The following is a 136,708-nucleotide window of genomic DNA, read 5'->3' on the forward strand; positions in this document are numbered from 1 at the left end:
TGAAAAAGGAAAAAAATAAATAATAAAAATAAGAGTAAAATAATAAAGAAGATAAAATCACCTTTAGGTATTTTTTGAAGATAAATTCTTTGTATTGATCAAAATTCCTCCTCCCTTTTACATGATTTTTGAATGGCTTTTATAGCCATCTTTTACATGATTTTCTATTTTTTTTCTATTTTGTAGGTGGTGGTGGTAGACAATGGGAGGAAAAATGGGGCAAGTGGGAAAGTGGTTAGGTGGCTAGGTTTTTTATTTTTATTTTTTGTTAGGTTTTCTTTTTTCTTTTTTTTGGGGGTTAGGTTTTTCTTTTTTTTTTTTTTTTTTTGGGGTTAGGTTTTTTGGGGGCTTAATGGGTTTTGAATTGGGTTTAATGTTTAGGTTTTGTAATGGGTTTGGGTAGATGTAAATGGGTCATGAGTTAAGGGTTTTAGTGGGTTTAGAGGTTTGGTTGGGTTTTGATGAAATCGGGCCGGGCAATTTGAGCTTCTACAACCTTAATAAAACTCATAATGATGTTGAAATTCTCGATAAACCTCTTAGAATATCTCTAAAATTCGAAGGTGTAGATTATTCTCAAAATTTAAGCCTTTATCTTAACCAACAAACTAATACTTTATTGATAATATGAGATATTTTATTATTTAAATGTGTATTTTAGTTTATATGATGTTTTATGGTTAGACAAATATGAAGGATTATTTATATTTTATATTTAAATATTGGTTACCTTTAAAAAGAAAGAAAATATTAGTAATAACTACTAAAAATCAAATTGAGGCAAAGAGGAATCAGGTTGGGCGAATCTTTTGGGGAAAATATGAATATAAAGCTGTTGTAATAATTGTTTGCTCAGTCTTATTTGCTATAAAATTTATTATTTTATTATTATCGTATAGAATTATTAATAAAGAAAAAGGTAAAAAATGTTATTTATGTACATGATGAGAAAGGTATAGATATATCTTATATTTATGGAGTTGATAATTATAATGATTTTAAAATTATATATTTATAGTGAAGTGTGATGGGAAGTGTGGCAAAATATACTATGGATTCAATAACATCTGTCTCGCACCAATTCATTGTCATCTTTAATTGAAAGACGAGTTTTTTTTTTAAAATGAAATTCACTTCATATAATAAAAATGAGAAAAAAAAAACACATACAAGAGACACAACTAAAACCTAAGCCAATAAACTTATCTCGTACACACAAAACTATGTGTCTCGTCCTCAGAAGCACTCAATACAATGTTGCTTTAAGGATAGGTAAAAGAGTATTTAGAAGAATTTCAAACTCATGAAAAGAGGTGTAACATAATGACCACCCTAGTCAAGTTATGAGCCATCTTATTAGCCTCCCTTTTGGTCCAATGGAAAGACAAATCAGAGATAAATACAGTCTTAAATATGAATACTAAATTTAAACACTTGATTGAATCAAAACAATGATAACATTTTGACAATTAAACTCAATCATAATATTATTAAGCGTAAAACTACAATAATACTCAATGAGACGAGAGTCTCAAAAATTAATCAAGATATTAATTTAATGAGAGATATAAAATCAATTAACTCATAAATCAATAAAGATTAATTGAATCAATCTTTAAAATTTTTAGAATAATTTTATTTTAAAATTTTAATAATTTATTTGCTTTAACCGTTAAATCAATCAGATAAATGGAATTAAAAATTGATGATTTGCACCAAATTAGCCACCAGTCCAATTCCAAATAATTTCAATTAGGTTGATCCGATTGATTTTCGATATACAAAAAAAATTAGTATTGTACCATTATCTTAAAATTTAAAAATGAAATGATTTCAAAAATTTTTAAAAAAAGTATTAATATAATCTCACCCATATCGTCTCCACCACAGCTTAGCTGTATTTCACTCTCTCTCCTCTCTCTGAAAAACAGAACCCCTCTTTTCTTTTAATTTAATTGAAAAATAATAATATTCATTAAGGTTAACACTTAACAGAACTCTGTTCACTTCACTGCAACTAAAATTGAAAGTGTAGCGCTCTATACTATTCCACACACATTCCTCGCCTCTTTTTAACTTTTTTTTTCCCTATTCGATTCGTTCTTTAGGGTTTTTTGCGCTTTCGATTTCATTGCCTGTAAATGCTTCCTAAATGTACGGACAATCTCAGCCTATGAACATTCCCCCTCAGATCGCCGGCTCCGACGCTGACGTCGACGACGATGTTTCAGCCTCCGTATCCGTCGATAACCACCACATCGTTACTTACGAGGCTCCCTCCCTCGACGATGTTGGTGGAGTAGACGACGTAGCCACCAATCCTTTCTACGCCACTGCCGCCGCTACTTCCGCCTCTGGCTTGGATGTTGTTCCACGAGGCGATGGTGCCAGCCAACTCACTCTATCGTTTCGTGGTCAGGTCTATGTATTTGATGCTATTACTCCTGAGAAGGTCTGATTTTTTTTTATCAATTATGCCAGTTAGGGTTTGCTTAGATTTTTTGTTTTTGAAGTACCAAATTGATACCTTAAACTGGGGAGTGATGTGACTTCGTTACAACTTATTTTAAGTTATAAAATAAAATTGCACATTGTAAAGATTTTCCTTTTGAATCGAATTTTTGCAGTTTCATGCAGTGTTGTTACTGTTGGGTGGATGTGAACTGACTTCAGGTACCCATGGTGTTGAAATGTCATCTCAGAACCTAAGGGTAGTACTCTTAAATTTGTTTACTTTTCTTTTTTCTTGCTATGATTTTTAATTACCTTTTCCCCCTTTTTGCTTAGGGTGGAATGGACTTTCCGAGATCTAATCAACCGCACAGAGCAGCGTCGCTAGACAGGTTTCGCAAGAAGAGAAAAGAACGATGCTTTGATAAGAAAGTTAGATATGGTGTTCGCCAGGAAGTTGCTCTTAGGTTTGCATTTTCCTTCCCTGAACTGCCTTGTGAATGTTTTCATCAAATTTTGAACTAGGAAAGTTGTTTTTATTGATCTTGCAGTTGATGCTAACAACTTTGCCTGGGAACTAGTATAGTTTTAGTAACAATGGCCCTTTTGAGGTTTGAGGAATTACATGAGCATTAATACTTAAAGGAGGTTATGGGTTATATACGACAGGAGATATGTTTGGTGTTACCGGATTGCCAATGTAAATTATCTTTATTGCAAATTTTATATTTATGCAAATTATGTTTCTCCTTTTCATACATTATATGAGCATGATCATCACATGCATCGATAATGTTAAGATTAGTTCACTGTGTTTATGCATGCTATTCATTAATGTTAGAATCTGAGGATCTTTATAAATATGTGTTTAATAAATTACCATCCAATTCTAAAGAGCAATAAATAATCATTTTTGCAGGCTCATGTAGCCCAGATAGATGAGCTTTTATTAAAGTTGTCTTCTATGTTGAGGAATCTTGTTAACAAGATATTGCAGTGTCGTCTAGTCTTCTATGGGTCTAATTTTTAAAATTGTTTGAATTTAACAAAATTATTAGGATCTAGGGAGTATATATAGTGCTGATAGATTAACAAATCAGGAGTTACAAGGTAATATTTCTTGGAACATCAGACTGTACTAGGATAACATTTATCCACCTGTTTAGTTTCACTATCATCAAATTTAATTATTAATTCATGGATGCTCTTGTTGCTTGTCACTGACCGCTGCATTGTTTATTTTGCTACAGAATTATCAAACTCAATCAACAAAATTTTAGAGCAGGATATCTATTGGGAATAAGCTGGGATCTGGCATATCTATTCATGACCTTAAAACTTATTATAAGTTAATACAGTGCTTATTTAATGAAGAAGCCATTACTGAAAAGAACTGCTTTTGAATAAAAGTTTCATTTAAGAATCACTATAAGCTCATATTTCTAATTTCATGATCGATGTTTTGTAACAATTCAATTTGAATTCACTGAAAACACCTAATATTGACGATTTAGGGGATTTATATTCACTGAAAACACCTAATTTCATGATCCATGTTTCTTTTTAAATTGTTTTCAGTCTGACATGTGTCTTGTATAGGTCAAGTCTGATAAATAAATGGTCTCACAAACGGGAAAGGAATTTAAAGAATTCAAACAATGGCAAAAAGTATTTTCCTTCAATGTTTAATTGTCTGCTCTAGGAGCAATAGGAGAACCACACAAACAAATGGGAGAGCATACCCTTTTAATCTTTTAGGGAATTTTCATCTCTATTAATGATTAAGTAACAGAATAATTTAGAAAGAAAATATATATAGACGCACTATTGAGTTCATGGAAACTGAAATCTTAATATCTTGGATGTTTTATTTACTGAACAGGAGTCTAGAAAGCTCATTAGGGACCGTCTGTACTTATTGGCAACTTTTATTGTTCAATATTTGGTAATTTCTTATCTCTGTGATTGCATCAGGATGCAGCGTAATAAGGGTCAATTTACATCTTCCAGAAAATCTGATGGTGATTATGGCAGTTGTAGTCAGGATGATGATAACCTAGCAGATACTGTGTGAGTTTTATACCATCTTCAACTGTGCTGTTCTTTGCATTTTCTTTCAATGAAGATCTGGCAAATGTGTTTTCTGTTTTACCTTCAGGCATACTGCCAATATATTTATCATTTCTCTCATTTATAAGATTTCCTGGTGAAATCTCAAGATAAAATCCAATAATTGAAGTTATATAATGTCATTTTCTCAATCTTTCCAGTTGCACGCACTGTGGCATTAGCTCAAAGGCCACCCCTATGATGCGACGTGGTCCATCTGGTCCAAGGTCGCTATGCAATGCTTGTGGACTTTTCTGGGCAAACAAGGTTGGTGTCTCTTCTGTGATTGATAGTTCATATTTCTTCACTTTCTCCACGTTTCTCATTTACAATTGAGAATGTTGCTGTTCCATGATTCTTTGCAGCATTGTCACTGTAGTTCTGCTCATATATTGGGTAGTTTTAGATGTATTTAAGTCACTTTTATGTTTTTAACTGCTTGTTGAAGATTTATTAAATTGGATTGGTTATAATTAAGATTCCAATTAAAAATTTTCAGTGACATCTCATTGACTCACTCTATAAAGCTATTGTCAAGGAATAAGATTTACATAGTTGCTTTAGCCTTCAGTATGAGCCAAGTAACTCCCGCACTTCTCCCTATCTCTGTTCTACATGCAAAAACAAATATCCAGAGTGATGGGAACAGGGAATGTGATTCGTGTCCTTGCCGACTGCACATTATGCAATTATATAGTTTGTAATATTTATCTCTTTTTGTGTGCATAGAAGTTGAAGATTGTGATTGTAGCTATATTTTAAGTTTCCAAGATTTTTCTTCTACACTTTTCTCTGCCTCCTTTTCCCAACACCCATCCCCCATATTTCTCTCCTTGCATGTGCAGTAGCCCACAAGATTCTACATCAAGAAAAGGAAATGTACTTTTACGGACATATGTATTCCCTCCCCATTTTTACCTTTTCGATATTGATTTTTTTTGCTTACAAGTGTTATCCAACGTCTCTTTTACGGACATTGTTTTAAATTTACTTTTAGTTTTGCATGTAGATTAATGTTTTCCCCTCTTCATAACATTCAACGTGCTTTGAGTTCTTAACTATTGTAACGTCATGCAGGGTACTTTGAGGGATATTCCCAAGAAAACTCATGAACATTCCCCGACTCCAGTTGAGCAGGTATGTTTCATAAGATTGTGAAGTTATTCGACGTCTGGACCCCCTGCTAACATAAACTTTTTTTCTGATATAGGGAGAAAGCGAACCAAATGACTCGGATTCTGGAACTGCTATTCCTACAGAAAGCAATGTAGTACCTTTCTCAAATGGGGATGACTCAGCTCTAATCGGCATTGCCGAGCACTAATCATCCATGCCAATATTTGCCAATGTGTCAGTCAGCTAGATCTTTCATTAGTAATTTCTTTAAAACTTGTCCTACGTGTACAGATATCATAGTTGCCTTATCAAATATACGAAGTTTCTCCTCCTATTCCTTGAGTGAGTACCTTCTGCATTAATTAAAACTCTTTTTTAAGAGAAGCTACTTGAGATGTATCACTTGAAGCTTCAACAATTATCCTTTTTCATATGCCATAAGCTTCCAGCATCTTTACCCCTCGACTATCTAAGCCTCTTTTTATATATGTATACACATATATATATATTGTTGAGGGCGAGGATCTGCTTTGGAGTTTTTCACTCCCTAACGGTGGAGATATTGTTTTTGGGATGTCTATATTTGGTTGTAGTTATGTTTTTGTTTCTCTAGTCCAAGGAGTGCTCAAATGATGAAATATTTCCTTGGTGGATCTAGGCCTCTTTTCGAAATTTCGTGAATCCCTTTGGGCTTTCTTCGAAATAGGGAGATAAAAATCTTAAGGTTAAAATTGACCATACATCTTAAGATCAATACCTTCGCCATTGAGGGAGAGATATTGTAAAGCAGATATTCTCCCTGAATATATATAATAAATAATCAAATGCATTTTAAGATCAATACCTTCACCAGAGAGATATTGTAAAGTAGATACTCTCCTTGAATATATATAATAAATAATCAAATGTGAATTTAGTTCACGTAAAGTATGAATAATAATTTATATAAAGGGTCAATTGGAGTCCTTATATATGTTATTCCTTCTTTGTCAGATCCTTGTCGTGGTCCATCGTTTTCTTTTTGGTCATTTGAGCCAAGCTAAAAATACCAAAGAATATCATCTATGGAATGTCTTGATGTGAATGTGGTAGCAATAGCATGGTTAGTTGTTTTATTCCATTTTGATTATTATTGGTTGACCCTTAGCTTCAATTTGTAGGATTAGTAGTAGGCCTAGTAGTGTCCTTGTCATGACCGACCGACCTACCTTTTTACTTATCGAATTTACTCGTTCTCCTATGGGTTGACTTTGCTGCAACTTCAGTCAATTTTATTCGCACTAATTACATGGGGAGGGTGTCTAACCTCCATTTAGCCATTCACATTCAAAGTAAGGTTAGAAAGATTACTCGAATTGAGTTAAAATTTTCTAGTTAGATGAGTTAATGACTTTTATTTATTATTTTAATTGATCTGAATTTAATTTTTAAATTGAGTAGAGTAAAACTGTTTGAGTTTAATTTTTAAAAAATTAAAAATGTCAAATTGAAATTTTGTTAACAATATGGTTAATTTTAAGTTAGAGCACATAAATTTGAGATCATATATATTTGCAAAACTATTTCAAGGCAAAATAAGAGAAAAGAAAAACAAGATACTTTACCATCGTAAACTTAATTTGATAATTATTTATCATTTTGAATTTTTTTAAATTTTCATTTTTATATATTTTTAGAGTTTTATATAATGTTATATCTAACTTCTAATTGTTCTTTTTAATTCTTTTATGAATTTTTATTTTTATATATTTTTATTGAAAGAGATCAATTTACTTATTTTCAAATTTAACATGTGTAAGTGTTTACGCCCACTTATTATTTGAGTTGTAAAATTCAAATTAACTAGAACTCAAAAATCAAATTTTTAATAAATTTGAATAAATCAAATAACTCGATTCGATTAAGTCATAATTTAAATAATAATAATAATAAAATTTGAGTCATGGGGTTGTACAAATTTGGATATTTGAATTTAGCACTTTTTTTTCTAATTTGGCACCTAAGCTTGTCAAATGTTATACAAATTATTCTAAATTATACATGAAATTTGGTCCAATGTGTAATTTGATAATATGAACTTTGATTCGGTGCAATTATATGCATGAAACTTGAATTATGGTTCATATATATACATGAAACTTTGATTTTAATTCACATGTTCACATTTAAAGAAATGAATACATATATTTATTTTTATATTAGATAAATATAATTGTTTGTGTATAAAATATATCAAACGTAAAATGGTGTTAATTTGATAATATTGTCGGTGATTTATGAAAATTGAATCAAATCAAAATTTTCATGTATAAAATTACATAAAATTAAAATTCACGTATGAGATTATACATTAGATAAAAGTCCATGTATAATTTAGATACTTATACCTTTATTTATTTATATGAAATTGTTTCTTTTAATTTTAAATTAATTCAAATATTTGCTTTCAAAGAAAAAAAAAAGAGTAAGTTGCAACACTTTTTTACTCTTCCCTAGTGTAAAAATATTATTGTTTACTATTTATTTATAATATTTACAAGGGTAAGTATTTAATAGATTGATGGTTTTTATTCTACAAATAATTTCAAATTTTTACATTTGTCTTTTTTTAATATGTATTTTTAGTAATTTACTATATCCATGCATTATTATAGAAAATTCCAATTCTCTAGCACACACGACTCTTTTGATCATTTCTTCACATATACTTGCAGTAGTATTCAAGTAATGCCCTTTGATTTCACATGTTTCAGCCTATGATTTATAAATTGCTTCGGCACAAAATAAGAAATGGTCTCTTCAACACATAAAAGTTGGGAGTTCATATAAGACACTTATCAACCCTGACCTTACTTGTAGAGTTTAAAAACTTCATTCACAGTTTACCAAATATTTTATCTATTTATAAATATATTGCTTAAAAATGGTGAAATTATTTTGGTTCTTATCATTATAGTTACTACCTTAACAACAATAAATTTTTTGATGTAACAATGATTCGAACCTAAACTATTTATGAGATAGATGCATATCCTATTAATAGGCCATGACTTAGGGTTAACCTTAACTACAATATAACAAAGCAATGGCAATGGCTTTTTTATTATGACGGGTAATTAAATCAATTTATTTTTTTGTTAAAGCAATGAGACTAATGACTAGTGTGGTTTGAATGGGTTGAGCTATCAGTTTGATAAATGGTTTTGAACTAGTTAAATTGAGAATCGATATAAACCGACTAAAAAATTTTCGCATCCTTTTTTTAACTTTTTTTTGAATATTTTAAAGTTTTTAATTTTTTTAAATCGAACCAATTAAACCAATTAGACCGAAAATTAGTGGCCTAATCAATTTGACACCTATTCGATTTAAAAAAATTAGTATTTACATTACTCATCACACATGCTTTTATTTAATTTTAACCAGATAAATTCGTAATTAAAGTAAAAGTATTATAATAAATTATGCAAATATAAAAATTAAGAATCATGTGAGAATAACGTGAAATAATATGGGTAAATTTTTTTTCATCACTTAACTAAAAAAAATTACAATTTGGTCACTAAACTATTCAAGTGTTTTTTTTTTAAATCACTAGGCTATTAATTTTTTTAACGTTCTGATAGTGAGCTCCAATCAACAATTTGGAGATCGGTATGGTAGATCAGTACCCATTAATGAGTGGAAGAACATACCTTAGATCCAAGTTAATTTGACGATTAATGTTGGACATCAAAGAAAAAATAGTTTGAATTTTGGTTTAGCAAATTTGTAACGTCTAAAGTTGTTTCATGAAAAAAAACTGAACTGTAGAAGAGAAGGGGTAAAAGAGCTTTCGATTTGTGTAAACAATGGAAACAGATAAAACCATATAATATCGATTTTAACAGTCTAATAACTTAAACAAAAACTTTTGAATAATTCAATGAGGATATTATAACTAATGCTATAATTTATCAATAAATGCATTATTATAAATTGAGTAGCTACAGTAACTTAAGCAAAACACTAAATGATTAAAAAAACCTTAATCACATAAAACAAATTATTAACATGTAAAATATATTATAATATTCCGAACTCACAAAAATAAAATAAGTACAAATATGATATGAAAAATAACATGAACGAACATGAATACATAAACATGACAAAATCGATACTATTACAGTAACTTTCAATTTTTGTGTCATATATCTTATTGATTGTTTTTGTATAGTAATATTCAGTATCATTTTATAGAAAATTTGACACATTAATAAAAAATATAATTATTTCAATACAGTGGTGAAATTTTTAATTCCATAAACGGAGTTGAGATTTTGCTACATATCTTTTAAGTTGTTTTAAAAAAAGAGTATTTGATACATTGATAATGCACTTTTAAATTTCACAAGTAGAATTATAAAATTACCATATATCCTATTTACGAAGTTAAAATTTCTACCGCTTGTATAGAAAAAATGACCTTTTAACAAATGTGTTTATTTATAGTCTTTTATATCGTTTTATTTATTTATTTTATTATTTCTCATATTAAGTTTATGTTGTTATTAATTTGAAAGTTGTTAAATCTAATCAACCATGTTTAAATAATTGCAATTTATGTCATATTTTAGGTCAAAGTATTATGGAGGCCCTTGTAGTAGGAGTCTAATTGCATTTTACCTCTTTCCTTAAAATAGGTAGATTCGTCCCAATGTATTAGATTAAAGAGTAAACTGATCATTCTGTTATAAATCTTATCCGTTTATGTCATTAAAAATTGGTTCTTGGACGTTAGCATGAGGTACACGTGATATGCTAAAAGTTACTGTCTAGTTATTCTATTAACCATGTCAGTTTTAAAAGTACAAATAAATAAAAATTTTAACATAAAAGACTAATTTGATCTTTAATCTAATATATAAAGACTAATTTTCTCATTTTTAATTAAATGAAACAAAATATAAATTGTTTATTAATACAGGGACTTTCGTGATATTTTTACCTCACATTCTATAATAAATAAGGTTGTTAAAAATTTAAATTATTTTAGTGATATATATATTATTTTTTAAGTTTATTGCGAATTATCCATTCAAATACAATAGTATACTTGCGTGCATTTATCTAGTAAATATAACGATGCTCACCGCACGCTTGTGTCGTTTCAATCCAGAGCCGTTGGATCTCTTTTATTCCTTCCCAGATTTATCTCTAATTCTCTATCATTGTGGGCCCAACCTCTTCCAAAGTTTTTCATCACTCATCAATTCCATTGGACCTCACTTTGTCTCACTTGGTATAATTATGATTTTAATCATTTTAAATTTAAACTCTTTTAAAAAAATTAAAATTATATTTACTTTTACTTTAACATAATTTAATATGTTTAGGCTAAATTTGATGAACATGCATCACTTTAATGGAAAAAAATAATGGTGTGATAAGTAGAGACTCTCGATTTAGAGTATTGATTCGAGATCTATTATATATAATTATATGTATAGGTTTATAAATTTCATTATATGTAGGGATTTTAATTCATTTAGTCCCAATTTATTAATTTTAGCCTAGATTATATAAATTTTTAATTTGTAATAGTTTAATATTTGTAGTTACTAAGACTTATTTTATAATTATACCGTGTTTGGTACATCCAAATAATATTATTACAAAAGTAGAATTATAGTATAAGGACTAAAACCAGAATTAGACCATCTTACTTTATCCGCCACATATCAGTACCGTACTCCCGCAGAACACCTATCAAAGTCCCTTTTGCTTTCTTTCTTTCATTTATTTTATCTTATTTTATATTCATATAGGGAAATAGTAATTCTCGACAAGGCGACTCATTTTCTTTCTATCAAAAAATAAAATTTAAAAATAAAAGAGAAAAATTTTCCAATTTGAGTTTCTTTAAGGAAACACGAGCTCAGGCCCCTGCAAATCTTAGCTATATTTAGGGTTATTTTTCAACCTTTTATCATTCTTTTTTCTTTCAATTTTTTTCTTCTAATAATCGATGTTTTGTTCAACCTGAAAAATATTCTATCTAGGGTTAGGGTTTAGAAAATGGAAAAATATTGATGAAAAAGATAAATATTAAGTGAATTTTATGTAACCAGTAACCCAACGGAAGCCATGGCTTTTCAATGAAACAGGTGATAATCGCTAACTCGAGGGGGCATCGATTTTCGCTAAAGTTGGAAAGGTGCGGCCTTTGGTTGTTCCTTTTTGCTGTTTTTATATGGCGGCGGCGAATCCTCAGCCACTGCAGGCGCGTCCGTTTGTGGACCACGCGCGAGGGACGATACAGATCGAGGACGACGATGGAGACTACGAAGATGACGCTATGGATGACGTGGAGGACGCGAATGCCAACTCTGTGAATGTGGCGGAGCATGGAACAGGAGTAGTAGGCGGCGTTAATGGTGGTGGAGGCGTGGTTATGGCATCGAGAACTAGCGAGCTTACTCTCTCTTTTGAAGGAGAAGTTTACGTGTTCCCTGCTGTTACGCCTGAAAAGGTTTTTAGCTTTTTATCCTCTTTCAAATAAAAATTATATTTATTGCTAGTTGTTTTTTGTTTGATTTTAGTAACAAAATAATTCTCTCCTGTGAGTCCAATTGTTTTTGCAAAGCAGATTTCGATTAGTACTGTTACATTTTTATTTCCTTTTTTTTTCCCTTTTGTATTCTTATTTTAAAGTAATGTTTTGACGTGAGAAATGTGACCAAGTTAGCTGGAAGTGTAATAATGTGCCTGTAATACGATTCTTAAATAAAAGGTTTAATATGCGGAGGCTGAATTCATTTCTTGGAATATGGTTGATGAATTTAATTATTGATTTGTGGCTGAAGCACTAATTTCATTGAATAGTTTGTTGACTGAATTATGGAAGCAAAACAATTGTTTCTTTGCTGATAATAACTTCTGATAACTTTGGCAAATTACTGTTTCACTCTTAATCTAGCTAGAAGTTTATGTTTTAATAATTGGTAGGAAATATGTTGGATTCAAGTTAAAGTGTCCAAATCTAATATGCTGGTTGTGCTTTTTCTTGTTCAATATGTGTCCATCAGTCATCAGTGAAATTAATGACAATTTGCTATTTTACTATAGTCAGCCCTTAAATTGATTTTGTGCATTAGAGTTTTAATTGCCTTTTTTTCATTTTGAGGAAGTGGTTTTAATTGTTTTTGTGCTTTTTCTGTATCGGTTGAGTAATAAGTAATTTATTTTATATTCTTTTCTTTCAATGCATGCACTGGTTTAGAGCTTCTTCCCTTTTCTTCTGAATAAGCATACATTTTTGTTTGATTGTATGAAATAGGTTCAAGCTGTTCTATTGCTTCTAGGTGGTCGTGATATCCCCACCGATGTTCCTACAATTGAAGTACCTTTTGATCAAAATAACAGGGTATTGCTGCTGTTAAAATAATTATAAACAATTGAGTAATTGCATTCCACTATCCTTTTTTTTTTCATTTTGTTCCATATATCATATTGGATAGGGTGTAGGTGATCTTCCGAAGCGCTCCAATCTTTCAAGACGAATAGCATCCTTGGTTAGGTTCCGTGAGAAAAGGAAAGAGAGATGTTTTGACAAGAAAATTAGGTATACAGTACGGAAAGAGGTTGCACAGAGGTATGACTTTTTGTCCTCAATTTGTTTAGGTCTACAGTTTAATATTTTGAAATTAGGTTCTTTGATGTAGAACTTAATAGTGTAAACAACAGCTATCCAAAACTTTTGATGGCAGTGGAAAAGGCTATAGACATTTATTACAGGTTGCCATCCTGAGAAGTGTTTAATACGGCGAGCAGTTGGTTTTGTTTAAGTTCGAATTTAAAAGCTTCCATGTGTTCTTGCCTCTTTTGAAAGAGAGGCAGGCGTAAAAGTAGGCATGGACTTTAATGTCTGCTGTATGTATAGGCTATTTAAATTTCACAATTTTATGTACTGATTATCTTATGAGACTAATAGACTAGTGAGTGGAGATGAGTACACATTAGTGGTAAATGTATTACTGCATTTTTATGATATATACAAGTGGCAGTGGTGCAGCTTACAGTTTTATTCTGGTAGGATGCACCGTAAAAATGGGCAGTTTGCATCTTTAAAGGAAAGTACTAGTACTTCAAGCTGGGATTCCTCGCAAACTGACCTTCAAGATGGTACTCCTCGTCCAAAAACTGTGTGAGTTCCAAACTTGCATGTTACCAGATTATTTGGATATAAATATCATGTTGAACCTTTTGAAGAAATATATCTTCAATGTGTTATAGTGTCCGGAGATGTCAGCATTGTGGTGTTAGTGAAAATAATACTCCAGCAATGCGTCGTGGTCCAGCTGGTCCAAGGACTTTATGTAATGCATGTGGGCTTATGTGGGCCAATAAGGTTCGTTAAATTAGTTTTGAATGATGCTTTCCTTGTGGATGCTTGATTTGCAGTTCCATGGTCTATTATTTCTTTTTCACATTTGATACTTCATGCTTGTCCCCATAGTATTCTCTATTGAGCATCATCTTGTGTAGTTATAGTACGTCAGCATAGTTTTTGGAGTGTTGCTGGTAATCTTCAACAATCCTTCTTTTTGTTGTTGTTGTTGTTGTGATTTGTTGTTTTCTGTAACTTAATGTTGAACGTACAGGGAACGCTGAGAGATCTTAGTAAAGGAGGAAGGAGTATTTCCATGGACCAAAATGAACCTGTAAGTATCACGGGGATGTTCTCTACTTTGCAAATATTTATTTATTTTATTATTTTCACTTGCTACTTTGGTTAAAAATTGTTGAATGAATTATATATATGGTATACAGGAAACAAAAATTGATGTTAAGCCTTCAATTATGGAAGGGAACTTCCCTGGTAACCAGGATGAACATGTACATACATATTCTTCTCCTTTATGATCGAGCTTTTTAAGGTGGTTGTTTTCTTTCCTCTAACATGTACATAGATTGTGCAGGGGAATCCTTTAAAAGATGTCACTGATGGATCCAATAATGCTTCTGTCAACCCAGATGAAGAAGTAGGTTTTCTGATCCTTACTTAACTTGAATTACATGTTTTTATTTTGAAAGGAAAATCTGTTACCACCTGAAAGAAGTTCATCTTATAGCATTTAAATGTGATCTTTAAATATTGATGATTGTTATTCCTCGTTTATGCATTTATTCCTGGTTGATACTTTACCATAGGTATCGACTTGAAGACCAAATTCATTTTTGGATTGGTGTTATGCATTGATTCTTTCTTGTATTTGATTGGGCCATCTCTGTTGAGTAGGATTTTTATGGGCATAGATTCTTAGAAAGGACAAATTCTTAAATCTTAAATTTTGTGTTTTAGGTGGATATTTATTTACATATTGAAGCAACTGAACAAGATTCAGCAGAACAATTCTCAGAACTGAAATAAATTATTGAACCAGTCTAATAGGTAATCTGTTCTTTTTCTTTGTAACTTGCATTTCCACTTGGTGCAGGATTTGCATGAAAATGCAGAGGATCTTAAAAACTCTTTGCCTGTGGGAATTGTTCATCCCTCTGCAGATGACGATGAGCAGGTAAAACATTAGGGATTTTACAGAGGTATATAACATCAGTGTGTGTATATATTTGAAACCAAAAACAGTTCCGTTTTTCCCTAATATAATTCCTACAGCACAGCACAGCAAATGTTCTTGTTTAGACATGATTCTACTTTCTTGTAGGTCCCAATCAGGAAGTGGAGTATTTTTTTTTGGTAAAACTGCTAAAAGAGCCCTTAAACTAGTTTACTTTTGTTAAATAAGCCCCTATGCTTTTTTGATATTCAAATATGCCCTATATTTTGATTTGTATTTAAATTAGCCTTTATTTCAACTGAAATATGGATTTATATTAAGAGTTCTATTTAGGTATAAGTTAAGGTTAAGGCTTATTTGGATACTAGTTAAAGATTAAGGGCTTATTTGAATACCAATTATAGTTTAAATTAGAGTTCCAAGGGTTTATTCGGGTGTAATGAAAGTATAAAGGCTTATCTAGATAAATTGACAAAGTTGAAGGGCTTATTTACTACAATGACCATTTGTTTTCTAGAAAGCAGTTTTACTAACTGCATGTGTTCCTGACTCATATGAAATAATATAGTTTATACAAAATGCAGGAACCTCTGGTTGAGCTTGCTAATCCATCAGATACAGAAATTGACATTCCTTCTAGTTTCGATTAGAAGGTTTTCAATTTGGCTCCCAATCCAACAATTTAACAAGATGTGGGTATTAGACACACTTTTACCCCAGGTAGTTTCTCTTGCATCTGTGTGCTTGGTACAGTTGAAAAAAAAAAAGAAAAGATTACCATGTTTATATGGAGGCGAACATAGCCAGATTGTATGAGTTACCATAATTAGGAAACCAGCTTGACATTGAACCCTAAAGTATAGTAATCAGCTTGTGATTGGGAAAATACATGGTGCTGCTTTGCTTTCAGGCTGACATTTAGATAAACTTTGAATTGAAGGTTTTCCTTGTTATACTCTGTGTACATTTGATAGGTTAAAAATGGCTAATGCTTTTACTAGTTCTATAATATGTGATTTCTTTAGTACTTTATACAGCATGATGAGATGCTTATTTGTGTTACACTGAGTGTCAATGGTTAATAAAAAGAGGCGGTCCAAAATGCTGTGTCATACAAGTGTCAATGGTTATTAAGGGATTGCGTCTCTTTTAAATTAGTATGGTTACCTCCAATGTTTTGTGTTGGGTTGGGTTGGGTTGATTACTTATTCTTTTATTAAATTATAGAGTAAAAAATTACAATATGTTCAAAGTTATTGTACTTTTCATATATTTTGAATTTAATTTTCATATTTTTATTTTTAGGAATTTAATACTTCTATTTTGTTGAATTTTAAAATTTAGATTCATTTGTTAATATCGTTAAAATCCTGATGTTAAATTTGCTAGTGTGGTATTTTGAAATAAAATAACTCCCTTGGTATCAATGTATAAAAATAATTTTACAATGAACTTGAATTTAATAGAGAGTTCTGCATTTTAATTCGAATTATGTCAAATTAAGAATGTAGAGGATTGTTATTGAAATTAAACCATTAATTTTTAAAGTTAAAAGGAAAGCTAAAAATGTATAGGTGTCTAAATTATGTAAAATTAAAGTGCAGATATTAAATATCAAATTTGAGTGAAATATAGAGATCAAAACTGAAAATTAACTATTCTTATATAATCATAAAAAGGTAGAGGGGTTAAAAATGAAATCTAACCATTTTTGATGGTAAGTGTCTTATAAGGAATGCTCAATATCGAGTGAAATATAGAGATTAAAATTGAAAATGAAAAGGTAAAGAGGTTACAATTGAAATTTAACCGGTCTTTCTCATTGTAAAAAAAAAAAAACACACACACACACACATTCCTTTCATATATAGTAGTATAATATAGTAAGTGTGTTTATAGCTAATCTTTGTCATTGTGTTTTGTAATTTTGGGATTAGTTAAGAGTTGGTTTGTATATTATAGAGTAATTAAATGAAAGTGTAATTACATTCTCTTATAATTATAAAAATTATAATTCTTTAGATATGTTATGTTTGATAGTACAAATTATAATTATATAATTATATAATTTATATTTTAAAATATTAATTACTAGAAAAATATTATTATGATAAAATAATTTCTAAACAAGTGATAAAAATTAAATTAAATAATCGTATTTATTTTGTTAGTTTAAAATGTAGTCAATGATATAATTACTAATAAAAATAACAAGAAAAATAAATGTCATATGCAATTTTATCCAAATATTCTAGTGCATATTTGTTGGGTTATTTCTTCTTTAATATTCAACATATACTCTTTATAATTATCTGTTGGTCATTTATTGAGTTCATCATTATTATGATTATCAATATTTCCTTATTTCATGTAGTCTTCAAATATTGACCATTTCAATTCCATATGAAATATGTAACATGCATGTATGATCCATCTTTTTTTTTTTTCTATGTTATGCTAAGGTGATATTAATATGAGAAATAATTTTTAGAACAACATATGTCTTATCACCTACATTTCAAGCTTTTAATGTCTCAAATTAAAGAGTTCGAGAGTTATATATTATGTTTGTATCTGTCATAATTCTCTTAAATGGTATCATACCCCACAATATGGTGTAAGAAAATATTTTATATATGTATAATTAACATTGACCTTATAATATTTGAGTTTACAGTTCAAAAATTTGTAGTTTTAATTATAAAAAAATTATATAAACTTAATTTGAAGGAATATTTATACTAAGTTATATCCCTTTTATAATACATAAATTAAGTAAGAAAAATATATAATTTATAATATATAACCTTTATAAATAAAGTTTTATAAATTGTCCAATAACTTTCATAACAATTCTTAAAAGCAATATAGATTTTTGCCATAACTTTAGAAAGTTATTTTTATAAATAAATTATGATAAAAACTATAACATTTTTTTATCAATAAGTATATTATTTTTATAATATATAACATGAATACATAAATAAGTTATGTCTATACTTATTGACTATAAATTTTATAAATAAATATATTATAACACTTTTATAACATGTAAAATATTGATTATAATAAAATTTTCCTCATAACATTAGAAATTGTTAAGATTTATAATATAAGAATTTTTTGTCACAACTAACCCAATTTTGGAGTGTATTGGGATGCTTAAATTACATAATTACAATAGTTACCCAAACATGTTATTCTTATGTACATATAAGTAATTACACTCAAATTCAATTATTATGTTGCTTTCCAAACACTACTTAAAGAACATTTCTTTATCAAGAGGAAAACGCCATTATACACTAGTGAATTTTTAGAATATTTGTATGTGTACAAGAAAATAATATTTTTAATATTTTGTTTTTATTTTTAATATTTTTTGAAATCTAAAATAATTAAGTAATTATAAATTAAAATTTTATTTTTTAAAATAATATAAACGTAAAATTATGTTGGATTTTTAAAAGAAAAATAATAAATAAAATAAAATTTATATTAAATGGCTTCGAGATCGAGTAAAAGATTTGATATTTTAAAATTATAGAGAAATATTATTGCATTTATATCGACTTTGAATTAGAGTTGATGAATTTCTATTTAGTATGAAATTAAAATAAAAATAAAATAAGAAAAAATATATTTATAATTTAATTTACAATTATTCAGGTAAAATTTTTAAAATTATTTATGTAAAATGTTTAATATGAGTTGGGTATAGAGGTGCTCATATGCCGGGTCGGGTTGGATCTAAGCATATATTAATATACTTTATACTTGTCCAAGCCTAATCTGACTCGAAATATGAGCTTAAAATTTTATTCAAATTAGTCTATATTTGTAAAAAAATTAACGAAGTCCATTTTAAGTGCCTTATATTATTTTTAAAATTTAAGAAATATTTATATTATATTATATTAATATTTAATAACTTTATACATTTTTATTTATTGAAAATTTTTATAATTATTTTAACATTATTTTAATATTTACATTAGAGTACTATTATATATTTAGTATAAGTTTATTTTTTAATGTGTCCTAAATTACTTAATATATAAAAATAACATAATATAAAGTATTATAAACTTAAAAACGAGCTGGACTAAGCTTGGGCCTTGAATGTTCAAGCCCAGCCTTGAATGGATTTAATTTTTTTGTCTAAGTCTATTTTTTGGGCCTAATATTTTTACATAAATCTTCCCAAATTTCAGACAGATCTTCGAGCCTAAGCGAATAACTCAACCCATAAACAAGTTTAATATTAAAAAATGACCCAAGTTTGAATCGAATTGGGCCCGCAGCACAATAACGGGCTTATATACTTATGGCTTAAAAATAGAGCCCAATATTCAACTCAAAATTAGAATGTTCTGGAGAAGCTAAACTATGCTAAGGTCGGGGCCATCAGATCGGATTGCTAGAAACGTGGAGCCCATGAAAACCGCAAAATTTATTGCCCAAGCAACAACACTCCTATATATAGCGAAAGGCCAAGCCTATCAGTCGACGCGTTACGACTCTCAACAAAGCCTGCAATCCGTACCATTTATATATCGTTCACGCTTTTCCCAGCCTTAACCTATCACGCTTTTAACAATGCCCCGCCGAAGCTCTGGAGGTTAGTAAACGATCCGTTTATCTCTTCTCGTTGCTGTAGTATTTTTTTTAAAGATCGAATGCTGTATGTTGTGGTTATGATTTAGGTTTTGATCTTCATGTGTATGAAGTTAGGATTTTTTATGATCATCGCTTCTTAGTTATGTTATGTTATGTTTTGTCTTCGTTTCGGAGTTTTCTCTGATTTTTTTTATTTGAATAAATCAATGTTTGTCATGACATGTAAAGATGATAATTTATTTCATTTAATGTAATTTTCGGTTTTCGTTTTCATTCCCGCTGTTATGTCATTAGCGATTGTGAAATTTCGGCAATTTTATTTCGAGGATTTTCTACCTGCGGATATTGGATGCACTGCATTTTTATTGGATTTTTTATTCGATTTTTTTCACTATTTCTCCTTTTTCCTGGTAGTTTTAGACCTATAATCCCCACAATATGTTAAAAGTGAAATGCTGATTTTTGCAGGAAGGTCAGCCCCAAGGCCTGCTGCTCGTGCACCATCGAGCAACGTTCCTTCGAAACCCGGTATTTTTGCTTATTGACTTTATGAATAACTTTTTTTGTACATGACTCTATGAATAGTTAATTCTTGTGGTGTTATTTTTAATCTTTTGGTCTAAAAAAAATCAAATGTAAAATAGTTCCAACAATTTGAGAATAAATAGGGTGCAATTAAGTTTTAATTTATAGTTAAATGCCAAAATTTATTGCATATTTCTTTTTTGATTTATAATTAAATGTTAATATTTGGTTAGTCACGAATTTTTCCTTTTCTATCCATCTCCTAAATCCACGAAAATTTTCGTTTTATTTTGAAAGAACGTAACTGGAATGGAGAAATCATGTGTAATCAACACGCAATTAAATACCAAACTGAATACTTGAAACTTAACTTGTACCTAATTTATTGATTTTATGAATAGTAGTTCTTGTCGTGTTGTTTTTAATGTTTTGGCCTCCAAAAAAAATGTATGGAGTTCAAAGTGTCTAGTAGCTGTTGCTTACCATAGTAGTGACGAGTTGGAAATCAATTTCCTCTGTACGATGTTAATTCTAACACTAACGAGAGGGAATTCAGTAAGAAGAGTGAATAGTAGCATGTTATTGAGCATTGTATATTCCATTTGAATTTTCTTATTGATTTGCAGATTTATATCTGAGTTGAAGCTTGTATGAAACATTGTTTCTAAAGTTTATTCTCTCAAGTTATGTTTAATGAACTTAATTGGGTTTTGATTTTTTGCAGCTAGTTCTGCCCCTCCTCCAGCACCTGTGCAAAGTGGAAATGGACTCGGTGCTGCCATTGTAGATGGTTAGTTGGAAGCTATTTTTGCTTACAGTTAGAATTTCTTATAGGCTATTTATTTATTTTTTCGTTGTTTATACGTAGGTATTGGATGGGGTGCCGGAACTGCTATGGCTCACAGGGCTGTTGATGCCGTCATTGGCCCTCGCGTCATCAAACACGAGACTGTTGCTTCATCAGAACCAGCTGCGGCTGCTTCTGCTCCCGCACCAAACACAAATAGCATGAACATGGATGCATGTGGTGTTCAATCCAAAGCACTAAGTGATGTATGTATTTTTCTTCCCTTATATTCTTCATCCATTAGCTTCCATATTGAGGGATTGCTCTTGAATGTACAGAGTAGTGTCCCTGGTTTCTGTGCATTCGAGATTAACGCTCATTGATTTGGTTGCAGTGTCTGAGCAACTTCGGAAGTGATATCAGCAAATGCCAATTCTATATGGATATGCTGCAAGAATGCCGCAAGATCTCCGGTGCGTTGGGCGCTTAATGTTGAAAATCTAAAATCCCCCATCAAGGTCATTGCAATTTAGGAGTTTTGAGTAGCCGTGTCCTTTTTAGTTTGTCTATATTGATGCAAGCAATGGGCTTGCTGGTGGGAAAATGGCACTGTTTAGGAAAACTCGCTGCTGTAAACTTAACATCGCATATCTAAATTAATAAATAATATTTTTTATTGCGATGTTTCTTTCGAGCTAAGATTGGTAAATTAGGCGAGGTTAGGTGAATAATATTTTCGATCACTCGTTTCAAATAATTTGAGCGCTAGCATTCTAAAACAAAGTTATTTTAGTCGTTTTAAGTGTAGGGATGGTTTAAAGAATCTGTGAAATAATGTATTTTAAGAGATGAGAATTTTGGAAGGAAGATAAAATAAAATGATTGTGGGGGATTAGTTAGTAGGTTAAGAGAAATTTTTTTAGAAGTGGATTATCAGATTCCATGATTGCTTTGAGTGAGGTCTTATGGATTATGTCATGGGGATATCTAAATTGGTTTATTAAAGTGATAGATAGGTGATGAAAATTTGTGATTGTGGGGTGAGAATAAGCGAAATAAGATTTATTTTAGTTTTATTTTTCATGAAAAATAAAAAAAGAAAAAAGTTCAAAGAAAAAATTAAATTGAGTAAAACGAATAAATATAGAGATACATTATATAATTTAATTTTAATTTTTATTAAAATGAATGATTTAATATGTCACGGCGGTTTATTATTATACCGTCAACGGCATTTAATAGTTTAATGATTAAAATGTTACAACAAGTGAATATAAGTGATTAAAATGTAATTTGAGATAAAAAATAATTATTTTGAGAATTTACCCTTTTATTATACTATTAATACTTATAATTTTATAAATAAAATATTAATTATCACAAAATATTAATATGTATTATATTAAATTGTTTTAATATTAGATTGATACTTTTTAAATTAAATTTATTTTTTGTCTAATTCAATATTTCAAGTCTATACTTTTATCAAATTTCTCTTATTAAATAAGCTTTCGAGCCAAGTTGAGTGACTCAACTCATGGACAAGTTTAGTTTGAACTTTACTTTTACTTTATTTACTTTACTTTAACACTATGTGATCTTAATTACTAAATGAAATGGAAGGATTTTATTAATATCCATAAATGATAAATCATAAATTGAATTGTTAAATTAAAAATTTTAATGATTGAATTGATACTACTTTTAATCGGATCCTAATTTAGTTGTAAAATTATCTAAAAACATAATATTTTGTTAAAGTAAGAAGTACCATTTTAAGATATTTTTGTTTTTACATATAATATTAATATATATATACTCATAATATTATTTGAATTTAATATCTTAAAATCTTTATTTTAATTTTACAATCCCAACCATAATCATATTTACCATTTCATATTAATTTATTACATAATTTTTTTACTAATATCACGACTGTGTTATAATTTAATATTATTTAATCTGAACAAAACAAATTTAGATTGAAGTAACTAATTAATTAATTTTTCAATTCCAAATACAACCTTGAATTAACAAGAAATAAAAAAAAGAAGAAAAAGGTAGCAATGAATTTTCTTCCATTTGTAGTAAAAAGGAAAAAGACGAGTGTGTGTAATAATGTGATCTGTTTTTTGCCCATTCTAAGTTTTGCGAGCTGACAATAAATACATACAAACTAATTCATGCTTCAACTATCTGTTCATATTATAATACACTCATATGAGCGCCTGAACTCTATATCAGCTGCGATTGGTCTTCATTTCGGCGCCTACTATATATATGTTTTCACATATTTCCCAAAAATATTGCTTCTAGTTTGGTATCTTGGTTTGACCACAATTCGACTCTCGGTCTTCGTCAATCCCCAACACTATTCTTCGTAAATAAGAAAACCCAAATCTCAAAAATATCGGTAAATGGAAATATCTTAGACCTTTCATCTTTAAAATGCTGAAAAAGTTGAAGACAACAGCGCCAAGGAAGAGTTGAAAGAGATGGGTTTTTGGGAGGCTTTTGTTGAACTCTTAGCAAATATCTTCACTGTACTCTGTTGGTATGCAGATCTTTACGCTTTGTTTAATTCAAGTTCATAGCTTATTGTGTTAAAGTCCCTAACGTTTTGTTTCTTTTAAAAATTTTGTTGATTTACAGGCCTTCATTCACTTTAATCTACCCCTTGTACGTAGCTATCTTGTTAGACTTTTGCTGAATTTGGGTTTAAATTTTTCGTAGGACTGGAATTTAGCATCTGTGTAGATGGTTCTATTTTAATTTTCCTTGTTTAAATTGCAGGTTTGTTTCAATTCGCATTATGGAGACTAATTCTTCCTTAAAAAATCAACAATGTTTGACATACTGGGTTCTGTTTGCTTTCATTACAATGGTGGAGCTGACACTTGGGAACATTTTGAAATGGTAATAATTCTGGGTTTTAATTGTTTAATCCAAATTTCCACTTGTTTTTGTAGTTTCAACTTGGAAATTTTTTTAGCTTGATAGATAATTTGATGGAACAAGTCATAAAGAGTTTAGACCTGATACTAGTGAGGAATGTTTGCAGGGGTAAAAGTAGCATAGAGGCTTTTATACCAGGAGTGGATTTCCTCTCTACCAAAACAAAATGAGCAAATTAGGCAATGTGCCTTAGATCAAAGAACAAATTGGTCCTGTTAAAAGTTTAATCCATTTTTACTGTTAAAAATTAGTTCCTATAGGTTGACATGAGCTATATGTGGCACAGCATGTACAACTATCTGTTTATTCCGCCAGCGATGTCAGTTTTTAATAGTAGAATTTGGATAAAAAATTTAACTAAAAAGACTAGTTTGCTCTTTGATTTAATGTATGGGAACTAATTTGCTCATTTTTTTATCAAAGGTGGCAAAATTCAATTTGACTTTTAGTACAATAACCTCCATAATACTTTTATGGTTTGTAGAGAAGAAACTATAAACCTTTTCTTGGGGCCGGAATTAAATTATAAAATTTTGGAGTGATAAAATGTAATTTTACCATTACATTAACTTACAAAATTTATAATTTTTGGAGGGACTAAACTAGCATTTCACCATATTCCCCTTGATGTTTGCATTTGCCAATCTCAGTCATCATTTGGATTTTTCTTACTGAATTTTGTGCTTGTTTTTGTTATCATAATGGCAGGTTTCCTTTCTGGCCTTATGCAAAGGGTGTAGCAACAATATTGCTTGTGACACCCTACTTTGGGGGTGCTTCTTATGTCTTCAGCCTATTGATCAGACCTTATTTTATAGAGAAAAGATGGGACATCATGTTCTTCCCAAAGAAGAAAGGCTTTGTATTGCACGAAGCAAACGGTACCGTTGGTGATGCCGACACAAGCACGCTCACAAATGGGCCAAAATCGGAGAAACTTACTACTGACCAGGTAAGTTCATACATTGATGGTTTTTAGAATAATGTAATTAGTGAAGGCATGGTATATATGTAGATGAAAAACATTATACACTGCAACGATGGAGCATCGAAACAAGGAAGGTATTATGTATGTGAAAATGTTCCAACAGGTCATCGAATGGGGACAATAATGCTAGGATTTGTTTTCACACTCTGTTTAATTCATAGGAGTTCAATAGTTTGTTTGTAAGTGGAGGTCTGTTTGATGGTTCTTCGTTCAGGGAAATGTTAATATCAGCTACGGCAATACGGAGGTGATTTCTACACAAAAGAGAGTTCAAAAGGAATGGAGCTGTGTACTTTGTCTAATAAGTACTTCAAGTGAATATTGTCTTAAAGAACACCTTCAAGGGAAGAAACACAAGACCAAGGAATACGAACTCCGAGTAGGTGCACTGCCATTGAAGGAAACTTGTATGTTATCTTCAATGCCGAAGAAAGTTGAGAAGGTTGTTTTGTTCCGTAACCTGAATATCGAGACATGGAGTGGCCTTCTACATCCAGTCACTAGATCAATTAGATGGTGTAAATGGAAAAAGCCAGAGATAGGATGTGTAAAGTTAAATACAGATGGATCGGTAGATGCGGGAAATTCGGGTTTTGGCGGTTTATTAAGAGACTACAGGGGTGAACCATTATGTGCATTTGTTTGTAAAGCTCCTCAAGGTGATACTTTCTTGGTTGAACTATGGCCTATATGGAGAGGTCTTGTTCTTGCTTCAGGTTTAGGTGTTAAAGTAATATGGGTTGAATCCGATTCAAAGAGCGTTGTGAAAACCATTAACCGAGAGCAGCCATATGGTCCAAAGAGTAGTCAGTGTTTAAGGCAGATATGGAAACTTTTAACTAAGTTTGAGAACTATCGGGTTACGCATTCATGGCGGGAAACTAATAAAGCAGCCGATCATCTTTCAAGGATGGTTCTTAGGGAAAATGATGTAGTGTTGTGGCCTGCTGACTTTCCTGATACACTTAACAGTATTATAAAGGACGATGCACAGGGCAAGACTTACTTAAGACGTTAACTTGGCCGTTTAGCTGTGGTTGGGGATTATAAATTGTGCAACAAAAGGTGTTGTATATAATCTATATATGTATATATAGGGTTTCAACCCTTTGTGGGTGTATGGACTCCATTAGTGCCTTTTGCCATCTTTTGATGACTGCATGCTTCTGAGTGGCAGTGGTAACTTTGTAAACAAGAAGCAAGAGAACTTTAACATTGCAATTTTCAACCATTGGCAACAAAATAGTCCCATTTGAAGTTCTGATTTTGTTAAAAGAACAGTTGGGCTAATTTCATTGGATGTGTTTATTCTTTCGTTAGCTTAATGTTGCATGTAGGTTCTCTTTTACACGGTACTTAAAACTTTTCATCGGAAATGAAAAATCAAAATTTTCAAACAGATTCCTTTTGAATCAAAATCAGTATCGAATGTTATTTTGAATATAGGATAGACGGTGTTATTTTGGACATTAGCAGTTATTTTGAATATAGGATAGACGGTGTTATTTTGGACATTAGCAGCCGGAATATTCTGGCGGAGAAGTTACCTAGGCCTAATTTAGGAATGTGTATCAAAAGTACATTTGGTCTGAATTTTGACTTAGAGAAATATTTTTTTCTCTCAAAAAGCAACTTATTTGAGAATACTTTTATCCCAAAAGTGTTTCTTAAAAGCAATAACTAAATTGACCATTTTTCATACCCTCACAACATTGAGTATGAAAGTCACGAGGCATAAGTCCTACAACACAAATGAGGAACTTGAATTTAGTAAAAATGCGATGTGAGTTGAGAATGATGAGTAAGAGATTGATTTTTTTTCCGAGAATAATGAGTTGAGGAGAAACTGATTTTTTTCCGAAAAAATCTTCAGAAGTGTTGTCATACCAAAAGAGATTATGTGAATATTTTTTAATCCTCAACTTCAATCAAGTTCTTGGATTAAAAATAAGTTACATAAGTTACGAATTGAATCACATTGATCTTATTTTATGAAAGAAAAATACCGTACATTTGATTTTTTTTTTTGAAATATTTAAATACAATTACATAAATTTAATTAATGCCTATAAAACGCCAATTAAAACGGGTCTATCCGGATACAAAGAAACGGGCAAAAAGATGAAGAGTGAGCGTCAAACACAACTAAACTCGTTGAACTTTACAAACCAAATAAATAAGCAAAAAATAATAGGCATAAAAATGGCTGCAATTATTGTACGCTATTTAGCAAAACGACCAAATTTTATGTAAAGACGACTACCTGTAAAAAAAATGGCCTTAAATTGAACCAATGGTGAGCCTCTCCTTTTTTCATTTCAACAAAGGAAAGACAAATTTCTTTAAAAAAAAAAAGTATAAATAAAGATGGCAAATTTAAAACTGCCAGAAAATGACATTCCGGTAGCCAATATGCGACTGTACAGTAATATAAACATGTAATCAGTTCAACATCAGCCCAACTACCCCTTGTGCCCCCCAAAACAAAATTCCGATCCTAATGCCATTTATATCTATCTTTATCTACATGACGACAATATTTTACCGCTCCGAAATCTTAACCGAATCCAAACCCTTCACTGCCCTCATGAATCGCAAGCAACAACCTCTCTTCTAGATGTTCCTTAGACGGATACTCAGGTAAATCCAATTGATTGAAACTGCATTAATCAGAACGAAATGATCCTTACTAATAAATAAAATGGTACAAAGACAGAAGATCATCGTATTTTATAGGGATGATGCAACAGATTACCAGGTATGAGCAGAAGGCAAGTGATCTGGACTGCCGTATGCTTTGTGTATCTGGAACTTTTGTGAACCTGAAATTCCTTGAAGTGCACTAAAACCTTCTAAAGGCACCTGTGAGATTACCAAAAGCACACAAGTGATTTCATACACCAGCATGGCTATAACAAAGCGAAATTTCGTACATGTGAGAAAACGTAAATTATACATACAGACATAAATAGAGCTCTGGCATATCTCTACATACTCGAGGAATCAAAAAAGTTCATGATTTTCAAGTGAACTAATAAACCCATCTATCCTACTTGAATCTTAATTCAAGCATTCCATCATTAATTGTGATTTGTGAATGACATGCTTGTGAATGATGATTAAACATGTATAGAACAGTAATGATAGAAAAGTGATAGAAGGGAAGCATGAACCATAAATAATTAACCTTTGGTCTGAACTATAGTTGACAACTCGAAATGTCAAATTACTAGTAGTATTATCTACATTTTCAGGTGTTGAATTACCTTCGAGGTGCCTGTCACAAACTGGAGAAGCCGAGCTTTATCTTCCTTGCTGAACCCTTGAACAACATCCCAAAACCATTGTATAACAGGTGATGCTGCACTATACCCTGAGTACTCGGTATTTGCCCTCATATCATCCACTAGGAGACAGTAGTCACAGATCAGGTCATATTCAGATAACTTGGCAAAACAACGCATTCTACCATGTAATTAACATTATATAAACTGGTTTACAACACTTACAATCAATATCTGGAAGACCACTTATCAGTAATTCCAGCTCCTTGTCATTAAAAATAGTTATTAATTCCCTGGGAATTAATTCATTGAATCCTTCCAAAAATGCATTGATTTGTGGACGAATAGCAGTTGTCAAACGATGCTCAGCAACTAAATCAACATATTGGTGTTTATTCTCCTCAGTAACTTTAATGTTCCGACCACCGGGAATCAGCTCATAGTCAGTCACCTGCATCATAAGTTGTCGAATGTAATTATAGCCAAAAAAATTTCTCAATGCAAGGGCTTGATATAAGTACCAATGAAAATCCAACCTGTGTCCTTTCATACAATATCAACTTCTCCTCGTCAGCATCAATGCTAAAAGTAAGGTCTAGGACATCACTAATATCATTCTGAAAAATAAACAATGAAAGAATTAAGGTAAGAAGGTGAGAAGAACATTTATCTCTATAATGAACATGCCATCAATTCTATCACTCCCTTCCTGCATAAAAGATAAAAGAGGACATTGGAAATAGACATATGACTGACCTCAAGCATCCACTTCAGGTTTTTGAAGTAATCAGGGTCAATCGCTTCAATGTCATGGTAAGTAACTTTAACATCCAATATATGCTTGTAGAAAGATCGAGTAAAGTGAACATCCAAGAGTTGCCCATCAAAAAGTGCTTTTCCGACCTGGAAAATTTTATTAGGAAGTGAAAAAAGAAGAGAAACAAAAAGGTCTCAATCCAATAGGTGCAACTAGAGAAGGTACTCACTACTCGTCCAACAAATTTGAAGTATGAAAGATGTTCTGTTTGGTAGACGGAGTTGGGATTAGGCTGGAACGTTGACTCGTTGCCCACTGTAGTGAACAGCAAAGCTCCTTTGTCAAATATAACCCTGGATAAGAGCTGATACCATTCCCTTGTAAGCCCACCTGCATCAATACCTTCCTCTCCTTGGAAGTGAACAGTCAACCTCCCCTTCAAATCTTGAGTTGACCGCATCCGTAGCTGGTTATATGAATCCTCAAGTATGTAAGCTCTTCTAACCAATATTCTTAGAGGACTGTGATGATGATCATGTTGATGCTTTATTTTGGACCTGAAGTGAGCCCGTTTGTTATCAAAATCAACAAAGCGGGGAACTTTAAGAAGAAGTGAAAATGACTTATCAAGCAGCCCAGGATTCTGGCGGATGAAAGCATTTAACAACTTCCTATGCTTCTCCGAGAACTTCACAAAGACAACATGTTTTTCATCAAATTTTGTGATAGGACCAGAAGTTTTCAGCTGGCCTGAAGATGTGTTGGCATCCTCGACATCAGAAATCGCAGCCATGCCTAAATCATGACCTGAACCTGGCGGTGCAGGATGCAACTTTTCACACACCACGAAAAAAGATTCTATATATGGCAAGATGTTCTGAGCACCTGCAGGAAGGGGTGATGTTACACCAGATTGTCGTGATGTGGAAGTTCTGGATGAAGCTGATAAATCAGATGCAGAATCTGAATAGCTCTCTATTTTGCTTATGCAAGAACTCAACTCTATCCACAACGGTTCTAACGCTGCATTGATGTCTAAAACCCGGCCAAGAGCAGAGGAACGCTCTGTTTCAGGCAGCAGCTGCATTTCCTTTTCTTTCTCACTTATGGAACTAACAAGAGAACTCAGTGCCTGTAAAACCCTTAAAATTGCAGCTCCATCAGAAGATGCTGTGCAGAGAAGAGCTTTCACTGCTTCACCAAACTTGTGCAACTCATCCATGGAAGATTCAATCAGATGTTGTATAGCACCAGCTAGCTCAGAAATAAACAGATGACTATGGCGTGGAGTAATAGCCACCAGCTTTTTCATTACCTCTGCCACCAGACCATATGCATTATCTGACAAACTGGGTCAGAACAAGAACATCAGCCCAGGCAAAGGAAATAAGGAACTGAATCATATTCAAAATTCAGTGAAAAGATAATAAATATTTGTTAGGAGTTGCAAACTGCATAATCCAGTCAATTCTTCTTTTTCAATTTTCAGTTGCAAAGCATAAGTCACAGAAGATGGAGAAATGGACCTTTCTTCAATAGAAGCATAAGAAATAAATGGTGGAAAATCAAATTAATAGACAGCACAAAAGAATACATGATGTAGACATACAACATACCCTTCCCGTGCAAGCAATGAGCACAAAAGTCGAAGCTCAGCTCGTGGGAGATTGGTCAGTACACTCTGCACATCACTTTCATTACTTGCACAAGATGCTGAGGGATTAGATGCATCAGCAGTCTTTAAAGATGATTCAGCAACCTCCGAAGGAGCATAATGATTCTCTGCATTAACGGCAGCATCAGACATTGAAATTTGTGAAGCAGGTATTTGTTCAGTGGTTGACACCAGTTCAGTGGGTGGCGCCCTCAACTTATCAGATGAAAAAGGCTTCCCTTCGGCATGGTCAATGATGACATCCAACAAGTTTAGCAGCTGAAAAAAAGATCATAAATGAGCAAATAATAAATACAAAGGCATATTTGCTTAGCATATTTCCAATGGGGTTACCACTTATTACCTGCTCAAGATGTGCTATACTTCTCAAGTACAGGGGTTGATTGAGAAGGCTCAAAAGCAATGCAACAGAAATGAATCCTTCCTCCTGCTGCTCAGTCATCAAAGCTTTTCCACGTGACTGATCAATATTCCTTGGCTCTTGTAGGGTAGCAAGAGGCAATCTAAACTGAAGTAATATCTTTGCAACATATGGATGATTTCGAGCCAGGTAAGTGAGAGTCTCAAGAACTCGCCTACACACTAGAGGAGGAATTCCTACAGTGGGACAGCATAAGATAAAAGAAACCACTTAGAACACAATTACTACAATTCAAATCAAGAACAAAGCATAAAACAACTCCAAATATAAACCCATGAAGAATACAAAAAAAATAGAAGCAAAAGATACCCTACAGAAAGCGAAAAAATGGAAAAGAAGAAGTAAAGTCCTTCGGACAAACCACAATGAATCACTAGGGGTTATATACTCTAGTCATGTGTATCATATCTTACCATCAAAACGTTGAGGACGCGAATACATAACATTATTCTGGCAACCATAAAGCCTGTATGGTGGTTCATTTGAATTTGAATAATTGATGGGCTTTCTTGTATCAAGCATCAGCATGTCCATCAAGATTTTAACGAGCGCTGTTCTCGTTTCATTATGAGCACATAAGTTCAACAAAAGCTTCTGCAAAGCACCTTTGTACAGTGGCTGCAGAATTTAACATGTTAATTCGCAAGTCAAGGATGAACTTCAAAAGGAAACATTAACCTGCTGAGACTGAGAAGCACCTGAACTATGCGAAGTAACCGAACCATTGCTTGAAGAGCTTCTGTACCAACTAAAGGGGTTCCTTCAGCTTCAATTACCTTAGCAGACACAGATCTTCGTGACACAATACTTCCCCCAATCCTGTCCAGGCTGGATCCAATACCCTCACCTCTCCTTGAAGATTCACCTCTGCGATTTCTAGGGTACATTCCAAACAAGTTACGATTATGATATCGATGTGCAAATCTCTCACGCAACATGTTTGCCTCCGCAACAAGGGCAGGTGTGAGATTAGCAAGAATAGCATCAGATGATGTTAACAGAACCTGAGGATAAAAACAACAAAAGGAAAAATATTCAGACATCTCCAGTTTACAACTTGAAATTAACCACATCACAGCGTAAACCATACCTCTTCCCGTAAATCTGAAGGAAATGTTGCAATTATTGAGACGGTGTCCATCTCAACTGGTTGACCTTCCAGCTCCTGAGACTGATGATTCCTTTGTGCTTGCTGTTGTGCAAGAACTTCAGCTCGGATGTCTGGGGGAAGGGCCGCAAGAAACTCTGGGTCAATATCTCCAGAATTCTGTCGTTCAACATTTGAGGGCTGCGCCACTTGACCCTGCTGAGCTGAAAGAACCTCAGCTCGCAACTCCTCCGGGAGAGCATCCAAAAATGCAGGATCAATTGATCCAGAACCAGCCACACTATTTATCTGCTGCTCTGAGGCCGGAACATCTTGATCTGCTTCTCGACTAGAATTCTCTGACACCTCAGTGACACTGTGGAGAGGTGCATCCCTAACACCAACAGCTGTAGAATTCCCACTAGATACATTTGTTCTTCTTGCACGAGCAGCCTGTGGATCAATAGTTCTGTCTGAAGAACCTTGCCTTTCTCCACCATCATCATGGCCATCTGCACTTCCAATCTCAACATCAAGGCTTCGAAGGCTCTCCCCTAAAGTAGCCCCACTACCACTACTTTCTTGGCTCACTGCTTCAACATCACGAACAGTTGCATCATTTTGCTCAAATTGCATTTCAATAGATTGTGAATGTCTATTTGATGCATCTGTTCCTTGAAGACTATCATTTACCATATGGTTCCCATCCACATTGAGAGAGCTACCATTTGCAGCAGAAGATGGAGGCACATCAGCATTTTCATTATTTACATTGTTTTCGACAGGATTCTCAGACCTCACACCAGCACCTGATTCCTGTAACTGAATACCGTCACCATGTGTCTGAGGTTCCACCATTGATTTGTTCTGATCAGAAGATTTCTCAGGGACTGATCGCCTCAGTTGGGAAACAAGCAACTCTTCAAGGCCTTGAGGTATAATAGCTGCACTTGACCCACTGCCTTGTTGGCTCTCATCAACCCACAAGTTCAAAGGATGACTGTGACGCCCATTCCTCAATGATCGAAAAATAGTATCCAGTTGTGATGAAGCACTGTCTGAGTTTCTGTCTGAAGGAATCATAATGTGGGCATTCTCTGGAAGAAAGGAACATGGAAAGAGGTGGATGGTTGTTAAAATCAGAGATGCACATAGAACAACAAAATTAATAAGCATTAGGTGTAAATTAGAACAAATCCAGAAAAAATATACATCATTAGAATACAGAGCGAGAGAACCTGACTGCCTTGGAGAGGCTGAGCGTTGTGATGAAGGTCCCAACAAAAGAGGATGCCTTGAAGGAGCTGAATTCTCACCACTGCGTCCCAAAAGACTGTAAATGGATGTAGTACGTCCTTGACGTCTAGAACCAAAAACTTCAACTGGCATTACACGAAGAGTTTCACTGGCAAAGCTGTGGTCTCTACCAAAAACATCAATTTGGTCAAACACATCCATTCCATTCATACCCTCTTCCAACCTAAGAATTACTCCACCCTCATCATCATCACCATCCTCTTCATCTTCCTCCAATACTTCATCATCAAACTCATCATCAATCTCATGATCATCTTGATCTGTGTCAGGATGAGGCAGGTGATGTACATCATCTGCCTCCAAATCATTATGATCCTCGTCATCCTCGTCATCATCTTCATCCACTTCATCCCCGTCATCTCCAGACATCTCCTCATCCTCGTCATCATCAAGGTTTTCTTGCTCATGGGGCTGGATTTCAAAATGAATCCCCACATTGTCTACACCATTATCAAGATCCCTTGCATCCTCAGAGGTTTCTTGCATATAATGATCCTCAGTTGCAGGAGCAAAACCTCCATCAAGATCCTGGTCATGTTCCACATCATCCGTAACAGCTTGAGGGACCCCATAGTTTTGGACAGTATTGAATGACTCAACACGGTCAGCTGCAACTGTATCGTGACTAGACTGAGATGCCATTTCCATGGATTGTGATGCATCAATATTATCAATTCTCCCAGACTGGTTATGCTCAGCAGGTTTGACAGAACTCTCACCTTTGATAGCAGAAGAATCAGCTGAATGAGCATACTCCTTGGTTACAAGTTCCAAGGTTTTGACAATCCCTGTAACAACTTTAGGTGACTCAGAATGATCCAAATCCAACACCTCAAGCATGCGTGTTAATGATGCAACCAAACCAACATCTATAAAAGTGGCAGAAGCTTCTGCTGAGATGCATGATCCAGTTGATGTACGGGCAACTAATATATCATTCAACAGATCAAAAAAAGACTGCATATTACTGCTTGGAGGTTTGAAGCCATCTGATGAATCAACGAAGTCATTGAAAATACAATTAATCTCTGTAAACACTCTTTTCCTGGCCTCTGCAGAACGAACACAAGATGCAACCAAAAATTGACTAGCCCTGGTTGCTAGCTTATGCCTCCAGTCACCATCACTTTTCCTTTCCTTCTTTGAATTCCTGGAATATGGAATAAACCGGTGAAGAATGTGATGAAATATTCCACTCGTGGATAAACCAGCTGAGCCCCTTTGATTAGGGACCCTGCAACTACTAATTTCACCATCTCTCCTCAGCAGCACATGAACAGATGAAGCATACATTAACAGAATCTCTGTCAAAAGTTTCAAGATGAATGCTATCTTTGCAATTGATGAAGAAGCATCTTGTCCAGAAACACCATTCAAATCAGACACAGTCGCAATGGCTTTTCCCTTACCCTTGACGGCAGCAACATCAATTTCCATATCAGTTGATGAAGGTGCATCAACAGGCACATCTGTTCTAACTTCATTTGTCAAGGGAGGTACAAAAACATTAACTGAATCCAGAAGAAGCTCAATCACATTTACAAAACTTGGGGGATATTTTCTATGCATTTTAACTGACTTAGAATTTGAATCAGTAAGTTTCCCATGCCCAGTCCCAGGGGCTGCTGAGTTCGTATTGCACAAATTACCCTTTCCATCAGTTTGCTGTGTTCTATCTTTGTCTGATGTTTTCTCTTTTTCTTTCTCCTTGGGTTTATCTTTGTCCCTGTCTTTAACCAAAACAATGTAAGGTCTGTCACCAACCATCTCTACTTGGCAGACAGACTTGACAGCCTGCATAAATATTACTGGATCACGAGAAATGACAGAACTTAGGTTGATAATGAAAATACGTGGACTAACTCTTCCACTTGAATGCCGATTTGCCAAAGCTGCAAGACTGTGCTTTATCTCAGCTTCCATTGCCTGCTGCAAGGTTTGAGGATCCTCAAGGACATGACGGATAATGGTAGCAGCGACATTGTCAAACCCAGGAAAAAGACTACTTGTTGGCAGCGAAAGAAGTGAACTTACACCCCCACCATCCAGAAAACAAACAGCGACAGAATGGGTTCTAGTCAGAGTGGAACACAGCTGCAGGACAGCATGCATTGTTTCAGATGGAAACTGGCTTTTTATACAGCTACAAGCAATCTCAATCAGTCTCTTCTGCTCGTGAATATCTATATGTCTCGGAGACCCAAATGAGGACTGCAACTTACTTTTGTTATCCTCATCAATACTGACAGATGTCTGCTGGCTACTAACATTGTCGCCTTTCAACTGCTCAACAATTTCAGTATTCAATTTTGGCTCCACCTGAAGTAACCTATCAAGAGCAAGGAAAGCAGTTGTTACCCACTTTGGAACTCGATGCTTCTCCTTGTCTACTGAACCAGAGTCCCACCCTGAAAGTAAATCCGTTACAACTTTTACCAGTCCACTCTTTGAGGCGATCTCCCGTGCCCCCACATCCTCATGAAGAATCAAAGCAAGAACATGGAGAAGACCAGAGAGCAGAGAATTGTTTCTGCTATCAGAAACAGAACTAGAATCTCTAACTTGGTCAAGAATGAAGGAAATTACACTAGACCTATATTGGCCATCATTTTGGGAGCAGATCAACACAAGAAGGTCTCTAACCGGGAATGCCAGAGGTTCCTTCATCTGAAGCAGCTTTGTACATGTTGATAATAACTCCTCAACAGGAGGAAGTTGAACCATCTCTTCTTCAAGTTCCTTGCTACTGTCATTTGAAGCATCTACATTTGTATCAGTTTCAGGGTTCCCAAGAGACATGGCAAGTGCACGAGCAAGCTCATCATCCTCCTGGATTTCCTCTGGATGGGAGAATAGCCACTCCATTGCCAACTCCACACTATTAGATCCAACTTGCCTCAGAGCTTCTTCTGCTCTAGATCTGGAAAATCCCATCTCTACAATTGTTGCTACGGCTGTTTCATTTGGAGGGGGCCCAATAACACGAGCACTGTTGCTGCTGGCAATATTTTTAACTTCAACACCAGAGTAAATGTGGCTAATGATAGAAATAACTGTCGTGATGAACTCAGAACTGCAGTCAGTAAACTGTGGGTGAGTCCAAACTGGTAGCACTGCCTTAAGCACCATAGATTGAAGCACCTTCACAAAAGTTTCAGCATCCCGAGGGAAAGGAACATCACCGCTAGCAAGTGTTTGCACAAGCAAGTGTTTGGTGAATGGAGATAAAATAAAAGAAGAAGTCACAAGATGATCCATAAATTTACCATAGCTAGCTAATGGACCATAAATCCATGCATGGTCACCATCTTCCTTTTCATCCTGCTTTAGATTACCAGTATCTGTATCCATTGGAGATGCTGGAGCCCTATTAACTGCAAATAGTAATTGACTGGTAGCTTCAAAAGTTGTCAAAACTGATTGAACAACTCCGCGTCCATATAAGCAGTTTAGCATAATAGCATTGCAGGAATCCGGCCGGTCCAGAAGAATGCTGTTAATGAAATCAATAACCTTACCAAAGTAGCGACATTTTGTAGATATGGATGCTTCCGAGCCTGAAGAATTTACATGGCCTCCATGGTTCATGTGACCCAATGCAATAGAGGCAAAACTAGAAGCAACAGATTTTGATGCAGGGGATGCATTAACAGTATCATCCCGACGACGAGAAGGAAGTACCATCACTTTTCCCAACTCTTGAAACAAATGGATAATGTGGAAGGAAAGTGACCTCACCATATCACAGCAAGATGTGTGATATGACCTCTTCTTGTCATATTCCTTTTTTTTTGCAGATCCAGAAGCATCTGATAAAGAAGAATGATTGGCTCCAAAACGCATGTTTGAACCATCAATACCCAGTCTCTGTTGAAAGCCAGTAGCTCTGCCAAGTTCACGATAAAGATTTATGAGGTCAAAGAATTGAGATTCAATGTTCCATCCTGGTATCCTTCTCCTTAATAATGGATCAAGAAACTGTCTAAACGAGTTCAACCGTTGACCATCAGTATCACTTGCACTAGATTCCAGTTGTTGTGACTCGGGCTCAGCAAAACTAGAACTGGCACTATCATCCTCTGTTCCAACTTTGGCATCTTCAAGGAGTGCAATCTGCCATAAAATTTCACGATGAACAAGACCAATGTCTTCCAGAACATCTTTGCTGCCATTTCCAAGTTCTGCAAGCAAAGCACTAACCCAACGATTATCTTTGGAAGCAGCAAGAAACAGTAGGAACTCAACAAGGAAAAGGGGGGAAAAGATTCCATCATCAGGCATCAGCTTAGGATCCAATAAAAATGACCCTGAAGCTGCACCAAATGCCATCAAGGCTTTCTTCAAATGTTCCCTAAGAGAAGAACAGAAGGCACGTGCAAGAGGAGCAGAGTGATGCTGAGTAAACCCTTTAAAAACCATGGTGCTTTGTAAAGCAATTGACATCCCCTCAGATGACTGTACAATACTAGGCCTTAAAAGAAGTTTCAGTAAAGCTTCAATTCCACATTTCTCCACAAACAAGCGACATGTTTCAGCATTCTCTGTTGTTCTATGAAGCAAAACCATCAGATGTAAAATGCACAACTGGAGAAACTGCTCATCACTGATATCTTCAGTTACAGAATCCACTACACCACCCAGACGACAATGCTCTTCATTTCCTTTGTCTTCAGAATCAGTTTCCATTGCAGTTGTACCATTAACTTTTTCCATAGATGATGACCCAGACAGACTAGAGCTCTCCCCAAAGGAAGCAATTTTATTTACAATTTCAATTATCATATCAACACCACTGCTTCTCAATGAAGATACATGGCGCAAAAGCTCTTCTGTTGCATTAGCCAAAGGAACAACTGCTTCATTCATCACCAGCACATACTTCTTGCTTGTAAAGATGTCAACAAGGAATCGCAGTGCTGACGTTTCTTTCACTGCCTCCAAGCCTTTGGCATTAAGACAAATGGCACCAATGCCATTTGGAACACATGTTATAGCCTTTGAAGATGGAAGTACCCCAGACAACACTGAAGATAAAAAGGAATCCGGAAGACCCAGTTCAAGAAGTGCAGGAAGACAAGTTGGATCTTTATGGATAATCTCACTCATAACAGTCACAGCCGAGTAGTAAATATCACCTCCAAATTTATCAGCATTCCTATATATGAGTGACAATGTACCAGGCAGAGAACTGTCATGAGGATTCTGTGGTCTGGTGGAGTTTGCTGGGGCATATGTAGCAGAACCAAGAGCTTTCAAAAGCACCTTGATAAGCCTCTTTTGGGAGTACAAGTGGTCATCATTGTATCTTGAGCATTCCCCGGTGATCATTAAATTATCATTTCCGCCAGACATACCAATAACTCTATGGACTTCTGTCTGCAGCCTCTGAGCCAAAAGCTCCACTCCACCCAATTCTCTAAGCAGTGACACAGCCGAACTGCTGTAATCCATGAGCTTTTGTAGAGCTTTTACAGCCAAATACACAAGATGCATATGATTTGGGTCAGAATCCTCCAAAAGGGGTAAAAAGGTTGGCACCATTCCAGATCCTCTAATATTACTCCCTGATGCAGAGGATGACACGATATGAAGCAGATAGAACTGAAGAAGAGCATCAATAAAAGCAAGAGATGATGGATCACTAGAACCTTTCAGTGACAGAACTGCCTTCTGGAGCACATTCAAGAGAATCATTCGATTTCCTACAGTAAAACTCATGCTTGATCCACTCAAAATTCGTGCCCGATCATGAGATGTTGAATATGCAGCTAACTGAGCTCCCAATGCAAGCATCGCAAGAGTTCTAATAGTTCCAGGAATAGTTTCCTCAGAGCGCACGATCCTGATCAATTCATTTGTATACGCCGGTTCATTCACAAAAAATGTTGTCAGCTCATCATTAGCATCATTAGACTGAATAAGCACAATAAATGCAAGAAGGCAAATCCTGCTGTACAGCCTGCATATCCTTGTCGACCGAAAGGAATGTGCATATCTAATTCTTGTTAGCAATGAAAACCGAAGCTCAGGGGGTACGTTATACTCTTCAATACAGATCTTCATTATTAACAGATCATCCTCCTTCCGCAAATGTAGGTCTGGCATGTATATGACTCTCGAAGTAGAATTGGCATCATCAATTCTTTCTTCAGGTCCTTGAGTATTTAGACCATGCAATTGAAAATAAAGACTAGAACCAATCTGGTTTTGGGACTTGTCACGCTCATTTTCTGTGCCGGATGGAAACAAACTAAGCCCTTCCTCCTGTGTTCTCTCATTTGACAAAACACATGAATAAAGACCCAATCCCTCCTCCTTGCTCCCCCAACCCTGAGCAAGAGAGAGCAGATAGCTGTTGACAGAACCACATCCAATCAACTTACCACTCCCATGGACCTTAGATGGGTTTATTTTAACAAGTGCAGAAAGAGTCTCCAGTGTAGCTATAAGAATTTCAGGATCAGTAGATGAAAGTAGAAGCTTGAAATGCTGAAAGGAGAATGAAAGAGTTGTATTATATAAAACAATATTAGAGAATCACATAGTTAAAGCTTCTTACGAATTAACAAGTCAAGATACCTCCAAGCAATCAAATGCACTCTTGTTGTGACAATTCTCCAAGATAATTTGCATTACTCTTAGTATTTGAAGAACTGCATGCTTTGGAAATGGACTGTCATCTTCTAGAATTTTATCTGATAGGAGCAGATCATTCCTACAAGACAGGTATGTCTTGAAATATGTATCAAAATGATGAAACAGTGGCCTCCAATGATGAAAATTCCCCTGAATTAAAAGCAAAAAAGTGAGTGAAAAAAATCCAAAAAAAAGCGGGAAAAAAGAGGAACATTTAGTAAATAATCACCTTGGTGTACTCCCACCGAAAGCCTGAAAGTGGTATTGCTATATCCTGTAACGGACTCTGAATCACTTTATCAATAAATGCTTTAATCTGAGGAGGCTGCAAGTGACAGTAAAATGATGGATTTATTTCCCAGAAGAAAGGAGCAAAAAGAAGAAAACATAAGCTTTGGAAACCATTCAGGCAAGCCTCATGGAAACAAGTTTATATTCCACTCAAGCAGATTCAAGACAACCAGTAATAAAATTGACATTTATACATATGTTCCTCTAGGAATGTGCTTAGATGCATAAAAGGACGATGAGAATCATACTAACAGAAGTAAAAGTCATGCCATTGATACCAAGCACACACCTAATTGAAGATAAACCATGGCAGCCTCAAAATAGAGAGATATACGTATCAAATATAAAATGATAACATATTATAGATGCAAAAAATAAGTCATATAGTAAATAACCAGAACAAAAAGGATTAGGAACAACAAAGAATATCCTATTGCAAGCCCACCAAACCACACAATCATACCTAGCAGAGGAAAAAGAAAACTATCAATGACATCCTAAGAAAGGGAGACTGTCCATGATAAACCATCCAATTTTTGCAAAAGAAAACTTTCCAAGAAAAGTACACTTAGAAACATGCAGAGAGTCCCATAGCTAGCACAGCATGGAATGCAAAGTTCAATAACATAACTTTCCTTTCTTTTTTTTCTAAAAATAAATGTAAGTACAAGCAAAACCATTGCATCCTGAAAAGACTGTTTCTTCTTTTAAAAATAATTGAAGTTTACTGTTTCTTCTTTTAAAAATAATTGTATGTAAACTTCAAAGCCTCCTATTCTTACTCAACAAGAATGTCCTTCATGAGTACACATGCATTTGAGAGATTAGACCCAAAAATTACCCTGATTTAAAAATAAATAAATAAAAAGAACACACATGCACATGCAAACATATTGAATGGTTATTTCGAGTTAGGGTCATACATATGCCCAAATAATATAGTTCTTCAGTTTAAGATAAATTTTAAGAAGATGCACATAACAATTTGTGACCATGTGCAATACCATAAACTAAGCATTAAATAGTTCTCAAAGCATTACTCTCTTTCAGTTAAGAGGGAAAATCAATCAGTAGAATCAGCCGAAAACACTATTGTATTGAGAACCAAAACTTAACTCAAATAAACATTGTGAAACAAACACAACATTCAAATACGAATAACTACAACCAAAGAGTAATAATTTAAAACCCTAAGGGATTCACCAAACAGTACTAGATTCTGATAAACCCTAACCGCAAAGTATTTTACACAGGAAAAAATAACCAAAAAAAAAACTTACAGGCTCAGAGTCGAACTTGATAGAAGGACCACCGGTGGCGGTTTCGCCAGACAAAAGCTGGCGAAGCCTTGAAGGCAAAGTCGATCTTATATTCGCCATCTCACCTCTACTTCTCTACTTCCAACCACTACAACGACAAACCAAAAAGAATTTAAAAAAAAAAACTGTACAAAATTAAACCCTAAAAACAGAAATCAGAGATTTTAAAAATCGAAAAAAAAAATCAAAACAGATCAGATATCAGATTACATAAACTACAGATATACTGAAAAGGAAAAGAGAGGGAGACCATACCTGAGAAAGGAGGGAGAGAAGAGCAAGGGATGCTTTACACATCCAAAGTACAAAACATGAAATTAAAACAAAATTAGAACAAAAAAGATAATTTTACAGGGAAATTAATTCAAAAAACAAAATGAGAGAAGAGAAAGGAAAAGAAGGAGGCGTTTTGTTTTTGTTGGCAGCTTAGCTTGGTTTTACGTGTTGTTTGGTTTTGATTTTGGCTTAATGTTTAAAATTGATTTGTTTTAGTTTCGTGAGAAGAGATTTATATAATGGTGTTTAAGAAGATAATCTAAGGCCAAGCCAAAAGGGAAAATTTGCATTTTAGGGTCTTAAAAAGGACTGAAATATAAAATTAAAATAAATTAATAGTGACAAATATAAATATGTTTTAGTGAGTTGAGAGAGCAAGAAGAAAAAGAGCTGACACATATACAGTGTTTTGACAAAACACAGCTACAGAAGGGTCATTTTGAAATTCGGATTTTTTTATTACTTGACCTTTTTAGTTTTCTCTTCTTCTTTTTTTTCTTTATCTTTCTAGTTCTTTTATTTTTTTTTATATTTAAATTTATAACAAAAAATTAAGACTTTTGTCTTTCATATATTCTTTCTAAGTAGAAATAAATAAAGTGGATATTGACTTTGAATTTTTCAATCCATGGCTTCATTTTGCTTGTTTAAAATCTAATAGTTTAATTAAAAATTATGTAAATTAATAAACAATTAGAATTTTATAAACTTAGTTTAATCATCAATTTTTATCAATTTTGATTTTTACTAATTTGAACTATTTATTCATATATTAATTTAAATTTTTTGTCCATATTATTATACCAACCAATTTTTAATCCAAACAATTTAATTGTTTAATTCGATTTAATTCTAAAAATATTGATTAGATGATAATAAGAAACCATTAATAATATATTTTTTATATATAATTAATAATTTAGTTTTATAATATTAATATTTTCTTTTAAAAATAGTATTTTGACTAAATAGAATATATATATATTTAGTATATATAGAGAGAGGATTTGCTTGAGATCTATCTCAACAATAATCAATTTAGATTAAATCACATGGATAATCAATAACTATTTTTCTGTTATTAAAATCTCAACAAATTCTTTCGTTATTAAAAATAAATTAAAGGAAAATTCCAACAAATTGGAGAAATGACTAAGAAATAGTTAAAAGTTAAAACAGTCTAATGTTCCTTTTGGTTAAAAGCTTCAGTCCATCTTTCCCTTACTTTGTTAGTCACTACTTTGTTCCTTGGGACCCAATAGCTAAAAGTGAAAGGAAGAAAAACCTTTGAAATTAAAAATAAATATTGATTTAATGTATAATGTACTGTAGTGTGTGAATTTATTTTATGTAATTGTAACTCTTAAATTTTATTTAATTCATTTATAATATTTATAATTTAAAACATTTTTCATTTAAGTTCAATTTCAATATTAATTATCATGTTTTTAAAATTAAAACTATATATTATTATATTTTAATCTCATAACTATATTATTAATAAAATGTTACAATTTTTATAAAAAATATAATATAATTAAATATAATTAAATTAATAAATACTATTAATCCAAACGATAAAACTAGTATATATTATAGTAGGATATTGAAACATTTATAGGAATTATTCTAAGTGGCAGCCTAAAATATTTAGAAGTGGCCATCCTCTTTAATTAACATGTGTTTATTCAAATCACTTAATATATTTAGTCAATTTTGTGTTTAAATGTATATCATTTAATTTTTATTTACTTACTTTTAATTTTTATTTAAATAATTTTTACCATTTTTTTTTGGTACCATGTAAATTTTAAGCAGTTTGATTAAGAGTAAAATATATTCTATATTTAATGGTTAATGATGATTAAGAATAAATTAACTCTAGCTCAAACCAAAAAAACGTCTCTATACGTTATATAGGTAAAGCATTATTCATAACTTTGATGTCCTTCCCTAATGGTTGAAGTCCCTAGTTGATATTTTTTATATCTTTTTCAAAACGCCTTGCGCAAAAATACCAATTGTTAATCCAATCCTCTTTGCCTCAATGATTGCTTATCTGAATATAGCCTGCTTAGCAATACCCCATGCAAGATGCTGCAAAACTTGCAAATTTCAATCCTTAATTATTAAAAATTACTTTGCATTTTCTCTTTGCTTGTCTGAAAACACTTGCACGAATTCGATAACATACACAATCTGTACAAAAAAAAAAAACAGTTACATAAATAGCTAAAGATTTTGAACTGTGGATTACATTAAAAATATCATTTACCTTCATGTCCTTTAAAATAACAACCATTTTTGTGAACCATAAATTCAATAAAATACAAATTATTATGCGTTGAATATCTTCCATTAACAAAGAAGAAAAGCTAAAAGTTGATATATAAATTATTAAATATCGTTAAGTTACCAAATAAGCATGCATGATTTATATAGTAAGTAAAACTAATATTCATGATTTTCATTCCAAACATATATATTTTTCTATGAATGATACATATCATGTAATTAAATACATATAATTTAGGTATAATAATTTATTTAACCTTTTAACTTTATAAAAAAAGTCATTTTAGTTCTACTTTTTTTAGAACTTCAAATGACAAAGTTTGTTATTTTCTCCCCCAAAATGGATGGAATCAACTGTTAAATTTTTTATCTGATAGCAGATATGAGTTGTAATAGAATATGTGGCATTCTACGCATTAAAAAACATTGCATTTAACTTACACAGAATTTTAATTTAAAATAAAATATAATTAAATCAAATCCGAAAACTTAAAAAACACTACTTAAATAATGTCAATACAACTATTAATTAAAACTCAATTATTCTTTACACATACTTCACTTAGAATCAATGTAAACTCTTCAAAGAATGCCTAAAAAGAATGTCTAATTATGCAACCACAAATATTCAACAAAGAAACCAAAAAAGACACTCCAAAACCTATCGCCAATGTGCAACAATCAGGTCTATTTATAGGCGGATACAAACAGCCCATTCAACAGTATTTTGATAAATTTTTAAATTCTCGATTAAAAGTTGATTTTATCTATTAAAATATCTCTAATAATTATTTCATAAAATCTTTCATAATATGATTTGTTAAAATAATTTCTATTTCTCAAAAAATAATGATAAGGATAAAGGTAAGACTCATTAATAATTTAAACTCTCTCTCTCTCTTCTATTTCAAGCCAAACGAATGGATAATCGTAGGCTCTTATTTTAATGAAATTCTCTTCATTTGTTGGGTTAAAAAATATGTAATCAAGACTTATGTAACAATCAAACATGTCAACAAAAAACATTTGATTGCAGCAGAACTATTAATTTATCTGTTGTTCAAAAATAAAGCAGAGCAATAAATACTATTTTAATAATCGATGACAAAGGTACTAATGGATTACTGAACTTCTAATATTTCTTTATAATTAGAGTTGTCCAAGGTTGGGTAACTTACCCAGTCGAGTAGGCTTGGCCCAGTTTAGGTTGGGTTTAAGTAAAACAATTTCTATTTTGGATTGATCTGTATTGGCTCAAATTTGATTTAAATAATAAAAAATACTTTTAAAGTTAAATTAAATTATAAAACTAAATAAAATTTTATATTAATATTTGAACAATAAAGTGAGCTTTTGAGGTATGTCTAGCAAACTAAAAAACATGCTTGGGCTTTAGTTTTTTTGATATTGAGCAATGATGTGGTTTAACTCGACTCATAAATTGTACAACTTTATTTATAATATGTAAGTTGTAAATTTAGTCTTTATAATTTATACTTTAATTTAGTTATTTAGTCTTTATATTTTTGAAAATTATATTATATTATAGTGTAAATATTTTTAAAAATATGTTATTTATGTTTAAAATTTCAATATAAAAATATGTATAAGGGTAGTAAAAGAAAAAAAATGAAATTACTTAATATTAAATAAAAAGAAATTGTAAATTGATTTAGGCTAACTATCGATAAATATAAGTAAATTTATGAAATGTTTAATATTCATATTTTAAATTAAATTAGACTTAAATAATTATATATCACGTTAATATAATATGTGAATCCGGATTAAACTTGAACCAACTGAATTACAAATTCATAAAATAGAGGTTAAAGCAAGAAATAAAGCCGAGTAAACCAACAACAACACAATCTATAAATCCATGTAATTACAACACACTTGCATTTTACATACATTAATATACCATGTTCTCTTATTTTCATACAAACATGTTAATATCATACTTTGATTTTATTGTTATTTCTTCAGTAAAAGTATTATGTTGGCTTCTATATTAAAAGTTAAATTGTATTTTGTCAATTTACTCACAAAATGGATAAGTTAGTTATTATCGTTAGTTCAAAGAGTAAATCGATATTTTTATTAAAATTTTATCCATATTTATTGATAAAAATTGGTTTAGTTAACAGAATAATCTTTAACATATATAAGCTGATTTTAACAGAAAAATAGATAAAATTTTTAATAAAATAATCAATTTACTTTTTAATCTAAAATATAATAATTAATTTACTCATTTTTTGAATAAAAAGAGTTGACCTAAGTCCTGCATGATGCAATCATCAAGAAGGTGGTGCTTCTAAACGAATATAATCATACATAAGCCCTTGTAATGCGCTGCTACACATTGGTTGAGTCAAGAAAATGGTGTTTTCACCTTCCATAAGGAAAGTACCTTTCACATCTATGCTATAAAGACCGTACAGTCCATGGATTCCATGTCTTGTAATGGTGTTATCATGTCCAATCACTCCTGTTGTAAACAGTGGGGGATTTGCCTTCGGATTATTGATTCTAACTTGCAATTCTGCAACATAGGCTGTTGCTAAAGCAACTCGAAGTTTGTAGGTTCCAGTTTGGTTTATATTATCAAGGTTGAACTTGATTTGCCATGTGGTTCCTTCATACTTTCCATCATTCTTCTTCCTGAAAATCAACAAATTTCTTCTTTTGTTAATGGGAAACTCGATAATTTTAAAATAGGTCAAACTCATGGTTTCTGGTATTTCTATTATGTTAAAATTTTGGATGTAGTCCCCGTATTTTTAGTTTAGCATAATTTGGTCTCACTACTTTTATGCTATTGTTAGTTAGTCTAAATTGGTAAACACAATTAAACAATTTTTGCTAAAGTGCTGACTTGAATTTTTTCTAAAAGGGAAAAAAGCAACATTTAGTCCTTAAATTTGGTAACTTTTCCACATTGGTCTTTAAATTTTTTTTATTCATATTAATATTGGAACTAACCAGTTGTTCTCGATTTGATCATTGAACTTGAATTCCGTTAATGTATGATGACATAAAACTTTAAAATTATGTCAAATTATTACTTGTTTTTTTTAAATCTTTTAATAAATTTTGGTTTGTTTTAGATTTTATATAAAGTTTTTAAAATTTTCAAATCATGATATGGTACAATTTCGAGTGTCACGTTATCATACTTTACGAAATTCAAGTTTAATTACTAATTAAGGAAAAGTTGTCAAGTTCTAGACTAATATAAATAAAAAAAGTTCAGGGACTAAGTTAAAAAACTTACTAAATTCAAGGGCTAAATGTTACTTTATCCCTTTAAATAAATACCCTTAAGCATTCGGTTGACATGCAATTCTTTTATTGAATTAAGCTGTTTAGCACTTAGCTAATACATAATTTTTTATCGGCACTTTAGTAAAATAATTAATAGTGTTAATCATTTGAACTAATTAATAACATTATAAATAAATAATAGAATTAGGTCAAACTAAAGTACAATAACTAAATTTCAAATTTTAATATAGTAAAAGGACCAAAACCATAAATTTGACCATTTAAAGATATGTAAAAGAAGAAAAGAAAAGAAAAAAACCTGGTAACTTGAGCAAAGAACCAGTCAGTTCTGTAATCACTAACACCAACAGTGTAAACTAAATCTCCATTAGGATATAAATCTGAGTATCTCTCCCACAACCCATATTGCCTGTACCTGATCAAAACCAAAACGATCAAACATTTTACATTTACTTCATCTTAATACTATCTTTCATGTTGAATTTCATATACACAATATTTGCAGGCTCAGAAAACTAACTTTTCAGGGTGGTTCACATATAGTTTATTAATGTACTTTGGATCAGGATCTGGTACATGGAACTCTGCTGCAGTTCTATCAGGGATTCCAATTTCCCACAGTGTAGCCCCATCTCTTGGTGGTTCATAAACAAGCTCACCCATGTCGATATCACAACCTGCTTTAACATATTGCTTGAATGAGATTTTGTTATGCATGTATGTATGTATGGGTGGTGCTAGGGGGCTGGCAGGCCCCGGCCACTTGAAATGAGAAATCCCATTTTTAGCCTTTTTAAATTTCTAAAATTTTAAATTAGTACATGATAAAAATGCATTTTGGTCCCTCCAAAATGATATAATTTTGATTTAATCTTTTAAAAAATTATGAAGATATAAGCTATTAAAACAGTGAAATTGCATTTTATCTCTCATAAAAATATATAACTTAATTCCGAATCTTTCGTAAAAAATTTTTGCCATCACCCCTGCATGTATGTATGGGTGAAGCCAAAAAAAAAATTGAGGGGCCAAGATTCAGTTATATATTTTTATAAAAGTTAATGCAATTTCACCATTGTATAGACTTATATTTTATGGTTTTCAAAAGGATTACATAAAAAAATTTAACATTTCAGGAAGCTAAACCATAATTTTATTATATATCAACTTAAAATTTGACTAAAAAAATACTTTCTTATTGTAGGAGAGGTCGTATGTATGTATGTTAGAAGTGAAAATGGATTTGATACCTGAAGTTATGGTAATTATGGTATCATTTTTGTAATCACCAATGAAACCTGGGACCCAAGCATAAAGATTATAGTCACCAGTCCTTACATCATTGATCAAAAAGTAGCCATTTTCATCTGTTTTAGTCCAGAATTGGTAACCCTGACATAATACATTTATATATTGATTCAGATTCATAAAACAGTGCCTTGGAGAACAAGCAACTGAAAGGCAAAACTGTTAATTTTTTTACGGTAAACTATACCTAATTAAGCTATTAGTAAATTTATTAATTTCAAAAAGTTACAAAATTATAACTGAACTATTCAAAAGTTTTCATTTAAATCACTGATTTATTCAAAAGTGTTTATTTAAGTTACTGGGCTGTTAAGTTTTTTAAAAAAAGTCCGACTAATGAACTCCAAGTAACGGTTTGACGATCAGTATGATGGATCGGTACCCATCTACAAGTAGAAAAACATACCTTAGATCCAAATCAATCTGAAGGTCAGTGTCGGAGATTAGAGAAGAAAACTATTTGAATTTTGGTTTGTTGATTATTATAGAATAGAAGGGAAAAATAGTTTTCGATTGGTATAGGTGGTGCGAACAGAGAGGCCATGTAATAGTAGGTTTTTAACACTGAAAACTTTCGAATAGTTTAGTGACCATTTTGTAATTTTTTTAAATTGAATGACCAAACATAAATTTACTAATAGTTTAGTAACCTCAAGTGTAGTTTACCCATTTCTTATTTACCTTGCTTTCTGTTTGCCATGAGCCAACATCTCCTGGTGGCGCCAATCCCACATAAGCACCATTTACTGATATATGTTCATTGCTGACATACCTAAACAAGTTCCAGCCATGATCAAAATTCGCCTTGAATATTAACAAATCAATAGGCCAAAAAGCCAAAGAGAGTACCTGTCACTAACTCGTAATCTACCACTAACGCAACCTCGCTGCTGGGATTTTGGAAAATCGTCCGATGCTAGGAAGTTGTAAGGCCAACATTGGACTTGGGTTTTTGTCTGTAAATCCAAATTCGATTGTTTTAAGGTGGTGTTGTTCTTCCAATTGTTAAGAAGTAAAAAGAAAGTACCTCTTGTTTAGCATCTTCCCATAGCCAAAGAGGATCATTGTTGTCAATCAAAGTGTTGAGATAAAAGAAAACGGGGCCGAATACTTTCTTCCATGGCTCTCCGCGTTGAAACTTCGGCACCATTTCCTCCCCAACGTAATGAGCACTCAAAAACATCTAAATGTAGCATTTTGGTTAATGATCACATGTAATTAGAACAATGATCTCATAGCGTACTTGTTTGTTACTTACTGCTAGATTTATAGGACCAACATGAGAAGTAAGGTTTTGTTTCATTGGTCCACCGGATCGGAACTCATTGCTCGGCGTGATTTGCCACCACCCCACCGGTGGATCGTTGCATATCCATCCATGAACATGAAGATCTTTGTTTTCGCAAGAGTATTGATATTTGTCATCCACCTACAATAATAACAATACCATATAAGTTCACTAAACAAATAGGAAAAGCCTAAACGGAAAAAAACCCCCAAAGAAATGAACCTCTCCCTGGAACTCCGACTCAACCGGATGAACAATTAGGACTGCTTCGGGATAAGCTAGGGGACTACTTCTTCTTGGTGACCGGTCATCCGGTAACGGCATGCGCCTTTGCCTGTTATCTGCCACTGCCATGTACTGAAACCTGTAAAGGAACACGACTTAAAATTCCTATCAAAATTCAACCCTGTGCAAACAGAATCATATCACTAACACGTAAGTCGATTCATCACATACTTGTCTTTTCTAAGCTTGAAAACGATCCTGGTTTGTGGCAAGTTGAAACCAGGCCACTCTTTTAAGTGCTCGTAAATGGCGTATGAGTAAAACCCCGATGATCCTCGAAGCATTACGAACCTTTTGTCTATATTTAAGGGGACATGCTTGCCCTCTAAAGAACTCCTATCTCTAGTGAATGAGATTTCCACTTGTTCTTCGTTTTCAACCATCACTTTGAATTTTGACCCTTTTATTCTGCATATTAATTGCTTTGTTTATCAGATTATAATAATATAATACGAAAAAAAAAACATAAAATGTTTTTTTTGGGGTTGCTTGCAGTACACGTAAGAGGTCCCTGTTGTTCCTCCTGTTCCTTCTTCACTCCAAACAAGGTCCCAGTACCTGCATATATGGATTCCATTTTCTTAAGAATTTCTTGTAACCCAAGAAATTTTTAACGATGAGAATTGCAGTGAAGAAATTCATGATTTACCCTCTATCGGATTCATGGTTACGAATTTCAAGCAGATTATCGATGCCTTGATAGCTTACTCCGGTGACGATTCCCTCGGGTTTCGATATTGTGACTTGGAGTATCCCATTATCCATCACCACCTGTGTATGGTATGAAAGTGTTAAACTACTTCATCAACAACTACATAACGTTACATGAATTAAAACACATAAAACACACTAAAACTTTTATTGTACGAGTATGCGTGTGAAAATTACGTATTTAGAACACGATTTATTTTAAAATAATATATAATAAATAATGAAAGATTTAGTTTGAAACTAATTAATAGTAACACCTGAAATATGTACGATATTAAAATAAAAAAAAGTAGATTAACTTGTGATATCAACTCAATCAATAACATTATTAATATATATACACTTGCTGGAGGTAATAAAATATGCATAATATGTAAATATTATATTAAAATAAAATTTTAGTTTAGTGGTAAAATTAATGTTTTATTGATGTGAATAGTATTGGTTTAAATTCAATGATTTAAATACCCTTTAATAATTTTATTACGGAAGGACATTTTCATAATTTCTCAAACCGAGTTGGTGTCCGATTAACTCATGACACACCAACTCAATCAGAACTTAATAATAGTATAAATAAAAAGACTAAAATACCCTAAAAATATAACTTAATTTAATTACAAAAAGATATTTTCGTAATTTTTTAAATTGAGTTGATGCTTAATTAATTTGTGACACTACCTCAACTTGAGACTTAAATACTAGTATAGATAAAATACTTTGAAAAAGATTGGAAACAAGATTTTGACTTACATGATCATCTTGAATAAACAATTGCACCCCTTGAATGGACATGGTTTATGGGACTTTTTTTTTTTTGTTTCCCTGAGACCTAATCAATTAATGCAAAACTAATTGATTTGGGGGGCTAATTATATATAATGAACAACTTGTAGGGATCTAAAGTGGAAACAATTTTTAAATAAATGGTGCATGGCTTATAAGAAATGGGTTTTTTGTGTGTGTGTGTGTTGCTTTACTTGGATTAGAGAGCAAGACACCTAAATTTTGGGTTACTTTTGTTGATTGAGAATTCTTTACTCAGTCGCTAATTGTGTTTGATTCACAAGTTCAAAGCCGTGAAAGAGCCGCTACGTACGTGCATTATGTTGGCTGCTCCACTTACGATGGTTCCTTCATTAAGTCATAGATTGTATTGCCCATGTTATAAAATAAAAGCTTGTTTATGAGGGGCATAGATTCCAACGTTAAAGTGTGTGTGGTTCAGCTATGATGGCTTACATTTACAGGAAAATATAAAATAGAGGCATCCTTTGTTTATGTTATAAAATGTTGTACTTCATTATAATAGAGCTTTCTTGTCGTATAACTTAGTATCTAATTGTTTTTTATTATTAATTTTTGGTGTAGTGCATTACAATGAGGGGCGAAATTAGAGGTGCTGATAGGTTCCGACTTTTTTAAAATAAAAAATTTTATATTTTGACTCTTTAAAATCTTTTTAAAATTTTTTAAATTAGTAAATGTAAAATTATATTTTAGCCTCTCTAAAAATGATAAAGTTTTGATTTAATCCTTTATAAATTACATTTTACTATCGTAAAAATTACAATTTAATTTCAACTATTAAAAATATTTTCTGACTTTGCCCGATTACAATCCTAATATTTAGCTCAGATATTGATCAATCAAAAAATTATAAGAGGAAATGAATATAAAAATCAATTACGAAATATATTGCGAAGTTAAAATTCAAAACTATGAATATGATTTCTTAAATTTAACAACATAAATTAATTGGATTAAATCACATATTTTCAAGAAATCTTTTATATAACTAAGATTATCCTTTAAATCCTTATTAATTAATGATGATTTATGCGGTGAAATTAGTGTATATTTGTTTCTATTTTCGTAAATTAATTATCAATTTAGTTGTTTTAGAAAGGGTAAACTGTCAAAATAGTCACTTTTATTTCTCTCAGGTTACATTTTAGTCACTTATGTTAAAAATGTTACGTTTTAGTCACTTATATTAACGTGTTGTAATATTTTAGTCACTGAGCCGTTAATTTAACTTTTCCTTTTTTTTTTTTTTCATTCTCTTCTCCTTCTATTTTCCTTCCTTCTTCATCTCTTTTAACATAAAAGAAAAATATTAAATTGCTTAAAATGAAAAAAAATATAGGGACCGATTGTATAATTTAACCTAAAATTTTCATTTGAAATGATGATTTAACGCGTCACATCATTTTACCGTTACACCGTTAACAATAATTAATACTCCGTGACTAAATGTTACAACACAATAATATAAGTGACTAAAACATAACATTTCAAATATAAGTGACTAAAATATGACCTAATGGAAACAAAAGTGATTATTTTAATAATTTACCTTTTAGAAATCTTATTATTAATTTTCACAGAGCATTTAATTAACAAAATGTAAGATAATTTCGACAATAGGATTATCGTGTAAAGCTATTTTAACTCTCCAATTTGGTGCTTTAAATAGTTATAATTTTCTCCTCCAGCTGTTGAATTGGCTAAATTTTCAATGAAATGATATAAATAAAATTTAACTATTTTTTATCCCGTGCGTGCGATGTTGTTATATATATCTTAAAATTTCTCTATTTATTAATTTAAAATAATTTTCAACCTTTGACAAATAAAATTATTAAAAATAAAATTTATATAAATATGAATGTTTTGATTTTTATTCTTTATTTATGATATAATAATTGTAAAAGTCATATATGTTATTTTTTATATATGATATTAATTTAACAAAAATAAGTATTTATTTCAAAATTTTAATATAATTCCATATAAATTAATACAAATATATACCAAATATGTATGTATTCATATTAAAAATTGTGATTATTATTTAAACTTATAACTACTGAAAATTTTAAGTGATTTAATTAATTAATATATACATCAATATATAAAAATAAAATATGTATCATATATATTTTGATATGCTATTTAGAATATTGTGTCTCACATGTATGACTTTTTCTAAAATATTATTACTATATAGTAATAAATAATTAAATATATTAATTTAAAAATGTTTAAACTAACTTAAAAAACACTACAAACTAAAACTTTTTAATTTTTTAAATAAAAAATAAAAATTTATTTACATTGTTAATATATATGATTAGAGATAAATTTAATTAATTTGATTCAAAATATAATTAGATAATATTCAATTAATAAATATTTTAAAAAATTATTCAAACTAATCATTACTGAGATTGTTTTTAGAGATTTAATTCTGAAACTACCAACATTTGAAGAATTTATGAAGCAAATAACTAAAAAAATTAATACAAAATGTCAAAATTACAATATGAACGTAGTTTTATTTCCATTTTAGATGAAATCTTATAATATGCATATATATAAATAAAATTGTATGAACTTTTAGTAAAATTTAGAAAAGAATTTGTCTTGAAATAAGGTAATAAAGTGTAATTTAAGAAAAGATAATGAATTAGAAATGCATACCACTCGAATTATTTAGGAATCTTAAGCTCCTTCATGCATGATGTGATTGATTTATTAATTGATTTAGGTTGAAATTTTAATAAAAAATATTTAATTATTTTATTTTTTAATCTTTGAACTTGCATGGTTTATCAAATTGTTATTTTTATTATTATTAAAATTGGCTATTTGTTATAGTTTAGAGTAAAATTGATCAAATGATAAAAAAAAGTGATAAAATTGTTATATAAGTAAGTCTGGGTTTAGATAGGTAATGTTGTGCAATGTGTTTCGCTTACTTTTTGTCTCACGTTATAGTATTATTGCAGTATCTAATGTCATCCAAACCCACATTGATTGCTTATGAATTACTAATCTAGTCTTATATACAAATTTAAATACTTGTGTAACTAATTGAGAAAAAAAAGTAAAAACCTTTTTTATTATCAATTAAAGGTGTGTTTGACATTGTTTTTAAGAGACACTTTACAAAAACACTTTTTGATATAAAATCATTACTAAACAAGATATTTTTGAACTTTTGAGACAAAAAAATCTTTGAAAAAACACTTTTTTGACCAAAAATAAAAGCAGAAAATTTTAACTTTTAATTAAAAAAGTGTTTTTTTGCCTAAAAATATTTTTGAGAAGCAATACTAAACTGATCCTAAAAATAGATAATAGTTTTCGTAAAGCATTCTTCATAGGCTGAAACAATATCTATTACAGTAGTAAAATATGCAAATACTTAAAAACATATAGCATTGATCCATACAAATAAACAAACATTATCCAATTTCATCTCTAATTACAATGTGCTCGACATATATTCTTCCTTAGAACTTAATTTTGAGGGACCTTCGAGTCGAATGTAATCATACAAAATACCTTGAAAAGGACTACTACTTCGCGGTTGCGTAAGGAAGATAGTGTTGTCACCTTGAACCAACAATTTTCCAGGTACATCTACATTGTAAAGCCAGTAGAGTCCATGAATTCCATGCCTTGCTATCGAGTTATCCCTCCCCATTAGCCCGCTCGAAAACAAAGGATTTGTTTTCGGATCATTGATTCGAACCTATAAATAACAAAAAAATCGATTAGTTTGATTAATAATCGAATTGAATTTTCACTAATCTAATTAACGAGATTTATGAAAGTACTAAAAAAATTTAAAATCACATTTTGAACCTACTTTTTTAGAGTTAACCAAACAAAATTAAATTCGGTTGGTTAATTAGATTAAAATTGAATAATGAACAGTAGTTATATACCTGGAATTCGGAAAAAGTTGCAGAAGCAATCGCCACTCTTAATTTATATGAACTACCCTGATCTACATTGTCAAGTTTGAATCTAATTTGCCATGTGGTTCCTTGATACTTGTTAGTATCAATTTTCCTGCAATCAACAAATATTGGTAACTCGAATATCAAAGTTTGACACCTAAAACAACAATGGAAATCCTGTATGACTCTTTTTGACTGAGGCGAATCTGAAAATTTTTTAGTACCAAAATTTAATTATAAATTTCTGAGCAGTTAAAATATAATTTTATCTTTGTTAAGAGATTAAAAAATTTAGAAGTCAAATTACAATTTTATTATTTTAGAAAGGACTAAATAGATAATTTTTCATTGGGGAAGGGGGCAAGGTATTCACCCCTAGCCCAATGGGCATCATCATTATTGTAGCAACCAAAAAATTATAAGTTGAAGCACGTCTCGGTGTGTAATGTCCTTTAATTTAAGGGTTTGGAGAAATTTCGAGCAAAAAATCAAGGGCGAATTCAAAGGAAGCATGAGACCTTCGCCCTCCAAAAATAGAAAATTAACCTTTTAGTCCTCTCAAAAATTTTAAATTTAAGAGTTAATATATGATAAAATTATACATTGACCTTTAAAATGAAAAAAAAGTCATATTCAATCCCTTCAAAATTTATAAAATTATAAATTTATACATAATAAAATTTTATTTTGACATTCAAAAAATTTATATTTTAATTTCTGCTCAAAAGATTTTCTGGTTTTTACCCTGAATTATACATGGATGTTTAAAAATGAAAACGATAAGGGAAATGGGAATGATGTTGAAGAGTCTTGCCTGGTTACTTGGGCAAAGAACCAATCTTTTTTATAGTCACTAGTGCCAACCGTGTAAACTAAATCTTCATTGGGATACAATTCTGCATATCTTTCCCAAAGTCCATACTGTCTAAACCTGTCACCACAAAGGTACATTACTACATATATTGAGCTGCTGTTTATATGCAAATTTAAGAACATGACCACTGGAAAAGGATGAATATTTCATCACTATTATTAATTATGGATTAATTGCACAGGGCAACCCCAAACTCTGACTCAAACTTTAAACCGATCCATGAAATTCAAATGTGTTAATTGGGTCCTCAAAGTATCAGTATAGTAAAAAGCATATCCTTTTTGTCACGTTAGTCGTTAACTTGGACATTAAATGTATATTTAAAACATGAGTCGTATGGACAACTTAGATTTGACATGGAGCATATCTTGCATTGGTATCAAAATGGTATCAATCAAGTCCTTGATATTCTTAACTTATTCATGCTACAGATATATATGTATTTAAAATTTAATTCACCTACTTTAAATATGTTACATGTCAAATTCGAGTTGACATTTATCATCCAAGTTAACAAGTAGGTTGATAGAAATATCTTATTGATATGGTACTAATACTTTGATGACTCTATTAAAACATTTTCAAAATTTAAAACTATATATATCTTGATGGAATTAAGTCATTAATCCATAAATTGAATGTGAGAGCTTTTGAGAACACAAAGATGAAAGGCTAACCTATCAGGATGGTTGACATAAAGTTTGTTGATGTACTTAGGGTCAGGATCTGGGACATAAAATTCCGCAGCAGAACGATCAGGAATTCCTATTTCCCACAACGTCGGCCCATTTCGTGGAGGTTCGTATACCAGATCGCCGACCTCAATTTCACTACCTACATTAAAATTTTCACTAACATGGTCACAATAAAACCCTTATAATACTAGGCAATTTTGAGAATTTACAAAGCTCCAATTGTACCTGGAGTTATGGTAATGGCAGCACTATATTGATAATCTCCAATAAAGCCAGGAACCCATGCATAAAGGTTATAATCACCAGGTCTTATGTCATTGATCAAAAAATAACCATTTATGTCTGTCTTGGTCCAAAATTGATAGTCCTATAAGGAAATATGATATCATAAATATTTTTCAGAATTATTTCTTTTATTTCCATCATATACTATATATGTATAAAGCATTGAACTGCATATATATAATACAAGAAAATCACCTTGCATTCTCTTTGCCAAGACCCAACATTGCCTGGTGGAGCCAATCCTATGTAAGCTCCATTGGCTGGTATGTTGTCATCACTAACATATCTAAACAATATAATCCCAAAAAATTGAGAACATGATTTAATCAATTGGGTGTGCTTGCTATGCTACAAAAGTATAAACAATAATTTCTCAAGATAATAAATAATATAGGTTTATTGAACTATCAATCGGATCATTCTATCGATCTGTCTATTAACTTGAGCACAGGATGGAATGTAAGAGTAGACAGAAGGGCAAAAAATTTAGATATTTTCATTAAGCCCTTCAAAATTTTTGAAAAATTTTAATTTGACTCTTAATTTTAAAAAAATCTCAATAAACTCCAAAATATTTGGGAAAAAAAATTAGACCCAAAATTTTGGAGACTTTAATTAGGCCTCCCAAACTTAATGTCATATTCAGGCACCGCTTAGACATTAAATGGTAGCTTGAGTTTGATGTGAAGTATATTTATTTAACTCAATCGTGTACCTATTGCATGAGTAGTTTGGATTTAACTGTTTAAAAAATATTTTATTCTAAATCTTTTTTGTGGAACTAGGGCATCCTCTATGTTTATTTTATGATCTATAGAGATTAATTCTTTCAAGATTGCTCTTTTTAATAATGTTGTCTTCAAGATTCTAACCCGAAAGGTTGTGCATTGTATCTCTTGCTATAAAAACTATCTTGTTTTTCTTGTTTTTCACATGTCATATTCAAACCATCCATGCAATAAGTGCATAGTGTTTAGATTTTGATTATGTGTTTTAAATTACCTGTCATTGACAAGAAGCCTACCGTTGACATTTCCACGTTGGTTGGATTTAGGGAAATCATCTGAGGCTGGAAATGTATAAGGCCAGCTTTGAACTTCAATTATCATCTGTAGCCATTAACTTGTCATTTATTATCAGTAATTCACACATTCTAATCCTAATAATTTAATAGTGAGTCCAATAAACAACTAAACCTGTTGTTTAGCATCCTCCCAAAGCGAAAGCGGCTCATCTCCGTCCATTGTACAATTAAGATAGATAAAAACAGGGCCGAACACTTTCTTCCAGGCCTCACCGGCACTGAATTTCGGCACCAAATCCTCCCCGGTATAATGAGCACTCAGAAACACCTGTACCATATTATATATCATTTTATATCATCCAATGAGGCATCATCAAAAGTAAAAAGAGGCCAGCCAGCCAAGATTTTCTTACAGCAAGGGTTGTAGGACCAACATGAGAGGTTAGGTTCTGTTTGACTGGACCACCGGACCGGAACTCATTGCTGGGTGTGACCATCCAGAACCCTACTGCTGGTTGGTCGGTGGTGCAGATCCAGCCATGGACTTGGCTGTCTTTGTTATCACATGAATATTGGTACTTGTCATCCACCTGAACTCAACATTGAGACAAAATTTTCATTCAATTTCATTGCTTTAGCAAATTAAAGAGATAATTTTATATGTTAATTAGTGGTCACCTCTCCTTTGAGATCGGGCTCCACTGGATTAACGAGGAGAACAGCTTCTGGGTAAGCCAGGGCTTGTCCTCTTCCTGATAAACGGTCATCAGGCAATGGCATGTACCTTTGCCTATTGTCTGCCATGGCCATGTAGTGAAACCTGTAATATTAATTATTATTAGGCATAATTATACATTTAGTCCTCAATATTTATGTCTTTTATCAATTTGACTCTTTTTTAATTAAATTTGGTTATCAACTTTTTAAAAAGTGTTAATTTGTTTTTCTTAAAAACAGAAATGCTGACTAAAATCATAACTTTTTAATGATATTGGCATGATAACTCATATAACAATTCACGTGTACTTTATATTGATATGACACTATTTGTTTTATACGTTATTGAAAAATAATTAAATTTATAAAAATATTTAAAAATATATAAAAATATCATAATTTTTAAAAGGCATGAGTATACATGGATTGCAATGCTGACTATCATTTTTAAAACTTATTGATTTAGCCAATATTTTTATTAAAAACAAAAATTGAGTTTTTTGAAATGTTGATGGTCAAATTCGACTATTTTTAAAATGATTATGTGCTAAATTTAACTAAAAAAAGAATAAAAGTCAAACTGACAAAAGATATAAACATTAAAAGCTAATTTGATCTCTATGCCTTATTATTATACCTTTTAAGATTACCGGCGTTTAAAATTATATATTTTACTATTGCAATGACTAGGAAAACGTGAATTCAATCATATTTAAACACATTTTTTTTCAATTTAAAAGTTGATACTTTGGAGATTACGAGTAAAATGAGTATTGTATAAATATATATATATATATATTTTTTTTTTTTGCTTCAAAATTAATTCTTAAGGATTAAATTGCTGACGAGACTAATAAAACTTATACTTCCTACTAGCCACTATATATATATATATATATATATATATGTAAAGATGTAAAGTGATAAGTTAATTATAGTACTTGTCTTTTCTGAGCTTGAATGCGATTCTGGTTTCGGCAAGGTTAAAACCAGGCCAATCTTTTAAGTGCTCATAAATGGCATAAGTGTAAAAGCCTGAGCAACCACGCAACACTATGAACCTGACCATAAAAAAAATCTCACATAAAATGATTGTAAAAGAATATTGTTTTATTGCAGGTTCAAGAATTAATGGAGAAAAAAAAAAAACCTTTTGTCAATATTCAAAGGAACAAGCTTGCCATCTTGGGAACTATCCCAAGTTCTTGTGAAAGAAACCTCAACTTGATCCTCATTTTCCACTATTACTTTGAAACTCGTTCCTTTAATCCTGCATACAAAAGTTCACTGCTTCATTCAAATTTAATTTGAGAGGTGGGGCAAAAGCAAAGTTAAATAGTAGAAAAAGTCAAATAATTTACGTCTAGATGAACAATAAAATTAAATATTATAACTGTGAGATTAAAATATGTGATTAAATTTATATTTAGATTCAAATGCAGTTGTAACATTATCAATGTTTCATTGATGTGAGTTTTTGCCTTAAAAGCTATGAAACACATCTCCACGGGGCAAGCAGGACTTAACTCTCCTAAAATACGAACTTTTATTGTTCCTTTAGTTGCTTTAAAAGCTATAAACTATATGTTTATATATAATAAAATTACTTTTTCACTTATAAAAGTTATAAAATTTTGATTAAGTTATTTTAAAATTATAAATTTATAAATTAATATAATGATAAAATTGTATTTTAACTCTAAAATGACCTTATAATTTAGTTTCGACATCTTAGAAGAAAATTTTGGCTTCACCTCTAGTTTTATTGTACTCAATAAAAAATTTAATTTTATTAAGAGACAAGATAAATTTTAAAATTTTGGGAGAGACAAAGCTAATATATATATTAAAATAATTTAAATTAAGTTATTAAATTTTAGGAAGGACTACAAATGTAATTTTTGTTAATAAATGTGTTAATATAAATTAAATTATTAAAATTTAAGAGAGATTAAAAGTATAATTAGATCATTTAACTAAGAGGTCAAGACCCCGCCTCTCGACTTTACCCCTACGTTTAGATTGGGTATAGAATCTTCCATTTTTCTATATAAGGAATTTATTATTTACTTGCATGCAATCAGTGGCGAAGCCAAAAAAAAATTTTAGAGGGGGGTCGGATGAAATTTTAATTTTTTATAGTTTATATTTTTATAATTTATAAAGGATTAAATTGAATTTTTATAATTTTAGAGGGTCAAAATGTAATTTTACCTTTATTAATTTAAAATTTTTAAAAATTTCAAATGCCTAAAATAAAAATTTTCATTTTAGGGGGAGCGGGGCCATGCCAGCCCCCTAGCTACGCCCCTGCATGCAATAACTCCTACGCTTAAATAAAGGTTGAAATTGTAAGTTAATTGACATTGTTATTATTGTAATTATAAGGAAAACATAAATTTAAATGCGTTTAAACCTTCTATAAAAAAATAATATATTAAAAAAAACAAAAAGTAAAAACAATCTTACACGTCAAAGGAGCCAGTAGTACCAGGAGTTCCTGGTGAGTTCCAAACAAGGTCCCAATACCTGAAATGTACGTACCATTTGAAAATACACCCAACAAAGCAATGCAACCTTTTTCTTTTTCTTTTTTGAATCAACAGCAAGAATTAAAAACAAAATGAAGATGAAAGCCTGAAGCAATATATATGTGTATATGTATGTTTATACCCTCGATTGTCTTCATCATTTAGAACTTCTAGTAAATTATCGATGCCGTTATATCGAATGCCGGTCACGATCCCGTCAGGGTTCGATAAAGTCAGTTGGAGTATGCCATTATCTATCATCACCTGCATGAAAATGAAGTTAAATTATATTGTAACTTCAGAACGAAGATGAGCTCTTTCCATGTAATGGGTTTCATTTTACACTGAAACAAACAACAATAGAAAAGAAGGGAAATTATACATGGGTGTCTTGAGTGTGGAGCTGAACCCCAATAAGTGGCATGATTATGAAGATTTTGATGTGTTTTTGGGTGGAGAGTGGGTTTTGCTAGATGTGCATGGAGATTTTGGGCAAATAAAATGGTTTATAAGAGTGGGGTTTTTTGGGATTAGATTTCTTGAATTGGAGATAAAGTATAGTTTTGTGTGGAATACAATTTGGTGTCAGTGGTCACAAATTAAAAACATTCTCTTAACTTTGTCGCCACCGCAGTTTGGTGCCCTCCCCATTAAAGATAAAAGCGTGCAAGAGTCGCTATGTGGAGGAGAGCAGCCAATTTCAGCATGAATTAAAGCCCCAAAATAACTAAAGATTCAATTTAAATCACAAGTCCTTGTGTCTTTTTCTTTTTGGTACCCAAAACTCTTGTTATTTTTAATTGCCACCTCAACACATAAAAAATTGCACTATGTAGAATGTATATCAATTGATTCAGTCTTTTTTTATATCAGGATTCAATCCAACTTGTAGGTTTAGGATATGAGAACATAAACTAGAATTGTCCTCTTTTGATATTATCATTGATACTACAAGGTTTTGTCACATTTGGATATTCTTGTTAAATCAATCTAATTGTGTTTTGTAATATAAGGTCGAATTTTTAATAAGATAATATTTATTTTCTCAGAACAAAAAGATAACGAAGCCAAGGTTTTCAAAAATGAACCAATGGTCGAATTAATCAAACCACCAGTCCAATTGATTTGATTTGTTCAATTAAATAAATCAATAAAAATTCATAAAAATATTAAAGAATAAAAAATCTGATCCAACCACCTAAGTTATACTAATTCTCAAATTAATTGATCTAATACTTTTCTTTGGCCCGGTATTTAGGTCGATCTAGTTTAATTCTTGATCATTACACATTACATAGAAAAGGGTCAATTTAGCATTGCTTCTCAAAAACATTTTTGAAAAAAAAAACATTTTTAAACAAGATGCTTTTGAGTTTTTCAAAAGTACTTTTAAGATAAAAAAAATATTTCGCAAAAATAATTTTTTATCCAAACAAGAAAATTTTAATTTTTGTTCAAAATTATTTTTTGACCCAAAAATACTTATGAGAATAATGCTAAATTAGCCCTAAATTGTGAATGATATACATTTTTGGTTGTTGAATTAAGTTATAGATGTCTTTATCTTAAGATTAAGGCCTGATGAAAGCTTTGCCCTTGATAATGAACCGTTGTTACTCTGCGAATATCATGATGATAGTAGTTTCAAGTAAAAGCATGGCTACTAGCGTAGTACTAGGCTACTACAATGACATTTTACTTTTAAATATAGATTGTAGTAGTTTCAATTTAAAAATAACATAAATTAAATAAAATATTTAAATAATAATAATAAGGGAAAATAATATATTCATTCACTTGTGGTAAGAAATAATTATATTTATTCATAAAATAAAGGAAGTATTATATATTAATTAAATTTTGGAGTCAATAATTATATTAATATTATAATAAATGAGGTGTCAAAAGTGTTCACTTATTGTAATTCTACAATGTGATATAAGATTATTTCCTAATTTGCTTATATATCTTACTTTATATAATATATATTATGAATTTATATGATTTGGTGTCCAAATAATTGCATATCCAAATAAAAAATATGTGAAATTTAAAAAAATATAAATACGGATGATTTAATTTTAATAAGATAATATTATTTAAGGATAATTATTATGTTCACTAAAAAACTCTACAAACAAATTTAAAATGATGTCAAATATTATTTTAATTTTTTTCATTTTATTACACAAAAAATAACATTATCCTAAATTCATTTGACACCATACAGAATAATAATCTTATTATCTAATTAATTAACAATGTATAATGTATGAGACAAATATAAATCCTTAAGATACAAATCTAATTGTGCTAGCTACATAATCCAGCCCGCCATCACATGGTCCAAATTCCGATGGCAAGTGGCCGTTTGAAGGACTAACAGGCATGGAACGGCCCATGAAATTCCCTGTGGCCATAGTAGAACCCATCTAGTGCCAGCATGATATTGACTATCATGAAAATTAGAGGGCGTTTGGCTCGACGAACCTTAGATTACATTTCTCAATAAAATTACAACAATGTAAATTAAGGGTGAAATGTGAGATTACCTTATGTGGTTCATTTGATTAGAATGTAAGATTCAAATGTTTGGTTGATGAAATGTCAAATTACCCCAAAACAAATTTTACTATATTGTTCTTGTTATAAAATATGGACTCATTAAACAAATAATTTAATTACTGGGAGGATGCTAAAGAGCAAGCTAGTTTACCAAATTGTCAATCATTCTATAATCCTAATAACCGGGGAAAAAACCTATAATCCTGTAAAGAAAAAAGAATTTGATTGAAAGATATGGTCTCAGTGAAATTTTCTATCAAAATGATAATTTAAATCATAAACAACAAATCAAATAAGCTTCAAACTTCAATTTATAACAGCAATATTAAATTAATCGAATAACTATTAGGAATTATTTTATATAAAAATAAATTAAAATCATAATAAAAATAAATTTGTGTTCTATAAATTGAAAACTAATTGAAACTTACAAATAATACAACATAGAGGAAGAGATAGTGATGGTGGCCATCGTACAAGGTCTCATTTTTGTACCTATCTCTCTATATAGTCTCTTTAATTAATTAAACAATGATTTATAACAATGGAAAAAAACATTTTCTAAAAGGCAAACGAGAGAAGCCATAACAATTAGCAACATAAGAACTCAACAAACATGAAACCTACAATATAAATTAAAAAATTCTACAACAATCAATAAACACAACCTACAACATATATTAAAAAAAAATGAAAGAACAAAAAACTCTCAATGCAATAAACCGCAAAGTAAAATGAGTATACAACTAAAAATTGAAAATATTTAACCTACCTAACTAGAGACTAGAGTGAATGTCCAAGAGGGTGTGGAGTTAAAATTGGGAAGCAAAGGCTAGAGATTTTAATTTTCAAACTTACAAGAGAAAAAGAAAAGGAACAAGGAGATATTTGATTTTTTTTTTGTCTTAAAATATAATAAAAAGGATTATATTGATAAATATAATAAATGTATAAGGTGTTTTTGTCTTAAAATTTAGATTCTACCTATAATATTAGATTACACCCTAAATTGCAGGAGGATTGGAATGTTAAAATCCAAACACCATAATCTCATTCCGGAATGTAAGATTATGAGTCGTGATATTATGTTGGATGAACCAAACCCCCCCCATTTAATTGCACCAAATATTCTAAAACTATGATATTTAAGGGAGAACAAAAATCGATTTTAACAAAAAAAATTGACACAATCGATTTTTTTGTTTCAGTTTAGTTGGTTGGGACGATTTTGTTTATTTCACTATTAGTTTAAATGGTTTTGTCGGTTGGTTCTCAATTTTTGAATCCCAAAACTAAATTGACTGAAAAACTCAAGTTTATATTATATTATTTTTAAATTATTTAAAATTTGAATCAAATTAACAATTTTAGTAATGAAAGGACCTTATAGATATAATATATAGTTTAAGGATTTAATTAGAATGCTTTAAAATTTGAGGCTTAATTTAGAATGAGTACTCTAAAATGATATAAAAACCAAATTCTCTATGCTATATAAAGCCAAATTAAATTTATGTAACGAATTAATTAATGATTTAGTTCAGTTATAATTGTTTTAAGTCAACAAATATTAAATTTAATATAATTTCCTTTTAAAAATACTTATTTTTGTAAAAAGGAAAAAAATAACATCCTAAAGCCTCTACTATTTTTAAAAATAATTATACATTCTTTAAATAAAAACTTCTACTCAAAAAGAAAAAAAATTCGCCAATAATTTTAATGCTTATATGTACATACATTCTTTTTAACAAAACAAGCACATTGTGAAAGTTTGATAATGTATTAGTAAAAAAAATATTATTTTATATAAAATATTATACAAAATATATATTTATAAAAAATTATGTAAAAATCAAATTAAACTTTGATTAACATATTATTTTTATTAATTTTATATAAAAATATTTTTAAAAATCCTTATAATAATATTTTTTATTAAAAATATTTTTAATGATAAATAACACCGGCGTTTAACGAAATTTTCTATTCTATTGTTTAAAAAATAATTGCCCAAAAAATTAGTTAGTCGCAAACTTCTTCTCTGTTTTTTAAATTTTGAAATGAAAAAAATTACATTTTGTGTCCCAAACTAAGAAACAGATATGGCATTGGACTGTTAGCATATTATCCCAATCTGAATGAATTTGATACAGCACCAATAGTACTAATATATGCTCTTAGGATAATATGATAGATACAGATAAGTGACAAAACGTTAAAAACGTAGCTCTCTAGCTGATTTACATAACGCCCCAGTTTGTATAGTGTATTCTGCTAATGCACCTGACTCGCTTCCGCCTTCTTTTGGAAAAAAAGTGATCCGAATAAAACAGCAATGCCGGTTACCGCAATGGTGAATATAAGTCGTTTCCGTGAATATTCAGGTGGCTGCCTTCTCGGAGCACCTTGTTCCCTTTCAGGGGCCCTCACATTCCTAACCATAGATCCCAAATCCATTAATGAAACCCAAGATGAATTCGTATAAACATAATGACGATGGATATGGCAGGCAACGAAGAGCAAATATCTGCGGATGGTTTTCAGGAAACTAAGGCTAGAGTACGGGTGATATGTTCAAACATTGTTACAATAAATCTTAGGTCATATTGAACAAAAAATAATAATCTTAGGTCATAAGATACATGACTTCTCGGGTTTTGGAGACCTTTGTCCTAGGAGTTAGGTTCATTTTTCCACTTTACTAAAAAAAATTGACATTATTTCCTTTACATTAGATCAAAAAGCAAATTAGTCCTTTCCATTAAAAAAATCATCCATTTCTACTGTTAAAAACTGGTGTGGTTGGCGGAATAACCATATAGTTACACATAGTGTGCCACGTGTACCTCGTGATGACGTGCAATGACCTTTTTTTAACAGTAGAAATAGATGAAAATTTTAAAGGAAAGACCAGTTTACTCTTGGATCTAATGTACAAGGACTAATTTGCCCCTTTTTTTTGAGTAGAGAGGGCAAAATGCAATCCAACTCCTAGTACAAGGGTCTACATGGTACTTTCACTGAGATAAATTCCATCGATATGCAGATGACGGGAACAAAGTTAAATTATGCACTATGTCAGGTCATGACTGAATTAGTGCATCTACAAAACACTCTTAAAGGTAAAAGTTAAATTATGCACTATGTCAGGTCATGACTGAATCAGTGCATCTACAAAACACTCTAAAGGTAAACAGTGTATGTACCTGGAAGATTCCACATTGTTTTCTGCAATACCAGTGCACCTACTTGCATGGTTATATCTTTCTCTCAGTCTAATGTATCTGTTACATTGATAACACATCTCTGTCCGGTTCCCACAGACTTCCTAAAATCACAAAGCAACACAATATTGTAAAAATTTCTCCTAACACATATAATATGAATCCTTTCATTCAAAATTATTCATAATTAGTACCTGATGCTCAGCCAGATCAATAGCAGGCAACGGAAACTCACAAAACTCACAATTAACAATCCTCTGGGGGCAACTTTCACCTTTATGTATATCTAGATTTCCACGTTCCATTGTCGCACTGCACAATGAGCAAGCCACCTGCTCACATAATGAGTCAATAGCATGATCAATTTAGTATAAGGCATTATGTGAGATTTTTAAGTAGATATGCACTTGCACATTACCAAAAGACACAAAAGCATAATTGAATCAACCAACAATAAACTTGGTGACTTGTTTAAACAAATCTTCGTTAACTGCACCTCCCTATTTGTTATCAATCACTTACGGACTAGTTGGAGTCTATAGTTCCACTTATTTAACTGTTTAATATTTCGTGAATGTTTACACTTGACTAAACCTCTGGTGGTTGATAGATTCTTCAGACCTAATAAGTTATAACTACAAGCTGAGAAAGTAGTACTTCATGCCAAAATGAGACATCAAAACCTGAACCAAAGTAAAAATAAGAAGTTCAAATGGAAGAACAAAATCGGGAAATGGGAGGGGAGTTATCAACTCAAATATCCATCAATGAAACCAGGCTTTTTCGATTAGCTTTCACAGATAAACTACAAATCCAATGCCAATAAGATATTCAAATGTGACAACTTAGTTATCCCTCTGCCAAGCTTTCTTCCAAATAAAGTATTTTAAAAGAATTTTTTAAAAAATCAACTTTTGAAAATTTGTAACATATTTTAAGATTTGAATACTATCTAGTATTGCTGTTTATTAAGCTACACCCAAGGGTCAAGAGTTACATTGCTTCTAGCTCAAGCAGCATCAAAGGCATCAAAATGATAGGGAAATCAGAAAAAGTAAAGAAGAAAGGTAAAAAATTGATTCATTATAAACAATCAGAAAAGACCTAAACCATACCGGAGCATGGGTGTTTAAGAAATGTTCCTTAGCATGCCTTATTGGAACCATATCACCACAAACATTACATTTTTCTAGATTCCGGGAGCAATGAGCATAATGCAAATCAATATTTGAAGAAGGTATGGCCCTGTCACTGAAAACATTAAAAAAGAAAAAAAAGTTACTCATTAGAATTTCTAGGGCATGCAATTTTCCAATACCATTTCATATGGAAAAAAAAGACCACCCTCATTCAACTAGATTAATGAAAGAAATCATTGCAACATAAAATTTAATTATTAAACCACCTCAAAACTAAGGCATGCATCAAAACAGGATTCAAAAACTAAAAACGCACATCTTCTATAAAAAAGGGAAAGCTATGCACCTCAGTATCTTTGATCGAAAACTTATATTCCGCATCCTAATTATGTTAGGAACACAACAAAGCACATGTGAAGGTTCCATATCAACAGCAAGCATTCGTTATAAAACGGAAAAAGAGGAATTTGAAAGCTTCATTCAACATATTGCTAAGCTTGCAGTTCAGCATCAAGTAGATTGTAATTACAGTCCAAAAGCATAAAAGATCCTCAAGAAAGGGTTCCGACAATATATTGTAATGTACAAAATACCAGCAAAATTTTCATAATTTAATAGATTTTCAGCAATTGAAAAAGATGAAACCCCTGATCACATGAACTGATTGCAATCATAAACGCATCAAACAAACATAATTTGAGGTTCTAAAAGATATCAAAGCAAGAAATTTAACTAAGTCATTCCCTTTCCAGCTTGATTTGATCAAATTAAATCAACTAATAACTTTTTAAGCAAGAACTAATTTCCAAGTAGACAAATTTCCAGACAAATCAGGCAACAAGAATTCATCCACAATGAAAATTTCGAAAATTTCTTCTAATAAATGAATAAAGAACCAAAAAGGCAGGGATCAGAAAGACAAGAAAAAATACTGCATCAAAAGTTCAACGAATTAAAATTAATTATACAAAAGAAAATCATAAAGATACACAATTTCAAGAAAACCAAATATTAATACGTACCAGTGATTGCATATGCGGGTGGTTTCATCCGAAGCAATTTCCATGGGCGATCCGTCCAAAATCTGCAAATAAAAATTCAATGAGTAACAGGAAATTGAGGGGAAAATTCAGATAAGCGGAAAATGAATTTGGATAAGATATTAGAAGAATTAACCTACAAAAAGCCCACTTCTTTTTATTTTTTCTTTTTTTTCTTTAAATTTATACGAGAGAAGAAAATAGAATAAAATGAAATTATGGCCAAGACTCGTAGAGCATTTATTATTTTGACTAATTTATAGGTTGAAGTTGAACGAACAATTATTGGATCGGGTCGGGCTGGATTAAATTTGTATGTTTGTTGTGGATCCGGTCCATACAATTGGGCCTTTGAGTCCTTTATTCTTTTTAATATTAAAAGCTTTAATGGGTAAAAAATCCTCAAACTTTAAAAAAAAATAAAAAATTAAACCTTTGTTTTTTCTTTTTTCACTCAATTGATTACTTGAACTGTCAAAATACATAAAAAAAAGCTCTCAAATTTTTTAAAAAAAGCAATTAAGTCCCTACTTTTTTTTTTCACTCAATTATATACTTTAACAGTTAACTGTTAAAGTTAACTGCCACTATTTTTTTTTCAATTAAAGTCATCATGTCTCACAACCACTACATAACATGTGACAAAAAATTATAAAACCATAAAATCATAAAAATATAAAATTGTAAACTTTTATAAAATCGTAAAAATTATAAAATATATAAAATTATCAAAAAATTATAAACTTTTATAAAGTCATAAGAAAATTATAAAAAATATAAAGAAATATAAAATTAGTAAAAAATTATAAAATTATCGAATCAAAAGAATCATTTTATAATTTTTCTATAACTTTATTGATTTTTTTATCATTTTTCACCACATGTCATGTTATGTTTTGACATGTGATGGCTTTAACTAAATAAAATTGGGGTCATTAACTTTAATGGTCACTGTTAAAGTTACCATTAAAGTTAATGGTTAAATGGCTTTTTGATGCATTTTATAATTTTTTTATGACTTTTATAAAATTTTATAATTTTAAGAATTTTATATTATTTTTAATAAATTTAATAATTTTTATAACTTTTATTGATTTTTATTTTTTGTATTTTTTTCTACATGTCACATCGTGGTTGTGACACGAGTGGCTTTAACTAAAAAAATTATGGACGGTTAACTTTAACGGTCAATTGTTAATGTACCCAATCGAGTGTAAAAAAAATAAAGGCTTAATTGTTTTTTTGAAAAAGTTTGAGGGGTTTTTTTTTATACATTTTAGCAGTTCAAGTGCCTAATTAAATGCAAAAAAAAGAGTAGAGACTTAATTGCTTTTCTTAAAACAATTTGAAAATCTTTTTTATGTATTTTAAAAGTTTAAGTAATTAATCAAGTGAAAAAAACAGATACTTTATTATATTTTTGAAAAAATTTGACAACTTTTCACAAGGAAGCCATATTAAAATTGAAAAATATTATCAATTTAAAAATCCATCAGTTAGGTTGCCTTCAATTTTACCTAACAAAAGAAATAATAATTCTAAAGCTTTTCTCAATAAAAGAATAAAGGCTTAATTGCAATATTTTCCTCAAACTATACTGTTTTATAAATTTAGATACTTAAAGTTTTTTATGATGAAAAGTGATACTTAAACTATCAATTGCATCTCATTTTACTTAAAAAGTGTACGATGTCTAATAAAAATGCGACTTGTCATACTCTTATTGGTTGGTATTATATTTTGAGATAAAATAAGATAAAATTTATAGTTTCAAACTTTCAGTATCACCTTCGATTAATAAAAACTTTAGGTACTTGAGTGCATATATACTTTGAAGGCCAATTTTATGGTCAAGTCAAAAATATATAAAAACAACGGGAACTTAGAAATCCCAGGGTTGGGTCTTATATTGTGCAAAACATATTTGGGTTATTTCCATATTTTATTTTGATTTAAATCCTATTATCTATCTATTTTTTCAATTTTAGTTTGATTTAAATTTGAATATATTTTATTATTTGATTGTGAATTATAATAATTAATTTTGATTATAATTATTTAGGTGTATTATTAGCTATTATACTTATAATTATACTTCTTTGAAAAATAAATTTAACACCATGTTTATTTCCCTTATTCATTGAATGGTAAACTATTCATTTATTTGATTAAATGTAATACCCATTCAATGGAATGATCATTATTTCTCTAATACTTATCTTCTCGTAATAACTATTCTTTTGTATCATCAAAGGATGGCTATTCCATGAAACATTAAATAAAAAAAATCAGATTAGTCCTTAAAACTTGACATTAAAAATATAAAATAAAATTTTTAAAATATTTTAATATAATTTAAACTCTACAAGCAGAGTAAGTGATACATACTCCGTTTAAGATGTAGTGAAAAATAAAAATTAGTATTAGAAAAATGATAAACTAATTAAATAAGACATGGGTAACTTCTAATTTTGTTTGTGAAATTAAAAAAAATGATAATTTTATATCCGATGTTATTAATGTTGAAATGAGTATTACATTTAGTTTAATTTGCTGGAACTTGTGGAAGAGGAGGAATAAATGAGTGCTTAATCATTTGTGAGGATACTTCATACGTGGACATCATTGCTAGAAGCCTCTCATGAGCAAGCCATTGCTAGCTTGAAGAAGGGTTATAATGAGGCCTCAACCAGATCAAAGTGTAGGCTGGTGTCCACTGGCAAAAGGATGGGTGAAATTAAATATCGGTGGTGCGGCTGGATCAAACAGAATAGCCAAAGTTGGCGGAGTATTAAGGGATAGTGTTAGCAGCTGGACAAAGGGGTATAACCAATGTGTTGGGCGGTGTTCAGTGCAACAGTCAGAAGTGTGGATGTTGTTCGAAGTGAGACTAGCTTGTGATTGTGGATTAATTTCGGAAAGTTGTTAGTACAACTAATTAATGCGCGCCCAGGGTAACGGGAGAAGCCCGCTAGCTCTAGTTCAGAGTATAAGAAAGTTCTGTGATTGGCCATGGGATTGGGAGGTCATGGTGAGGCATGTTTTTAGAGAGTTGAACAGGTGGCGGATCACATTGCTCAACTAGCACAACAAGACATGAGTGATGCTTTTGGGAGATTGCCCTCTTCTTCTGTAACCAAAAAAAAAAAAAAGTTTATAAAATAGTAATTCCAATCTTATATTTTTATTATACAAAAATTCTTAACTGAATTAGTATGATGAAATAATCTGATTATCACATAATCTAGTTGTAAGAATTTTCAAAACGTTTTCTTCTATGAAGTACTATTCTTAATGTGGCTTGGACTCGTTGCAAAATTTTGTTATTTGCTAAAAATGTTTTTGAGAATAATGTCCTATAATATAACAATTCAAAGTTCAACTATTAAATATGAGATTGTTTTAATAGAGCAAAAGTACCATTAGATAAATTTCTTTTCCTTAATAATAATTACATAAAATAATATAAAAGTCAAATTACCTTGCGGAATTGTACATTTAATTATAAACTATATATATAATTGTACACAATTAGGAGAGAAGTAAACTTTTTTTTTTGCTTGAATTTTACATTTTAGAAGTAAAAATATAATTTTATTATTATATTAATTTATAAATTTAAAATTTTTTAAGGGACTAAACTATAATTTCACCCTTTTTGGAGGCCAATGCCTGCCCCAGTGTTGCCCTTGTACACAATAGTAATGTTAAATGTTAAAAAATGTTATTTGTCATTTTTTTTAAGTAAAATATCCGTTAGTGATTTTAAAATAAGTCATTTTTATTTTTGTTATTTAAAAAATTTGTTAATTTAATCACCGCTGTTAATTAAATTGATTAAATTCATCATTTAACTGTTAAATTATCATAATACTCCCACTTCCTTTTTCTAGTTCTTTTTTCTTTAATTTTATTTTTTTTCCTTTCTTCCTTTATCTTCTCTCTTCTAATTTAGAAACCCTAGCCATCACCCCCCTCAAATATGTCGTTGCTGCTACCGTTGAACCATCATCGGCAGGCGTTGCTACCATGACCGTTTGACGTCTTCTTCGACATCAAACCGTCGATCCAAATAGCCACCGTGAACCTGAAAGGAGTTTCGTCTTCTCTCATTTTTCTTTTTCTCACTTTTTATATTTTTTCTTACTGACATTTTTTGTTTTGCTTCTTTCATGTTCTGGGTTTGCTAGATTTGAGACCCCTTCTTTTTCCTTTTGGTTATTAGGTGTGCTGTTGTGTTTATGGTTGTTGGTATTTAGGGAATTGTTATGGTGTTTTTATGTTTGGTAGATTTCACAGGGGATAGTGTAGGTTCTTATGATTTGGATAAGGGCTTAGGCAAATGGTGACTAGGAGATTGATGATGAGTAATAGGGGGATTGGTGGTGCCGGTTGAGCTTATCGACAAAGCTTAGTTGCGAAAAGGGTGACTTGAGGTTGTGGGTGATAGATGATGGCTAGACAGTGGAGTGTCGACGATGATTGCCAAGGTAGAAGATGAAAAAAAAGGAGAGGAGACAGAAAATAAAGAAAAAAGGGGAAAAAAAAACTAAAAAAGGATTGGAGGAGTGATTAATTTATTAGATTTAGTTAATGTGGATGATTAAATTAAGAGTGAATTATAAAAATAGTCATTTTTTATTTATCTTAGATTATATTTTAGTCATTTACATTTGAAATGTTACGTTTTAGTCACTTACGTTATCGTTTTGTTATGAAGTGGCCATTGTACCATTAACTCCGTTACTCCCTAACGGGAGTCCTACGTGACAGTTCAAATGAGTTTTAAATGCCAACTTAGATGTCCAATTGTTGGGATGAAAATAAATTTTTAATTAAATAAATTTAATTTGAATTGCCACGTAGAATATCATTGTGATAACATAAATTACATAGATTAGAATTTCAGGCCAATGTCAGAACACAAAATCGAACTTTCTTTCAATAAGAGGCATTAAATTAAGGGTATAAATTGTACAAATAGTCACTTAACTATAAAAAATTCATTTGAGGTGCTTAAAAAAAATTTTGCAATTTAAGCACCCACGTTACATAATTTAGTCATTTTGGTCACTCCCATTAAAATAATAAATGACAAACTAACATGATAGTTAAAAAATCGACATAATAATAAATTTAATATGTAACTTTTACATATTATATCGAATTAATAATAAATTTAAAAAATTAACCTTTAACATTACAATTTGATCCTCAAAATCTTTATTGTGTAAAAATTTCAGCTTACCATCCATGAACTACCGCCCATCAAACCTTTTTAATTGAAAGATCCAGATATGTTAAAACCTAAACAGCATCCAACAAATTTCCATGTCTTCTAGCACCATCAACCTGATGAAATTAAAAAAAGCCAAAAATAGGAACTTGAAAGAGAAAAAAAAAAACTTTGAAAATTTCAAAACATGAAAACCCACAAGTCAAATTCTGGGTGGCGCATTCATATTTGAAGATGGTTTCGTAGAAGGCTAACCTCGACCACCTCGACCAAAGTCACAATGGGACAAATGCCATTATGAGTCATAATTAGAAGTGCTTTGGGTTAGGTTCGGGTGAAGTTTAAAAAAAATTTTATACTCGTTTGTTAGGTTTAGTTTGGCTTAAAAAATGGGCTTAAATTTTTGTCCAAGTTCGACCAAGATAAAAATGTTAAACTTAACCTCGGCTCGCCTGTATTAATTAACATAATAGTAAAATAATAACAAAATTAACAATAAAACAAGTGTTCTACAATATCCAAATAATAACAATAAAATAGTAGTAATATAATAGTAAAATGGTAGCAAAATAGAGAGAAAACAATAAGAAAATAGCATTAAAATGACAAAAAAAATAGCAATTTTTTTTGTCCTTTTTGTGAATTCAGGGGCGGGCCAAGCCCGGGCCAAAATGCCTTACTTGAGGCCTGACCCGTTTTTTAAACAAACCTTATTTTTTTATCTAAGCCCATTTTTCGAACTTATATTTTTACCTAAACCCTACCATTTCGACCCGACTCATGAACAAGTCTAATTATAACCCAATAAAAAAAGACAACAATATAAATTTAACCCAAAATGGAAACCTAGAATCAGAATCAAACATAATACAAACATGAGTGTACTCATCTTCATAACAAGCTTTTCATATTCATCAAGACAAGCATGTCACTTCAATTTTTTTTTTTTTTAGATTGTTGTTTGTTTGAAGAACCCAAAAAGGATGGAAGCTTGAAAGGGAAAAAGGAACCCATTTTATGTGTAGAAAAGAGGGAAAAACAATAATAATGTTTGCTGAATCAAACAAGGCTAAATGCCATTCATGCTCAAAACTCATTCACTTTGTGTTTCCTTAGACTAAATCGCTATTAACAATTTTACATGATTAAATTAAAATTATTTGTAAATTTTGAGAGTTAATTTTTTAAAATTGTGACTAAATTAATATATTATTTAAAAATTGAAGGCTAAATTTGTTATTATACTGATATTTTTAATTGTCAAGTCAGCTTACTATTTGTGATTTTAACGAGAGTAACTAAAATGACCGAACTATATAATGTGTGTACTTGAATTGTAAACTTCTTATTTTGAGTGCTTAAAATAAATTTTTTATAGTTAGATGACTAATGTATAATTTATCATTAAATTAATTAGCATTTGAAAATTTTGCATTTTAAATTAGGAAAATTGAAAAAATAAAAACTAAATCGGGTTTTTTAATACTATTTTAAAATATAGAAATAATGCATAATTAATACTTTATTTTGGAATAATTGGTGCTTTTTTAATTATCTCAAGTTGTATTGAGAATATTTTCAGGCATATCCCATGCAAGAAACTCCATTGTCTAGGGTTTGGAGACTGCCCTTGACGTGAATGTCTGATTGGTCGAGGCCACGTGAACCGTGAAGGTCCATTAAATTTTGAGAATCTATCGATGGGAAATCTTTTGAAATTAAAGACGGGAAATGATATAATTGATGGGAATATTCAATATAATTTCTAGTTTTTTAACTCGTATATGTAGGAATTAATTATGTATATTAATTAAATCTATTTTAATTATTTTTAATTTTTTAAAATTATAGCATTTCACAAATAATACAATCAAGGGTAGTGCCAAAAAAATATTTAGGAAATCATATATGAATAATAAATTTTTAGATTCAAAATATAATTTTATTAATATATTAAATTATGATTTGATAAAATTTAAAAGATTTTTATAATAAATTTATTATTTTGGGGCCAACACTACTACTTATTCCTATCTTCGTCTCTAATACAATTAATTAAAATACAATAATATGTGTAATTATCATAACTTTTATTAAAGTAATACTCGATTTTAAAATTAGTTCAATTTTTAATAAATAATTATATTTGGCGTAATGGTAAAACACACTACACTTTTAACACGGAACGTGTATTTAAATTTTAAAAACGATATTATAAGAAGTATCAACCACCAAACTCAAACAGTAACACTAAAATAAACATGAATATAATAATAGAAAAAATAGTTTTATATATTTACATTCTTATGTTTCCAACTAAAAGAAGCAAAAGGACAAATGCCAAACATCAGCCAAGATAAAGGGGAAGTCCAATTCCCATTATGATTTGGATTACATTAGATTTAATCCAAAAAAAAAGTGGAAGTAATAATAGTGGCTTTTTATATAATAAAACTTTAAGTCATTTTCTGAATTGAAAAATAGATTAGTAGTTGTTTGTTTATGATGTTTATGGGGCTATGAGAGAAAAAGCAAAGTATCTAATAAAGATTTGGTCTTCTTTTGGGAAGTAAGATGTTGCTTTTGGAAATGCCTATGTTCCCACCCCCAACAAACTCCTTTCCCAGTGGATAATATATCTATATACATACACACACACATCAAGGACTTCATGTGCATGGAATTATTATTTATCTAAGAACAAAAGTAAAGCATCAAGCAAAGTTTCAACTCTTCATTTCCCAAAATCTTGGCTTTGGGAAAGTATTAATTCATCATTTTCTTTGATTTTGTATAAAAGAATATTAATTTTTCACTCAAACTCAAGTTCCTTTATACTAATAACAATGTCAATGTCAATTGAGTTAAGACTCAATCGATTTCTCACTTGTTTTTTTAACTTATTATATAATTCTTTGCCAATTTCCTCTATAAATCTTGTTCCGGTCCACTTTTCTAAGAAAACAAAAGATCATCTATCAGGCAAAGTCAAAAAATTACTTTAAAGAGACTAGAGATAAATCATAAATTATTAGGGTTAAAATACAATTTTATCATTATAGTAACATGTAATTTCATAAAAAATTAATGACAACTACCATTTAGGGGGGAACAGGGCCACTACTTGCCCCCTATCTTTTTCCATGTTTTCTACCAATTCATCACCATCACTAAAAGAGGGTATTTCAACAGGATTGTTATCATTTATCATTCACGTATTCTTTCACCATGTACCATCAGATCACATCGTAGACTTAAAAAGATGTAAGCAATAGGATATCTATTAACAATTCGCCAATTACTAAATGGCATATGATTTACTAAGAAAAACCCCTTAAAAACCTCTTGGAAACATAAACAATTTATCTATTCACAATTCACTCTATTATTAACTTTCTGGATCATATGTGACAATTCTCGACCTACCAAATAAACCATTTTTACCTCCATAAATTTCATCGACAATCTCCTATCAAATTAATTAATTATTTAAATTCTTTATTTCAACACCTGCTGTTAGGTAGAGGCAATTCTAGGGGGCCTGGCATGGACCCCGGCCCCCCTAAAATGAAAAATTACTATTTAGACTCTCTAAATTTTTTTAAAATTTTAATTTAGTAAAAGTAAAATTATATTTTAGTCTCCCTAAAATTATAAAAATTGATTTAATCCTTTTAAAAATTATAAAGATATAAACTATAAAAAATTAAAATTTCATTCAACCCTACTAAAAAATTATTCTGGCTTCACTCCTAATAGACTTCATTAACATTTCCCATGCTCAAATTTATATATATAAAAAAAAAAAAAAAAGATGTGATTCATTGCTGGTTAAATATGGAAATTCATCCAAAGCTCGTGTGAAGTTGACATTTTTAAGTGGTATATATTAAAAATGTTTTTTTCCCAATAATTTACTAAGATAATGGTATCCCCCCTAACATGTAGGTTATTAAAATGGAGTGACATGCATTGACTACTATTTAAGGAAGAAAAGGTGAACGTGATTGCTGAAAATAAAAGCTGTTTCATTTTTTTATTTCCCTAGCATTCACCTATCTCTTTCATGAGATGAATTTTTATTCCTTACAAAGCTTAAAAGAAGTAATTCATTTTTAATACAATTCAAGGACAGATTATTCAAGGTTGAAGTTCCATTCAATATTTAAAAAGGTTGGATACAAATATTATAGAGAAAAAAAAGATAATTTAAGAGATGAATTTAGTTTGGATTCTAATTTTGAAAGTCGAATTTGGTTTGATTTTTAATTACATAATATATAAAAGTTAAATTTATAGTAATATATAATAGTATAATGTAAACATTACAAATATGTTAAATTTTTATATTTAAAATTTAATAAAAACATATTAAATTAAAATTTTCATAATTTTATATAATAATAACAATAATATAAATGGACTTAAAACGGGTTTAAATTAATTGTTTACAAATATAAATATATTTAAATAAAATTTAAAATATATTTTAAATTAATTCAAACTTTAAAAATATAAAATATATTAATATTATGCATAAATCCAATCTCACTCTACCTTTAAACTACATCATATTAATTACCTAAAATAAGAGAAGTAAAGGCATGTATGTAAGTTGTTTTTAAAATCTAAAATGAGTGAGTGATTGATTTATCTTAAATTAAATAGAAAAGCGTCATGATGTATAATTATTTTGTGAATGTAAATTTAATATATAAAATTTGATTTAAAAAGTAATTGAGGTTCGATTGAAATAATAAATTTGAGATATTAAATTTGATGGTATCAGTAGGATAAAATTTTAACATGTTTATGTATTTTTAAATTTTAAATAAAAAATAAAAAATATAATAATATAATAACAATAGTAATTTATAATTGAATTGAGATTTGGTTGATGAATAGCTTTGATTAAAAATAGTGTAAATCTTTTAAATTATATTTAAGGGTTTATTGAATTGACATCATCCTTCAATCATATCGAATTCAGTTAAGTAATTATCGAAACCCTTCTTTTATAAAATAGTAAACATTACTGTAAGATATTTTTGTTATTTTTAATTATATGAAGTCTAAAAAATAAGCTGATAGGATTTGAATTAGAGGTGTCCATAGGCCGAGTCCAACCAAAATTTTAGGCCCGTTTGCTAGGCTCAGGACTCGGCCTAAAAAATGGGCTTAAAATTTTGCCTAAGCTCGGTCCGGATAAAAATGCTAAAATCGAGTTCGATTCGACCACTCAGTATTTTTTTTTTATATAATTTTTTAAAAATATAATACATCAAAAATATTAAAAACGTTAAAATAAATGTTTCCCAACAATTTAAAAATAAATTTTAAAAACAATATGTATACTTAAATAACACTGAGACAAGTGCAACTTAACAAGCAAATGCGTCTAAAATAGTAATAAAATTAACAATAAAACAAAAGTTATATAATATCCAAACAAGAACAACAAAATAGTAGCAACATAATAATGAAATGATAGCAAAATAGTAAAAAATAATAATAACAAAATAATAACAAAATAGTAAAATAAAATAAAATAAAACAACAATTTTTTTGCACATTCGGGCCCGTCCGAGCAAAAAAAAAATACCCGAGGCCTAACTCGTTTTTTAAACGGCTTTAATTTTTTGTTCAATCTCATTTTTTGAGCTTATATTTTTACTCAAACTTTCTCACTTTTCGAACGACCCTTCGAACCGAGTTGGACCATGAATAGGTCCAATTTAGACCCAAAACACTATAATATTTAATATTTTAACTAAAGCTTCATTTGATCTTAAAGCAATTTTTTTATAAATATATTTATTTTATAAATTTTTTCATCGCATAATAGGTGAGCTATATAATATAGTATAGATTAACGTGTTGTAAAGGTGGGAATAAAGATGGCTATAATTGTCTTAAGCAGCCATGATTATGAGGCATCGTGGTTCATGGTAGATGAAGCTGGATTTTATCATTAATATATATGAATTTGGGATCCAACGCAACTTGCAATTGCAATGCCTTTCGAGGCATACATATATATGTATGGGACACTGCTACTATTGACTAACTGCCACGCTAGTGATGACTCTCTGTGTCCCATGTCCATGTTGCCAACATCACCATCATCCCCAAATAGGGAACTCAAATTTTACGCTGCAGGTTTATTTAGCAAGTTTAGCTAAACAAAAAAAATTCGTACTTTGTACTGGTGAAACTCCCAGGGAAGCCCCTATACATAGGGTGGATTGCATTTCAGCTATTTTACCGAAAAATAGATAAATTAATCCTTATATATTTTAAAACGTGTAAATTAACTTATTCGTTAAATTTTATCTGTTAAATACCGATGTAGAACGTTAAATCCATGTTGAAATTATTTTTTCGTGAGGAAACTATTAAAATGATCACCCAACTATGTATTTTATTCTATTTTGTCACTAAACTGTTAATTTTTTCAATTTAGTAATTAAGATTTTTAAAATTAAATATTTTAATCACTCGAGTTGATGTGGACTTTTTTTATTAGTCGATAACAAAATTAGCCCTCTAATACTTACGTATTCCGTCAATTTAATCATAAATATAAAAAAATCATTAAATTTAGTTCTTAATATTTACAAAATTTTTCATTTTAGTTCAAATTCTAAAAATTTAATAAATTTGACCCTAAACATTTACAAAATCTGTCAACTTCGTCCTAACTCTAAAAATTTTAAATAAGAAGGTCCTCCCTTGTATAAGCCTAAGTGAATAAAACTTCTAAGACACCCTTAATTATAATATAAAAACGCATAAGCACATTTAATGAGTTGGATATTGATTTTGAGTTCTGACATAGTATCAATAATTTTATTTGAATATGTGATTTTGATTATTGTAATTGTATATAAATAGTTGGTTCCATAATCATCATATTTCGAAGGGTAAATTTTACAGTTAATCATCCAATTTTCATAAGTTTATATTTTGGGCATCAGAAATAAAAAAATTACATTTTAGACACTACTGTTAATAATCGTTTTATTTTGGTCACCCGTCATTAATTTAATGTACATTTTAGTCACCTAATTTTAGTATATTTTCATTTTGATCACTCATTTTATCTTTTTAATTTTCTTTATTTTTAAGAATGAATTTTAATTTTTCTCTGTACTTGAGATTTTACAGAGAATTTCATGGATTTTATAAGGAAAAACCAATTTATTTTTGTAATTTCTTTAATTTTTTCCTTTTTAGGATTGAATTTAATTTTTCAGTAAAGTGTAAAAACTTCGGATTTTATAATAAATTACTTACATTACAAAGAAAAATCATTCTATCTTTTTAATTTCTTTTATCTTTTGAATTAATTTTAACTTTTCAGTAAAAAGAATTAATTTTAGTTTTTTAATAAAAAGGAAAAACTTGAATTATTTACGTGCGAAATGAGTTACAAGGAGAAAGTTGGTTTTTATCTCTGTAGCTAAATAATTTAATTTCTTGTAAAAATTCATGTTTTTTCAAACAAAATTAATTATAAAAATATAAATGAGTGACCAAAATAAAATTTTATTAAAATTGAATAATTAAAATGTATGTAAAATAACATTACCTAACTTCAAATTAATGGTGGCTGAACGAAAATGATTATTAATGGCAATGTCTAAAATACAATTTCTTTTAGCGTTAAAAATAAAAATTTATAAAAATTAAGCGATTAATAGTATATTCTACTCTCTCTTTGAATCATCGAAAGCAAGTTATATTTATTTTCATTCCAAAATTAACCTTTAAATTAAAAATGTTTAATGATAAATTTGGCCACTAATATTTGCATGTTTTATCAAAATGGTCCTAATTGTATTTTTGAGTTTTTTTTTTTTTTTTGCCATCAACCTTTGTTCTTTTTTTCAATCTGTGATTTAGTGAAAGTACCATTAAAAAAATTAACGGTGATGATATGAAATTTTATATGTGAAATATTTTTAATAAGATGTAATTTATTACTTAGATAACCTAATAAAATAATTACACGGAAAATAATAAAATAAATAATACATTAAATTAAAAAATAACTCTTAATTTAAATAAAATAAAAGTAATTATCTAAAAAATTAATCCAGAGAAAAACTTCTCAGTAGACAAACGTATAAAAGATTGAAACATTTTGAAAGAAAAGAAAAATTGAAACATTGAATTTATTCATTAAATCTGTTAGAAAAAACAGATTGAAAAAAAAACAGAAGTTTATGGCAAAAAAAAAAGCTCAAAAATACAATTACGACCATTTTAATAAAAAATACAAAGATTAATGACCAAATCTATGGTAAGACAAAAAATGTGTATATAGAAAAAGCAGATCCCTATGATGCTAATGCATCCTAATATTTCAAATTCACCCTTGCTCCAACCTTCACCTTCTTCATCTTATTAATTTAATTAAAAACAAATTTCATTTTTAAGCCATTTTTCACATTGATCAATATTTAACGTTTCACACAATTTTTAGTATATGATTTATCGATTACGAGTGTTTATTTCATAGCTGGTATTGTGAGTTTGAGTAATAAAGATTATCTATTTATGATGAGCTCTTAGCAATAATTTACTCTTATTAAAAATATATAATTTTAAAAAAAATCTTATTTTCACTAATTACTATTATTATTTTTCAATACTATACTATTATTAATTTTACCCATCAAATTTAAGAGTTTAAATGGTTGTGCTAAATATTACCAATATATCATCTCTAGGTGATCATTTACTTGTGTATATACATATGTTGTTTATTAGGTGATAGAAAATATTTTATGTTAAACATATTTTCTTTTAAATTTTATTTTATAATAAATATAAATGAAATGGTAATAAGTTTGTATTTAATATTATTAAACATATGTTTAATGATTGAATTTGTAATTTGTAATTGTTTTTGTTTAAAGATGATCTAAAATGTGGAAAGATTAAATTGTCAAAATAATATTAATTATAATTTAAAAGAAAGAGTAATTTTATAATTTTATAACTAAGCTGGTGACTTGATTAATAATAACACCAACTAAAAAAGTACTTAACTGTAAGTGTCGGTTAGATTTTTTTTTTTAAATGTCAGCAATTTTTAAAACAAGAGCAGAGAAGTTAGAACTTTTTAAAACATTAAATCTCATACAATATTTTTAGAATCAGATCGGTGATCGAGAATCAATTAGGTTATTGATTTGTCAGTTCAATTGATTCGATTAAAAAATTATTAAAATTTCATAAAATTAAAAAAATAAAAATCTAATTTAACTGCTCAATTCAACTGATATTTTATTTGATTCAGTCAGTTCATGTCAATTTTTAAATTAACCAATTAAATATCCTTCTTTAAACCAATACCTCAACCGATTCTCAATCTAATTAATCTAATTTATTAATCCAATCTAATTAAAACAACCTCGATCACGTAAGAATTTTGTTGAATGAATGAATTGAAAGATGTGAATGTGTCTGCAAACTTTATGATTAATGTTTGCTAAATTTAATGCCTTAATTTAATCAATTAATACAGCATGAAGATCTTGGTGGGATTCAGATGAGCTGATGGGTTGCCACTGCTACAACCTGGGAACTTGCTTTGTCAAAATTCTAGGAAAAACACAGAAGATCAGATGCTTTGTCTGTTTTTAATTATCATATATTTATTTATTATAATTATAGTTATTATATTAATAAAAAATAGTATCATAAATTAAACGAGGAATAATTTAATTGAAAATATATAAGTTATTTTAATCGTATTTATATTAATAAAAATATCACAAGTTAAACTAATAATTTACTTGAAAAAAATATTAAATAATGGATACGTTAATATAAATAAAATACTTTAGTATTTTCATAATTTCTAATTATTCTTACCTTCAAAAATATATTTTTATTATCTTTTAAGTAACAAAAGAAAACTTGTTGGAAAGTTACTTATCAATTTAAAAAAGGAACTACAAATTCTCATAATTAGCCATTTATTTCTTTTACTATTTTTTACTAATATTTTCATTTGAAATTTAACTAGATTTGACACACATTATGAAATAAAAAAATTAAAACTATAAAAAATTCCACATGTCATTTTAAAATAGTATTTTTACTATACATATTTTAATCACAAAATTTTAAATAAAAATTAAACGTTGCTATATAAATTTAAAAAAAACTAAAAAAGAGAGTTATGTAATCGAGAAAACTTTCGTAAATATTTCAAAATCTCAAAACCCAAAATTTTATATCAAAATTTTTTAAATCTTCATTTTAAATTATACCATATAAGGTCTTAGGTATATTAAGGTTAAATTAACGATTTTAACAATGTTGTTTGAATCGGACCGAGCAGGTTGAATTGGGAATCGATCGGAATACTAATCTGGAAAGTTGTTTTGAATTGATTAGATTAGGAACAATATGGAATGATTGAATCAACTAAAAAAGTATTTGAATAAAATTTTTTAATATTTTTTTAATCTAATTGGTTGGTCCAATAAACCAATAGCCTAACTAGTTCAACCATATTCATATTTAAAAAAACATTAGATTTAAGTAACAAAAGGAAATAATTGATATAACCTCTATAGTTTGAATACGTAATTAAAACTTTTGAAATTTAATGATCAATTTAGAATGATATAATAATTTAGAGATATTTAATACAATTTAACTCTATTTTTTCAAATAATACATATTTTAAAATTATTTTCTTGGAATATATTTATATTAATATAAAAAAATTTAAATATAAAGAAAGAAAGAAAGAATGCATTTGATGTTTTCAAGCTTCTTTGGCAACATCCAAAGTCCTTGGATATTTTGGGAGTGGGAGTTTTTTTTTTTTTTTTTTGGTGTTGCACGGTCACCAATATCCCAATAAGGAAACCTTAAAAACTAAAAAAAGGAGAATCCTTTACCAGTTTCCACATCTTTTTCCGACACGTGGCTCGCACCCAAATTAGTAATTTTTATTCTTTATTGACCCAATTTGCCCCTGCCGTCTCCTTTATTGTCAGTTATGTCCCTTTTACTTGAAATGACGAGAATGTCCTCTGTAAAAAAATGAAGAGTGTGCTTTTAAAATATTCATGGCAAATTAATTAAAAATTATTATTACACTTCTTTTTTTTTTTTGTCCTGGATTGTCATTTGTCATTCATATGTCTTTTCAAGTGAATTGCTGTCTGCTTTTTGATTTTGAATGATTTGACTTAAACTAAATCCAAACAGGTCCAATCCTATTTCTATTTACTTTTTGAAAAATGATAGTTTGTGTTTAGTGTCTTTAATCGATACGATATTAAAATAAATAAATATTCAACAAGCATAATGATTAAAGATATTTATTGCTATAGGTATAATTTGAATTTAATTTACTATAATCGTATTTATTATTTAGGTTTTATTTTGTTATTATAATTTACTAAAAAATATTAATTTTTAAATTTTAATAAAACCAATATATCGAATACATTTTTCCCAAAAATTAACACTTAAAAATAATCTCTAATTCAGTTTTTGTTACAGACACTAATTAAGAAAATAGTTTACTTTTAACTATCTTTTTTATAAATTATAGTTATTAGTTTTTCATAACGCTAATGAAGGTAATAATTAAAATTTTACCAAGTAATGACTTATTTTTCATTTATCGGTAAATTATTAAAATAGTTATTTTATTTGTCACTGATTACATTTTAGTCACTTATGTTTGAAATGTTATGTTTTAGTCACTTACATTATCGTTTTTTTACGAAGTGATCACTCTACCGTTAAGCTCTGTTACCTCCCTAATAGCGGTCCTACGTGGCAATCCAAATTAAAATCATTTAATTAAAAACTTATTTTCACCCAACAACAAGACAACCAAGTTGGCATTTAAAACCCATTTAGACTTCCACGTAGGACCGCTATTAGGGAGGTAATGGAATTTAATGGTAGAGTGACCACTTCGTAACAGAATGATAACGTAAGTAACTAAAACGTAATGTTTCAAATATAAATTACTAAAATATAATCTAAGGCAAATAAAAATGACTATTGTTATAGTTTACTCTTCTTTTATTTTTTTTAAAGTAGTGCATTAATCTGTTTGTAAGATAATATTTTGGTATACTTAGGCTTCGTTTGGGGCGGCAGTGCGGTGCGGTGCGTTTAGCTTACTTTTTATCTCACGCTACAGTATTGCTACAGTGTCTAATCTCACCGTCACCGTTGTTTTTACAATAACCACAGGTAAACGCATCGCCCATCCAAACTCACCATTAATTAGCGCTTGATTAGGTTTTGATTAAATAAAATTTAAATAATTTACTTTCTTTATTTTTAGATTTCAAAATTTAGGTTCGATTGTTAATATCATTAACATTTTTATATTAAATTCATTGGCTTAATATTTTAGGAAAAAATCATTTGGTATCCATGTAAGAAAAATAATAACATTGTAATAAACTTAAATTTAACAATTGAATTTTAATGCATTGACAACTGAACATGCATTTTTAAATATAGGCGAGAATGATTGAATTCCTTGAAATAAAAGTAAGGAACTAAATTCTAATTATATGAAAAATACATGGACTTAGAGCATATTTTAACTTAAAACTTTAAGATATTTTATATAAAGAATCACACTATATGATATTTAGTCACATACTTTATCTAAGTATAGTTATAATGAATACAAGTTTATTTATCATATTTTTTAAAAGGGTAAACTACATCCAAGGCCACTAAACTAACTATCTATTAGTAAGTTTACGTTTTAGTCACTCAACTTCAAAAAGTTATAGAATGATCACTGAATTATTTAAAAGTTTTCATTTAAGTCATTGTGTTATTAAAATCGTTGTTGTAAAGCCTTCTTTATTCATACCGTTTGCATCAATCGAAAGCTCTCATTCCCCTTCTCTTCTGGAGTTTAGTTTTTTCATGAAACAATTTTGAACGTCATCAATCTACAAACCCAAATTCAAACAGTTTTCTTCTTCGATCTCTGACATTGATCATCAAATTGACTTGGATCTAAGGTATGTTCTTCTACTTATCGATGGGCACAAATTCATCATACTGATCGTCAACTCGTCGCTCGAAGTTTATTGACCAAACTTTAAAAAAAAATTCGAATAGTTCAATATTTTAATAAAAAATTTTCTAATATTTCAGTTACCATTTTGTAACTTTTTAAAGTTAAATAATCAAAAATTAAACTTTATTAATATTTTAACGACCCTGGATAGAATTTACCCTTTTTAAAAAGCTATATTTAGCAATTAATCAGATTACTATTTTTTTTAGGTGGTGAGCTAGATATCTAAGTTGTTTTCAATAGGATGGCTTTAATGCTTAATTGAGAAGACATGATTTGCAATTTTGGTACCAATAAGACATGAATTATTGCTTAACAAGTTTCCAAATAAATCCAAACATCCCTTTAATCTATTTTGAGAAAACTTTTTGTTTAATTTTTCTTTTATCATAAAACTTGGTTGGAGCAAACTGTTAAGAAATTTTTGATGTCACCCAAGTCAATGATTCAAATATATTTCTCATAATTGCCCTAAATTTAGCCAAAAATTTCAAAACAAATCATCATTTTTTGTTCCTTCTACATAAATTTGACTATAAAATTAAGCTCTCTCATATATAGTAGACCGCTAAGTAAATTTTTTTAAAGTAATTTATTTTTAAAAATTAAAATTAATAAAAAATTATAATTAAATGTTTTATTTAAAGAAAAGATAGGAATTATACATGGATCAATTTAAAACTTATGTCAATTGAAGATTTCATATTAAAATTTTTTTAATTTACTTGTAATTCAATCGAATTTTATAATTAATGGTCGATTTATATATTGCAAAAATTTGCACATCATTATTTCAAATTTTAGTCATAATTTTTTCAGTGTAACTCACGTACCACTTAAAAATAATTCTTGTGATTCGTTTTCTAGATAAGAGTATACATCAGTGAAAAAACAAATCATTACCACATATCCAGGGGCGAAGCCAGAAAGTTTTTTTAAGGGCCGGATGAAATTTTAATTTTTTATAGTTTATATTTTTATAATTTGTAAAAGATTAAATTAAATTTTTATAATTTTAGGGGGGCTAAAGTGTAATTTTATATTTACTAATTTAAATTTTTTTTAAAAATTTCAAGAGACTCAAATAAAATTTTTCATTTTAGGAGGGTCGGGGCCCATGCCAGCCCCTACCCATATCTATCATTAATAAATAATTTTTACAACTCAATTCTATTACATGGAAAACCAATAGATTTAAGTTGGATCCGATTTTTTAGTCATAAATATATAATAAAATTAACAAATTTGAAAAAAAAAATAGGGCGATTGACTTTTTTCAAGTCTTGATAGTAAATGTCTAAATGACAAAATGTAAAAATTATGTAATTTTGTTGAATCTCCACGCAACGATTAAGGGTGGTCAAAAATAAGATAATGAGGTGGTTGTTCCTTCTAAAAGGGACAGCTTACGGCCTTCCATCACCGGACTGTCACTTTAGCCCCTTCTCCCACAATTGCATCGGGGGACACTGTGGCCCTTATAAATTTATAGAGGGCGACAAAAAACCGAAATTTTGTTTTAAAAAGGAAGGTTTAATAGTCACTTTATTCTTGAGTATTTGAGATTTATTCTTTTTATCTTTTAAATTAATTTAATATTTAAAAATTGAAATCCAACTAAATTTGAATTAAATATTAATTGAAATTATTTTTATATCAAATAAGTAAAGTGAATACATTCTTGTAATTAAAAGTAAAACGGATAATATATTTTTAGTCATTAAATTTAGTAATTAAGTCCATTTTGATACTTGTATTTTTTTATCCATTTTGATAATTTTAACTTGACCCTTAAATTCATTTTGAGTCTTAAACTTTAAAAATATAAAAGTTTAATGATGTGATACTTTGATAGTGTGTCACATTATCACTTAATATAAATTTTTAAGTGATGACATTGTACAATTTTAGAGTGTCACATACAATATTTTAATAACTAGACTAGTGGTTGAACTAACCAAACCACTGGTTCTCGATTCAATCAGTTCAACTACTAAACTAACAATAATTAAATAAATAGTTAAAATTCCTAAAATTTTTAAAAAATATTAAATAGATTCAACCATTCAACCACTAGTTTTTGTTTCTGTTTTTGATTTTTACCAGTTCCGAATAGTTTTTGATTCAATTGGTTCAACCTTTTTTTTTACCAGTATACTAGTCTATTCCAATTTAATCGATCCAACCAACCAATCTAGTAATGTTCCAAGAACACTGGTCATATCATCAAATATTAACGGAATCAAAGTTCAGAGATAAAAATGGATTTAATTGCCAATATCAAAGTGAACAAAAAAAGTACAAGTACCAAAATGGACCTAGTTGCCAAGTTCAAAAGGACATAAATTATATTACCCAAAGTAGAATGACGAAAATTTAAAAGCCAATGAGTACAGGGACTGGATTTTAAATTAGACCAAACAAATATCTCCCAAAAAAGGAAATACGGTCTACGTTACCGCATATCCCACGTGTCGGTGACCTATACGAGGGACGGCTCTTTTCCCCCAAATCAAAGCAATTTAAACAAATTCTTTCGACTCCTGATTCGTCCACGTGTCCAAAAATACCGTGAAAAACCACTAGCGGTTTATACACAAAAACCGCTGGTTTTTTGCTCCCGCTTTAAAAAAAAAAAACTTTCCTTATATAGATGGCTTTCTCTAATGATAATCAAGGCCAAAACGACGTCTCTGAAACCTCGGTTTGTCTCCTTTCTCTGACTCCCGTTCCTCACTTCCTTTCCAAGTAAGTTTTTTCCCCATTATTTTTCAAAAAATAAAAAGGCAAAAAACAATTTTTTTCTTTTTTTTTTAAATTTATTTTTGCTAAGTTTTTATCATTTCTCTCTAGCTTTTTTGTCGGATATCGAGAGTTTTAATTTTTTTTTTCACTTTTTTTTGGTTGTATAATTAGAAAAGCTTACTCGTTTTTGAGTACTTCGCTGAGCTATAAAAGGTATGGGTAGAGGGAAAATAGTGATAAGGAGGATCGATAACTCAACGAGTAGGCAAGTAACTTTTTCGAAACGAAGGAACGGATTGTTGAAAAAAGCTAAGGAGCTTGCGATCTTGTGTGATGCTGAAGTTGGAGTAACGATCTTCTCCAGCACTGGAAAGCTCTACGATTTTGCTAGCACCAGGTCCTTTTAAGATCTCTTATCATCATATTCTATTTGCTTAAAATGTTCTTGGTTTTTTTTTATTACCATAATTTGTGATTCTAGCTAGCTTATTATTATTATCTTCATAGATTTGATTTGTATGTTTCTTCGTAATATTTTTTTTGAAGTTTTTTTTGTTAGATGTGAAATTAAATGAGACCTTAATGTTGAAATACGGTAGGGAGATTTAAACGTTAGAGATATTTAGTTTTGATTTTATGATTTTATGATTCAAAAAAATGTGCGGATTTTGCTGTGGATTTAGTTTGAGTGTCGCCTTTGATTGTTCGTCATCGTCATTTCGTTATGATTTAGGGCTTGGCTGAGTTCGAAATTTTAGAAAACTAGAAAAGTACGCCTAAGCTATAGAGAGAGTAATTTGAGTTCAGGAGTTGACTTCGAGATTTTCTACAAAGACTAGCGATGGCTGATTGAAGGTTCCATAGAACTAGATTAACTTTGTTTTTGGACATAGTAGAGCTAGAGTATACTAAATTAATAGCTAAGAAGAATTATAGCTCATACTTTTTGTTTAATTTTAGGACTCAATTTGAAGCTCCTAATCAAAATGCTTGGTTTAAGAAACAAACAAAAGAGATTTGGGGTTGAATGGTCGTCTCAATAAACACTTACAAATTAAATTCCTCTTGTTTTTTTTCCACAATGACACCAGGTATATATATAACCAACAAGAACTCCAAGCACTGTAGGAAAAGTGAAAAAAAAAACCTTGAATGACTTGTCAACAGGATCCCAATTAATTCATGAATTAATCTTATAATTATAGAATGATATATGTATATACATATATATTTACTTTGTAGCACAACAATTAATAGGGTCCCCTTTGATAAAAGGTCAGATTAGGGAAATGTCAACCCCACATCTAGCTGAAGAAATAGGAGAAAGAAAAAGATGATGTTGTCAACAGTTGATGCCACTGACTACTTATTAGCAGTTCTGCTAAATAATATATGAAAGTTTAATAATAATAATAGAAGTTAGCCTCCTAAGATAACCAATGATCCAAAATATAAGTTGTCAATCTATAGTATATATATAGTGTTTTTATCATAACTAAATGGAAAGATGACACCCCATTACTTTAAGATACAACTTGTACTGAAAATATTATGAAATGCGAATGAAGCATTACTAAAGTAGGGTTGATGAATAGGATATGTATAGTAGTAAAAAGTTTCTGCTAGAAGTTTGGAAAAATATTTTTGGTGGCAAGTTGACTATCCTATGGAGGATGGTGGATATGAACATACTCATATGTATATATTCAAAGTCAAGAGTGTCGCATTGAGTGATGATATATGCAATATTGTTGGTGATGGCAAACTCAATGAGTCTGTTTGCATTGTCTGATCAGTGCAGTGATAGTGAGGCTTGTGCTATTATAAGAGGTAATAATGAGCTTGGGTACGCATAGTAGTGACAAGTTACATGTATTCTTTCAATTAGTAATTAACTAATTACATTTCTTTCCACAAACATGTGTTTTTTGTTTGAATTTTCTCAATGCATGCTGAATTAAGAAAGAAGGCTAGGTTGTGGAAACTTCTGGGGATTAACTAAACCTAAATTTCTTTTTACAATAAGAATACTGCTTTCTCTTTCAATATAAACATCATTTTAGAAACCATTAGGCTATTTCAACTTAAGCTAGGTTAACATTTATTCATTGAATATATGACAAAAGAGGAAATATATACCTAAATCAACATCAACAACTTAGATATATTTTTTGGTACATAAGAGTTTAGGTTAGAGGAGGTTATCCCAGTCCAAGATCAAGACATGCTACTGGCTTCATAGAGGGCTACATCAGCAACTTGATAAGTGAAATTTGTTATACCTTTACTCCTTGGACACACTTTTGGGAATAACCCTTCAAAAAAACCCTTTAGAATAATTCCTTAGCTACACAACCATGTGAGCCTCTTATAATCATTGTCATTTATGACGTCAACTATCATGCCCCATCTAAAATGATTGATAGCGTGTCTAATCATCATCCTACTTATGTCTATGGTGACGGACCACTTGGCCAATTTACTTTGAAGTCAACAATAAAAGGATGAAACATGGCACCTTGGGATCATGGTTAAGGGTATATAAGCCCTTAACCTCGTCCATGAAGGGGGATCCCCCCTTTCTCATTTATTCTTTTTCAACTCTGATCAACTCATAACCATCACTACCAAGACCTTCGTCCACAACGACTCTCAGCCTTACTCTAAACAAGGTGAATCGTCTCACAGTGTCATAATTTCCGCCTCAGTGTGATCTAAGTATCAACAGAATTGTTGTGCTCTACCGTGTGTATCACAGGAAGATTGTCAATAAAATTCTAAATTAAATAAAAGAAATTATGATAAGTCTAGGTGAATTCCCTTGGATAAATTGACTAGATAGGTTTACAACTGAAATTACAAAATAAAACATATACAACCTATCTAAATGTTTTCTAGTTCAACAATATATATACAATTAATAAGGAACTAAAGATATTGAAGCAGAATGTAAGTTGTTTAGTGGTTAATAAACAATGAAAAATACTTTTAGCTTTCCATAAAAATCAATGAAAAATATATTTAATTAAATAAAATATTGAAAACTTATTTTACGACTTAACTTTTGTAAGCATGCAAAAAGGTTTGATGATAAAATTTAATATCTAATAGAGAAAATTAGGAAATCTAAAGGAGTTTTATATATACATACGTATAATTCTTTTTTAATATTTAATTATAGATGATGATACTTTTGCACCTTAAATATTCTCTTCATTATTTTAGTGGAGATATCAAGATAATATGCTCACCAAACATCCTTTTAAGTGAACTGTATAATATAATCCTAGGGTTTTATCATTAGAGTTTCATGATTTCTGATTCGGGCGGGCCTCTTGTTTCATATGTAATATTCAAATATCGTAATGGAATACAGAAAACATTAATATAGGAGAAAGCAAGCTTCCCCAACCTTATCTCTAAAGTTGATCGCAAGAGACCAAAGTCTAGAGGTCCTTTTTTTTTTAGTAAAATAAATATATAAAATAAAAAAAAAGTCTCAATGTAAAAATAAAAATAAATTATTATCTTATATTTTTAAAGAGAACGAGAAACAGGTCATGGATATTCCAACCTTCCACCTCACAATATTTTGATAACAACATTAGGGTTTCTAGGAAAAAATAATTCTAAATTCGAAAGAACCCTATCCATCTAAATCGAATTAGATGAGAACATAGAAAAAAGAGAGTACAAAAGGCCGCATGCAAAAATTGAACTCTACATTAGGCATAAGTTAGGCTTTCACTTTATTTTCATGATCATAGGCACTATATATATAATGGGGCCCTAACAAGAGATAAGAACTAATCATCTGCATTGTAAAAGTCACGAACCAAAGATGTTCCTATAAAAGGAAGTGAATATATAATTGAAAAAAAGAACCAAAATATCTTACATTTGCAAACAAACTAAGGTGTGATTCATGGACCATGATTTTACTAACTAATTCTAGATTCTTATGGAATTGAATATTGGGAAGATAATCAATCTTTATAATATATAAAATCACATGAAATCTTATGAAGTAAATGCTTAATATTATTTAATATCTATGACATTGACGGGTTTCAAAGCACATTATTCACCACTTACTCTTTGTTTATTACAATTTGTCAAACTCAAGTCCTCACTCTTTAGCTTTTCTTTATTTTATTTTATTTTAATTAGTTCATTTGAAAACTATAGCACAATGGCATTAGAAGCTAAATGTTCTTAAAAGCAGTTTTAGCCGTTGAATTATACTGTTGCCAGCCTTAACTTTATAAACGTCAAAAGGTGCATTCTGATCCCTAGGAAATCCTGAATGTGGAGCACTTTATATAGAAAATTTATCCACGTTTATATTAAAGATTAATTAATATCCTCTTCTAGAAAAAGAATCTTGTAAATCTTCTCGTTACATATTTTTATAATTTAAAAACTTCAATACATTGAATGAGATGATTTCTCAAAATCTCATTCTTCCAAGCGACAAAACAACTATACCATTGGTTATAAAACAGGTGCTTTATAATGAAAATTGTATGTATTGAAATTACAATAATGATGATTCTTAATATTTACTAATTCTCTCTAGTATTTATAGACATGAGATTTACTACAATATATTAAAATTTGACGGGATAAGATATGCATAAGATAGAATATTATTGTGGTCTCGAAATAGGAATTATAATACAAAGTATTCAATTTACACGCTTTCTTTTAAGAAACAAAACTTTGTTCTAATAGATTTTGATTCACAACCATTTGATTCTGTCTCCATCCCACATTTCTTTTACAAATTTTTTTAAATATTCAGTAATTGCATTAAGCTTTAATTAAATTTGAAATTGTGTTAGTCGAATTTTTAAACTGGCTAAAGTCCTCCAAGTATTATTTTTTTTCTTTCACGAAACTTAAACTCGAAACTTTAAATAAGTTGCATCAATTTTTTTATAAATCCTAGAATAACCACAGGAAAAAAAATAAAATTCCACCACCACGATCGTCGGTTTGAACTTATCTGTCAAAATCATCACCTTCCTCTTCTTTGTCAATATTATGTCCTATGATACTTTGGATCTCTTTTTTTTTATTAATTATTTTAATTTTTAATAAAATAAAATCAACTTAATTTTGTGATAAGTAACTACTTACCTATTTCTGTTGTTCAACACTTTCTTGTTGAAAAATTTAAATTAAAAAAAAAATTAAATTGATTTTTAAATACATTTAAAATATTAAATGTTGAAAAAAATTTAAATTTAATGAAATAGAAAATTTTAGTGATTTATCAAACACAACAATTAAGATTGAAGTTGGCAATAAAAGTTGAATTCAATTTTTACTCAGAAAAACAAACTTAATCGAGCGAGCTTAGGTAGTTCAAATCTAACTTTAAACATTTAATTATGAGAACTCGAGATTTTCTAGCTTGATTTCGTGTCTCCTGCACACTTGCACATAAATGACGAAATTGAAAAAAGAATTGCAATGTAAGAGAACTCTTTTAAACGTAAATCAATTCTTAGAATTGTTTTCTTTTTATCCAGGCACATTTTATTAGTAATATAATATAGATTTCGAAGAAAATTGATCCTTTTTCGAAATGCCCATTATTTACGTAAAATTTGATCTATTTGTGTAAGTTTCTTTTATTTGGCATGATAAGTAAATGTTTGAACTGATAAAACTAAAAAGTAAATATCAATGTAATTAATAAAGCCTATACTTGATGATGAAAATAAAAAGGGCAAAATTTCAAGGTGTCATATTTCCATTCCATCATGTGTAGATTTGATAATTAAGATAAAATTGCTTACACGTATTCTAATTAAAGTTGTTCAAACATTCCTTTAATACAAGTGATCAAACAAATAAAAACACCAAGTGAGGAATTATGGCTAGCTAAAAATGTCTTATCAAGCAACAGATGTTGCTTAATTGTTGACTTCCTTTTGCACGAGTCAATCTCTATTTGTCCATCAAAAGAAAGGTTCGTCGAATAAGAAAAATCCTAGCTTGAATTCTCAAATTGGCGATAATTTTTCTGCAAGTTAACGTGACATTGTTAATATCTTTAGCCATTACAACTCCTTGACAAGTGAGGAATTATGGCTGGCTAAAAAAGATGTCTACCAAGCAACAAATGTTGCTTAATTGTTGACTTCTTTTTGCATGAGTCGATCCCTGTTTGTGCATCAAAAAAAGGGTTCATTGAATGAGAATAATCCTAGCTTGAATTCTTAAGTTTGGCAATAATTGTTCTGCAAGCTAGTGTGACATTGTTAATATATTCTCAATGAGAATAATCCTAGCTTGAATTCTCAAGTTTGGCAATAATCGTTCTGCAAGCTAGTTCTGCAAGCTAGTGTGACATTGTTAATATCTTTAGCCATTACAACTCCTTGACAAGTAAGGAATTATGGCTAGCTAAAAAAGGTGTCTACCAAACAACAAATGTTGCTTAATTGTTGACTTTCTTTTGCATGAAACGATCCCTATTTATTTATCAAAAGAAGGGTTTGTCGAATGAGAATAATCCTAGCTTGAATTCTCAAGTTGGTAATAATCTTTCTACAAGCTAACGTGACGTTGTTAATATCTTTAACCATTACAACTCCTTGACAAGTGAGGAATTATGGCTAACTAAAAAAGAGTCTACCAAGCAACGAATGTTGCTTAAATGTTGACTCCATTTGGCATTAGTAGATCCCTGTTTTTCATTAAAATAATGGTCCGTCGAATGAGAATAATCCTAGCTTGAATTCTCAGGTTGGCGATAATATTTCTATAAGCTAGCATGACATTGTTAATATCTTTAGCCATTAAAACTCCTTTACAAGTGAGAAATTATGGCTAGCTAAAAAAAGTCCTACCGAGCAACAAATGTTTGCTTAAATGTTGATTTCCTTTTTCATGAGTTGATCCCTATTTGTGCATCAAGAAAGGGTTCGTCGAATGAGAATAATCCTAGCTTGAATTCTCGAGTTGGCGATAATCTTTCTACAAGCTAGCATGACATTGTTAATATCGTTAGTCATTAAAACTCCTTAACAAGTGAGGAATTATGGCTAACAAAAAAAAAAAGGCTATCAAGCAACGAATGTTGCTTAAATGTTGACTTTTTTTTTCATGATTTTTTCATGAGTCAATCCCTATTTGTGCATCAAAAAAAGGGTTCGTCGAATGAGAATAATCCTAGCTTGAATTCTCAAATTGGTGATAGTCTTAATGCAAGTTAACGTGACATTGTGAATATCTTTAGCCATTACAACTCCTTGACAAGTAAGGAATTATGGCTAGCTAAAAAAGGTGTCTACCAAACAACAAATGTTGCTTAATTGTTGACTTTCTTTTGCATGAAACGATCCCTATTTATTTATCAAAAGAAGGGTTTGTCGAATGAGAATAATCCTAGCTTGAATTCTCAAGTTGGTAATAATCTTTCTACAAGCTAACGTGACGTTGTTAATATCTTTAACCATTACAACTCCTTGACAAGTGAGGAATTATGGCTAACTAAAAAAAAGTCTACCAAGCAACGAATGTTGCTTAAATGTTGACTTCATTTGGCATTAGTAGATCCCTGTTTTTCATTAAAAGAATGGTCCGTCGAATGAGAATAATCCTAGCTTGAATTCTCAGGTTGGCGATAATATTTCTATAAGCTAGCATGACATTGTTAATATCTTTAGCCATTAAAACTCCTTTACAAGTGAGAAATTATGGCTAGCTAAAAAAAGTCCTACCGAGCAACAAATGTTTGCTTAAATGTTGATTTCCTTTTTCATGAGTTGATCCCTATTTGTGCATCAAGAAAGGGTTCGTCGAATGAGAATAATCCTAGCTTGAATTCTCGAGTTGGCGATAATCTTTCTACAAGCTAGCATGACATTGTTAATATCGTTAGTCATTAAAACTCCTTAACAAGTGAGGAATTATGGCTAACAAAAAAAAAATGCCTATCAAGCAACGAATGTTGCTTAAATGTTGACTTCTTTTTTCATGATTTTTTCATGAGTCAATCCCTATTTGTGCATCAAAAAAAGGGTTCGTCGAATGAGAATAATCCTAGCTTGAATTCTCAAATTGGCGATAATCTTAATGCAAGTTAACGTGACATTGTGAATATCTTTAGCCATTACAACTCTTTGACAAGTGAAGAACTATGGCTACCTAAAAAAGATGTCTACCAAGTAATGAAAGTTGCTTAATTATTGACTTCCTTTTGCATAGGTCAATCCTTCTTTGTGCATCAAAAGAAGGGTTCGTCGAATGAGAATAATCCTAGCTTGAATTCTCAAGTCCGCGATAGTCTTTCAAGAAGCTAGCGTGACATTGTTAATATCTTTAGCCATTACAAGTCCTTGACAAGTTTGGAATTTTGGTTAGCTAAAAAAAATGTCTACCAATCAACAAATGTTGCTTAAATGTTGACTTTCGCATGAGTGGATCCCTGTTTGTTCATCAAAAGAAGGTTTCATCGAATAAGAATAAACCTAGCTTAAATTCTCAATTGGCGATAATCTCTCTTACATGCTAGCATGACATTGTTAATATCTTTAGCCATTTTCTTAACTATTTTAAAATGCAAATTCCAACTATGATTCGCAACATCAACCATCTTTAAACTACACTTCTCGTCAAGTCACGCATTATCGATCCTCTTGCAATCTCTTACCTATCACGTGGTTTGCCAACGAGGAAGTAATGGTATATAATTATGTGTAACATCCAAAAAGGGTCAAGCATAGCTTGCTTAAAGATCATCACATTACGAACTTTCCATAAGCCTCACAGGCTATAAGAGAATAATGTAAAAGTCTCTTGCTTCTTAATTACCTTGATCATTTAGCCAAAGCCACAAAAAAAATCCAACTCTTAACCAAAACGAGATTGAAAAGTTAAAGTTTGACGAAGAGAAAGCTCCCAAACCAATTAGCTTTAGCGAATTCATACTTTACACATGGAGCAATTGCCTTTTACATTGATAAACATTTTTCATAGTTCATCCTTGTTTGAAAGACTTATGATAAAAAAATAAGTTTAAACTACAACTTGAACTTCTATAGGAACACTTATATCTTACCCTTTAAAAGATATTTTATGGGTCACCCATAAGGAAACTTGCCATGGAATACTCCATTACATTCCTTACTAAAAGACATTTTCTAATATATATGTTGATCCTTTTTCCACGTTATCAAACCCCTAGTTCTTGTAACATTTGGCCTTTAGTTCCTTTATCAATATTGCGATTGAATTTTTCATAATCCTTCAGGCTTGTTGATCTGCTAGTAAGGATTCATTCATTAACTATAACATTCAAATACTCGACCCATCTACATGGATGTGTTTGCAAAGGTTCCCCTAAGTTCATAAGTGTTTTCCCCCATTTAATGGTCTCCACCAGAAAATTGTGAGAGTTTGATCAATATTTCCACAAGTATAATGAGTAGCTCTGTAATAGGAACACATATAAAAAGAGATTGAAGTTAGCTTAGATTTAATGAGTGTTAGCCTATCTTCTTGCAATAAGCGTTTAGCTTTCCAAAGCACAAGTTTCCTCTTAATTTTGTTAAGAATACCTTAAAAGAAAACACTTGCTTGTCAAATCTTTAACCCTCAAAATACCACTAAACTACCTCATTTTTTTATGTTTAGGAGAAGAAAGTGTTTCGACATATCAAGGTTGACCAATTGTTACTAAAAATCACAAAATTCCTTAGGACTGGATTTAAGATGACGATAGAAGATAACATTTGCCTTAAAAAAAGATAGCAATCATCTAGAAGGTGATTAGAATGGACTACTTCATGGGTGTTTTTAATGGCACTGATTGTACCATTGTTTTCCACTTCAATTAACATTAGAAAAAAAATGTTTTAGTTGAGCAAAAAGAGGAAAGGGGCAATTGGATCTCCTTGTCTAATATCCCATTAAATAATCAAAATGATCCAAGAATAACTAACATATCAATTTCATAACCACCTAAATGAATTTAAAACTATATTTTGTTAGTTAAAACTTGAAAAGTTTACTTATTTAATGATATACAATAGTAAAAGAAAAAAAAGAGAAGGAAAGAACATTACACCTCTACTTTATTAGCTTCATGTGTTCTTGCAAATCATTCATAAGTTGGCTTACACCATTAATTAAGAAAGCAATATCACCTCTAGTGAGTTAAAAATATCAATTTTCCAACATTTCCAACAAGCCTATAGTATCTACAATTGTTAACTAGAATACTTTCATTACACCCTAACTTTAACTTGTTTTCATTTGAGTACTTCTCTGTAAATTCAAGCATTCTTGTTTCTTTTAACAAATCCAAATGCATAATTTTTTCTTTTTTTTTGAGTCTATGTTTTAATGTCTGAACATTCATGCGCACTTTTTGCACTAGACAACGAAAAAATGCATTCTTAACATCAAGTTAATTTAAAGACCAATCAAGGCCTACCGCCAACAAAAGGAGAAATTTAATTGTATTGTATTTTGAAAAAAGAGCAAATTTCTCTTGATAGTCACTTCCATAAAACTAAGTGAATCCTTTTATAATGAATCTAACTTTGAATCAATCCACACTTTCACCTTTATATTTTATAATATACACCTATTTACATCATACTAAACTCTTCTCTAGTGGCAAATTTATAATCTCTCTGGTTTCATTTTTTTTGTAAGGCTTAAAATTTTTCATGCACAACTTTCCTCCATTCTAGTTCTTTAGGGCCTCATAGACATTGTTTGGGATTCTAATCTTATCAAGATAATCACCAATGCTCAAATCTTAAGGACAATCCCTCATATGAATCAAAGGTGGAGATTAAGTGTTGAGAGCATGTTCTTATCCCTTTCAAATAGCAGAAGATAATGCATTGAAGGCCAACTCAATATGAGAATTATAATTTTTATTACTTAGTGTGTGTATATTATAATTTTAACTTGGATTTAACTTGACTTTGATAAATTAGTGTTGATACAATTTATACAATAAGGTCTTTATTTGGTTCTAATGTTTTTGGTGCAAAGGTTTGAGGTTATCTTCCTTTTCCTAAAACCTTTGTAAGATGTTAAATGTATAGATCTTGTCGCTAAGTTTTGCCAAGTTTGGATTCTATGTAACAACCCTCTAAATAAGAGTTGTTTACTAATTAATTATGATTCATTTGGTTATCCCAAAGTTAGCATACGAGTATTGGTTCACTCTCAATAACAAATTTAGTTGCTCCATATTCACTAAAACTAGTCAATTTAAGGTTACATGGTATTTGCTCAAAGAATGTGATATCCGTGATGTTATATTATTTGTGCGTAGTGGCCAAATAGCACTCACACCCTTGGTTTAGAGAATACCTTATAAAAATATATTTATGTTACGTTTAGTAGGAGTTTTATTTTTCTACATGTTTTAGTCATTGGTTAGTCATAAACTAACCACAATTGGTAATATTTAACCACTCATGACTTGTTTGTAGCAAATAAATTGAAAACTTTTCGCTTATTTTGAAAAAGTCTTTACAATAATTTTTACTCATTTTTCTAATTGTATGTTTAAATTTGTAGTAATCATTTTTTTTATGGCTTAACTATTTTAAAACATGTGTTAAATAAGTTATTTACTCATGTTATTACACTAGTAACCAAACACAGCATTAATGACTTTAAGATTTAGTTTACCTCAATAGAGTTTGTGGTTTATAAGTATGGATACAAGTAATACACCTAGATGTCTTCAAAGGAACAATTAACGCAAGGGATTATATTTAGAAAAGATTCGAGTACATTAAATCCTAGAAGGCATTCTATTTATCAAATACATGCTTACTTTTTTTCTTTCAACAATGTCAATTTGTTGGGGCGTGATTACACATGAACTTTAGTGAACCATGCATTGACTTGTTAGGTAAAACCCTAAGTTGGATCTGAAATACTCTCTAGCATTATCAGTTCTTAGGATTTGTTTCTTAAATTAAGCTGTGTTAAGATCATGGTGTTGGAGTTTCTCTAGTTTGCCCTACCTAATATTTTTTTTATTCAAAAAACCTATATAAGCCTAGTGTGATTATCTATAATGGAAACAAACAAAATAAAGTTTGTCATAGGTCTTACCCTAGATGGTCTCCACACATTTCTATGGATTATTACCAAAGACTCAGATGATTTGCTTATATGAATGATGAAGGCATATGTTTTGTGCATGTAAGATAGATAAATTTCGATGTCCTAAACAATAATGCCATCTAAGAAACAAGGTCAACGTAATTTTGGGCTTGAAACCATTAGACAATTGGGTTTTGGATGGCCTTATTCTTTTATTGTCAAGAATTTTGAGAACATAAACCCAACAACAATTCAAAATTGCTATTTGACCTCAAGTTCAAGTCCTAAAATTCACAAACTTTAAAAAAAAAATAGCAACAAAAGATTACAATCTATATTTGGAAAAGAATTAAACGAAAAGTTAATTGAAATTTTAACAAATCTTGCTATAACTATTTTTCATGGAGGTCAATCTGCTTTCCTTATTGTCTAATTCTCATAACATGAGTTTAAAGATTCAAATAAGGTTTTATCCCCTATCATATGATCAGATGCTCCAAAATCCACAAACCAATCGCCTAACTCAGGTCCCTAAAGATAAAGCTTTGCTACCACTCGTTGAGTTGAGAACAAAAAGAAGTGAAGAGAAATAGAGTTGTTTAAAAACAAACACTCTCACTTGGATTCCTTTTATCCAAAGGTTTTATGCGTTTATAGGTAGCTTCTAAGCCACTTCTCATCCAAATCCCATAAGAAATTCATCTCATCCTTATTCTAATCCTTGTCCAAATTATAATCCTTAAGATAGGATCTAAACAAGAAAACTAACAATGATGATGAATGTGCTAACCAGTAAAATGGCTTTAACTTAGCAGCAACCTATCAAGTGAGAAGTGATTCACTTTTAAATTGATAGCTTCTAAGTAGTTTGAATAACAAATTAAGTAGCTTCTTTTGACACAAGAACTTAATGTTGCTCATGATGCTCAAATACATCAAAGTTGATTCGATCATGCCCTAAAATTGAGGGTACTAATGATAGCATAAAAGGTAGTTTAATAAAATCCATCCTTGAGATCGACTTTTGTGTACAAATTTGGGCTTTTTCAAACAAGGATGGTGCCTTTTTTACATATCACACCAAATGTAAGCAGAATATTCTATCTAATATTTTGGGTCAAACAAATCATGCATGAATATTACTTTTCCTAAGGCTCAACTTGAAGTCATCTCAACCCATGAAAATCTATTTATAATCTTTTACCCTTTTTTTCCCCTTGAATTCATACTCAAACATGTCATACCTTGAGCAATTTTTAGATGAAGGTTTTGCCATTAGGACATGAATTAAGCATAAGCATATCTTACATTATCCAAATTATTCATTTTCCTTAAAGCATTTATGTCTAACATCAACACCTAATATATTCAAACAGAGTACAGGAGGTGATCCTCCTAAAAACCAATAAAAGTTTGCCTGGAGCACATCTATGGTATAGCTATATGAAAAGATCAATATTAAGTGATTCTAACGTATGATAATAGATGATTTCCATCAAACAGAACAAGTTTGGGTTAAAAACAGTGACATTTTAAATTATGAAAGAAATAGCTTCTGTTCCAACAACAGATTAAGATAAAATACCTTGATTGCATAGCAAAGAAACATCCATACCTTGAGGTTATGATATCAAACAAGCTCCATCTTTATGTTCATGGTTGTGGTAAAGAACCATGCAGAGTTAACGAAAAAGATGGAATTCCTTTCTCAAAATGACTGATAATTTCAGCCAGATAGTTTACCTCCTAATAATCAGACTCGAAAACAAAGTAGGGAGGGAATCGCAAGGGTGACAAGGTAGGGATGACAGAATACAATATATTTTACCATGAATGTAACCAGATTTAGTGGCGATTCAAGATATGGATATATTCATCTTGCTAAAAGTTTGTTTGGTACAGATTAGGCATGAATATTTAAAAAAAAAAGAATCGAAGTAGCATAGGGTTTAATGTTATAGTTGAATGAGGCAAACAAAGCAAGCATGAAGAGGAAACAGCACTTGGACAAATCAAGACTATCATATTTAACCAAAAAGAAAACTTACGTATAGGATTGTAACTTCAACTGTTCTGTTCAATAGCTGGTTTATCTTTCTAGAAGGAAGCTGTCATTGAATAATATAATCACAACTGTCAGATACAACAATTTTAGATACTAGTGAAGTTGACAGACGCTATCATTATACTTTCTAGAGCTACGTACAATGATTTTGAATGTCCTCTCTGTGTTTCTTCTCTAGTGTAAGCATTTAGAAATTACAGAATCCCTGATACAATTCAAATCTTCTATTGCTAGCATGAGATCTATAATTGAGCGATACAACAAAGCAAAGGAGGAACATCAGCAACTGGGGAGCCCAACCTCAGAAGTCAAGGTATTGTTTAAGTACTTAATCCTAAATTTCTTGTATCTACAGAGCATGCTTGATACATAATTTTATTATTAGCTAATTAGCAGGCATTTAACTTCTGCCGGAAAAAGAAAATGTAAGATTGCAAGGTTAAATAATTTTTTTGGGGACCAAACATTACAAGCATACCTGGAAACATGATGCATGAAAATTTTTTATAGCTAAGCATGGGTCTCAGGTTGGCAGCAGGCATAGGCTACTGTTACAAAATGCTTGTAAATTTATATAGCTGAGCATCAGTTCAGGTTGGCAGCAGGCATAAGTTAATAGGACAAAATGCTCGCAAAATTTTATAGTTAAGCATCAGTTTCAGGTCTAGATTTTGTGCAACTGGTGACAAAAATTTGGCCGCAGCAAAACCTGAAGATAATTGGTTTGGATACATTCCATTAATTACTCTTCGGATTGTTGGAATAGGAATGAGATAAGTGCATGCATAGGCTAACCATGCTAGGATCTTGCCTTTCTATGATGGAAACATTACCAATTAAGATACAACATCGAAGAAACCAAAATGGGCCCATGGTGAATATAAGCAAAATAAAAATGCTAAGAAATTATCATCTTCAGGCATGACAATGGACATTAAATGGAGATTAGTTTGGATAACCAAACACTTCATATCGCCACTGGAAGGCTAGGCAACACTTCAATTAACTCCCTCCCTCCCTCTTTTTATTTATCTACCTATCAATCAAAAAAATATTATTTGAGACTAGTTAAAAAAACACAATGAGATAGGTCTACAAAATCTACGAGCCTAGGACATGCTAATTCTAACCGTGATAAAGAGGATATATTTCAAAATATAAAAATTGATGAGGGTGAGAATGGTACAAAGTTCAGACCAGACAACGAATAGAGACCAGTTATAGCAGTAAGATACCTCCCGAAAACAAGAACTATGGTCAAATCATGCACTAGTATTTAGGGGTGCACATATGGTTAAGTCAGTCGGTTCGGATGGCTTTTTACTTAATTTACCATCCTCCTACTATAACCAAACCAACTTAACATCGGTCAATTTAGTCAGTTAACCAAATTAATTTTTAAATAATATATTATATATTTATAATATATGTAAAATAATTAAAATATAATATATACTTATGCTCTCTCCTACTAGTATTCATGTGGTGATGAAAGAATTAACATCTAACATAAAGACGCACGCAAGGATGGAAAGTTATAAGGAGGTACTTGTACCTGCCACAGTCATGACATTCAACCTGGAAAGTTGAGAGAACTACCACTTATCATAGCTTGCTGTCATGCTTTTATGGTTTAAGGGGCAACTACAGCATAAAAATGACTAAAATCTTAACTGATCAACAGAGCAAAAAATTTCCAATGTTAACTGTTATCTTAGAGCAGAATCCTAGAATTAAGTAAAGAAGAGATTCGACGAAGTTAGAGATTACAGAGTAGCATAGCAGTCAATTGTTCTAAGTTTCCTATGTGCATGGAAGTTATTTCCTTTAGAGAGCGACCGCAATGGTAAATTTCCTCTGTAGGTGTCTTTCTCTATGAAGAATAACAGCACTTTCAAAGTTTCCAGTGAAAAGTTTTTAATTCACCAATGAGAAATCCCCACTATAACAGTTGACAATAGTAAAACCTGCTTTTAACTCTCCCTCATGTTTAAATCACGATATGAACATTCTAACAGGAAGTTACATTAAACAATGGGAAAATCCTTGCAGTTAGCTTTACCTAATGACTTCATAAATTTCCTTCTAAAGCCATCTTTCATCTTAGACCTGATGTTCCTTGCCTCTAGACCAAACGCAAATACTGAAGTATAATATTTCTACTTTGAAAAACATGACTCCTGCCTCTTATTATGCTTTTACAGTTTTTACCTATGATATATATTGAAGCTAGAAGCATTCTCTGATTAATTCTAAATAAAGAATCATATAACTCGCTGAAGAAAGTTTGTACTTCGCTATATCCAGCAGAAAACTATCAGTGCATATAAATTTCCCATGGGATTTTACTTGCTAAGTTTCTTGAGCAGGCAAGCCAAAAATAAGAGCCTTTAATTACCCTAAAGAAAGGAGGAAATTTTTACAGTTATCTTTCTCCAAAGACTGCCTCAACTTTGTTGAGAAGCTAAGCAATAGCTTCCTCCAACAAATTATATTCATCAACAGCTCCAAAGTCAATAACATAGTCCAATGGCAAAATAGAACTTTCATTTCCTTGCTTGTAGACCAAATCCAGAAATTTATATATTATCTATCTACATTGGAATTCACATCCTGATGTCTTTTATGCCTTTGAGCTTCCATTGGTGAAATACATAGAACTAGAAGCATCCTCCAATATCCTGAAGTTTGTACTTGGCAATTTCTAGAAGAAAAAGCATCTGTAAGTGCATATAAATTTCACCTAGCTTTTTACTAGTTGTTAGCTCTAAGATCCTAATTTTTAAATCCAAAAGACAAAAATAGAATAAAGCTTCCACAGCAAGAGCTAAAATGTGCATAACTTTGACAAGTAACCAAGAACTCAAGAAGTGATTTATCATCAAAATAGTTAAACATACATATTCTTGCTTAATTTAACTCATAGTCTAACTTCTCTACAAGATTGAAAATCTTCTCTAGCAAGAACCTTGAATCTAAATATGTTTGATTTCTTTTTGCGTGTAAATTTGCCTACATTTGCAGTATTCAGAACATTGTTGAGTCCACATATATGATATGCATGGTTATTGTCATATACCAGTAACAAAGTTATCTAAATATAATGAACCATATTTTTCAGTTCTGGCAAAGGGAGGCAGCAATTCTAAGACAGAAATTGCAAAACCTGCAAGAAAATCACAGGTAAACCAATTTTTTGGCAATACAAATGCATCATGTTAAACATTAATGAAAAAAATACAATGAACCAAAAATGCAGAATCAGTAACTCTTTTTACATTAGGCATTCTTCCAAACACAACACTTACGCCCATATGTCTCAGTTCAACACAGTCAGCTTCATACTTTTCAACCAAATAACAGCTTTCCCTATGGATTTTAGAACTACTTATTCCACCCTTTTATGATGCAACTATGCTTAGAATGTTCTATCCTTTATGGCATGATTCATATATATCTAAAGATTAGACTGAATGAATCATTCATCCTTCAACAAAAATGAACACACGGAGACTAGCAGTCCTAGCCATAATTTTCTTTCCTATAAAAGGATTTCATATCTAACCCTAAAGCATTGAATGGACCCAAGAGTAGAATGAGAATGTAAAGTCCATTGCATCTCATGTACATGCCTACAAAAGACTTTTATAATGTCTAAGATGAAAATTTATAGACTGAAATTATGCTTCTGCACACCATAACAGGCAAATGATGGGTGAAGAACTTTCTGGATTGGGTGTAAAAGAGTTACAGAATTTGGAGAGCCAATTGGAAATGAGCCTTCGCGGTGTTCGTATGAAGAAGGTTTGAAACTTTTATTTCCAAGTCATGCTCAGATTTTAAGTTCAAAACAGCATGCAAAATAAAGCAACCCCATTTAGTAACATTTATTCCACTGCTGTAGGATCAAATTTTAATGAATGAAATTCAAGAATTGAACAGAAAGGTAAATCCTGAAACAATAACTTCAGCTCCTTACTACCATACTGTCTCAGCATAAGTGGCTAAATTGCAGTGTCTCGTTGCAGGGGAACATAATTCATCAAGAAAATGTGGAACTCTATAAGAAGGTAAACCTAATTCGTCAAGAAAACAATGAATTATATAAGAAGGTATTAATGGATCATAACAATCCCAATATACTAGAAGCATTAAAAAGATTCAACCATTAAACCTTTGCCTGTTATAAGAATTTCTAAAACCAACCTCAAAATCAAAGTTTAACACATCCAGGTTTATGGAACAAGGGATGTCGATGGTGCAAACAAAGACTCCCTTCTTACAAATGGTTTAGGCATTGGAGAGGATTCACAAGTTCCAGTTTGTCTCCAGCTGTGCCAGCCACAGCAACAAAGCTATGAAACACCAACAAGAGCTACAAACTTGGGGTACATCCCACTCTATATGTTAGATTTTGATTTAATGCAGATTTCTTTGCCCCAATTTGATGTACACCTTTTTTCATGGTAACTGCAGCAGACTGCAATTGCAGTAGCAAAAGCAGATGTACAGAAATGGGATTGGATGTCACTCGACTTCTATCAACAAATATCTCATGGTTCCAAAAGTTATGCTTTTCATAGTAAGATGTGGTATGTTAAAACCACCAATCATTCAGCAAACATTGGTTTGAAATGTTTAAACAAATGAACTTTAGCATGTGTGTGATGATCAAGAAAACCATCTAGTTATGTAAAGATAATTTAAGCTAATAAATAAATATAAATATATAAGGAGGAGAAACCAGCATTAACTTTTTTGAAGTTTCAAAGATGACTGAAATGAATATCGTAATTACACACTTGTTTTTGTTAATTTGAAATGAAAAAGCTTCTTCTTTCGAAACTTCTATGACAGCAACACGGTGGTTCAGAAAAATGTTAATATTTAGATTGGTGAAGCTACAAAAAAATTCGAAATATGGAAGCATCACCAACAAGATCCTTAAAAGTGTAAATTCATTCAAGTTTTACTACAACTCAATTTTCAATTATATTTATACCTTCTTATGTAATTCATTTTTTTTATTAGGTTTACCTTCTTATAGAGTCCTACGTTTTCTCCTTCATTACATTGTAGACAGAAAGCTGATAACATGACCTGCAATACCAAAAGAATAATAATATAAAAGTTTTAGAATACCAGTTCAAGGTAACTAAAGGAAATAGCCGCCTTATAATACATTACAATACTATATGAACAGAAGGTAAAAACGAGTTTCTTTGGTATTTAATACATAACACGATTAGTTAATACAAACCAATATTGAGAGACTTAAACATAGTATATACATATGATGGCAGTACAATTTCAAAATGTTAAAACCATCGGATCGTGTTTCTAGTTTACTGCTCAATAGAAAATTCACAAGTATAGCCTACATGGCTTTAAGACCTAGGACAGTCCACCCACCCCCAATAATAGCTTTGACTGACATAACCAGCACATGCAGTTACAATTCGTGTTTCTAGTTGACCGCTTAACTAGAAGATGCACAAATATAACGTACATGGCTTAAGACCTGGGACCCCCCCCCCCAAAACAAAAAAAAAAAAAAAGAGCTTGGATTAACATAACCAGCATATACAGTTACAATTGAGACTTTGGGCCGTAAAAGTAACTTAACTTCAGGCTACATTCACTTTCAGAAAGTCTCAGAGGACACTACAATAAATTGGACAGCATGCAAGCATCCCAAGAAGGTTCACAACCCAATGTCATAAAATATAGCTCGCAGAGCAAGGAAACAGTGTATTTAACAAGAAACTATATGCATATGTTGCAATAACTCTGCCTGTGGTAGCACAAGATGCCTATAGCTGCAATTACAGCCGGTCCCAAGCCCGGAAAAAGAGGAGGGTTGCAACATGTTGAAAAGAAACACTATAAAACAATTATGGACCATCAAAATAACCTGACTTCCAATTGTAAAATAAATGCAAATATAATAAGAGCAAAATAGAACTTAGACAGGTGCCTTGCAAGTAAGCTTAGTTATATTCAAATGCTGATCCAACGGAAAAGGAGGGATGTAACATGTAGGAAAGAAATGCCATAGAACAATGATTGACTATCAAAATAACCTGACTTTGAATTGTAAAAATGCAAGTATAACAACAGCAAACCAGAACTTAGATGCATATTGGACATATCTAACATACACCTCAAAATTGCATTTGGAACATTAAGTCTTCATGCAACCAAAGCCTAGTTATTCATCAAGAGACATAATCAAGCACAATAATAAAGGAAAAGGAAGAAAGCAAACAAGAAATAAGCTAAAAGGAGAAAAAACAGAGAAATGAACTCATATCATTACATTAATTAACAAAAGAAAGAAAAACAGACATTAATAATATGCACATCAAAAAAAACAGACATTAATAATATGCACATCACCCTCTCACAAAGGCTCAAAGCACCCGAAAACATGAATTAGGACTCTACTCTTAAAGCAGTAAGGTAAGTTTTCCAACATATTGACATTAAATGTGTTTTGGCTCTATTTGAGGTAGGACTAACCAAAGGGCCTGAAGAGGAAAATTCAGCATAGGTCGTGCATGTTGAAACTTAACAGCTTGATATTTATATCTTTTATAGATTAAATGATTTGAAGTTGTAAATTAGTCACTTACATTTTTAAAGCATTTATTATATTTTGTCACCAAGAACACTTCTTATGATGAATTACTTAGATCATTTCAATCTCATTATCGTAGTGTTCATCTCTACCCCCTAAATATGTTATTTTCCTTATATTTTTTCCTCAATCAAATAAGGAGTACATTTTGAGATTTTTGCTTGGAATTTTAGAACAAGCAATAATATCAATGACCCATGACTTCTATTTCTTGATTGGGGAGGGTTAAATGATTTCAAGATTTTGATTCCACATATGAATAATGACTTAGCTTTTGAAAAGTGTGATACACGATTTCAAATGTTCGGCATTGCTATAATGAAGTAAAAAGTAAAAATATTCATTTTAGACATGATGTTGTAAAGTAAAAATAAGTTAATTTAAATGGTATTCAAAATTGTTAATATTATGATGTATGAAATATCAATAATTAATACATTTAAGTAATTAATACATTTAAGCAATTAATATTAATTGTTTATAAATTTTCTAATGTATAAACCATATAACATATAAGCATAACTCTTATAAATCAATAAAAATTTCATAAGTAATGAATAATTGACTCAAATGCAAAGTATCATTCTTTCCCTTGTCTTTATTATTATTACCACAATGTCATGTTAAAATTATTTTGGTATGAACAAATATTCAACTTAGCTCATAATAGAAAGTATAACAAAAATAATTTATAATAATTCATTGTTAAGTATAATATATAAAATATAAATTTTAAATACTTTTTAGGCAATGAATATTGTAAACCTGCAAAATTATATTTTGGCACCCAAACTAGCTTTCGAAAAGCCAAAAGCTATATTTTTCAACTTTTTGGTGAGGTTTGAAAAGCTGACTATTTAGCATTATTAATGAGTCAAAAAGTTCGTTTGGCTTGAAAGATTGGTTTGAGAAGCAATGCTAAACAAGGCCTTCTATCAATTAAATAGTGTGCAAACTATCCAAGTAAAAGCTATTAGCCACACACCAAAGGAAGCCTAATCTAACCAGCATTAACTAGTTAAAGTTTGGAACCAAAATGATAGATACAAACATACATGCAAAGACATATTGATTGAGCTTTATTGTGTGAAAAAGAGGCTGGGAAAAACTATCAGTTACATGACAGAATTAAATAGTTTAAAGTACTAGTAATACAAAATACAATTAGCATGTTATGGGCCAAACCTATGTTAGGAAGGGCATAAATTTTGATTCTCTAATTAAGGCCTAGGTTGCAATTTTAATTCTTTCCTAAGTTTCTTGATGGTGATTTTATATCAATTTATTTATTTCTTCTTAGAATAAATTTCTTATTTATGTAATAAAACTGGTCCTCGTTTAAAGGGATGTATAGAATAATAAACCCTAAACAAAATTTCTATTAATAAAACTAAAGAGATTCAAGTCTCTCTTTACTGGTCCTAAGGTTTTGGTGTTCCTTTGATGAGCTGAAATGTCAATCACAATAATAACACAATTGACTTCGACTTCCCCATTAATCACCCTATGATTCAATCCTATTCTCATGTCCATAACAATTTGGCATCAAAGCATATCACATTGGCAATGATGTATGAGCATTGTTATAAGAGAGAATTGTTTTGAAACCTGTGGTGGAGGCTAAGTTCATCAATCTAAAAACTCGTATAAACATCTACCTTCAACAAATAACTCGGCATATCTAGGAACAACTCAAAACCTAATTTTTTACTTGGGCAAAAAAAGTAGGGATGGTGATGTAGGCAGTAAAACAATCCAACTAGACCGATGCATTTCCCACCAACTACTGTAGGAGGCATGGCGCCACCACCACTTGGGGAGCAGAGGGTTCCATCAATTGGAATTATTCCCAAGTACACAAAAGTGGATTTTCAAACTTTTGATGGATCAAAGGATCCTTTGATTTGGCTACATTGATGTGAATAATTTTTCAAAACCAACACGCCAATGAGGCAAACAAGGTAAGTTTGGCAGCCTTCCACATTCTGGGTGAGGCACCACTTTGGTATTATTAAATCAAATTGGAGGGGCATGTGATGAACCAGTAAGAATCCTATAATTATGGCTCCTTTAGTTTTGGTGCTCTGATGGGCGGCAACTCCTTGGGAGATCTGGTTAGTTTGAAATAGACAGGAACTTTAGAGCTTTATCAGCAACAATATCAACAAAAATTAGCAAGAGCTAGTCAATACATTCGAGTAAACTGACATGATGGGTTTTTCATGGCTGGACCAAATGATTCCATTCGCTTGGATGTTCAAATGCACAACCCCCCTAATTTAGCCATAACTACAAGCCTCACTAAAGCCCTTGAATAGAAGCAGCAAATACTACATGTCAGGAATAACCATAGAGGAACTTGGCAAGGTAATGATGGCAGCAATATATTAGGGGGAACTATTAAAGCTAATTCAGTAAATTTTCCTACCCCTTTTGGTTGAAAGTAGCTTATTTGAATGATGAAGAACCAAAAACTAAAATTGAGACTGAACTAGGTTGATTTATATTGTCAAGTTATCTTGATTTCAAACTTAAGGATAAGCTCACATGGCAAGAGGGGGTAATGTTATGGGTTGAACCTATGTTGGGAAAGGCCATAATTTCACTTCTCTAATCAAGTCTTGGGTTGCAATTTTATGTATTCCCTTAGGTTTCTTGATTGTGAATTTATTTCAATTAATTAATTTCCTTTTTAGAATAGGTTTTCCTATGTATGTAATAAGATTGGTCCTTATCTGAAGAGGCGTATGGAATAATAAGCAGAATTTCTATCAAAAAAACCCTAAGGTGCCTGGGTCTCTCTCTATTGAATCTTAAGGTTTCGGTCTCCCTTTGATTGGCTGAACTATCAATCACAATAGATCATTACAAGAATACAGATAAAGGGAAGACAATTGACTTCGACTTACCCATCAATGGTCTCGTGACTCAGCTCTCATGTTCATAACATAGCAAAAAATTTAAAGGTTTAAAATTGTTTTACAAAAATGTATTATTAATTTTTATATTGGGATAAATTATACAAATTAGTATGAACTTCTAAAATATGAAATGGAGAAATATATCTAAAATGGTGTATTACTTTAAATAATATTAATATCTTAAACCACTAAAGCTTCGCATAAACCAAGCAAATCTCCAAAAATTTATAATAGCCAACAACAAAAGTAGTCAAAGTACAGGCAAAGTTACTAAAAGAACAAAACAAAACCTGAGAGAAAGGATCGAACTTGCAAGTTGAAGAGAAAAAAACCTTAGAAACATGCCCTCCGGCTCTACACTCTAGAATTATCCTATTCTTTTACATATTCCAAAGATCTCCTATCCAATAAGATCATGCCTCTACCATAATAGAGCCAGCAGGTTTAGCAGTCTTAGCAAATGATAAGTTCTCAAAAGTGATGTTTCACATAGAGTTTTGAGTTACTTAACCAGAACCTAATAGCAATAAAACAAAACTAAAAACTGCTATAAGGCAATGTCAACAAACCCAAAACTTGCTCCAATGACGTGAGGACAACAAAAGCGATAAGCAGCAATGAATACAGAAAAGAAACACCAAAAAAACTCAAAACTTGCTCAAAGAAAATGTCATTCGGCACTCAATTTAACTCCTACCTTCTACTTCAACAGAACTTCAACGAAAAGCAAAATGATTAGTTTGATTGAATTGTACTTTAGCTAGCAAAAAGGAACTGAACGCTAGATATATGTAGCCATGTAGCAAATCTCCACATGAAACTCATGCATACAAACCATTTATTCATCATAAACTCTCTAAGAAATGTTCAAATTTTTAACCAAGTATTTAATGACCATCAACTATATGTATAGAAACATCTCGCATGACAATAAAGACAGACATTACCACAATATTTTATGTGCTTTTCCATAATTGTTGTGCTGAAAGAGCTACGGACTAACACTATGCATACCTAATAAACCCAAATAATGATGATTCTACAGCAGTGAAAGCATAACGAAATTATATGAAACGCCAACTTGCAAAAAATGATCAGAACTGTTTGAAAACGTGTATGCTATGACATATATTTCGCATCTCAATGTATAAAAGGGCTCAGGCTCATTCACTAATGCAATTTTTTTTTGAGGGTCAGTAATACAAATTTTTAAATTGAAACTAAGCTGATATAATCAATAATGCTTTGTAGTGACCCAACCAAAACAAAAAAGAAATATGAACAGTGCTAAAACACTATTCAGACAACGGCAGGATATAAAATAATTAAAAAAGATAGCGTACATGAAAATGTTAAGAAGATTAATAAGAACCACCTGGAAACAAAAGCTAATTTGCTTTGAATCTTAAACTTTCTCTCCTCTTATTGTCACCTGAAAAAAGTCCAAAATGACAAAACTCCTTTAGCAATAATTTTTTTAAATGTTGTAATAAAGAGAAAGAAAATGCTAGCAATTGAGTGGGCGTGAAACACTCCATTTCTCAACTAAGTTGCCGAGAAAGCTTGACAAGAAGAAGTCAAAACGGTTTATTATAGAAATGTTTTGAACAAGAAAAATGTTTCTCGGATGGCTTTTTTTTAGAATAACTTTCTCTGTAACCAAACGGATTTCACGCAAAAAACCTCGAAACAAAGCTTTTCACCGCCATCAGTGACAAATTCCGAATCAAAACGAATTAACAGTTCTCAAAACCCTCAAACAAACAAATTACTTAACGGAAAACGAATCACCATTCACGTTCAAAGCAGAAAATGCAAACGCAAAACAATACAACATAAAATGAACGTCAAATCAAAATATATAACCTAACGATCTGATTACGAATTTTTTAACTGAATCAAGAAAATAACCAAATAAAAACGAGAAAATTAGAAAAAAAATCGGATCCGTTTACAAAGAAAATTATACCTCAAGAAGCTAGGGAAGCCGAAGAAGAGTGATATAGGTAAAAAAAAAAAGGAGAGAGAAAAAAAATCTGGAGAAAGAGCTGGAACAGACACTAGATTTTGGGGATTTAAATAAGTTGATGTGGGGGAGAGCTAATGAAGGATGCCCCCACTTAATCTTGTTCTTAGCTAATTAATCAAAAAAATTATTCAATAATCAGACATTGGTTGACGCTTTAAGCTTAGCTTTTGGAAAAAAAAATTAGTGCAAAGGAATTATTTTATTTTTGATGATTTGATTCTTCATAATCTAGGGTTTCGGTTTTCCCTTTTAAAAGAAAAAAAAATAACATTAAAAACTAAAATTCGCTTTCTGGCTCTTTGGAGATTTCACCCGAAAACCAGCTAAGCCGCTGTATGAGTTTCGAGCCGCCGATATTTCCGTTTCCCGCCCCGTTTAAGGGTATAGCAAAAATACATGGGCTGACCGCGCGGTTTGTAGAAAAAAATCTATCAATTATGACCCAAAATTAAAAATTAGATATAATTAATTCAAATTTAAATTACTCTACAAATAGAATTAAAAATTCAAAAATTTAGAATTTAGAATTTAGCTTTTAAATTTTTTTCTAAAATTTATTCCTTTTATTTTTTTATTTCAAATTTTAGCTCTAATTGTTAATATTATTTTTTATTAAATTTATTGATGTGATATTTTAAATAAATAATACTCACTTAAAAGTCATATAACAAAAATAATAATGTTGTAATAAAATTGAATTTAACAAAAATTTAACATTGTTAACAATTGAACCTAAATTTTAAAATAAAATAGTAGAGAGACTAAATTCTGAAAATATAAATGTATAAAGTAAATTTTAATCTTTTGAATAATATAAGGACTTATGACATATTTTAAACAAAATCATCACATGTACTATTTATTTTAAATTATTAATTAAGAATATATTGATTCATTTTAATTTCATTGTTAATGTATCATATAATTATCTATAACCGGATGATCGAAATCCGAATAATCTAATCTAGAAATAGTCAACAAAAATACTTGACTAACAAACTCATATTTAGAACAATTCAAACCGAATATAACCCAAACTCAATATTGCTCAATTTTAAAATGATTCAATAACCTAAACTTCAAATTATTTGATCAATGAACAAATCACATTTGAAATTATCAAAATTTTAAAAATGACATAATTTCATAATTGTACTCTAAATCTAATTAATTTATCTTAAATTATCTTAATTTAAAATCAATCTTCAATTGAGGCCTTAATTAAGTTAGTATCGATATTTAGGGACAGGCAATAATCTTGGCCCTCGTAAAATGAAGAAATTATGTTTTAGCCTATTCAAATCTATAAAATTTTATGATAATATGTGGTAAAATTATAGTTTACCCTTAAATTGATAAAAGAAAATGTATTTAATCATTCTAAAACTATAAAAATATATGCTAATACAATAGTGAAATTACATGCATTAGGGTATATCAATATTATTTAAATTGAGTCAGATAGATGGCCAGATTGAGAACCAAACGAAGTACCGACTTGATGAAAAGCTTTAAACTAGTTAAGTCCAAACTTATATGACTGATTCAATTAATCTAAAAATCGATTCAACCTATATTCAAAACTTTTATTTTTATTAATATTTTAATAATTTATTTAATATCAATAAATCAATGATTTAATAGTGTGATTTTAAATAACTTTAGTGTATATTATGCTTGGATTAAAAATGTAGGAGTTATGAATAATTACAGGATTTGATTAAAAAAAAAACCAACTAACTCGGCCAATTGACGAATCTACTAATAAACAAAACCAACTGCGGCAAAGGGAATGGAAAACAAACTGGACACGTATTGCCGAAAGACAGCGACAGCAATGAGTCGTCTGCAACCATAAGAATTTTTAAGCCTTGCAACGTTGCAAAAATGAACGAACAACAACTTGACGCGTTGCCAAATGGAGATCTTTGAAATCTCATTGGCTAATTTTTTTATTTGACTTTTCTTTTTTGGGTTTTGGAGGAATCAAAGAAAGAAACTTCCATTTGTTAATTAGAAAAAATAAACCCCAAAAAAAAGGGCAAAAAGTGGTATTCGTACTGTCAGAAACACGTGTCGTGGTTTGGAGGATTATTTAAAAAATATGTTGGAGAAAATAATATTTTATTGATAAAGGGAAGAAGATATTTTAGTGTAGGTCAAGATATTTTGAAGGGGAGTGTGGACTGTGAAAAGTCAGAGTGCTTATTAGTTATTTTACAGCCCAAAAAGGGAATCTGATAACCGTGCAATAATTATGGGCGGGGTTGGTAAGGTAAAGGAGGGGCGTAATCTAGCTCATTAAGTTTGAGTTCAAATTCGATTCGGAATTTGAAATTTATATTTGAGTTGAATTTGATCATACATTTATTTTTAAGTTTAAGTTGATTCAATATATAATTAAGTTATTTAAATTCGAAATTAATTAAATTTTATCAATTTTATATTTAAATTCAACTCAATAATTAAGTTTAAAATTAATAATATGTATTAATGGCTTGATAAATTTCACGTGTTGTTCAAGTATAATATTATTAAACTCAAAACTAGCTTGATCGATATCTCAAGTTACTTGAGCTTGACTTAATAATTATCAAATTAAGTTTAAATTTTTTCAAGTCAAACTCGAATACCTTGAAATACAAGTATCTTATTTACAAGATAAATAATTACATTTGAAAAAATGCTCCATTACAAACTCAAATGTCAAGTTCGAATCTCATCTTAAAATGTAAAATAATTGTAAATTTTAAAATGTTTATGGGCTAAATAGGATTGATTTTTGCTTAAAAAATATCTAAGCTCAAACTTGATTCATCAAAATCATCAATATCACTATCCAAAAATAATAAAAATATTTTTTTATTTTTAATTATACAAATATATAAATATTAATATAAAATTTAATTATTTTTAGATAGTAAACGAGTTGGTAAGGTAAATGAGGCAAGTAAACCGGATAATAACTTAATTGACCCTTCAACTTTGCAAAATATTCATTCTAGTTTTTCATTTAATTTTTATTTTTTAGTTTTAAACTTATATTGTTTGTCAAATAATCCCAAATTGGATAGAAAAGCTTACATCTGTTAACCTTGCTGATATGACATCCACGTATATACCACATAAACAATTATTTTTTTAAATTTCAATAATTATAGAATATTATTATAATTTTTATTATTAAATAACTTTTATGCTTCTTTGTAATTTTTATAGTTCTTAACCATTTTATATATTTTATTTTTATTTTTTAAGTAAAAAATTATTTAATTGTTGATGTGGCATACACATAGACTGCCATGTAGATGTCAGCAAAGTTAATAAACGTCATATTTTTCATCAATTTCGGAGTGTTTTGATGAAAAATACTAGTTTAAGGACTACAAGAGGTGAAAAATATATGGATGGGTAAAATGGTTTTTTTATAAAGTTTGATGGTCAAATAAGTCATTATACATTGTTAAAGTTACTACATTGCAAATGCATTTGAAGCATTCATTATCGAGGTGATCATGAGCCAGATCAAATTAGGTCAAGGCTTAATTTTAAAAATAAATTCAAAGTTTAATTCACCCCAATTTGCTCAATTAACTTGTTTCGTTGTTCAAAATTAATAATTTTTTTATTTCAAATTCATTATTAAAATATATTAATATAATATTACTTTTTAAATAATAAAATGGGTTGGGTCAAGTTAACTCAAAGTTGAAAAACATAAATCTAAATTCAACTCATAAACACCTCTAATGAGTTATCAAAATTTATTCTAGTTTAAGTTGGATTATATGTAGGTTTTGTACAAATCTATTCGATAATAATTTATTTTAGTTATAAATATTTGGATCTATATTATTTATAATTACAATTAGTTTTGTATGGATATCATACTTGAGTGATTAGAAAGGAAAACACCATATACAATTTAACATAAATTTTGAAAGGGTGTTTCTTTAAAATAATTGAAAGGGTAAATCATATCTAAAGTGACTTAGCTATAAGCGAGTTTATACTTTAATCACTAGATTTCAAAAAGTTACAAGTTGGTCACTAGTCTTTACTTGGTAATGATATGAGGTGTGGCCGTTAACTCTCCATTCCTCATAGTGTAAACTATACCAATGTCACTAAACTATTAGTAAGTTTACGCTTCAGTCACTTCATTAAAAAAAAAAGTTACAAGTTGGTCACCGAACTTTTTGAAAGTTTTGGGATTTTAGTAACCTTGTCCATATTTATATTCCAATAATCTCGCCACAGCTTGACCTCCTCCTCTAGCAAAAAAAACACATCGAATCAAAGCTTTTTCCCTTCTTTTTCAACTCCATGGTTTAAGTTTCCTTGAAATGACCTAAAACTCCATTAATTTAAACCCAAAGTTCTAACGGATAAGCTCTCCAATCTCCATTCATGATTGTTGGATGATCTTCTAACTTCAATATGTTTCTTTTCTCGGTGATGCTTTCTCTTTGACCTTTTAAGTTGAGTTTCTACCACCTAAAACTCTTTGATTAATTCCTAACTGAATTTAGTACATTTAAACCTATTTTTTAAAATATTTTTATTTTATTTTCTCTCATACTATTCTATCCCTTTATTTTTACAGGCCTTATTTAAATTAAACTTTCAGAGTACCATATTATACAAAATACTTAAACAACATAAAAAGGAATTTGATCAAGATACAAGTGACTAAAGAAGTGACAAAAGTGAAAATACAAGCAACAACATAAATAAACTCTTTGTTAGTATTTCAAAAATCAAGATTAGAATTTCATTAATACAATCTCTTCTCCCTCAATCTGTAAGTGATTTAAAAAATTAAAATGCACCAAACACTATCATAATCACAACATGTCTTTCCCTTAATCACAATCTTTGAACAAATAAAGAAAACCACAAGCTTTCCTTGGTGACAATCCACTACTCTATTCATCACCAACCAATTTGCGACATTGAACTTGGAAATGCTTAAAGGATTTGTGTCTAAATTGAAATATTTGAAGTACGTATTAATGAACAATCTTATCCAAAGACTTGTCTTCTTTTTGTTTCTTAAAGTATTGAGCTTATCTCTTAACATGTAAAACATTTTCTTACATTTTAATTCTAGCATTTAAAAGGATCTTTATAAAGCTATTGACAGTACATTAAAGAGACGCAGAAGAAATATATGTGTCAAAGCATCAAATTGCCTTCTAATAAAATCTAGATTCGATTCATATTATAAAACTCAAAATTTTATTCTTCTTGGGCGGAGTTGAAACAAGGATGGATTAGAAATTGATCAGGATATCAATTTAGTGAAAGTTATTAAATTGATTGATTCAAGAATTAGTACGGAACTAGTTGAATTAGACAAAAAACAAATTAAACTAGATCGTTGAACTGGAATTTTTTAATAATTTATTTTATTAAACCAAATATATTAGTAAACCGATAAATTGACGACTTGACTGATTCAGTCATCAATTTAATTCTAAAAACTCTGCATCATAAGATATTCAACTAAAAAAATCTAACTGAACAAATAACATTATATTTTTTATTTGGTAAAATTTAGGTGAGAGAGAATTATCCAATTTAAAGTTAGGAAATGTTACTCTACTCGATTTAAAATTGATATTTACAAATTATTTATCAAATAAGATAATAAATTATTATTATTATTATTATTATTATTATGTAGAACAAAGATGCAAATCAATAAATTATACATTGGGATTCATTTGACAAACCTTAAACAACATGCGAAAGAGAAGAAAACATTTTCTTTGTCTTAAGTATAGAGTATAGACTCGCCCGTAAACTATGATTCAATCTAAAAAAATTGTCATATCCATGATGCAGATGAAAGAAAATGTTATATATCAAAATTAATTTCTTTTAAAATATATTCGACAATGAATATAAATAGAGTATTAATAAACTTGTATTTTAATACTATTGAACATATATTCGTTTAATCGTTCATTAAATTCATAAATTTAATTTATTATTTATAGATAATATAACCATATGAAAAGATAGAAGTTGTATTGTAATAGTATTTATTATAATTTAAAAGAAGAATATTTTTATAATTTTATAAATAAGTTGATGACCTAATTAAGGGTGATATTAACTTAGTAAAATATATAAATATTATATTTAAAAGAAATATGTAATTGAGATAGTAACTCTGTTAATATTAAGATATATTAAATCAAATATATAAATATTAAATTAATAATTTTAATAAATAAATTAAAATAAAAAATATTTTATATTATTGAATCTGAATTCGGATAAATTCAAAAAATTATCTTGGGATTAAAATAATCAGATTATGGACAAATCTAAAAAGAAACAAATTATTCTGCTGACAGATAATTGGAACACATTGAGGACAAACCTAAAAGAACAAATAAAAAAGAAAGCAAAAATATCTTCTCTGTCTGAATCATTAATCTCTTATCGAGGACTGGATACATTGAATACCTAATTGCTTTGGTTTCCCAAGATCCTAAAGTCAGGCAATTAAGTAAAGTGGAAATGAAAAAGTAAATAAAAATATTTATGTGTCCACACCATATTGGTTCATGTTGTAGATATTTTACCATCTCTTTGAAACTCAACTTGTCGGGTAACAGGAGAAGTAGTAGTTCATTGTTTTTGAACTTAGATTTTCTGTCTTAAATTGGGTGGCTGTCTCCATGTTGATGTTAACCCGACAGATGGGTAGGTAATTCCCAACGTAATTTTACAGCTACATCACTGATGTAGCTGTTTGAAACCTTAGATTTTTTGTTCATCCTTTTTAGAAATCTATTTAGGTCTTGTTGTAAAACTTTGATTAATTTTAAGGTCGGGAGAATTTAAGAATTTTTTAGAGGTGAAATTGATTAATAAATTTTAAAAGATTAAAATATAATTTTATATTATATTAATTTATGATTTTTATTTTTAATAGATTAAACATATTTTTTTTAATTTTGGAGGGTAAAATATAATTTTAATACAATTTAATTTTTAATCTAATAATTTGATAAGGACTTGTATGAAAATTTTTAATTTAAAAGAATCATGCTTAATTACATTTTAATTTATGGAACTTGTTAATAGGTGAGTTTTAATAAAGTAATGAATGTTAATATAGTGGTATTACTAATGTTCTCTTTTACTGTTTTTATATGAAATATTTAACTAAAATAAATAAAAATTACAGTGGGTTAAATTAAAAATTAACTGGTAAAAATTAAGCACTAAGTGTTTAGTATCGAATTTTATATGCACTGAATTTATATTATAAATTTGTTTGATGTATTAGTAAAATTATACACTGAATATAAATATTTTATTTGATAATATATATTTTAATTTTCCTAAGGTATAAATTTTAAAATTATATATGAATTTTGATTTAATGTGTAATTGTATATATAAAATTTAATTTGATGCAATTATACACGTAAAACTCTAATTGTGGTTCAAGTGTGTAATTGGATACTTAATTTTAATTTAATCATACACGTTTAAGTAAATAAATACATCAATTTATTTTTATATTGGATAAATATAATTATTTTTTATGCAATATATAAACATAAAATGATGTTATACCTATTATTGTGTTAATAATTTACAAAAATTTGATCAAATCAAGATTTCATGTATAAAAGTGCACAAAATAAGTTCATGTATATAATTGCACATTAAATTATAGTTCATGTATTCTAAAATACATTATTTCATAATTTTAATTTTATTAGTATGATCTTATTTATTTTATTTTAAATAGTTCGAATAAAAGTTAAAGATAAATTTTTAATATTTTAATATTTAATAGAATAAGGAAATAATTTAATTCAAAAATAAGATTTTTAAAATAAAATAAACTTAATATTTTTCGCATTAAATAATAAATAGTTATTTATTTACAATATTAAACACTTTTATTTGTTGAAACTCTTATATTAAGTAAAAAGTAATATGATTATAGAATACAATTAAAAATTTTAGATGTTGAAAACATTCATTTGATTGGAAATCAAAATTTTAATATTTTATCAATGAATATCTAAGGAATTGAATTTGAGACTAATAAGGATTTATTTATAAGTACCTTACCACTCCATTATATAGCGTAAAGCAAATGCAAAATATATTTTCTAATAAAATAAAATTTTGATTGAAGTTGATGTCACTTAAACATATTTAGTTGAGTAAAACTATATATATATATATACAAAATTATACATAATAACGACACGAGTGAAAAATTTATGTAAAAATATATCTATTAAAAGTCAACAAATAAAGTTTTGATTGAAATAGTAAAGCCAAACATTTAAAAATCACAATGTCGTAAGTTCATATGAGTTTTTATTGATTTTACAAAAATATATAAAAATATCAAAATGGTATTATAATAAATATAAATTACTTAAAAAATGATTTTGAGTAATTTCTCAACTAAATTTGTGCCTAGTTAACTTGTGACACCAACACAATAAAAAAGTTAAAGTATAATTGTTGATATAAGTATTAACAAGGAAGAGTAGGAGGTGGAGGTAAGAGTGTTGATTCAAATGTGACAAGCACGGAGTTTAGGTTTAGGTGTAAAGGGAGAAAGTAGGAAAAACTTTGTGATACTTATGGTTTTTATTAAGGAAGAAGAACAAGATCCTTAGTCCCTCGTGCTTTAGGTATATAGAGGGGTCACCCATTATCCTGTAGTGCCACGTAATTGATAGTACAGGGGTAGGCATGATTGTGTGGTTGGCGAAGTGACAAGGTCGTTATAGATTAGTTGTTGCCATATAGTGTGCTATGTGGTCCTACTTTGACATGTTCCTCCCTAAAGTTATACAAGGTTGTTGCACCGCAATGGTACTCATGAAGGGTATGTATCAAGTGGTCATTTAGTGATCCTCGCGGAGGTGCATAGCGAATTGTCTCTAGGCTAGTTCTAATAGGATATATAGGAGGTTCCTCATGGACCGTCTTAAATGAGGGGTCGCCATAGGTGATTTTCAGTAAGAGGTTGTATGTGGACCCACTTTCAGCGAGAGTCATTTATGGGTTGCCTCATATCTTACTACATGTAATGTTCTTGTAGGGATATAACGATAATATAAGTATTTATATAAATCAAAATAATATATTAATTGAGTAAAACAAAATTTTGAAGTATACAAATAATTTCCTTATTTTATATACAAATTTTAATTAAATTTTGCCTAGATTGAAACTCAATTATAAATTAATATAATCTTATTTTCTTTTAAAAAGTAGTAGAGTTATTTATGTAAATTATTTTTTAAAACATAGGATTGATTTATCTATTTCTTCATTTATCTATATAAAGTTACTTAATCCCCTTTTTTTTATTTTACAATCTATATACATATATAAAAGTCTCGAGAAAATTTAGAGTCAGTTTGGGATTGCTTTCAGGAAGCATTTTTGAGACAAAAAGTTTTTCAAAAATACTTTTGAGATAAAAAAAATCTTTGCAAAAACTTTTTTTTTTAGCAAGCAGATAATTTTAACTTTTACTCAATATTTTTGAGCCAAAAACACATTTGAGAAGTAATGCTAAACTAAGTAAATAAATATCAACTCAGATAAATTTGTGCACAATTTTTTTATAAACCGATAAATAATAATATAAGGTTATTTATGTCCTTTTAATTTTATATTTTAGTTTTTCTAAAAAAAATATCTATGAAGTACCAATCACCATTAAAAACGAGCACAAAGTTAAACACCCAAAGGAGATTCGATGCGAGATCCATAAACCTTGATACGAGAATCAAATCAATCATCCACTGAGCCCAACACTGTTGTCTCTATGGACATGGCTATGAACCCATATTTGGGGACATAATCACTGGGCTTTTTCTCAACCATAAGAATTGGAGTTCACTCTCTTTAAGTCCCAATTAGCCTCAACAATGGGACTTGGCTGCTCTATCTCCAGGGCTGATAATATTTCATAGAAACCATTAACCAGAAGAAAACAAAACTGGATAAAGTCACAAACAACGCCGGCATCCTCTCCCCTTTTTCTAAAAGTTATCCCTTCCACAGCTTATTTCTAGGTAAGCTCTCTCCCTTTGCTTTCCATAGAAAACCTCATTTGAACTTGAATTACTTTTATAATTGTGTTGGAATAACTGCCTTTTTAGATTTCTGGTTTGTTTGAAGTACTGTATGGTTTTTTTTTTTAAGTGGTGGTGTTTGAGAATTGATATTTTTGGTAATTTACAAACTCGTAGGTAAAGTATGGATATGATAGTATATACAAACCATGCCCATGAAGGGTTTTGTTACTTTCACAGGGAGGGTTTAAGAAATAGTCGCTTTTTAGAAGCTAGGGTTAAGGCTAAAGCTGTTGCTAAAGCTTCTATGGGGTGCAAACTCGGGGGGTTCCAAATGCGGAGGCGATGTAAGGTACTTGCTGTTTCAAAGATTGAAAGTGCTGGTGTTAATGGTAGGTTGCAAGGTTATGAAAGTTCCCAACAAGGGGGTTTTGGGAATGGTCATGTTTTGTCTAGTCCGTCGAGTTCCATTATTGAGGAATCTGGCAGCAATAATCAACTCCGTAAATTCGTTAGGAATGGTGAACTGGAAGAAGGGTTTAGGCTTCTTGAGGGCATGGTTTATCATGGTGAGATTCCTGATATTATAGCTTGTACGAGTTTGATTCGTGGATTTTGTAAGAGAGGCAAGACGAGGAAAGCTACACGGGTTATGGAGATTATCGAAGATTCAGGGGCTGTTCCTGATGTCATAACCTATAATGTGTTGATTAGCGGGTATTGCAGGGCAGGGGAGATTGATAATGCTTTACAAGTTTTGGATCGGATGAGTGTTGCTCCTGATGTTGTTACGTATAATACAATTTTGCGTAGCTTGTGTGATAGTGGGAAGTTGAAGCAAGCGATGGAAGTTTTGGATCGGCAATTGAAGAAAGAATGTTATCCGGATGTTATTACATATACGATTTTGATTGAAGCAACTTGCAAGGATAGTGGCGTTGCACAAGCTATGAAGCTTTTGGATGAGATGAGGAATCGAGGATGTAAACCAGATGTGGTTACGTATAATGTTCTTGTTAATGGGATTTGTAAGGAAGGGAGATTGGATGAAGCAATCAAGTTTTTGAATAGCATGCCATCTTATGGATGCCAACCGAACGTGATTACTCATAATATTATTTTGCGTAGCATGTGTAGTACCGGCAGGTGGATGGATGCAGAGAAATTGTTAGCTGATATGCTACGTAAGGGCTGTTCCCCTAGTGTTGTCACGTTCAATATACTGATTAATTTCTTATGCCGAAAAGGTTTATTGGGCAGAGCAATTGATGTATTGGAGAAGATGCACAAACACGGGTGTACTCCAAATTCCTTAAGTTATAATCCACTGCTCCATGGGTTCTGCAAAGAAAAGAAGATGGAGAGGGCGATTGAGTATTTGGAGATAATGGTGTCTAGAGGTTGCTACCCTGATATAGTGACCTATAACACTTTGCTTACGGCCTTATGCCGAGATGGGAAGGTTGATGTGGCAGTCGAGATACTCAATCAACTAAGTACCAAGGGTTGCTCGCCTGTTTTAATCACTTACAATACCGTGATTGATGGGCTGTCAAAAGTAGGTAAAACAGATCAAGCTATAAAGCTTTTGGATGAGATGCGTGCCAAGGGTCTAAAGCCTGATATAATTACCTACTCTTCACTTGTTGGAGGACTCAGCCGAGAAGGAAAGGTTGATGATGCGATAAAGTTTTTTCACGACTTTGAGAGAATGGGTGTTAGGCCAAATGCCATAACCTATAATTCCATCATGTTGGGCCTTTGTAAGGCTCGGCAAACTGATCGTGCTATTGACTTTTTGGCTTATATGGTGATGAGGGGATGTAAACCTACTGAATCTACATACACCATTCTTATTGAAGGTATAGCATATGAAGGCTTAGCTAACGAGGCATTGGAGTTACTAAATGAGTTGTGCTATAGAGGAGTTGTGAAGAAAAGTTCGGCAGAACAGGTAGCTGTCAAGATGTAGGCTACGGTGCATGCCTTATTTAGTTCTTCCGCAGGTGGCAAACACTAAGTCTTGCCACATTTCTGCATAAACTACAGTTTTACTTTGTTTTCTCCTCGCTCCTGGATGATGTCCTAGTGCAATTTTGGTACATAGCCATGTAGCCTTTGGAATTCTATTTTTGTGCCATCCTTTTACTCTAGAATCAAACGTTCGTACCTGTCATGAACATTTGTTATATCCTTCTTTAACCTTATATATGCTTTTCGATTTTCATGTTTGCCTTGTTATGTTTTAGCTTGCAGCTGATGTGGTAATTATGTTTGCTTTGCTTAATATAATGTTAATATTAGTACCTTTCTTCAAAGGTTTGTTTGTGGATTATTTCATTACTTGTGATGGCATTTCATCACATTTTAGGCTCCGTATCTTCCAATGTAAAAGTTTTTACGGAAAATATTTTCACTTTTTCCGATGTTTATTTCATGTAAAATAAGATGTTTAATGTAAAAAGTTTTCCAATTAACGTAAAATTATCCCCTTATTCCCGTAAAATATCTTATCAAAAATTTTTCCATAAAATATTTTTTAAATTGATAAGGCTTTGTTTACTCTAACATCTCTCATACCCAACTCAAACATCAGGTCAAAGCACTGGAATGTTATATTCTCTACTACATTCTTTACTTATCAAATATTTTATTACAAGCTTTCATAAATTTTAAATTTAGTCCCTTTTTATCATAAAAGTTTAATATTCACTACTTAATCATATTAAATCAATTTTCTTTCTTGTTATACTTTAATCACATAAATTATCTCAATATCTTGTTTTACATATTAAATTTCTATGTATTTCACTTTTGTTATTTTATTCACATATTTTTTCAAGTTTAACAATTTAGTCATTGTAATAATAAAATTTCATATTTTTCCACAATTTCACTTTTACAATGTTTTTGCATATTTCATCATCTCATATCACATTCATTAAACTTTTATCATAATTTTCTTATTCACATATTAAATTGTTCCACACTTAAATTTTATATAATTTTCAATTTAGTTCTTATTATCGTGTAATTTATTTTTCACCATGTAAGCATTTTAATCAAATAATTCATTATAATATCTTATTTCACATAACAATTTTTCATGTAAATCAACTCTCTTGTTTTAATTATAAATTTCATAAAATTTACAATTTAATTCTTAACATCATAAAGATTCATTATTTATTATAATTTCACCTCAACATCGTTTTTTAATCAATTCACTATTTCATTTAAACTCTTCATCATAAATCTCAAATGTATGTTTGTTTCATTGAAAACAATTTTTATGAAATATTTTTACGAAATCTGCCAAATAATAGAAAATATTTTACACAGATTTATTCAAACTCCCAAAAAATATTAACTTTTCCAGAAAAGCCAAGAAATCATTTTCAGTGAAACAAATGAAATTGTAATGATCAGTGTAGGACCAAATTCATGCCATGATCCAATACAAGAAAAATAGGCACAAAAATAGACCCAAACAAGGCCCAAACGAACAGAGACTCAAAGTTGTTGCATGAGTCCTCGCGCCGCACGCCTCTCACCAGCGTCCCACTCCGCCACGCCTCTCGATTCCGAGATTTTCGCAGCTATATCTTCAACAGAAAACAACAAGAAGCATAGTAACAGGAGGAGACTTATTTTTCCCTTGTTTTATTTCTAGGCTATAAAAAGCCATTGAAAATACGGTATAAAGGAGAGTTTTTTTTTTTCCGAGGGAATCAAGAGAAATACAGAGAAATATACCAGATTTCTGAGTAAACTTTTAATACCATTCAATAGAATCAAAGGTGATTATAGTTTTTTTTTCAAGGTTTTTAGCCTTTGTTGTGCATCTACATTTTTTTTCCTTATTTTTGAAAATAATCAAACAAAGTTTTAAAAGAGAAAGGAGGGCTTACCTGGTCTTGATCCGTGAACCGGCGGTGAGGTGGAGGTGCGTGGCACCGATGATCCTCCAAGTGGCGCAAGCTAGGTTGAATTCCTAGCAAAGAAAAATGGAAAAGGAGCAGGGAAGAAGAAGCATTCTGCTTCTTTTTGTTTGAAAAATAATGGGAATAAGAAATAAAATGGGTCCTGCAAAACCATTCAATAGCTTTTAAAGTGGCGGGGCTCACGTGTTTGGCCCTTTTAAGGGGTCAATTTGTGCATCAGGTCCCTGTACATTTTCTTGCTGCCCAAATCTGCTTCACTTTTGTTTTTGAATTTCACCCAGCAATTTTGTGCAACTTTTAATTTGGTCCATATTAAATGCTAGGTTCAAAAATTTGGGTAAATTGCATTTTTAAACTCCCTTGTTCCACGCGCCCTTCAATGAGGTCCTCCTTTCCCCTTTTATTTGTGCTTTATCCTAGAACTTCCGTTTTGATCTCAATTAAGCCCTATTTTGCTTATTTTAAACACTTTTATCACAAAATTAAATTCTTTTGGTACTATTATTATTAATCTATTGCTATTTTATTTAACTATTTTAGGTTATTTTCCTATTATTTATTGTATTATTTTTTTACACTATTATTTATTATACTTATTATATCATTTTCGTTATTTTTTCTTCCATTTAATTTAGTCAATTTGAGTTATGTTTCACATTATTATATTATTTATTTATTTTTATATTTGTTATATTCTTTGTATACATTTTTTTAAGTAAAACTAATTATTTTATGTATAACTTGTCATTATATGTATTACATTATTTGGCGTATCATTTTTCTTCTTTTGCTAATAATCATTTTTTTCCTGTGTTATTTCTTTTTATATATATATTTTATAATAATTTTAAATATAGTTTATTATACTTATTATATTTTATTCATCATATTTTATTTATTTTTTTCCTACCGTTTACTACTATTATTTTACTATCATTATTTATAATTTTTATATGCATATATTCTTCGTTAAAGTTTTTTTTATAATTTTTAATAAACCTACTTTATTATTTTATTATTTTTATATACCATAGTTTTTTTTCATTGATTTTTTTTATATACTAAATTATTATTATTTTATTTTTTTTCGCCTTCTTTGTTTGTTTTGAATATCAAAATATTCCTTTATCGGTTCACTCTCAAAATTTTTCAAAACATAGGCAATGTTCGATATTTAAAGAATTCAAAGGATCGTGCCCTAACGTACTGGGTTTCGCTTTCTTGGTCTGCTTTGAATGTTCGAATACCCTCTTAAAGCTAAAAACGCACGTTTTAAAGGCAAGATCACATCTGAGGGTCAAAAATATTGTGTCCTAACGTACTGGATGTAATGTTTTACCTCAAGGTGAGATGGTCTTTAATACACATTTGACTTACCTAAATGTTTTAAAAGCCAATAAAAGGAGGATCGCGTTTTGAACTCTGTCCAAATCTTTAATTTTCGACATTGAGACACTAAATAATCAATCAAGTACCAATTTTGGGCGTGTCGAGGGTGCTAATCCTTCCTCGTACGTAACTGACTCCCGAACCAATTTTTTATTTTCGTAGACCAAAATCGTCGTTTTGAAAAATTTATTTATTTATTAAAAATGACCGTGTTTTGAGGTGAACCAATCACACCCTATTAAAAACGATTGGTGGCGACTCCCAACTTTTCATTTTCAAAGTCAATTTCCCGTTTTCAAAAAATGGTTTCGACAATCGGAATTGCAACTTTGTGATGTTAAGATACTTGATAAATTTAGTGAAATTTATACATACTATGTTTTACATCATGTTCATGTTTATTACATCGGCAATCAGTATCATAATTATTGATAGAAGGATAATAGAGGCCCTTCTACTAAGAGTCAAATTGCATTTCACCCTATCTACTAAAAAAGGGTAAATTAGTCCATATTTGTTAGATCAAAGAGTAAATTGATCATTCTGTTAAAAAAATTATTCATTTTTACTATTAAAAATTAGTCTAGGTATGCCAACTTGAGGTATACGTGACATGCCATGTGTAATTGTATGATTATTTCATCAACTACATTGGTTTTTAACCGTAAAAATGAATGAAATTTTTAACAAAAATGACCAATTTGCATTTTAATCTAAACACACATAATTTAATTTATCTATTTTTTGAGTAAAAGAGTATAATACAATTTAACTCTTATTCTATGATACTTCTTGCAAAACTTCCCATTAAGTTCAAATGAGTGAATATTATGAAACTATAATTATATTTTATCTTTTGGGACGCTGTATATATATAAATTGCACTCTCATTGAATTCCAGGGGCATTTTTCCTTTTTGTGTGCTTATAAATGTTTCTCTTTTACCATGCTCTAACTTGTAAAATTCATTAAAGAAGAGTTTTACTCTACCCATTTCCAAAACCCCATTGTTTTTTGTCTAGCGAAATCTGTGTGCAAGTTCCCTTAAATAACAGGCATGTCAGTTACTTCCTTGAGTGAGGCCAAAGGGCATTAAACAAGGGAAATGATAAGGATGAATATGTGAGATATGTCATGGTTATAGCATGGGGTAGTGGTTTAATAACGGGACAAATGTACAAGGGTGACTGGACGTGTGTAGGACAAAATGACAGGTATCCAAGGATTAACCAGATGAAGAAGGCAGCTTTGTACGCCCTTCAATCACGTGGTTTAAGGGCCATTACTTAATGCAACTGATTATCCACCCATGTTTTTTTCCCCTATGTTTGGATGCTTGGATAAAGAAAAGGACGTAAAATAGAAATGGTTAAAAAAGATAGTAAATTATGTGTATAAATAATAATTGTTATCAAAATACGGTAAAAGTATTATGGAGATTTTTGTATTAGGATCGAATTATATTTTTTCTCTTTTATTCAATAAATGGGTAAATTAATCATTATATGTTAAATCAAAGAGTAAATTGATCTTTCTATTAAAAAATGTATCTATTTTTACTGTTAAAAATTAATCATCATACAACAGTAGGCAGTATAAGTGGCATGCCATGTCATTGTTTGATTATTCTATTAGTCACTCTAGTTTTTAACAGTATAAATAGATAAAATTATTAACCGAAAGAATCAATTTGCTCTTTTATTTAACGACAAGAAAAAATGTCTTATTTTTTTAATAAAGGAAGCAAAATACTAATTATCTTTTAATATAAGAGCCTCCATGATGCTTATACTACATGAATAATTATTTGATATATTAATATCGGAGTTTTTGAATTTCATAAAGAATCATATTCATGTGTTCTTAATTGATATATAACTGTTTTTTTTTTTTTTAAATTTTGCTTTAGAGGCAACTTATACATTACTCACAGAAGTAAATTATTACCGACATATGTATGTATGATGTATCAACACACGCCACAAGCAAACAATCCCTATAACGTCTTTGGTCAATTCTTTTAGGAGTTAAATTACTTTTATTTTGTTAGTATACTTTTTTTTGTTAGTGTACTAATAACTCGTATATTTTATTTGGATAATAAAAAAAATGTTGAAATATTTTTTTCAAATATACCCTTTCACAAAATGTTAATATAAAATGTGAAAAGACAAATATAAATATTTTTATTTCTCCAAATTGAAGTAAACAAAAATCAAACAATTTAAGAGAAATTTCCTTGCTCCTTTACCTTAATCCAAATTCCAAGGATAAGGCTAATGGCATCAGCCATGTCTTAGAGGAAATTCTCACTTTAAAAAGCTTCCAATTTTTAATGTCCTTTCCGAGCTGTTTTGTTTTGTTTTTCCTAATCAAAATGTAAAAAAGAAAAGAAAAAACCAGAAAGAAAAACTTAATAAAGATTGATGGGAATCTCATTGGCGTAGCTATGATCATTTAAAACATGACTCTAACATCCAATTTACGGTTTCTTTTTGTTTGTTTGTTTGTTTTATAGAGTTGTTTTGTTGTTAGAAGAAACTCAAACTATATACAGCTCTACAGACAAGAACGTATCAAATGGTGCAAATTTAATACACCATCAATGTATAACATTTCCTTTTTGGCAAAAATGAATGACGACAAGTTATTCTTTCTTAACACCCTCTCTCTCTCTCTGACCCTAGATTCCTTGTTTGCATTGTTTCTCACTCTCACTTGCACTTTTTTTGGGCTAAATTATGATATAAGTCACCGTACTTTTAAAATTTTTTTGAATTAAATCTTTGTAATTTTATTTTCAAGAGATTTATCTCTTTATTTTGAATCTAGATCTAACTGTTAATAATTTTTTTTGTTAAATTTAGATTATTACAAGTTATTTTTAAATTGTATGGCTAATAAGTGAATTTTTTTAAATTTTAAAATGTCACGTTAATAAATGTAGTAAAAAATAATTTAATAGTATTAATAATTTCACCTTATATTTAAAATTTGAAAATTAAAAATTAAAAAGTAAATAAATTAAATTTTGAAAATAAAAATACAAGGACTAAATTTTAATTTTTTGAAAAGTACAGAAACTAGTTACATATTTTAACCCATTTTTTTTCCTTTTTCCTTTATTATTTGTTCTCATAAAACCCAAAAGGAGAACAACTTTTTCCTATATACTGATTCATTTGTGGTACCAATGCCCTTCGTCTCCACCACACACTAAAAAACTAGAGACCCCAAATCCCCTTTCATAAACAAAAAAAGGAACATTTTTGCTTTCTTCATCGTTTAGAATCAATAAAGTTGCTTTTAAAAAGGGTTCAAAAACCATGGATAGAAGTTCATCATCACTATCACCAAATGAAGAACAGTTGCTTTCTTGTTGGGGTCGTCTCAAGCTAAAGCTTCCTTGGACGAAGAGGAAAATAAGGAGTTTGGGGCATAGCATAACAGCAGCTTTTAGGGCAAAGCGACCCAGACCTGTTGGTGGCTTTAAGTATGACCCTTTAAGCTATGCTCAAAACTTTGATGATGGCTATGGTGATGATGACCCAGAGGGTGCTCTTTATCATGGATTTTCTTCTAGATATGCTGCTCCTTCATCAAGATCAGTTACAGACAAGTGAAAATGGCTTTGGAGGTGAAGCACTGAAGATTTTTCATGTTTTTGCTGTATGTGTATAGTGCTTTAGATTAATGGTTTTTTGAACTTTTTATATGCAGAAAAGGAAAAAATATATATAGAAACATGATATTTTTCATAGTTCCTTTTCTTTTTGTTTTCATTTCTTATCGAGAAAAGTGTTAATAAAGGGAAAAAGATGTTGAAAACTTTTCAAATGAATCTAATACAGTGAACATGTTTCTTGCATGGTCAATGTGAAATATAAGGTAGCAGCAGTAGGCATATATAGCATGATAGGTTTCAACTGTGAAAGCACAAGCTCCATGGATGAACCAGTTGAGAGCAAAGTATAGTTTGATAATAAAAGGGATGAAAAAGATACTTTTGGGTGGAACTAAGCAGACCCCAGGTAACAGCCTGGAACATGTTCATGGACTGTGTTTGGACACTGTGGTGAGCAGCAGCCACCATGCTACTGTAAGGTTGATTGTTTCGGCTATTTATTACAGTTCTCTTATAGGCTCTTATTGTTGAAGACAAAATCGAAGGGATTAGCAAATAAAGTAGTAACCTTATACGAAGGGTCATGTTTTGTTTTTGTGTCTATTTTTTTGTTTTTGTTTCTGTTTCC

The 136,708-nt window shown here is 30.3% G+C and overlaps 10 protein-coding genes and 2 long non-coding RNA genes across 29 annotated transcripts; 6 read left to right on the forward strand and 6 right to left on the reverse strand.

The window, feature by feature from the left end:
• Nucleotides 1–1,883: 1,883 nt before the first annotated feature.
• On the forward strand, nt 1,884–6,117 carry LOC108484096 (GATA transcription factor 25-like). The gene is made up of 7 exons (XM_017787749.2): nt 1,884–2,452; nt 2,628–2,711; nt 2,788–2,918; nt 4,426–4,521; nt 4,722–4,827; nt 5,638–5,697; nt 5,771–6,117. Exons 1-7 carry the CDS (start codon nt 2,153–2,155, stop codon nt 5,882–5,884), a joined length of 891 nt encoding a protein of 296 aa, XP_017643238.1. The 5' UTR covers nt 1,884–2,152; the 3' UTR covers nt 5,885–6,117.
• Nucleotides 6,118–11,447: 5,330 nt separating this feature from the next.
• LOC108486611 (GATA transcription factor 24-like) lies at nt 11,448–16,356 on the forward strand. Of its 9 annotated transcripts, none has more exons than XM_053029930.1 (12): nt 11,448–11,628; nt 11,826–12,190; nt 12,998–13,084; nt 13,179–13,312; nt 13,733–13,864; nt 13,954–14,068; nt 14,322–14,381; nt 14,491–14,556; nt 14,631–14,702; nt 15,159–15,239; nt 15,387–15,418; nt 15,824–16,356. In XM_053029930.1, the coding sequence occupies exons 2-12, from the start codon at nt 11,912–11,914 to the stop codon at nt 16,053–16,055; spliced, it is 1,290 nt and encodes a 429-aa protein (XP_052885890.1). In that variant the 5' UTR covers nt 11,448–11,628; nt 11,826–11,911; the 3' UTR covers nt 16,056–16,356. The 9 variants fall into 9 exon arrangements, 6 of the variants coding, with proteins under 6 accessions (XP_052885890.1, XP_052885891.1, XP_052885892.1 ...); XM_053029931.1 differs by having other exon boundaries at nt 14,640–14,702; XM_053029932.1 differs by having other exon boundaries at nt 13,754–13,864.
• Nucleotides 16,357–19,729: 3,373 nt separating this feature from the next.
• Nucleotides 19,730–21,954, forward strand: LOC108484557 (uncharacterized). The gene is made up of 5 exons (XM_017788377.2): nt 19,730–19,860; nt 20,328–20,387; nt 21,109–21,174; nt 21,253–21,437; nt 21,566–21,954. Exons 1-5 carry the CDS (start codon nt 19,839–19,841, stop codon nt 21,659–21,661), a joined length of 429 nt encoding a protein of 142 aa, XP_017643866.1. The 5' UTR covers nt 19,730–19,838; the 3' UTR covers nt 21,662–21,954.
• A 1,337-nt stretch (nt 21,955–23,291) lies between these two features.
• LOC108484269 (uncharacterized) lies at nt 23,292–26,395 on the forward strand. Of its 2 annotated transcripts, XM_017787994.2 has the most exons (5): nt 23,318–23,728; nt 23,827–23,853; nt 23,968–24,090; nt 24,838–25,081; nt 25,332–26,395. In XM_017787994.2, exons 1-5 carry the CDS (start codon nt 23,670–23,672, stop codon nt 26,133–26,135), a joined length of 1,257 nt encoding a protein of 418 aa, XP_017643483.1. In that variant the 5' UTR covers nt 23,318–23,669; the 3' UTR covers nt 26,136–26,395. The 2 variants fall into 2 exon arrangements, with proteins under 2 accessions (XP_017643484.1, XP_017643483.1); XM_017787995.2 differs by lacking the exon at nt 23,827–23,853 and having other exon boundaries at nt 23,292–23,728.
• Nucleotides 26,396–27,402: 1,007 nt separating this feature from the next.
• On the reverse strand, nt 27,403–42,596 carry LOC108486084 (E3 ubiquitin-protein ligase UPL2-like). Its single transcript, XM_017789903.2, has 17 exons — nt 42,160–42,596; nt 41,866–41,992; nt 40,524–40,619; nt 40,238–40,444; nt 33,580–40,147; nt 32,345–33,438; nt 31,953–32,258; nt 31,668–31,872; nt 31,177–31,430; nt 30,775–31,091; nt 29,388–30,507; nt 29,158–29,304; nt 28,938–29,018; nt 28,627–28,852; nt 28,384–28,523; nt 27,873–27,979; nt 27,403–27,777 (listed from the first exon to the last, which is right to left on the reverse strand). Exons 2-17 carry the CDS (start codon nt 41,962–41,964, stop codon nt 27,675–27,677), a joined length of 11,070 nt encoding a protein of 3,689 aa, XP_017645392.1. The 5' UTR covers nt 41,965–41,992; nt 42,160–42,596; the 3' UTR covers nt 27,403–27,674.
• Nucleotides 42,597–46,586: 3,990 nt separating this feature from the next.
• Nucleotides 46,587–52,153, reverse strand: LOC108485911 (rhamnogalacturonate lyase B-like). Its single transcript, XM_017789754.2, has 13 exons — nt 52,112–52,153; nt 51,297–51,418; nt 51,146–51,205; nt 50,819–51,055; nt 50,585–50,726; nt 50,333–50,503; nt 50,102–50,257; nt 49,924–50,030; nt 49,756–49,846; nt 49,017–49,158; nt 48,287–48,443; nt 48,065–48,181; nt 46,587–47,142 (listed from the first exon to the last, which is right to left on the reverse strand). The coding sequence occupies exons 1-13, from the start codon at nt 52,151–52,153 to the stop codon at nt 46,779–46,781; spliced, it is 1,908 nt and encodes a 635-aa protein (XP_017645243.1). The 3' UTR covers nt 46,587–46,778.
• A 3,354-nt stretch (nt 52,154–55,507) lies between these two features.
• On the reverse strand, nt 55,508–62,862 carry LOC108485808 (probable rhamnogalacturonate lyase B). The gene is made up of 15 exons (XM_017789653.2): nt 62,621–62,862; nt 62,381–62,502; nt 62,177–62,236; nt 60,858–60,977; nt 60,649–60,768; nt 59,669–59,810; nt 59,404–59,580; nt 59,163–59,318; nt 58,969–59,075; nt 58,162–58,252; nt 57,907–58,048; nt 57,664–57,820; nt 56,927–57,043; nt 56,098–56,224; nt 55,508–55,901 (listed from the first exon to the last, which is right to left on the reverse strand). Exons 1-15 carry the CDS (start codon nt 62,660–62,662, stop codon nt 55,632–55,634), a joined length of 1,950 nt encoding a protein of 649 aa, XP_017645142.1. The 5' UTR covers nt 62,663–62,862; the 3' UTR covers nt 55,508–55,631.
• Nucleotides 62,863–66,828: 3,966 nt separating this feature from the next.
• On the reverse strand, nt 66,829–70,447 carry LOC108484550 (uncharacterized). 3 transcript variants are annotated; one of them, XM_017788371.2, is made up of 6 exons: nt 70,346–70,447; nt 70,192–70,253; nt 69,146–69,281; nt 68,225–68,362; nt 68,013–68,134; nt 66,829–67,240 (listed from the first exon to the last, which is right to left on the reverse strand). In XM_017788371.2, the coding sequence occupies exons 2-6, from the start codon at nt 70,233–70,235 to the stop codon at nt 67,081–67,083; spliced, it is 600 nt and encodes a 199-aa protein (XP_017643860.1). In that variant the 5' UTR covers nt 70,236–70,253; nt 70,346–70,447; the 3' UTR covers nt 66,829–67,080. The 3 variants fall into 3 exon arrangements, with proteins under 3 accessions (XP_017643860.1, XP_017643861.1, XP_052885884.1); XM_017788372.2 differs by having other exon boundaries at nt 70,350–70,443; XM_053029924.1 differs by having other exon boundaries at nt 70,192–70,428.
• Nucleotides 70,448–91,196: 20,749 nt separating this feature from the next.
• Nucleotides 91,197–110,190, forward strand: LOC108486206 (MADS-box transcription factor 23-like). Of its 6 annotated transcripts, none has more exons than XM_053030132.1 (9): nt 91,197–91,289; nt 91,463–91,683; nt 105,682–105,760; nt 108,569–108,630; nt 109,152–109,251; nt 109,352–109,393; nt 109,476–109,559; nt 109,681–109,835; nt 109,924–110,190. In XM_053030132.1, exons 2-9 carry the CDS (start codon nt 91,502–91,504, stop codon nt 109,940–109,942), a joined length of 723 nt encoding a protein of 240 aa, XP_052886092.1. In that variant the 5' UTR covers nt 91,197–91,289; nt 91,463–91,501; the 3' UTR covers nt 109,943–110,190. The 6 variants fall into 6 exon arrangements, with proteins under 6 accessions (XP_052886092.1, XP_052886093.1, XP_052886094.1 ...); XM_053030133.1 differs by having other exon boundaries at nt 109,927–110,190; XM_053030134.1 differs by having other exon boundaries at nt 109,476–109,517.
• On the reverse strand, nt 109,091–117,464 carry LOC108486207 (uncharacterized). Its single transcript, XR_001871451.2, has 4 exons — nt 116,978–117,464; nt 116,384–116,440; nt 109,654–110,547; nt 109,091–109,523 (listed from the first exon to the last, which is right to left on the reverse strand). It is a non-coding gene; the product is annotated as an uncharacterized LOC108486207 (long non-coding RNA).
• Nucleotides 117,465–126,898: 9,434 nt separating this feature from the next.
• On the forward strand, nt 126,899–129,440 carry LOC108457381 (pentatricopeptide repeat-containing protein At1g09900). Of its 2 annotated transcripts, none has more exons than XM_053030145.1 (2): nt 126,899–127,122; nt 127,363–129,440. In XM_053030145.1, exon 2 carries the CDS (start codon nt 127,430–127,432, stop codon nt 129,092–129,094), a length of 1,665 nt encoding a protein of 554 aa, XP_052886105.1. In that variant the 5' UTR covers nt 126,899–127,122; nt 127,363–127,429; the 3' UTR covers nt 129,095–129,440. The 2 variants fall into 2 exon arrangements, with proteins under 2 accessions (XP_052886105.1, XP_017611896.1); XM_017756407.2 differs by having other exon boundaries at nt 126,902–127,122; nt 127,300–129,440.
• A 1,025-nt stretch (nt 129,441–130,465) lies between these two features.
• On the reverse strand, nt 130,466–131,205 carry LOC108456073 (uncharacterized). Its single transcript, XR_001866858.2, has 2 exons — nt 131,034–131,205; nt 130,466–130,727 (listed from the first exon to the last, which is right to left on the reverse strand). It is a non-coding gene; the product is annotated as an uncharacterized LOC108456073 (long non-coding RNA).
• Between the last annotated feature and the right edge of the window lie 5,503 nt (nt 131,206–136,708).

This window comes from Gossypium arboreum, chromosome 6, assembly GCF_025698485.1.
Source record: "Gossypium arboreum isolate Shixiya-1 chromosome 6, ASM2569848v2, whole genome shotgun sequence".
NCBI classification, from domain to species: domain Eukaryota; kingdom Viridiplantae; phylum Streptophyta; class Magnoliopsida; order Malvales; family Malvaceae; genus Gossypium; species Gossypium arboreum.

What these genes read in the sequence shown, in the direction of transcription:
- LOC108485911 (XM_017789754.2), bottom strand. Translation starts at nt 52,153, where the DNA reads ATGTCCATTCAAGGGGTGCAATTGTTTATTCAAGATGATCAT. An exon ending in GGGAAGATGCTAAACAAGAG is followed by an intron (nt 50,031 to 50,101) that starts GTACTTTCTTTT and finishes TTGGATTTACAG; the next exon opens with ACAAAAACCCAAGTCCAATG. An exon ending in TTCTTTGCTCAAGTTACCAG is followed by an intron (nt 47,143 to 48,064) that starts GTTTTTTTCTTT and finishes GTTGATTTTCAG; the next exon opens with GAAGAAGAATGATGGAAAGT.
- LOC108486611 (XM_053029930.1), top strand. Translation starts at nt 11,912, where the DNA reads ATGGCGGCGGCGAATCCTCAGCCACTGCAGGCGCGTCCGTTTGTGGAC. An exon ending in CTGGTAACCAGGATGAACAT is followed by an intron (nt 14,557 to 14,630) that starts GTACATACATAT and finishes ACATGTACATAG; the next exon opens with ATTGTGCAGGGGAATCCTTT. An exon ending in CTGCAGATGACGATGAGCAG is followed by an intron (nt 15,240 to 15,386) that starts GTAAAACATTAG and finishes ACTTTCTTGTAG; the next exon opens with GTCCCAATCAGGAAGTGGAG.
- LOC108485808 (XM_017789653.2), bottom strand. Translation starts at nt 62,662, where the DNA reads ATGCCACTTATTGGGGTTCAGCTCCACACTCAAGACACCCAT. An exon ending in ACTACTGGCTCCTTTGACGT is followed by an intron (nt 60,978 to 62,176) that starts GTAAGATTGTTT and finishes TTTTGTATGCAG; the next exon opens with GATTAAAGGAACGAGTTTCA. An exon ending in CAACTTTTTCCGAATTCCAG is followed by an intron (nt 55,902 to 56,097) that starts GTATATAACTAC and finishes TGTTATTTATAG; the next exon opens with GTTCGAATCAATGATCCGAA.
- LOC108484096 (XM_017787749.2), top strand. Translation starts at nt 2,153, where the DNA reads ATGTACGGACAATCTCAGCCTATGAACATTCCCCCTCAGATCGCCGGC. An exon ending in ATGCTATTACTCCTGAGAAG is followed by an intron (nt 2,453 to 2,627) that starts GTCTGATTTTTT and finishes GAATTTTTGCAG; the next exon opens with TTTCATGCAGTGTTGTTACT. An exon ending in TGTCATCTCAGAACCTAAGG is followed by an intron (nt 2,712 to 2,787) that starts GTAGTACTCTTA and finishes CTTTTTGCTTAG; the next exon opens with GGTGGAATGGACTTTCCGAG.
- LOC108484557 (XM_017788377.2), top strand. Translation starts at nt 19,839, where the DNA reads ATGCCCCGCCGAAGCTCTGGAG. An exon ending in GCCCCGCCGAAGCTCTGGAG is followed by an intron (nt 19,861 to 20,327) that starts GTTAGTAAACGA and finishes TGATTTTTGCAG; the next exon opens with GAAGGTCAGCCCCAAGGCCT. An exon ending in CAACGTTCCTTCGAAACCCG is followed by an intron (nt 20,388 to 21,108) that starts GTATTTTTGCTT and finishes GATTTTTTGCAG; the next exon opens with CTAGTTCTGCCCCTCCTCCA.
- LOC108484269 (XM_017787994.2), top strand. Translation starts at nt 23,670, where the DNA reads ATGGGTTTTTGGGAGGCTTTTGTTGAACTCTTAGCAAATATCTTCACT. An exon ending in ATCTTCACTGTACTCTGTTG is followed by an intron (nt 23,729 to 23,826) that starts GTATGCAGATCT and finishes GTTGATTTACAG; the next exon opens with GCCTTCATTCACTTTAATCT. An exon ending in AGAAACTTACTACTGACCAG is followed by an intron (nt 25,082 to 25,331) that starts GTAAGTTCATAC and finishes TTCTTCGTTCAG; the next exon opens with GGAAATGTTAATATCAGCTA.
- LOC108484550 (XM_017788371.2), bottom strand. Translation starts at nt 70,235, where the DNA reads ATGGAAATTGCTTCGGATGAAACCACCCGCATATGCAATCACTG. An exon ending in ACCCGCATATGCAATCACTG is followed by an intron (nt 69,282 to 70,191) that starts GTACGTATTAAT and finishes TAATGTTTTCAG; the next exon opens with TGACAGGGCCATACCTTCTT. An exon ending in AACAATGTGGAATCTTCCAG is followed by an intron (nt 67,241 to 68,012) that starts GTACATACACTG and finishes ATCTATGGTTAG; the next exon opens with GAATGTGAGGGCCCCTGAAA.
- LOC108457381 (XM_017756407.2), top strand. Translation starts at nt 127,307, where the DNA reads ATGGATATGATAGTATATACAAACCATGCCCATGAAGGGTTTTGTTAC.
- LOC108486206 (XM_017790106.2), top strand. Translation starts at nt 91,502, where the DNA reads ATGGGTAGAGGGAAAATAGTGATAAGGAGGATCGATAACTCAACGAGT. An exon ending in TACGATTTTGCTAGCACCAG is followed by an intron (nt 91,684 to 105,681) that starts GTCCTTTTAAGA and finishes TTCTATTGCTAG; the next exon opens with CATGAGATCTATAATTGAGC. An exon ending in ACAATGAATTATATAAGAAG is followed by an intron (nt 109,560 to 109,680) that starts GTATTAATGGAT and finishes TAACACATCCAG; the next exon opens with GTTTATGGAACAAGGGATGT.
- LOC108486084 (XM_017789903.2), bottom strand. Translation starts at nt 41,964, where the DNA reads ATGGCGAATATAAGATCGACTTTGCCTTCAAGGCTTCGCCAGCTTTTG. An exon ending in GTATAGCACATCTTGAGCAG is followed by an intron (nt 31,092 to 31,176) that starts GTAATAAGTGGT and finishes TCTTTTTTTCAG; the next exon opens with CTGCTAAACTTGTTGGATGT. An exon ending in TCATTGCTTGCACGGGAAGG is followed by an intron (nt 30,508 to 30,774) that starts GTATGTTGTATG and finishes GTTCTGACCCAG; the next exon opens with TTTGTCAGATAATGCATATG.